Genomic DNA, 132348 nt, shown 5'->3' with positions numbered 1-132348 from the left:
ATCCCACATGTACACATACTATAGGCCCTTTTGTGTTTCTCAAACTGACACATGTTGCCATGTCTCTGCTGAAAATTATAGAGCAGGATTTATTGCTTCTGCACATAAAATTCATTTTTATGACCATTGATTTAAACACTGGTTGTGTGTTGTGTGATTATTGGTCAATGAAAAAGGTTGGATAAATCTTTTAAAAGTCTACCTATTTTTATACTATTTCTCTTTAATACATATATATTTTATTATAGATAAACTTGGTGTAAACATCAAGTAAAAAGTCCAGAAAATATATTTTTTATTTTTTAATTGCTATGAAAATTATTTTCTGATTTTTTTTTTTTTTGCATATTTTTATGCAGAATTTCATCAGATTATATTGACAATCCTCTTGGAGCCAATAACTTTTAGGACAATAAACACAACCAAAACATTTATTTGCAATAACTTCCGAGTGAAATTAGATTTTCATCAAAATTTGAAATTTAAACTGCATTATTTACTTGTATTTACAATACATTTTCAAAAGGTTATATTATACTGAATGAAATGCAATGGATCAGTACTTACAACATTAAAGACCTCCTATTTCTAAATAACTTAACTGAAGACCACACAAAACAAGATTAACAGTAACAGAAAAATTATAGAAAATTATACAGCTATCTAGAGAGGGTGGCAGTGATTTTGCCAAGTAAGACATTTTCCTCGATTAACATTATTGTCCAAAAATATAGACTTAACACAATCCCTACCCCTAAACCTAACCCTACCCATAATTTATTCCTAAAATCAGTGGGAAATGATAGCGGATTAACAAGGGTGTAGAAGAACCTAACCCTGATTGTAAGCCTAAAACAGATATTTCCTTAAAAGTTATATCTCAATTCTGATTGGTTGATTGGAATGTTGTTCCAGGATCAACAAGGATGTTGATCCAGGAATATGTTGTACTTGGTGAAATAACTCTCACCATTTAGAAAGACATGCTTATTTCTAAACTCTGAATTCTAAATGTCCTTTTCATGTTATCTGCTTTTATATCCAGCAATTTTTTTATCATGTGTAAATATTTGTATGTACAGAAAAAGATTCAACAAGACATAAATGGAAAGGTTCACAGGCATTTGATGAACAGAACTGAACTAAGAGTTCCTGAACAAAGTTGCAGAATGTTGTGTGGCCACCAGCTGCTTTAATAAATACTGCAGACTGCAGAGCTTCTCATCCTCATGGACTGAACCGGTTGTTTGCCAGTTCTTGATCTGAGATGTTTCCTCACTTTCCACCAAGGCTCTTGCCAGTTTTCAAACATGTCTGGGGTACACATGGTTACACATGGTTTGCCACTCGACAATCAGCTCAGCTGTCCTTCCAGTCTCCCTGTTGTGCTGTCTTAAGTCTGGACTACACTCCATGATTCTCCACTGATTTACAGTCTGGAAAAGTTGACACTAGTTGCTGAAAGTCAAAGTCAGTCTGCAGATTTCAGATGACAGATTCCATTGAAAATCATGTAGTGTATGAAGGACACAGACTCCATCTGGATTTTAGAACACGTTGTTTACATTTGTCAATTGTCTCCTAGCAACAAGGGGCATGTTTCTGCATGAGTATGTTGTGATCAGAATGGCTTCAAAGTCTGCTGGTGTATCATCCTAAGTCTTGTAGTGAGTGCATGATGGCCAGTTTAAGTCTATGAATATCGTGTATTGTATTCCAGCCTTTAGGTATCTTATATTATGTACATTATGTACCCTACAGCAGGACTGTAGCATGTTCACTTTACTCTCCTAAATGGTTCGGTATTTCAGCTGTTATAAGTTTGTTTAATTATGTAGGTAGAGCAATTCCAGTTTTAATCATATAGTCATCTCCATCCTAACCATCCATGTATCAAGTCTAGCCTACTTCATTTTCTCCAAACTCTGCCTACATTTGGTGAAAGAGCAATTCCTGAATTGGTATAAAATTCTTTTATTTTATTCTTTAGAATAAGATATTTGTCAGCGTCCATGTAGATAGTAATGCATTTTCTATGATGGCAAACATCAACCACCGATTCTTTCAAATCCTTCTTTAAGGTACAGGCTAGGTCTTTCAGGACCATTGTCACAAGAGTCAGAGTAAGTGGGCAGCCTTTTCTAAGCTCTTTATATTGGCCAGTGTTTGGGAGCAGGGCTTCCACAATCCTGAAGTCACGTGGAGGTGATGGACCGATGAGTTTCGGTGATTTCAAAACTTGTTTTAAAAAATCTTTTTTTATTTCTTTAGGCATCCTGCAAAGGCTAATAACAACGATGAGTTTGTTACTCCTTTTGATTGGTTTAGTTTTAAATGAGGGCTGAAGAAATGTTTCCAATCTCCTAACAAGTGTAGTGGCAAGTATCATGTAATCTGCTCTGAAGAGGTGCCTTCCATTTTCTATCACACTGTCAGTGAAGCCCTCTGGAATTCCTTCAGTAACCATTTGGTTAAAAAGCTTTTTAAGTTCTTGTGATTTTTGCACTTTGTTAATCTTAAAAGTTTCCATATTGTCCCCAAATGGGGATTCATATGGTACAAGAGACATTAAAGCTTTCGAAACTTCATCTTCACTAATTTCACCCACTGTCCTCTTATAAGTACTATTTCGGAAGACTATATTTTTGAGGCTACTAGAACAGGCTTTCGGTTTTGGCAAACACACACTCAGAACTACAGGGAGGTGATCTGAAATATTGCTTTGTACTTGGTATATTTTACAGCTCTCAGCAAGCCACACATCATTTCGTGTCATGAAAACCATGTCAAGTCTTGATGCACCCATCTTCTTTTTCTTCAGACTTGAAGGTTTTTGATTTGTTTTTGTTTTTTTTGATGGTTTCCACGGAAAACGAGTAAATGAATCTCTCTTAAAAGAATTCTTAAGTCCCCAGACATCTACAAGCATAAAGGATGTGAAGAATTCCTCCAGATAAGGTCTAAGGGGCTCTGCATGTCCAGTTGGATACTGTCGGTCAAGATCTGTGTTTAGAACTGTATTGAAATCCCCTGCAACTATCAAGACACCTCTGGCAGTCTGACGAAGATATTTAGAAAGACACTCCAAGACTTTGTGTTCTTTCACATGGTTATATACATTCACTAGAGTGAAGCATTTACCGTATAATTTGCAGATAAGTACAATGTAGCTGCCTGTAGGTTCTATATCATGTTTTATATGCTCAAAACACAATTCATTTTTAATCAGTATTGCAACACCTTTGCTACGTGGATGATGAACACTGTAAAATGATTTCCAACCATGAATGTCTTTAACATGGCTAACATCATTGACACCTATGTGTGTCTCTTGAAGACATACAACAGATGCTTGTAGTTCATTCAGCCTTTGAAGAATCTTTGTTCTTTTGTCAGGGATATCTGTTGTGTCTCTAATTCCACAAGTGTTCCATGTGATAAGTTTAAAAGATCTGACCATAGTCTCTACAAGACTGAAAAGATCTGAAGAGGAAAAAAAGTTGAATGATAAAATGTTTTAGGGTCAGTTTTAGTGGACTATAAGCGGAAATATAGTAGACAGAATTATGAGTTTGTGAACAATATAAATGAATGGCCAGCATAATACCAACATAATGTACTCAAGCTACCCAAAATACTGATTAATTTAAAAACAAAAACTGAACACTTTAAATAAAAAAAAAAACTATTTCAAGTGAAAGCTGTGGGCCACTTCATTTGGTCTGAACAGGAGCTCATATTAGCGTCCAGATGGATACTCAAAGTCAAATTTGTTGAAGTCCCCTCCCACCGAGACAATTCAGCAGTCTGTTAAAAGTAAAGAAGTAAAAGTTGAGATCAGGTCACATCAGCATGTCCAGCATACAATAAAGAATTCATTGCTCTTTTGATTTAAATATAAATGAAAAATAAATACATTACTTTAAACTCTGAAAACATGTAACATTTGGCACGTCTGATACCAATTATCTGATTATCTATCTACTTTGTAGATTTTTTTTTCAGTGCAGTTTATAGTTTTTAGAAGCTCTTGCTCTCAATAAATAAATAAATAAATATTTACATCACTCACCTTTAGTGATTAAAAAAATACAACAAGATGTTGATGTAATTGATTAAATAACAATCAGATGCACGACCTCTGGAAACATGCGTTTCTGCAAGTATTTTCTCTCTTTTTAAAAGCATTAAAATTAGATGCTCTTAAATGTGATGTGTGCAAAAATTTTCAATGCAAATGAGTGTCCATGCCTTCTCCCTTTTTTGGCTCTATGTTCTAGGTGGAAGACAAACCAGTTGAACTTAATCACAACCACAAAGGTTACTTTCACATGCAGGCAAAGGATAAGGTGAGAATCTAAGTGCAGCGATGTTCGTTAGACAAACAATAGACAAATCAACAAAAACAAGACAGAGAACTCATGCACAGGAACACATAACAGCTTACATAAAATAAAGCCACAAACAATAAACAAGGACTGAGATACAGGTGTAAAAATACAGACCAGAGGACAAAACGCCAATGAGTAACCATAAAAACTAAAAAGAAGTGGTTGTAGTCAAATGAGTGTCCATGTCAACAAACAAGCAAAAGAGAAGCATAGAAACATGAGAAGAACTACAAAATAAGAGCACATGACAGAGATACAGGAAACACAGGCTGGGATTGTGCCCAAGGCTAGCAATTGCAAGCTAGCATTAAAAGCAAGACCCTCTTCCCTGCATAATCCCTTTCCAAATCCACACCTCCTTCAAAACACATGAATGCGCTCCAGTGAAACAATGACAGATAGCATTAGTGGAGGGATGAATACTGTCCTATTACCTCATGTGTCATTCACTGGTGAAAAAAAACATTATAGTACAAAGCACATAATTTTAAAACAATAATGCTTTCCATTGCTGCTAGGTCTGCAATTGGCAGGTAGGACAGCCTATTTTAATATGTTCAGACCGAATAATCTGATTGGTCAAATATTTTATGGTCCAATGCTTTCCACAGATGATATAAATACATACAAATACATTTAGACCACATATGTTGCATTTCCACTGAAATTACCCGGAACAACTGTACCAGGAACTATTTTTCCCCCAGATATGTTGCTTTCTGTGTTTCCACCACAGTCTAAAGTACTGTGAAGATTAGGCAAATATGTTCTGGTGCTGTAGGTCTGCGCACATTTCTCAATACAAAGTATGCAAATTTTGGATTTGCATCCTCTGTAGTTTGGTCTTTGTGAGTTTGTTTCGGGAGTGTGAACACATTTTTAAATACTGTCTTAATAACTAACTGCAGATTTGAGTTTTAAACAATTACATTCTCATCTGAAATACTTTTAAAACTAAATTTCATGACACAATAATAGTAATATTTTTTAAATTATCCAAATAAATGGTGGTTGCAATCCCAATGCTGCGTTAACTCGACCAATCATCATGTTTAGCGCCCAAGTCCCACCCACAAATGTTCCGGACCTTTGAAAAAGTCTCTGAGGGGCAATTTTTTAACCAGAACTTTATTTAGATCCTGGTTCCTGCAGTGGAAACACACTGAGTACCAGCCCAAAGTCCTTAGTTCCTGGGTAAAGTTCCAGTGGTGGAAACACGACTTTAGGGATTGCTATCAAGATGTGAAGAGACTTTCCACCAGCAGAACAAAAAATGTTTTTGAACCAAATCACCTACTCTTCTTTAAACTAATCTCTCACTATAATCATACTATTTCAATAATATAAAAGAGTGAAATAGTTTACCTTTTTCAAAGGTAAAGCAACAATATTTACCTCAATTTGTATTTATCTCCTGACTATGTAAGACACTAGGATCAAATACCATAGATATGAAAGTAAGTTCTTGGGCTACACTTTTGTGTGCGTTTTGGTCTGTGTCATCACGGACACACATAAACAAAACAAGGATTCAAGGATTCAAAGCATTTATTGTCATATACCCAGTGAGAAAAATGGTTTACAAAAACAGCAGTAACTGTAAACAGATGTGCAAATTGAGATGAGGGTACATGAGTAATATTAACAAATATGCAATGGTAGTAATAATACCAATAACATTACAAATGTTCAAATGAGATGAGGATCTTAGGTGACATGCCAAACTTCCTCAGCCTCCTCAGGAATTACAGCTGCTGTTGTGCCTTCTTAACCAGCTGGGTGGTGTCGAGTGTCCAGGTGACGTCCTCGCTGATGTGGACCCCCGGGTATTTAAAAATGCTCACCCTCTCCACTTCAAGGTCCCGGAATAAACAGTGGATTGTGAGTTCTCCGCTTTTTCCTCAAGTCCACTATCATCTCCTTTGCCTTATCCATGTTGAGGGTAAGATTGTTCTCACACCATGTCACAAGACTGGCCACCTCCCTCCTGCAGTCCGCTTCATCCCCGCCAGTGATCCGTCCTATCACTGCGTTGTCATCAGCGAACTTTAGTATGATGTTGTTCTCGTGGGAGGCAACACAGTTATGTGTGAACAGTGTGTAGAGGATGGGAGTGAGAACACACCCTTGTGGGGTGCCAATGTTTTTAATGACAGTGTCTGAGGTCCTATTTCCAATCCTAAATCAGGAGCTAGTCACAAAGTGTGGGGTGTAGTCCAACTACAATAATTATTTGGTTGAGTTTGTGAGGGATGACCATATTGAAAGTGGAGTTATAGTCAATAAAGAGCATCCTGATGTAAGTGTCTTTATCTTCCAGGTGAGAAAGGGAAATATGGAGGGCAGCAGCAATGGCATCTGAGGTGGACCTGTTGGGCCAATGTGAGTACTGTAGTAGGTCTAATATGTCTGGCATAATGCTCTGAATGTGAGTTAGTACCACTCTCTCAAAACACTTCCTGATGATCAGAGTCAGTGCTACTGGCCTGTAGTCGTTCAGGCAGGTCTGGGGGCTCTTCTTGGGAAGGGGGACAATGCTCTGACTGAGGGAGAGGTTGAAGATGGAAGTGAGCACATCAGCCAGCTCCGTAGCACAGGCTATGAGGGCCCATCCCGGGATGTTGTCCGGCCCTGCTGCTTTGCGGGGGGTTGATTTTCCTCAGCTCTTAGAACAAAACAAGAACTAGACCTTGGGCACATTGGTTCATCCATACAAGAACAGGGACTAAACACACACATACACACACATGTTCACATGTATATCTTAAGTACTGAAGTCCAGATCTTTATGTTGTCATGTATCTGTGATATAAATAACCAATCTTCCTTAATAAACTTGAGAAATTTATGGTAGCACACTGGCTCTCTGTATCTGCTTGATAATTCTCCTTGGATCCTGCTCTGTGTCTGCTCTACACCAGAGGGTTTGACATACCGGTTCACAGATTATGACTGATTGCATTGAAACTACAAAATAGTCTAACTAAAATGTTATCCAACAATAATTATACTGGTTTTGGAGATTATTTTTTTGAAAGAGACTTGAATTGAGATTGTAACTATTCATAAACCTTCACTGCCTTGGAACAAATTGCACTCACAAAACATTTCTGCTCTTCTGTCATTATAAGTTAATCAATCACTCATTCAATAAGTTGGTTCAAAAACATTTCAATAAATGCAGTTTCACTCGTGTTTACTGCCTGCTTTTTACAGGGCTATCACACTACAGTTTTTTTTCATTGATGTCTATTCATATGCATGTGAATGTGGGAGACCAGAAACAAAACAACATAAAAAAAAGTTGCATTCCAATGTAATTGAGGCAGAAGCATCTAAACATGATCATAGGTCAGCTTCAGAATTGGTGTTTTTTAAGTACACACAAAAGGTTAATAGACACTCATCATTCTTTTCTTATTTTCTTTTCTGTTGAAATGTTGCTTAAAACCCAAATTACATTCACACTCCCGGTCATATGATATTGCTTTAACACTGTAGTATATGAGTAGTGTGGAGTGGTACTACTGTCACGTTGGGTGTTACAGATAACACAGGAGAGGGAACCAATTGCAGGTAAGCCATTTATTACAGGGTAATCCAAAGGGGTAAACAGTCCAGGCAGGGGTCAAAACCAAACATAATCCAAACATGAAAACAAGACAAGAAGACAAGGCAAGGGCAAGACTGATTTGACGGACATGAATAATCATAAGACATTAAACAAGGACTCCGTAACACAGACTCAGACAGACCGGGTATAAATACACAGAAGGATAATGAGGGAACAGGAGACAGGTGGGGAACAATCAATTACTAAACAGGAGGAAGGTGACCAAATAAGGGAACAGGAAGTGATAAGGAGACAGACAACGTGAGAAAGGAGGACACCTAGTGGAAACCAGGGAACACAACCCAGACACTGTGACAGGACCCCCCCCCTCTACGGAGCGGCTCCCAGACGCTCCACGACAAGACACGACACAGACCAGGAGGGAGGCGGACAGGTGGAGGCTCAGGGGGAGGGACGGAGGGCCAGACTCACTGAGGGGAACAGACAGAAACATAACAGAAACCAAGAAACACAAAACAGAAATCCATAAGGACATCATGTGGTGCCCCCCAGGGCGGAGCAGAGGACCACCACAGCCGTGTGGTCAAGGCGGAAGCCCCCCAGGGCGGAGCAGAAGACCACCACAACCGTGTGGTCAGGACGGAAGCCCCCCAGGGCAGAGCAGAAGACCACCACAACCGTGTGGTCAGGACGGAAGCCCCCCAGGGCAGAGCAGAAGACCACCAAAACTGTGTGGTCAGGACGGAAGCCCCCCAGGGCGGAGCAAAAGACCACCACGTCCTTGTGGACAAAGCCAGAGTCCTCCAGGGCGGAGCGGAAGACCCCCACAGCCGTGTGGTCAGGGCGGAAGGCCCCCAGGGCGGAGCAGAAGACCACCACAGCCATGTGGTCAGGACCAGAGCCCCCCAAGGCGGAGCAGACCTCCGTGCGGCTGGACCAGAGGTGACTTGATGAAGATCAGAGGTGACTTGACTCAGTCCATGAAGATTAGAGGTGATTTGACTCAGTCCTTGAAGATCAGAGGTGACTTGACTCAATCCTTGAAGATCAGAGGTGACTTGACTCAGTCCTTGAAGATCAGAGGTGACTTGACTCAGTCCTTGAAGATCATTGGTGACTTGACTCAGTCCTTGAAGATCACCGGTGACTTGACTCAGTCCTTGAAGATCACCGGTGACTTGACTCAGTCCTTGAAGATCACCGGTGACTTGACTCAGTCCTTGAAGATCACCGGTGACTTGACTCAGTCCTTGAAGATCACCGGTGACTTGACTCAGTCCTTGAAGATCACCGGTGACTTGACTCAGTCATTGAAGATCACCGGTGACTTGACTCAGTCCTTGAAGATCACCGGTGACTTGACTCAGTCCTTGAAGATCACCGGTGACTTGACTCAGTCCTTGAAGATCAGCGGTGACTAGCCCTGACTCTGGAGGATCAGCGGTGACTAGCCCTGACTCTGGAGGATCAGCGGTGACTAGCCCTGACTCTGGAGGATCAGCGGTGACTAGCCCTGACTCTGGAGGATCAGCGGTGACTAGCCCTGACTCTGGAGGATCAGCGGTGACTAGCCCTGACTCTGGAGGATCAGCGGTGACTAGCCCTGACTCTGGAGGATCAGCGGTGACTAGCCCTGACTCTGGAGGATCAGCGGTGACTAGCCCTGACTCTGGAGGATCAGCGGTGACTAGCCCTGACTCTGGAGGATCAGCGGTGACTAGCCCTGACTCTGGAGAGTTCACTGGCACCTGACTCGGGAGAGTTCACTGGCACCTGACTCGACTCTGGAGGGTCAACTGGCACCTGACTCGACTCTGGAGGGTCAACTGGCACCTGACTCGACTCTGGAGGGTCAACTGGCACCTGACTCGACTCTGGAGGGTCAACTGGCACCTGACTCGACTCTGGAGGGTCAACTGGCACCTGACTCGACTCCGGAGGGTCAACTGGCACCTGACTCGACTCCGGAGGGTCAACTGGAACCTGACTCGACTCCGGAGGGTCAACTGGAACCTGACTCGACTCCGGAGGGTCAGCTGAGACTCTCATCCTGTGCAGCGGAGCTGGGCAAGCAGCCATCTTGGGCCATGATTCTGGACAGGCGGCCATCTTGTACTGTGGTGCTGGGCTGGCGGCCATCTGGGGTTGTGGCGCTGGACTGGCGGCCATCTTGTACTGTGGCGCTGGACCGGTGGCCAATTTGGGCATTGGCGCTGGGTTAGCGGCCATCTTGTGCTGTGGCGCTGGACTGACGGCCATCTTGTGCTGTGGCGCTGGACTGACGGCCATCTGGTGCTGTGGCGCTAGGCTGACGGCCAACTTGGGCTGTGGAGCTGAACCGGTGGCCAATTTGGGCATTGGCGCTGGGCTGGCGGCCATCTTGGGCTGTGGCGCTGGAACGGTGGCCAATTTGGGCATTGGCGCTGGGTTAGCGGCCATCTTGTGCTGTGGCGCTTGGCTGGTAGCCATCCTGGGCAGTGGTGCTGGACTGGTGGCCATCTTGGGTTGTGGCGCTTGGCTGGTAGCCATCCTGGGCAGTGGTGCTGGACTGGCGGCCATCTTGGGTTGTGGCGCTTGGCTGGTTGCCATCCTGGGCAGTGGTGCTGGGCTGACGACCACCCCGCCGGAAGAGACAGAAGTGGCTGGGGCATCCCACCAAAGCCGATGCTGCAGGTAGCGCACAAATTCCCAGAATTCCAGTGTCTCTAACTGCGCCATCTCCTCCTGAGACACTGGATCATCCAGCCCGCCATTAAAATAGTCCTTGAGGGCCGCATCGTTGTAGCCCATGCCCTCGGCCAGGGAACAGAACACCTGAGCCAGGGCCCCCACTTCATTGCCCTCTTGGCGGAGAGCGATCAGCCGAAGGTACTTGGTTCGCCGCTCCGCCATCTTGGCTGGGGAACGGAAAAACGACATACCGCTGGTTCCTAATGTGACGGAGTCCTTCTGTCACGTTGGGTGTTACAGATAACACAGGAGAGGGAACCAATTGCAGGTAAGTCATTTATTACAGGGTAATCCAAAGGGGTAAACAGTCCAGGCAGGGGTCAAAACCAAACATAATCCAAACATGAAAACAAGACAAGAAGACAAGGCAAGGGCAAGACTGATTTGACGGACATGAATAATCATAAGACATTAAACAAGGACTCCGTAACACAGACTCAGACAGACCGGGTATAAATACACAGAAGGATAATGAGGGAAAAGGAGACAGGTGGGGAACAATCAATTATTAAACAGGAGGAAGGTGACCAAATAAGGGAACAGGAAGTGATAAGGAGACAGACACCGTGAGAAAGGAGGACACCTAGTGGAAACCCAGGGAACACAACCCAGACACTGTGACAGGAACGAAATTCCACATAGATGACTGTATTAGAATATTCATTTAGTTTCACTAAATGATACACAAATGATACAGCAAGAAGAACAATAGAGTGGGAGCCGTGTGGTACAAGACACATTCAAGTATTATAGACATAACAGTAATGCAAGCAGCAGTGATACTGTACATACAAAATGAAGCCAAATAAATGGCCTACTGAACAAGGATCTGAAAGACAACATTGTATTTGTTATGTTTTGTAATTAATAATCATACAGTTTATGACTTATACTTTTACAAAAATTATAATTCAACTATACTTGTTTTTCTTTAAATAATTTTTTATACATCAAATATACAGAGAACAGTTCGGTAATAATGGGTGCATTTGAAGTTGAAGCCAGAATTGGTTTCTTATTACAATTTTTGTGCAGTTCTATTTTTTTTTAGCTAAAATAGTAAGGTTTAGATTATTTTTTGAAATGGTTAATTTAAGAGTCTTCACTGAACTCCTCCCAAATATCTTCTGAAGATATTAGTTAATATTAGCACAGAACTGAGAATGGCTCTAGTAAGTGACAATCCTTTTGTAACTCTTTGAGATCTTAAGAAGAATTACTGGTAGTAGCGAGAACGTTCTCTAAAAATGCAGAAAACCCAGCCTGGTCTCATTGTTTGCACGTAGGTAGGGGTGTAACGATACGCGTATTTGTATTGAACCGTTCAGTAACCAACAGGTCTGGTGTTTGGGTGCACTTTGGATTCCCTGTAAGCTATAATGGTGATGGCAAGAGAGTGGTGGATAAAAAAAAAAACGATATGTCGCGTCTAGGGTACACCAGCGGGAATACAAAAAAAAAAAAAACACCAGCGGGTATACTTGAAACGTCAACTCATTTACGCCGACATCACCTCAGTGTGTCAGTATCTGGGAAAAGACGGAAAAAAGGCTAAACATACACGCAATAAACTATCCCCGCAGCATTTAGACAGACATTTCCAACAGATTCAAACAGGGCAAAAGACATCACCACGGCGATTGGTAGGCTACATTTACGTTATAGCCACTGATATGAGACCTTACTATTTACCATTCATTCTATCATCACCATTATAGCTTACAGGGAATCCAAAGTGCACCCAAACACCAGACCTGTTGGTTATTGGAGGATCTTCTATTTCTGGTCTGTTAAACGCATTAGCCATTTTGCAACGAGCCTTCAGCGCGTACTGAGTGAGCGAGCGCCTTACTCTGTAGCGGAAAACGTAGGTTTTAAGAACATGCTTAATGTAATTGAGCCCTGTTACAATATTCCTACACGAGCCCATTTCAGACAGACCGTAATTCCTGCTTTGTTCCAAAAAACATAAGCCCTATAGAGAACCAATTGAGTAAAAACACACTCAATATAAAGAGTTATAGAGTTCCATATAAAAAGTTACATCTTTGTATTTGTTCATAACTAATATAACATTTTCATTTTTTTTTTATAAGGAGCTGTTTTTGTTTTATACAGTATGCTGCTGAGAAAACACCATAGAAGATGGGTAAAGAATAGCTCCATCATTGTTCAATGTAAAAAAAAAAAAAAAAAAACATACTTTGTTAGTTTTAATAAATAAAACATTTTTTAAAAATCAAGGAAATTTATCTGCCAATTTTTTCTTTTTGCTGTATCTAAAACCTACCGAACCGTACCGAACCGAACCGTGACACCAGTGTATTGTATCGAACCGAACCGTGAATTTTGTGAACCGTTACACCCCTACACGTAGGTATATAAGTGTGTAACACATACAGCTATAAAACATACATTTTTGTATGTTTTCGTGGTGCAAAAATTTTGACATTTTGAAATAAACACTATTACCGGTATTTATTTAGAGTTAAATAGTAAAATGTTTACCAATCATTATATCGTAAAAAAAAAAAGATTTTATTTGATACACTTTTCTCAATAAAACATTTAGATTTTAAGATCCCTTAACCTTACTGCCAAACTTAGTCATTTTATAAAAGTGTACAGCCAGCATATAAAAAACATAATAGACCAAAATATTTAGTAACAATATAAAATTTCAAATATATCTTGAATCACTAATTCCACTCCAACTTTTAAACCTAACCATAATTCTTTCTTAAAAATAAGGACAAGACAAGTGCAATCACTATTTATTTATTGCAAAATGTCAAAAGTGGCATTTCTTTCCGTTTTTAAACAAAAAATAACATGTTTGAAGAAAGATGGTAATCATACAAATGACAGTAAACATTGACTTTCATATTTTGGTGTATATTTGAACAATCAACTGTACAACATCAGGCTGTAAAAACAACATAATAAGATACATTTCAGTTAGCTCGCTAATCATCGATGGGCCGTTGGAATTTGTACCCAATGACTGCTGCTTGCAGCTATATTTATATATTGTTTATGGATGTACTCAAAATGAGGTTATGTCATATTTTATTTACTTAAAAGAAATCCTTAAAAATTATATAAAAGTTTAAGGCTGATGATAAACAAGGCAAATCTTTTAGCAATGTTGCTTGGGCACTTTCCTGTTGGGAATGAGTAATAAATTTCTATTTGAATATTTAGATTAGTTGTGGGCCCTGTGTCTCACCTGGTTATCTGTTGACAGCAACATTGCTCAACATTGCCCCGTGTATATTCAGCTTGTAATCTTCCTCTTTTCATCTGCTGCAATTTCATATGTACATAGTTGAACAGACTGAGCAGGTTCATAAAATTGACGTCATACTGTGCCAGAGACATAGCAGTCATCAGGTAACTCAAGAACATTTGGGGTTTTATTCTTTAACTTTAGACTTCAAGATTTTTTTTCCAACTTCGGTTTTATACCAGAACATTTCTCAAATTTTTCCAACAATTCAAAAATACTGTCAATTTTCAGATTATCCATATAAATCAGCAGAGTCTGTCTGGTATAGCTGAGACTAGTGTTGCCAGTGCTTTTACTGGTGGCCATTATGTCATTTTCCAGTTGTTTCAAGGCCAGTATGAGAATGGGAGTGGTGAGTGGGCAGCCTTGACGCAGAGTTCTGTAGTCAGGATCGGAGTGGCTGGACCTGGGGAGGAGATTCTCCAGAATGCTGAAGTCTTTCGGTGGTGTAGGCTTAACATGTTTAAGAGATGAGAGACTTTGGTTTAGGAAAGACATCTTGATATGTTGGGGGCATTTTGCAAAAGTCACACAAATGCAAACACCACGTGCAACCCTTTTTCTTCCCCTAAAAGATGGTGTTTAAAAAAAGGCGTTTGGCTAAAATGTTAGTGAAAATCAAATAGTCAACTCTGAAATAAGGCAATGATTTTACAAAAGAAGCAAAAACACATTTAGACTTCAACATCCTGTTGTATAATAACTTCAGGAGTTCTGTGAATTGAAGGTCTCTCCTCTTGAAGTCATAGACACTGAGTTCACCAGGAATTCGTTGTATTGAGTCAGGGAGAGATCTGATAGCCCTCAGTATTTCTGCACCATTTATTTTGCCTGCTCTTCTATCTGGATCATCACGGTATTTAAATTGTATTAACACCGAGGCAACTTCTGGGATTTCCTTCTTGGATTTTGATGGAACTTTGATATCTAAAACTAGAGGATCATGATCAGAGATTTTCTTCTGTCCAGTTGGAAATTTGTGATTCACACAGTTCATGACATGTTCTGTGTTTTCTGGCATGAAAAACATATCCAACCTTGAGTGACTTTGATTCTGAGATCGTGTGAAGCCTTCTTCCGCTGGATGCATTAATGCAAATATATCTTTGAGACTCAGAGATTCTGTGAAATCTTCTAGAATTCTTCTAAGTGAAGAATGGAACGTTTGATCTCCTGCTGATTTCCTGTCAAAAAGTGGGTGCAGTACTGTGTTGAAATCCCCACCAACCACAAGATCACCTTTAGTGTTAATAGCTGTCAAATAGTCTCTCAATCTGTACAGCATTTGTCTATCTTCCTTGTGGTTGTACACATTAACAAGGGTATACAGCTGACCATAGAGATGACAGAAGAGGACAATATAGCCTCCACTGTAATCTTCATCATGGCATATGTAATTAAATGTCACTTCATTCTTTATTAAGATAGCGACTCCTTTGCTGCGCGGGTGATGGACAGTGAAGAAACTCCTCCAGCCTTTTATGTTCTCTAGTGCTTTATAAGAGCGCATATGTGGTCCAATGTGTGTTTCTTGTAAAAAGACAACATCAGCCTTCAGTCTGATGAGTTCATCCAACACAAGTTGAAGCTTGGACCTAATTCCCATAGTGTTCCAAGAGATGAAACGAAGTGAATGATGTTTTGGTGGTTCCATTATTTATGATGCTTTAGAGAAGGAATAATAAAAAAAGTCAATTCAGACGATTTCATTTCAATAGCAATGAAATATCATTTTAAGATACTAATACTGTAACAAATTTATAGAGCACTAATTCTATTGTTTAACATGTTTTTTCTCATTTTGAAAATGACCTAAAAAGACCCTAAAACATGTTATCCATCAAAGTGTATAGAGTTTACATTATACAGTTTTGAAATAGCTTTCATGAAACACAATTTTGTGCATGTTTTCCGTTTCATTAAAAGTATATATCAAACTCACCTTTTTGTAGCTGGGCCTGTTATGAGAATTCCAAGATTATTATATTATCGATACATAGACAAAATACTTTTATACCACCCCCCCCCCCCCCCCCCCCCTTACCTTTTAATATATAATATTACCACACCAGCAAATAGATGATATTTAAAACTCACTAAAGAGTAAAATTTATGAGACATACAGTTCACAGTATATATAAATGCTCTATCAGATGCCAAAAGCAATCAACAGCTGGAGCACATAATGCTCTATATTTATTAATAAGACAATACAATCTTCCTCTAATCTTATAAAATAATTATATTTAAACTGGAGCAAACACTGAAACACTGAAACAAAGTTGTATATTTAAAAGCTTGTAAATTAAAAAAATAATAATAATTACAAAGAAACTGCAAGTAACTTTGAATTAAACATGACATTTTTAAGTATAAAGACTGAAAGAGTATTTACTTAAAACATACTATAATAATGTTAATTGTATTTACTTCATTTACAATCATTTTTGAGTCTAATCTATAGTTTGCATAAAGGTATCCAAACAATTTTAATGAAACAGTCAAGTACTGCTCTTAAAATACTGAATATCTTTAAATTCTGCATACAGTATCGCTATTGCCTATGTATACATACACGCAATACAACACAATATAATATTTATTAAGCTCACCTTTCTGATGTTGGGTAGTTGTGATAGTATATATTTTTGTAGTATATATATATGGTGCTACTGTCAGTTGATGACAGCAGTGAGTGATGATTAAGCCTTTCATATGAGTATCGTAGAAAATAAGTTGCCACTCCTTAAGTAAAGTTACATGAGTCATGCTGGAATAAAAGCATGACTGCAATATTTCAGCATTCTAAGTATGATTCTGATAAAGACAAAAGATATGATATTTTGTACTTGTACTGATTGATCTTATACTATACTTTCTGGACACACACTTCTGATAGGTATAGTTATTCCAGTAATTAAAGTAATGAAGACAAACAGATAGATTTATAGAGATCTGTGTTAACCCCCAGTTGCTCTCATTCCTCCGGAGCCACGGCCAGTAGCTGGCTTTCTCTGCCTCTTCCTCCAGCTCCTTCACCTCCTTCCAAATGTTTGCCCCCCACCATGCCAGACTCACAAAGTGCATGAACCATTGCTCTATTGATGAAGCCCCAGCATCTGACCTCCACAGGGTAAACCTTAGTATCCCAGCCTGCCTCCTGGCACTGCGCTGCCAACTTGAAATACTTTAGATGTTTCTTTTCATGGGCTGCTGTGATGATTTCTTCCCACAAAATAGTCAGCTCAATGATAAAGACTCTCTTATTCTCAGCTGAACATATTTCTGGCCGGAGGGTAGTTGTTGTTATTTTTCTTGGGAAACCAGCTGTTTCTTGAGGTCCACCAACATTTGCCACTCCCACCCGGGTTTAAGGAAATTTACAATTTAGAATGCCATTTTACACACATCACATTAAGCAAAATGGTATATCAAATCATTGTTACATCATTTGTAATAGCTGAGAATCATCTTTATACAGTTTGGTAAAATAAATAAATAAATATTGAAACCAAAAAATTATTGGTGGTTCATTGGTTTTGCCTATAATCATATCATGATTTTAGGCAAAACCTATGTAAATAACATATGTGATCCTGGACCACAAAACCAGTCTTAAGTGTCATTTTTCTTTTTTTTTTTAAAAGTGAGATTTATACATCATCTGGAAGATAATACGCTTAATAAATAAGCTTTCCATTTGTGTATTGTTTGTTAGGATAAGAAACTATTTGGCGGAGATACAACTATTTGAAAATCTGGAATCTGAGGATACCAAAAAAAATCTAAATATTGAGAAAATTGCCTTTAAAGTCATCCAAATAAAGTCTTTAGCAATGCATATTACTAATTACTAATAAAAGTTTTTATATATTTACAGTAGGAAATTGACAAAATATATTCATGGAACATGATCTTTACTCAATATCCTAATGATTTTTGGCATAAAAGAAGAAAATATAATTTTGACCCATATAATTTATTTTTGTCTATTGCTACAAATACACCTGTGCAATTTAAGACTTAAGGTTTTGTGGTCCAGGGTCACATATAGTTTTTCAAAATTATTATTTTCTGTATTGTGTTCCCAGCTTTACAGAATGACTTTTCAGTTTGGAACTGAAAGATCTTAGGCTACTTGCGGGCTGATGGACGGGTTATCTCCCGTCAGTGCAAGTTTTTAAAAGTCCTTTTTACAGAATTATGCATTGCTGCGGTTTCGTCTAACATTTTCAAACACACATTGCGAATTACAGGCTAACTGAATAGATAAACACACAAACTGAAAGGCACGACATGTCTGAGACAGCCTGGATAACACAATAGCCAAACACCAAGCTGTCGATCAAACTCATCAAGAATATGGCAAACACGTTTTATTTATTTTAGTTATTATGTTATAATAGTTTTGTAATTGTGTAAAAACCTTTTGTGTAAATAATTATTTAACAAATATTAAATTGTATACTAAACTGGGGGGCCTATTCATCATAATGGGCGTGCCTGTGCTCGTCAGACCCATCTGCAGCCTACACGCCTGGACCAATAATTTAATTTTTTAGAAAATCTAAATCATAAAAAAATGATTTATTAAGATTGTATATCTTGGAAATTTCAATTTAGCTATGTGAATTTTAGGACCTTATTATGAAAACTATCAAAACCTTTTGTCATTTTCCTCAGTTCACGCATTTCATGGTCAACTTTCTGTTTGATGCATGTCCCGCCCACCTACATGATGTCACACCATTGAGGGCATCCCTTTTTAATTATGTGGTTTTACAGCTACAGGACTCAGCTAAATGCGTTTTTTTTTAACTCATTAGGTGATTAAATACATTCTGTATAGCCATACTGTCCCATTTGACCTTATGTCTCAATCACCCTTCATTCACCCTAATTATTTATCCATTCATCTATCCATCCTTGAAGTTTTAGCCCATAAGGGGCTTCTTTGACTTGTGTGCTGGGAACAAAATTAACAAATCTTTCTATTTAGTTCCATTAATTACATATTGATGCTATTTCTAACTATTAATAAATAACTATTCTTATTAATTAAATCGTCTAAGAATTAAAGAAAAAGTTAAATTGCCTGAAACATAAAGATGATGGTGCTGCTGGTAATCAGAGGTGTAACAGCCGCGCGTCCGTGAGCGAGTCGCTTTATGAGAATACACTGCATCGATTCCTGTTGCCAGAACGCTGACAAATGTCCAGATGGAGGAGCTTTGTGGTCTTAGATTAACTCTAGCTTGGATATAGAGTAATTTATTGTAATCACCATTTTAAATGTACAACGTGACTACATCGCACCCATGAGGCCGGAAACCTCCATTGCTGCTGCTGATGCCCGCTTATTGTAGACTGATCTCCAAACAGACATCAACATTTGTTTGCATGAACTGAAGCAATACGTAATTTTCAAGTCACTTAAACCCATTATATTTTAACTAGATTGTGCTTTTATCTAACGCAAAACTTAGCCGTTGTCGCCGCTAAGGATGTGCTAAAACAGAAAAATTGCACACAGACGCAGTTACTCACACTTTTTTCAAAGATACAAACAAGTCTTGATTGTTTACAATAATATTACCAAAATTGAAATGAAGAAGAACAATACACTGTGATAGGCTGCTGTTTTAATATAATTCTTAAAAACAGCATAGTTACATTTCTCACTTTTCTACGCACCAACATACATAGACGGTAAGCAAACACAAACCACAAGTTTTTTCAAGAACTGTTTCTGATAGTGTAGTTTAGATTCAGTTCCTTCTTAAAAATGTCCTCAGTTGCACGTGTCAATTGCCTCTTAAAAAAAACAAATAAGGATGTCTAAGATGTCAGTCATGCCCTTGAGTTGCGCTCCTCCTCCTCATTTTCCAGCTTGTAGGCAGGTTTGTAGCGAGAAACCCCTCTCTCATCCACCACTTTAAGAGATGGATTCCTGCATGTGTTATCCATACTCCCTAAAGAAGTGTATCTATGAGGAAATATAGATAACAGCATAAGCAAACCATGAAGATGGTTTAATGAGTGAGACTCATTGTGAAGAGAAGCACCTCACCCTTTGTCATACAGAATACAGTAGGGCACATACAGGGTTCTGAGGAAAGACCAGATGTCATGATATGTCCATTCCTACAGACAGGGAAAGAGATGGAGGATATGAAGCAAACATTCAGAAGTAACAAGGATCTGGGGTCATTTGTAATTCTGAGAACATGCTGTACTGCCGTGTCTTTTACATAAGCACCACTGATTGGGATGAGGGAGTTGCTGTGTAATGATCCTGGAGAACCTCATTTATCATCATTCACCATCTCTTGCCTGTTTCTGCTGCCAGCTTACATGAGAGTGAGTGAGAGACATGACAGTGATTTACTGACTGTGGAGTCAGTTTAGACACTACAGGAAAGGTGGGAAGATTTTTTGCATCTTTTTTGTTTGTCTCTGTGATTATACATGTACACACACACACACACACACACACACACACACACATATGATTCTTTTTGAACTTTTTTGTATTATGATATAAAATCTTATACTAATAACAATATCATTTTATTTTAATACAAAATTTTGTGAAATAAAACAAAGTACCAAATTCTATTTCTTTTTGTTTTATATATAATAATCAACAAATAAAAACGAATAAAGTTAAATGTAACCACATCAATCAGAACGAATTTGGCAAAGTCTGATACTAAATGAATTTTGGATTGTAAGGGATTGGTTTAAACATTTAAAAAAATTCTAATCCGTTCAGGACATGTATACACTTGAAAGGATTGAAAACAGAAACTGGAAAGTTGTGTAATGATGCAGAAATGACGTATCGACATAGAACAAGCTGTTGTTGTTGAATCATAATGCATCATAAATAGGGTTGGTACCGATACCAGTGCCATTTCAATACTTTTAAAATGGATCTCATTTGGATCATTTGGATCTCATTTCCCAAGCAAATAAATGTATTTCATGACCTGGGTCATTGTAGAAAACCACACATAATGTTTTTACTGTATCTCTGTCCATCACTCTGATATTTAGTTAAAATGAGTGCTGTCTGTTACTGTCTTTAAACAGTTCTGTGATTTACTGTTTGTTCATTCTTTATAAAGTAGCAACAATGTCATTTGTAAAGTACAGTACTGTGCAAAAGTCTTAATCACATTAGTATTTTCAGCCCAAAAAATGGTTTTAAGCCAGTTATTTCTATCTTTTGCTGTAGTATGTCAGTAGGAAATATTAGTTTACATTTCCAAACATTAATTTTGCAAATTTTCCATGATTTTTGAATGCACAAGCAGTCTGACAACAGCCAGTGCTCCACATGGAGATCTGATCTCACCATCATCAAATCTGTATGTTATTACATGAAGAAACAGATGAAACTGAGACAAACTAAATCCAGAAGAACTGTAGCAAATTTTAAGAAACCTGCCTTCAGTACTGTGAGAAGCTTTAGGCACTTGTGTAAATATGTTGTAAAGTAAGGATGTTTTCAAAAATATGGATTTTATTAATCCACTAACCTTTGCATTTAAAACAGCTTTTGTCCAGGTACACTTGCGCATTGTTTTTCAGGTAGATTTGCAGAAAGGTTCCTTCAAGCGTCTTCATGTAATAACATACAGATTTGATGATGGTGAGATCAGATCTCCATGTGGAGCACCGACTGTTGTCAGACTGCTTGTGCATTCAAAAATCTCACTAGATTATTATGAAAATGAATGGCAAAATGATGTGGATGTTTGGAAATGTAAACTGATATTTTCTACTGAGACACGACAGCAAAATATATACCATAAATAACAGGCCGAAGACCATTCTTTTGGGTGAAAATACTAACATGCCTAAGACTTTTGCACAGTAGTGTATGTATAAAGTACGTATAATTAAATTAAGTATATTTAAATAAGTCTTTCTGTTTGAGTCCGCTCGTGCTGCTACGCCGCAGTCTGTGGATTGCGCTGAAAGACTCCTTGTTTTGGGGCACGGGAAGGACTTTACTGCTTGATAAATATAAGGAGAGCAGTGCAAAGCTTCATGTGTTTGTCGTCTCCCGAAATATATAAATAATAAGTCTGCTTTTTAAAACAAAGACAAGTAGCAGGAGGATGGCTAGTATACACTTCTTAAACCAGCAGGAAAATTCTGTTTATATTTGTGTAGTGTGTGCATGTCAGAACATCAAATCCGATTAAAATCTTATAAACACACACAGAAACCCAATCACTTAATTGATCGCTTAAACACTATGTTTCAGCACACGTATCCATCCTTTACATGATGCAGAGGCAAGCGCAGAATTTAAATTTTTGGGTGAACTTACCCATTAACTTGTTATAAAGTGGAAGAGACTTTTTTTAAACTTAACTTTATGATTCAAAAGTCAGAAAAAAAGATATATATATATATATATTAAGCAGCACAAATAAATATATATATATATATTCCTTCCCCCTCACCAGCAGTGGGTTGACCCTCATGTATTCCGGCCAGCCAGGGTCTGTGGGACAGAGGGGTGTCAATGTGAGCGAGTAAGGGTCGGTCCGTCTCGTTCCCATCAGAACAGCCTGTAAATCTGGCCTCCTTTCCCGGACCTCATGCAGAGCCTGCTGAATACTGCCCTCTACTGAGAACAGCTCCAGGTCATATCTATAGAAGAGAGTGCCAAATAATTACACCTATGAAGCTTTGATGGACACTGATCAATTAATGAGGCCTGGACCCATGTTCCACCCATCACGGTTAAGGAACAGACTGCAGCTGGTTTGTCAGAGTCTGTTACTGCTTACAGATGGCACATCTCCCTTGAAAGTCTCACTCAAGTGATTTGGTTAAGAAATTTCACTTACTAACTGGTGCCAGATCCCATATCGTATGTGGATAAACAAGCAGGACTGGTGATTCTAACATTTGTGTAACAGTCGTAAAACTGCAATTCAGAAATGTTGTCAAAATAATTGTCTGAATCAGACATAACTAAATCATATGTTTACATTTGCTGGCTTCTGATGCAGGCAAAAAGTTCTGGGAGAAATGCCAGAGAATCCAGTCTTTGAATTACCTACTCAGGAGAAGAAAAAAAGCATTCCAGATATTTGTTATCTCCTACTTTTAAATCACTGCAGTACTACAATTTTTTTTTAAGGCAACTTGTCTTACCTTTTGATTGTATCCTGCAAAAACCTCTCCATTTCGTGAAAAGGAGAGACAATTCGAATGTAAAGAGCTTTCAATTTGTCTCTACTATCTGGATACCGCCTGAGTGAGAGAGAGAGAGAGAGAGAGAGAGAGAGAGAGAGAGAGAGAGAGAGAGAGAGAGAGATGGATGTATATGAAACTTAGGGTTGGTGCAAAAGAGAATTTGTGGTTAAAATGTATATCAATTTTTTTTTTGTTTTGAGAAAAATACAGATCATTTTGCTAGATAAGACCCTTATTCCTCTACTGGGTTCATGTAGAGCCCTTTGAAGCTCCTCTGAAATTGCAGTCCACTATTTAGAGAAAAATCTAGCAATGGTTTCCTCAAAAACATTAATTGCTTTAATTGGGACTGAAGACAATAAGACATGAACATCTTGGATGACACTGGGGTGAGTAAATCATTAGGAAATTTTTATTCTGGAAGTGAACTTATCTCTCAACTGAATGTGTAACTAGCTGTTGACAACCGGAACTTAAAACAAGCATCTATTCGAGTAAAAATGTTTTGAAGGTATGCTTGTGCTGTCCTAAAGGGATAGTTCATTTAATTTACTTCCAAACATGGCTTTACTTCTTATGTGGAACATAAAAGCATTTATTTTGAAAAATGTCTATTTGTTGTCCATCCGATTAAAGTCCATGTAGATTTGGTGGAACCCATTAGGGAAAAAGTTATTTTGTATTCAACAAAATAAAGAGAGCCATACAGGTTTGTAACAACATGAGGATGACGAAATTTTAATTTTAATTTTGATTACTTCTTTATTAAAAAAAAGAAAGTGAAAGTCACGTGACGCAGCCAAGTTTGGTGACCCATACTCAGAATTTGTGCTTATCTAATTTAACTTAACCTATCCAAAATTTAATTTAACCTATCCAAAGTGCACACACAGCAGTGAACACACACAAACCGTGAAAACACACCCGGAGCAGTGGGCATCATTTATGCTGCGGTGCCTGGGGAGCAGTTGAGGGTTCAGTGCCTTGTTCAAGGGCACCTCAGTCGGGGTATTGCCGGCCCAATACTCAAACCCATAATCCTAGGGTTAGGAGTCAAACTCTCTAACCACTAGGCCACGACTTCCCACTTCCCACAATATTTAAATAAATTAAATACATGTGTTAACATTTATTCATTATATTAATGCTGGCAACTAAACAGAAGCTGGTGGTCATCGACTTCCATTATTTTATTCAATACTATAGAAGTCAATGGATACCAACAACTGTTGGGTTACCAACATTCTTTTGTGTTCAACAGAAGCAAGAAACTGGAATAACTAGAGGGTAAGAAACTGATAATAGAATTTTTGATCCCACAATTTTTGGGTGAACTACACCTTTAAAAAAAGGGATACTATGCAAAATTATGCCAACTGTAATTTAATTTGGTCACATGCTGGCTTTTCTGTCAAGGCTTTGTCTTTACTTTAGTCTTTCTTACCGTTTCAGAGCAGCATAATATAAATGCAGTAGAGCTGTGCAGTCCTTGCCACCATTGAAGCCAACACAGATTTCATTAGTCGAGTATTTCTCCAGTGCCATCTCAATGGTCCCCAATGCTGCAGCTACTTTCTTCCCCAGCACGGTCTCTGTAATATATTTGGTATACATGCTTAACAAGGAAACTCTCAACTGATTTAAATTGAGATTTAAACTGGCCAACAACAGCACTCAAATATGGTTATAAATAAGCTTACTACTTTTCGAGAGCGCGTACACCTCTTCAGCTGCGACTGACACTGGGTCTGTGACAAGAGGAACCACAGATCCTTCAGGCAGCTCTTCTATCAATTGAGTTCTTGCCCGTTCCACTTCTTCTGCACTGTCAGAGTCCAAAACCAATCGGACATGGTGATAATTACTAAGCCAGTCTGGGTAAGAGCCCAGAGAGACGCGCTTGCCCCAATCTGCCTGCAGTTTTGTTAGACACTGGGCGATATCAGTCTCATCCGCATTCACAAACACCTCACAGGTGTGAAAGGTGGTACCAGAACCTGAAAAAAGATGGGTAAGGCCACTGAAAGATTTTTCCAGCAGAGAGGGGATGCCGGGAAATATATATACATTGCGGACACTGACTAGTGGGAAGCGATTTCGCTGGCCTGTCTGAGGGTCTATGCCAAAATTGAGTTTGGCAGAAATGGGAACCATGGCCAGCTTCATTTGGGCACTGTTGGAAGTGACCGGGCCAAAGAACCCCTCTACTAGCTTTGTCAGTTCAGGGTGAGCATGCAGGCCTTCGCCAAATGCCATAGCAACACTCTCAAAAGTGACATCGTCATGGGTGGGACCGATGCCACCGGATGTGATGAGGTGAGTAACGGAGGAGGAAAGCTGTGCCACTTCTTTAGCAATGACTTCCTGGATGTCAGGGACCACAGTGATTCGCTCTACGGTGACGCCAAGCTTGCGAAGTCCACGGCACAAGAAGGCACTGTTAGTGTCAACAGTGTGACCCTGCAATGTGAGCACATAAACCAAAAGTTTTTCAAATATTGCGTTCTAATGATTCTAAAAGAAACACATTTTCTGTGCCAAGGTGGAAACCTCCCTGCACATGTCAATGGTTGGACAACAAGTATAGAAAATCCATAAAGCCATCAACGGTCAGAAAAATATCAGCATATACAAGATAAAGTGTTAATTGTGACTATAATCAACAGCTTTAGTAAATTACCTTGAGGATCTCATCTCCTATGATGAGAATTGCTGCTGTAACAGCACCATCTTTCTGCGTGGAGGATGAACTGCATTTCTGAGCCATTGGGATGATTTGGGCTGCAATTCGCTGAACCCTCTTAGCTACTCTACTAATCCGAGGCAAAGCCTGCTGCATTCAGATGAAAATGATGACACAGGAGAAAGGCAAAGAAAAAAAAAGGAAGAGACAGATGGAGAGGGTCTGTTGGGAACAAGCACAAAAGTCTGAGCAATAAAACTAGTCTTTATTTGACTTTTAAATCTATAAAAAAAGAGTTTATTTTCAAGATAAATCTAAATTTCTCAATATCTCTAATCTTCTATATACAATGCTGTTTCACACAATCTCACCTCTGAATGTTTTTGGATTATTTATAACATGCATTTAAAAAGGCAATATGCACCAAACAACTGTCCAAACTTGCAATAAGAAGTGCTTATAAACAAGCACTTGTCAACAAATAGAGGCTTTAAGACCTGTTTTTTTTTTATATAAAATTTTCTAAACATCTGAACATGAATAGATTAACACCATAAATATTAGTGTTGCAATTTTACAGCAGTGATGTAAAATAAAAATGTACAAATTTTCTTAAATAATATTTTTCTAGTGAAATACTGCAACAGCAACATTTCTTGCTTCCTTCATACTTGATTTGATGATAATACATTATTATTTTCATATATTATACACACACACACACACCACAAAAACTGACCAAACTGTGCAGCCCTACAAACGAGCAAGGTAATACATTAATTGTTAAAAGTCAACAGAACATTTGAGACAATAAAAATAACTTATTGCGAAGTTTTACGAGTCCTGAAACCACCTTTTCTAAATTAGTTTATTAAGGTCGTTTACAAAGAAACTAAAAGTACATGCCAGTAAAAAAAGAAGAAAAAAACATTCTTGTGGCTGCACATTCATCCAAGTTGAATTATCTTATCTGTTCTAACAAAGCAACTGGTTCCCTTTCATAGGTCACTTCGATGCTGTGGTGACGTCACCGTATGGGAACCCCTCTCGGTGTGATGAATGTCTGAAGCCCTATACCATCCAGCCAATCCTATTGGCCAAATAGCGCTTGGCACCGCCCCACGCATGCGTACGCATCGTATACCTGGGTGCCGCGCGTTCTCACTCAACCTCCTCTCACCACCAACGAGTTGCCTCACGAGAAGAGCCCTCACCTATGGCGCCCCGTCGTAAGGATTGGGGTCCTAAGGTTTTTCCACCGGCTCGCCAGCGACAACGAAAGAGTTAAGACCTGAGCTCGACGGCTAATGCCTCTCGTTCTCGGGCCCTGAATAGCAGCTCCTGATACTCTCGCTGCTTGCCAGGGACTGTGCCCTCCACTAGAGAGCGCTGTTGGACCGCTTTTGCGCATCCAACCCTCTCGCTGCAGTCCCCAAACTCAAACATTAACTGTCTTGCCGCAAAGGGCGCTTCGAGCAGCATTGGATCGAGTTATCATGCCGAGCGTTCCCTCAGACACTCTGCGCAATTCAGCTTTCAGAATCCGAGGGACGGTTCAAGGGTCTGGCAAAGACAGCCCGTTTATGACGGCTCACACAGCCGCCGCTTTTTCGCTAGCGGAAGAGCCTGATGTTCATCTTGTTGGATTAATTCCTGCCGTGGACACGCTTCAGGATTATACACAACGAGACGCAACGACTTTGACGCATGCGCTTCCCCTGCTTACGAACGGCACGAGCCTTTCGTGCCCAGACATTTTAACGTGTATGAAAACGTCGCAGGAGGCGGAAATCTTGAAACCACTAATGTTGTTTCGGGCCATGTGGGAACGCTTGCCCGGCATTTCACAATGGGTGTTACGCACAATCTGTCACGGATACACCATTCAGTTTCGTAAAGGCCCGCCTCCTTTCCGCGGAATTCTTCCCACGGTTGTGAAGCCAAAGGAAATAGCGGTGCTGCGACAGGAGATGTCAGCTCTGCTGAGCAAAGGGGCTATAGAGGAAGTACACCCCTCTCAGATGGAGTCAGGTTTTTACAGCCGCTATTTTGTTGTGCCAAAAAAAGATGGCGGATTGCGACCCATTTTGGATTTACGCCGTTTGAATCTTGCACTCAGGACGAGCAAATTCAAGATGCTAATGGTAAAGTCTATTTTGTCTCAGATTCAACCAAACAACTGGTTTGTCACGATCGATCTGAAGGATGCATATTTTCATATTCAGATCAAGAGACACAGGAAGTTCCTCAGATTCGCTTTAGAGGGCAAAGCGTATCAATACCGCGTTCTTCCCTTTGGCTTAGCTCTGGCTCCCCGAACTTTTTCAAAATGCATGGATGAAGCTCTGGCCCCGTTGCGGCTCCAGGGCGTTCGTGTGTTGAACTACTTAGACAATTGGCTGGTGTTAGCACAATCGCAGACTCAAGCACACTCTCACCGGGATCTTGTGCTGGATCATCTAAGCAGCCTGGGCTTATGCACGAATTTCCAGAAGAGTGTTTTAATTCCCTCTCAACGGATAACCTTTCTGGGAATAGACTTGGACTCTTGCGCGATGACAGCAAGACTATCTCTCCCGCGCGCTCAGTCTCTCGCGTCATGCGTGCGTCGCTTTAAAGCGGGCAGCACAGTGATGGTGAGCTTGTGCCTCAGACTTTTAGGTCTAATGGCAGCGGCATCCCCTGTAATCCGTCTGGGCTTACTTCATATGTGCCCTTTTCAGTGGTGGACGAAAAGTCGGAACGTTTCACCCCGTTGTCTTCCGCATCGGACGATTTCGGTGACACGGAGATGTGTTATGTCAATAAGACAGTGGATGTCAACCGAATTCCTTCTAGCTGGAGTTCGGCTGGGGATTTGTGCTTCCCGAGAGACTGTCACGACGGACGCGTCTTTGACCAGTTGGGGAGCTGTTTGTAAAGGGCGCCCAGCTCACAGAGTGTGGACGGCGACACAACGCAGTTGGCATATAAACAGGTTGGAGTTACCGGCAGTTTTTCTAGCTCTCCAGTACTTCTCGAATCTGCTGATCGGCCGTCATGTACTGCTCAGGTCAGACAACATAGCGGTTGTGTCGTATCTGAATCATCAAGGAGGATTCCATCGCCCCTGGGCTTGGATGCGTTAGCTCACAATTGGCCCAGAAACAGCTTATATGCTTTTCCACCGATTCGTCTAATTCCAGCGGTGTTATCCAGGATACAGCTGGACAGAGTGGAGCAGCTGCTGCTGGTGGCTCCGTGGTGGCCCACACAGCTGTGGTTTGCGGACCTGGTCAGTCTGTTAGCGGGCTCTCCATGGGAGATTCCCCTCAGACAGGATTTATTATCGCAAGCACAGGGAATGATTTGGCACCCAAGGCCAGATCTATGGAAGCTGTGGGCGTGGCCTCTGAGCGGAGTGAGCTAGTATGTCCCGGTCTTTCTGTTGAAACCACCGAGACTATATTGAATTCTGGAGCAGCTTCTACGAGACGCTTATATGCTTTCAAATGGAAACTGTTTACGACCTGGTGTGGAATTCGTAATATGGATCCAGTTTACTGCCCAGTGGCTTCAGTACTGGAGTTCCTTCAGGACCGTTTCTCTGATGGAGTAACGCCAGCCACTCCAGAAAGTTTACGTGGCAGCCATTTCAGCTAACCACATATATATAGATGGTGCTTCAGTGGGCCGTCATCTGCTGGTTTCTCGTTTTATACAGGGTGCGCGACGGCTGAGGCCTTTCCGCCCTGTGCGAGTTCCTTCATGGGATTTATCCATTGTATTGCAAGGTTTATCAGGGCATCCGTTTGAGCCCTTGGAAACTATACCGGATAAAATCCTGACTCTAAAGACAGTTCTTCTTGTGGCTTTATCCTCCCTCAAGAGAGTTGGGGATTTACAGGCTCTTTCTGTTTCACCCTCGTGCATGGAATTTGCACCAGGCTCTGTGAAGGTATTGCTGCGACCGAGGTCTAATTATGTCCCTAAGGTCGCTTCTAACCCTTTCCGTTTTCAACAAGTGGTCTTGGAGGCTTTACCCCCTGCAGAGGCAGGGCCAGGAGATCTGAGTCTTTGCCCTGTCAGATCGCTAAAGACTTATGTTGATCGAACAGCCCCGTGGCGTGAGTCTGACCAGCTGTTTGTCTGTTTCGGACACAAGAATAAAGGCCATGCTGTCACAAAACAACGCATGTCCCATTGGCTGGTGGAGGCAATATCTTTAGCCTATGAGGCGCGCGGACTCGCTTCGCCCTTAGGAGTTAGAGCTCATTCCACGAGAGCAGTGGCGTCAACGTCATCACAACGCAAAGAATTATGGGTATGTTTGGACAGTTAACATGGTCTGGCATAGCAGGCTAGTGTTCTGGCATGAAAATAATGAAAATTTGGAGTGAAAAAGAATATTATCCTACAAAATGCAGCGGGCTAAAGAAAACATTGTCGGACCCTAAAACTAAATCCTAATGCAAAGGTTAGATTTGACGAGAAAATAAAGAGAATCAAAGGACTTGATCCTTACGAGCAGAGCGACTGGTCAAGGTTACGCCCTCCAGCCCAAAAGAAGGGCATGTGAAAAGGCTGTGTTGTGGTGCTTTTGCAGACAGCCTGAAGAGCTTGATGACATGTTTGCTTGCGATAATCAGAACTGTCCTATACAGTGGTTCCATTTAGGCTGCGTGGGACTCGGCAGCGCACCAGCCAGAGAAGAGTCATGTGTCTGTGACTTATCACCCACAACCTATCTCATACATTTTCAGTTTCTCATCATTTCTATGGACTCTTTATAATGTAAATGTATTTACATGTTAATGTATTCATCTAAATGTATTTACATGTTAAATATGTAAAGAAACTGAAAATAAGTTGTTTGTTACTACTATTTAAGTTATGTAATTGTGTTTGCAACCAAAGAACAATGATTTTGCACAATTCTTCCTTAAAACAGATAAAGGAAGCAGATTTTCATTCAATCTTTGTATTTTATTTACGGACATGTCTAAAAAACATTACATGTGAGAAGAGACATTACAAAATCTTTTGGAAAACAAAAAAACATTTACATATTAGGTGTGAGCATGGTGTATAATTCTAACATGACGCCTTCACAACCATACTTGGACACATATTGGTCAAAGCACAGCACACAACCACAATTTTATCCAGCAAAGTCTTCAGCTCAGTCTCATGAGTTGGGTGTGGATTGTGCCCGGCGATGGGGGTGGATTCACAGGACCTTCCATCTCAGGTGCAGGTGTAGTGTCTGACAGTAACAATATAAAGAAATTGTGTCATATCACAACCTCTATTCCTAAGGAATCCAGATTAGCTATACACATGGGGCAACATACACTACCGTTCAAATGTTTGGGGTCAGTAAGATTTTTTAATGTTTTTAAAAGAAGCATCTTCTGCTCACCAAGGCTGCATTTATTTGATAAAAAAATAATAATAATAAAAACAGTAATATTGTGAAATATTATGACAATTTAAAATGACTTTTCTATTTTAATATATTTTAAACTCATTTATTCCTGTAATCAAAGCAGGATTACACTCCAACATTTCATAGGCAGGTTTGCCTGCAAACACAGTCCCCAAATAAATTGCAATGTAGCCTAGATGTACAACATTTAAAACTGATTAACGTTACGCTTTAGTACATTGGTAACTAAAGCTCATTTTCTAGCCATTTCATACTAGTTAACAGTTTACATTTCCAGAGAGTAATTGTAACTTACCTTTGTGAAAATGCTTTGAACACACCATCATGTGTGGTGGAGTGTTATCAAAGGTAATCTTGGCCTCCTTAACGCTGCTATCCATGCCATTCGTCGCCTTTTTGTCACTTCTGAAACATGGCTTGTACTATTATTTTTCCACGCTGGAAAACAATAAAATGATATTCCGTTCTTAAGCTTTATGCCACTTCTATCGTGAGAACGACTATTGCAGTTTATAACACAGCAGGTAGACGGCATCTTGAACACTGCGTTCTTCCCTCCATGCAGAGAAGTCTGGCGCCTAATGTTTGTGCCGCGGATTCCCAAAATGCTTTGCGTTTACCACTGGGAATACGTCATGATGACAACACATTCGCGATTGGCAGGATGTATAGGGCTTCAGACATTCGTCACACCGAGAGGTGTTCCCATACAGTGACGTCACCGCAGCATCTCGTTCCCTATTCAGGGAACCGTGGTTACATACGTAACCGAGATGATATGCATAGAAATGTCTAATTTATCCTAAGTAAAAACACACGTTTGTTGGCAGAATAGTTTACCTGGAAGACACGAACCTGAATCCTGCGTTTAGTCCAGATTTCGTGGCCAAATAAATACTATTCAGTGAAGCACTAATCTCATTCAAGAATAAGTCAGGCAAATCAATGATTACATTACATCTGGTCAGATTGTAAAGTCACCATGATCTCAAGGTACTGACACGAACAAAGTCCCAAGCTTTCCGCATGCCTGTGTCATAGATAAACATTGATACTAGCTAATGCAAATGCATATATAATACAGAATGCTATCTCAGGATGCTATTTTTTAAAAGCTGTCCTCACGGTCGAAAACTCACCCTAACTACGCCAGTTACATATCAGTAATAATACTTGGTTGCACTCTTCCTTTCACGTCACGTCTCTTGGCCAATCGATATGAGACGTTGCACTACTTCCTTAATAAACTAACCAATCAGCGTAAAGAGGGCCGGAACTTCCATGGGATGTGAAAGCAGACTATTTGTTACCCCTGGTGGAGGTGGATCCTCAGGACCAACCATTGAAGAAGTTGATTAAATCATTCTGAGAAAGTTTCTCACTGTTTAAAGCACCTTGCTGTGTTGTTTTGGAGCACCTTATTACGTATAAGTATGCTTTCTCTTTTGCATGTTTCTCAAAGTTCAATTTCGGACCAATTGTGGGTTGACATGTAACTCATTTGAGCATTAATTACCAGTTCGCTTTGTAGCTGTTTTAAGCAGCATGTTTTTGTTTTCGTGTTAAACTTCACATTCACATATACTATAAAGCATCACATTCTGCTGTGTTGAACACTGACAATAAAGTATTTGCTGTTCACAAAGTGAAAAAAGCAGACTGTTTGCAGATATCCTTTACAAAATGTGTTATCTATGTAACACAATTTATCTATTTAAATTGTAAATGCTATATTTAATTGTCTCTTTGAACAATTGATACACGATTTATGTAAAATCAGCGTGGCTTTAGCAGCTTTGACACAAAACAATATTTAGAATATTTAAATGTGAGTCTTTAATGTAAACGCGTAATATGTTCACTTCGGAAGTCTAAACACAGCATACTAAATACACTATAGTGCTACTGGAAATCCATGATACAGCATCCGTTGCACCACTTAGTTACATCTCTGTAACTTTTTTCTACCTTTAACTTAGATCGCCCCCTGAGATCCTTATCTTGTCCACAGGAAATCATGGGATTATGGTACGTTTGTGTTCCACACCTACCGCGGTTCTTTTTTGTACAAACAGCTTAGGTACAGCTGTTGAATTCAAGCGTCTTTTTTCCTTTGGCTACACTGAAATCGGATGGTGAAAATGCTGGCTGCAGACCCTCTCGATGAAAGGCAATCCGCCACAGGTTTCATCTTTCTGGATCGTGCAGGGGCAATGTGTATGAAAAGTCAAACTTTGAAATTTTCGCCATGTTAATCTCTACTTCCAGTCTCTTTGAGTTTGGTTAATACTTCTGTTTGTAAATTGTGCTTTGCTTTTCCTTATAAAAACAATAATAGATCAGTCCGGTCACTATTTCAGCAAGACATTGTTACTTTACCACCTGTGACCTCTTACTGGAGTAATGTAGTTGTTAATATTTGTTGGAAAAAAGTGTGGATGCTTCCACATCTCTTTTTTTTAACCAATAAAGTAAAAGAGATTTTTTTTTAAATAATTCATAAATGCTACCCTGCAAATCAATACATGAAAAAGTTCAAAAAGGATATTTCCTCCAGTTGCTCTTTCTGTGACATCTCTGATGAAGCTGTAGTTCATTTTTTTTGGTATTGTCCATTTACGAAAATGTTTTGGCAAGATGTTTTAGGATTTATAAGGTCTAAAATCTATAATGAATGTGTGTTGTATTGGAAGAATATGGTCCTAGGCTTTGTTGATTTTGACCAATCTAATAAATGTCATTTTCATGTGATTAATCTGATCTTGTTACTTGTTAAATTCCATATGCATAAATCTAAATATCTTAATGCTAAACCTCTCTTTCTTATATTTGTGAAAGAACTTGAAAAATTATTTAAAAACGCCTTAAAAACATCTATTAATTTAATTTATATTATCCCCCCCCCATTGTTTTTTTTTTTTGTATTCTGTCTGATCTGTTATTACTTGTGTATTGTTTTAAGCATTAATAATAATAAAAAATTCGCCATGTTTAATTTTTTTTTTCAATGACAGATTCGTATAATAAAAAGGAAGCGTTGTAGCAGTTAATAGTCTTTTATTGACCAGGGTCCTGTACCATGAAATCAGATCAGGGGCCTATACCATGAAGCTTAGCTTGCTAGCCAGGTAAATTTCAGGTTAGTTTGCACCAATCCTAGGTTTTAGGTACCACGTAAATGGCTCTTAACCTTTAGCAAAACCTTTAACTTTTAGTTTTGAATATCGCTGGGTCTCTTGCGAGACGTAAATCAAACTTGCTTTGTTTTGCAAGGCTCGTGATTGACTGTTCACCAGTGATGTCACACTTTTCTATGCATGAGCTCCACAAACTCAAGTTTAAAGTTGACAAAGAAAGTTGATGAACAGCATCATGGTTCCCAAAAAGCTGGATTGTAGAGGTTTGGTTTTGTTAACTCAAAACTAATCCTGTACCTTTGAATTTGTTCAGCTACTATCATGGTACAGGCCCCAGATGGCTAGCCAGGAAAATGTCTGTTTAGTTTAGTGCACCAATCCTGTTTTTTCTTTTTTCTTTTTTTTAGGTACAATTAAAGTTGCTCGGCTTTTAGCAGCGTTCATTGCCACTTACACAGCACAGCTAACCTGCTCCAGGGCAGGGTAATTATTATAAAGCATTTATTTTAAATGAATATTAATATATACAGATCATATGTAATATACATAAGTGGTAGAATCAATAGAAAATGCTTTAAAAATATATCAACTATGTTATATTATATGATCAACTATATAAACTAACTTCAAAATTTTCACTTGTGACTGCACTAATAGAGTAAGATAATTTATTTTATTTGTCCTCTTTCGTGGACAAGCACTACAGTGTAAATGCATTTACTATACAGTATATTCCTCATATTCTTTGATCTCTAAACCCTTGGGAAAAGAGTTTTGAATCTCGCTTGCTCTCTTGCGAGAAGTGAATCACACTTGCTCTGTGCTGAAAGGCATGCGATTGGCTGTTTGCCACTGCAGTCACACATTCATGTGCACCTGCTCCACAAACTCATGTTCAAAGCCTGAGTTGACAAAGAAAGTTGATGATCAGCATCATGGTACCAACAAAGCCGGATTGGAGTTGTTTGGGTTTGTCAACTCAAAACTAATCCTGTAACTTTGAATTTACCGTCATGGTACAGGCCCCTGGCTTATCAAGCTCTCCATAAAACAAAAAAAGCCCTACAAATTATACAAGCACTTCATATGTAATTCTATCAGTTGATTTTCTGATTGCATCGATGGATTAAACTAATAAACTAAAATACTTGTATTATTCGGCAAGCCAATTTTTTTTTTATGCATGTTCGGATTGAGTATATGCATGTTCAGTTTTGACCAGCAGGTGTCACCAGCGTGCGGCGTTTCGAGCGCTTCAGTGGGAATAATGATTCATCTTAGTGATTCGAATCTTTTGAAATAGTTGAAAGCATTCAATAACTGATTTGTTTAGTGGCTCTTCCTGCAGATTATATCATTTGGTGGCGATTTGAGGGGGACTTATTTGATGTTATGAGTCTTTGAATTCATATAAACTATTTCTTAAAACACAGAAACAAGGCATATTATCATTTGTTAAAACAAGTTGATTTAAAAAAGAGCATTTGAGCGTCATATGCATTTAACAGACCCCAGTTTCCTAGATCCTCCTAGTAAAGCAAAATAAGCAGATTTATAATTTTCTCAATTTTGTTAACAGCTGGCCATGATTTATATCAAGCTATGTTTAGCTAATCTTTAGTTCAAATAGCCTACTGTATTTAAACAATGCTGCATTTAATGCATATTGAATTTATGTATTGCGCAATATAGTGCAGACCCCTGTAGTAGTGCTGCACATGCACTCCTCCTGTTGAAAACCTCTGACCTAGTTAATTCAGTTTCAGGTGTTGGAAAAAAAAAGTGCTGCTGCGAATATTTTTCAGATTCAAAACACACAATGTGCTTATTCCATCAGTAGATTTAACCAATGAAATGGGTTAAACCTGAGTGAAAGCCCTCATTCAAATTCTGTTTGCTGGAGCTTTACAGGCATGACTTGCCATGCAGAGTATGAGGCCTATGGGCCACTTTTACGACACATTATTTGTGATTTTGAGGCTTGACATGTGTGATCCATGACCACAAAACCAGTCATAAAGGTATTTTCCTTTTTGAAAATGAGATTTATACATCATCTGAAAACAAGTTAAATTAATAAGTGTTATGATGTTACAATATTTGGTCGAAATACAACTAGCCTGTTTGAAAATCTGAGGGTCCAAAAATAAAGAAAATCGCATTTAGAGTTGTCCAAATTAAGTTCTTAACAATGCATATTACTTATATTTACAGTAGGAAATTTACAAAATATCTTCATGGAACATGATCTATACTTAATATCCTTATGATTTTTAGCATAAAAGAAAAATCTATCATTTTAACCTATTCACTGTATTGTTGGCTATTAATACAAATATACCCGTGCTACTTATGACTGGTTTTGTGGTCTGGGGTCACATATTTAGTCACAATTTCTTGTCATTACATGCAAGAAGCAAAAATTCTTAGAACTTTAATTCTAATATCATCTTATATCATCTAATAACTGGAGCTTGCAGGCTGGCGTGAATCTAAAACTATTTGCTGTTTAATATAAAAGAAAGAAAGAAAAACTTACACTGTTCTTAAACTCGCTTCATGTTATTGTTAATGTGATTTAAAACAGTCGCCTATAGGCTGCATGTATATGTTTTAGGTATACTTTCAAATAGTTTCCTGGTCAATAAAGTCCATAAATGCCTGGGAAAGTCCATGAATGAGTTCATAATTCCTGTTTTTTGTTCAATTGTGAATCGCAGATAAAAAGAAAAACAGGTCAAGGGCGCGCGCTGAGAGAACCAGGTGCGGGCGCTCTCGTGGGCGCCAAACCACATGATACAAGCAGCCAGCCATCCGATCGCGGAAGTGCGACTTATTTTGGACCGTGAAAGGGGAGGGGGGGTAGACTGGGGAAGAAAGGGAGGCAGAGCCGAAAATAAAAGTTTCATGGTATTACTCGTACTCGACGTGTAAATGAGCCTGGCGAGACCAGTGCTTTATTTGGTGTCTGGACCGTCTTTTGTTCCTCAAATGTGATATTTTAAGCAGTTGATCTGAACAGTGCTGAGGAGAGCAGGACCGGAATCGAGGGGCCGAGAGGAAGCGATCTGGTAAGTTTAGGCAAAAGTTGACCACAGTCATGACTGTTACGATGCGGGACAGGATTCCATACTGCTCCGCTCTGGAACGCGCTCGCGTGCGTGTGTTTGGTGAAATCAACTGGTTACAGCATCTCAGGTTTTGGGTCAGACTTGACGATTTTCTTTAGTTTTAGTAGCCTTTTTGTTTTATACAACCCGTTCATGGCATTTTGGCACTGAGCAAAATGTTGTCTCATCATTACCCAGCGTGCATACTGTAGACCACAAAAGAGCTTTTCAAGAATCGAGATGTGCCTTTTCAAGGCAGTGTAAAGTTTATCTTACATGAAACAAAGTGCGAGCAAGTAACTTAGGCTACTTAATATTAGCCTTTACGCGTATTATGGTATAGAAGTCGACAAAATTATGTTTTTTGATGACTTAAACGTGACCAATAACTGGTATGCAGGACCAAATTAGTTATATTTGTTAATACTGCTTTTCGACACAATATCAAGGATCAGTTGATTATAAATATAAAAACAACACACATTATTAATATTTCAGTAATAATTTTTATCACCATTATTATCGATAATAGTAATTACAGTTGAACTATTTTCTAAATGTATAATTAAATAATTATCTATAATTATTTTAACAGCTTACATTTATGTGAAGTGTTGTGTTTAACAGATTTACTTAAAATGTATCACCTGAATTAGTTTTAGAATTTTTGTCTAGTGTAGATTTGAAACCTTTTGTTAATTGTATACCTTGTGCTATTCTGAGATCGCAATGAAAATAGCCCTGATCTCGGCATGGCGTATTAATATTTATGACTTTTAGCTTGTCTAACGGTCTTCTTCACTGTTAGAGACTGCGCAAATGGTTTCATTATTGGTATTAATCTTACAAACACACATTTTTTTGCTTATTATTACATCAAATTAAGCTGATTCCAAACGTAACTGTTAAAGAACCGATTAACCATTTAAGTGGAAGTGTTTGTAGAAAAGTTTATCAAACTGATTATCAGACTATCTCTATTATGTTGTATGGTTATAGCGATGCAAATGTAAATAATCTCTTCTTGTTGTGAGAATCAGTTGTCCTCAACATTAGGGCCATTTTTCATGGACTGTTCTCGCCAGCTGCGAATCCTACACCAGCGTGAGCTCTCATCTGCTGCATGAACAGCTGTCACAGACATTTGGAGCCACTCAGTCCAACATGAGGGACGAGGCTATATGTTCCTCTCCAATTCAGATGTCTGGCTGTGACATTAAACCTCAAAACTGTACGCAGTCTTTAGATTGTACAGTCAATTATGAAACTATGCCTGTGATGTCAATCTCAGGAAACTGAGTCAGTAGTTTTGTTGCTGATGGAATTGTGTTTAAGATGAGCTTCTTGACAGCCTCATATTTCATATTACATGAGTATATCCAAGCCATCTGGTCTCTTTCCATCATATTTTGTCATGTCCATGTGCTTATGTTGGAAAAAGCTCTTTGAGATTTTTTTATTGTCTAATTTGGGCTTCAGTGATAGAACTTGTAATTGTTGAGTTAGAAGTTCAATTAATTAAAAATTTAGAACAGGTTGATTGTGATTTTCTCCTTCTTAGATTATTATAATTGTAGAAGAATGATTAACTGTAGTGCCACGACACAGCCAAACAAGATTTATGACGAACTGACAGGCTTGCTTTTTTGTAACTCTCTCTTTTTCTCTAAAATAAAATTTTCTTCTAAATATGATATCAGGTTCCTGCAGATGACACTAACTGGTGAAGGAAGCTCTAGATCGCTCACAATTTCACCTGATTAGAAGCAGGGCGAACAGGCCGACAGTGGAAATTATTACTGCTAAATCGACTCTTTGAGACTGCCTGATGTCACAGTGACACACACCTGCTCAATCTCAGATGAAAAATTGAGTGCTCAGAACAGACATTTTTGTTTCTGAAGTGTATCGATCTGTCTGAGGCGTCCGACAGGCTTCTGAGCCTGTCAACACAGAGAAGACTCTTATATTGTCCCTTTTTAGGCCTCTTCCAGACTTCCATTTTGTGAACTTCAGTTGGAAGTATTTCAAACGATCTTGCTTTTGTGGTAAATAATTACATATTGAATGATGTTTGCCCAGTGAATTGCAATCAGGTCGGATTTATCTTAGAATGGATTTTATGAACAATGCCTTCTGCGTGTATTTCATAATTAAGGCCCGATGCGTGTTTGGTTTTGGTGAAGTTATTGATGTTTTCTGCTGTCTGGCTTCCTCTTATTTATATCAAGTTTAGAAACATGCCACTTTGAGCTACTGTCCCAAACTTCCCATCTAGTCTCTGAGGGGAACTCGACAGGATATCATGTTCCCGTTCTATCAGAATGTCACGCTGAGTAGTTTGGATTTTTGATAGCCAAGATGACGCATAATTTTGCTAGGCAACAGAGAAATATAGTCTGTCTGGTCAAGTTGACTGCTTAAACACGTTTCCAGATCTAGTCCTTTACCCTGGGCGGGACGTCAAATGGGGTTTTCCATTGGTTTCAGATTCAGCTGTGGCATATCTGAAGCAGTATTCACCACTGAAGGCAGCAGTTCGTCCCAGCCTGCCTGCTGTCATGAGGCTCCAGTGTTGTCATCCTGAAAGTTTCTTTAAAAAGATACCTTTGTGCAGACTTTGCCCATTACTAGAACAACTAGCAGCAGTGACATATAGGTGGTCAACTCTTGAAACAGTCAACAGGATGTTGGTTAGGTTTGCAACAAAGCAAGAAGTTCAGCTGCATGCAGAAGAGCGTGGACAGATAGTGAAGCCACGTGGATGATGTAAAGCGATAATAGAAAAAAGCTCTACATGCGGTGGGTAGTTCAAATGTCATGATGCTTTTATTACACACAGACCACATGCAGCATGCATTGTCTTTTGTTTCTCTCTCTTGCTCTCTTTCTCACCACTTGATTAGTTGTCTTGTAAAAGTGTAGGGAGGGGCATTTCCTGCTCAATTCTGACCATGTTCTGTGTTTCATTTCAAAAGACACAAGCACACACATACAGAGTAGCTTAAATCAGACATAATTTATATATATATATATATATATATATATATATATATATATATATATATATATATATATATTAGTGCATTCCTAGTCTTTTTGATGCACATCTTGGAATTTATTTAGTAAATCATCATTATCATCATCAAAGTTTATGTACTGAATGCATCCACTTCAAGTACATGTATGATTTTATTTATCTTTTTCATACATTTTGGAAATTTACTTTGCACCTTGTTCTTTTCATCCAGAATTTTTGATTCCCTGATTTATGGTTTATGCAAATATTCCCAAATTTTCATAAAAATGTGAACCGAAATCAGCTACTGACACAGTATAGATACAGTCACATTCTTTGTTTATAACTGTTTTATCTGGCTCTTATTATGAGCCACGCAGGTAGTAAATAGAGCAAAGGTTCTCTCCTGTCTGTCTGTCTCCCTTCATGTCTGGCACCCTAGTCTGCCTGTCTCTTACAGGACATTTCGTCTCCTCACGTTAACACCCTGTCTCTGATTTGTCATGTTTTGTCGTGGAGGAAGTGAGGATTTTTGCATTTTTTCACTAAATTTCTCAAACTGTGAGATGTCGCTTCAGAAAGTGAAGACCAACTATGTAGGCCTCTAAATCCCTTGCCTTTAAAGAGTATTTCAAATTTGTCACTATTTACACACCGCTATATCATTCCAGCCCTGTATTTTAGATGGTGATTTATATTCTCAAGTTCTAAAAAGTTCATAAAATGCTGCATAATGAGGCCCATTGTTGCTATATGAGACCCCCTGATAATCTTCCCCTCTGACACAGCTGTCAAATGTTTTATGAAAGAAAGAAAATAATACCGGTTCAGAATGACATGTGGACGAATGAATGTTGACTGTTCATTTTTATGTGAACTGTCACTTTAAAAGTCAGTCCTAACGTTTTAGTGTGTGAGGAGTGTTACATGACCTCTGACCTCTTCCAGCGGTGGGACCTTCTCTAAGATCACACACATCCTGCTCCATCCTGGTGAGCTGTTTGTGGTTCCTGTGAACCTTTTACCTCCTGGGATGCTACGGCCTTTTGTCCAAATAGTCTCGTTCTGAGTAAACCCACACATGGCATACCCACTGCGAGAGACACGCAAGCTGTTTCTCAAATCCTGCACTTGTGTCCCCGACGCCTAGGCATTTGGAAATGCGAGCTCGCAAATGTTTTCCCTAGTTGAGATTTTGACAAGGATCCAGGGATGATTATGAGTTAAAATGCTGGAGACTTTGACCTACTTTGTGAAATCAGTCTGTATTTTGTTGCTCGATTTAACATGTGGTTAGTCTAAGGTCAATCCCACATAAGTTCTGTTGTAGTGCCACATGATTTTTTGCTTGTAGGTTTAATGTCATATATTATCAAAATATACTTTTGTACTTTTATTCTTAAGTTTTTCTTGACTGTATATAAACACATTGGTCACTCAGAATTTTCCGATTTTTAATGAAAGGTGAAGGGTTGCAGGAAAAAACGGAGTCTTTTGTACGGACCGAGATAAAAGGTCTAGAAATTAAAAGTTTTATTTAGCAAAGGCACATAAAATTTACCAAAAGTGGCGTTTATAATGTTACAAAATATTGTATATATTCCAAATAAATGCGGTTCTTTTTATCTTTCTGTTTGTCAAATAATCCTGAAAGCAAAATGTATTACCATTTCAGCCAAAATATTAGACCGCATAACTATTTTCAACATTGATGATCATGATAAGAAATGTTTCTTAAGCACCAAATCATTTCAATGATTTATGAAGGATTATGTGACACTGAAAATTCAGCTTTCCCATCACAGGAATATATTACATTTTTAAATATATTAAAGTAGAAAACGGTTATTTAAAATAGTAATAATAATTTTAAATATGATTATTTTTACTGTAGTTTTGATCAAATAAATGCAACCTTGGAGAGCATAAGAGACAAACTGACCCCAAGTTCATGCACAGCCTAGTGTATAGTAGAGGTCAACTAATAGATTTAGTAGAGTAAATCTAAAAGCGATTTACTCTTATTTATTTCTTTTGATTTTTGAGATCTATTTTCTTGCTGCAAGACAGGAAGAGAAAGTGAAAATTGGTGTTCGAGGAAGCGGGCAATGCTGTGTATTTTAGCTGAACGGACTGCGGTAGTACTTGGAAAAGAGAGAAGGAGGGAGAAACCTAAAATAGAAATCTCACACTTTTGTAGTCTAGAAGCCTGAGTGAATGCTAATCTAATGTCCACTCAGAAAAGCCAATGACAGATTCCCACAATACATGCCAGCATGGCTTGAATCTTGATGTCACGTAGTGGGGATTTGAGTTGATAAATGTGCAGTATTAATCTTGGCAATCGTGCCAGTAACAGTCAGGGGACTAGTGCATGTTTTATGTTTCGTTAATAGTTCTGGTATGTTGCTAGAGCAGCATTTTAGTATTTCATGTTAAGCTTGCTGTATTTGTAGAGCATAGAACACCTGTGTGTGTGAAAGGTAGACTTTTTTTATACAGTGTACATGTCTGAGAGAATCAGAGATAGCATAAGACCAATATGAAACCACATGTAAAAGTTTTCTGGGGCCTTTTATGTTGTTTTCCTGCTTCACTTAAAAACCTGCTGGTTTTTAGTTTCTTGTTATCACGATATGTAGGAGATTCCCCTCGTGGTCCTGCAGAGATCACACCTGGGTGAAAGGACAGGTTATGTCTGTATGTAAACGGCTGCGTGTCAGATTGATAAAGAGATGTTACTTGCGTCATCATTTCTGACTAACATATGTGGTTTCAGGGGTATGAGCTGTGTGTCTGAAACATTGCGCTGTAGTGCAGTTCAGCTCAGCTCAGTCCTCAGGTCAATCCTGTTATTATGGGCCATGCAGGAAAAAAACACAGGCTATGTTGGGCCTCTGTCCACTCCCAGAAAGAGAAGTGCAAACACGCACGCCTTTCATTAATATCAACAGTCCACCTCAGGCTGATGCAGAACTGTGCACCTGTGGGACTGGCATGACAAGTTACTTGTCACTGCAATGTTATTATAGAATTTCGAATTTGTTTTATTTTTAGTTTGTCCTTTCAAACCATTTAGTTTCATTGAGTTTTCATCCTGTGAAAGTTTAGATTTTTCTGTATTCCATTTGATTGCCTGATGTAACTGATTTCAAGGGTGTGTATCGTTATCGCTAGAGTCATCTAGTGTCTTTTTTATGTTTAATGTAGCAGTCCAATATATTTTGCTCTTTGACGATTTAAGTGTAAAACTATAATTATTCATGGAAGGATATTGTTTTAATAATTTAATCTTTATTGTATGCACTGTATACAATGACAATAAAGATGCTAGGATGTAATGTGTCAGTAACTTATTAACAGTAAATTATGTAAATAAATAAATACATTTTCATACCATTGCATTTCTAGTATGCTATGCACTAAGTGACAGAAACAGAAATTATGTCTGTAAATCATTACTTTTGAGAAGGTAATTGTCTTACACTGCTTTTGTGTGTGTGTGTGTGTGTGTGTGTGTGTGACTCATGATAACAGCTTTACAGTAAATCCAATAATGTTGTAAAAGCAAATTATGTAATTTTCGACAAATTCCAACCCAACAACCCAAATTACGAGTCATCATTATGAGATTGCTGTTGTCAATAAGGTTGTTTTTTTTTTTTTTGCGCCAGGAAACCCTCTGTAATAAAGCTTTAATGAAAGCACTTTATGAAATTTGAAACCTTTTACTTGTATATTCATGAAATTACAATTATTTAATTATTGTCCTACTTGGTTTTGAAATAAAGAAAATATTTGTTTACTTTCAGATTTTCCAATTATATATTTAGCCAACAATGCTTTTGCACAGTTTTGGTATAGCCTAGTTTTTGTTAGATAATTATAATAACACTGTGTTACTGGAATTCTGTCACATCACATTAGGACATGGTGTGAACTTTATGTAAACAAAAAGGAAACCGTGATTAGCCAATTCATTTTTTGTCTGTCTGAGTGGGTTGTTCATTCCTAAAATAGTCTGCTCAATAACCAGAAGCCTCTGTGCTACTAATCCTGTACTTATTACAGTATATGCAGATATAATACATTGAAATTAAAGTGCCAGTATAATCCTTTTTTTAGATCAGTTTTTTGTACACTAATTAAAGGGGTCATAGGATGCCCATTCTCCACAAGTTGATATGATTCTTAAGGGTCTTAATGAAAAGTCTATGACATAGTTTGGTTAAAATTTCTCAATGGTAGTGTAAAAAACACCTCTTTTTACACTGCCAAAACAGCTCTTTTTCAGAGCAGCAGTTTTTTAGCATTTTTTTAAATGTTTAAAACTCGCTGATCTTATCCGAATCACGTTTTGATCACGCAGTTTAATAAAAGTTAAACAGAAAAAAGACAAAAAGAAGCGCTGCATGTTTTTCCGAATATTTCTTTAAACAGACTGTATAATGATGAAAAACCACAAGCATGACAGGTATAATTAAAAGATGCAAATTTCTTCAGCGCACATTTAAGTGCAATATTTTTTACAGATTTTTTTAAAGTGTGTATACAATATAATTGTTTAATTAAACTGAGATATAGCACTATAAATTCCTAATTCATTTGCAACAAAATTATAAAGTTTTGATGGAAATGGATGAAGACTTAGGCTTCAAAGCTCAACACTGAATATGTCGGCAATTTTGTCTCGGCGGGGACAGGGCGCAATGGAGGTGGGGATTAGGTAGACAATATTATTGGATATCGTCATATTTATAAAGGCGATTATCGATAATATATTTTTGACCTTTGCCCAGCCCTAATGTAGCATCATATGACCCCTTTAAAATGATTTTTGTTATAGGAAAGTGTTTATTACATTTGAAATATGGATATTTTTTCTGGCAAAAAGCATGGATTTGCTAGAGGAGGCCTTTATTTATGCCCCTGAGCCATGTGTGGAACTTTTTATTAGGAATGCACGCTGTTGCACAGAAACACTACAATGAGAGAGCTTAGAAGTGCCAGGACCATTTTTAATATAACTCAGAATGGATTCGTCTGAAAGAAGTCATATACACCTATGATGGCTTGAGGGTGAGTAAAACACAGGCTAATTTTTATTTTTGGGTGAACTAACCCTTTAAGTTATTATAGTTATACGAGTCTGTCTACCTTTCATCCTCTGCCCACATCTTCACATCTGCTTAAGTGTGAATGTGGGTTCAAAGTGCACTCACAATGCTTTTTGAGATCAGTGCACACTGCAGAGTAGTATCAGTGATAAGAAAAGAACACATTGTTGCCAAAGTAACAAAATGTTCCAGAGGAGTTGCTGTTGGTTACTGACCACAGGAACAATTTTATTCTTGGTGGCTGTTTCAAGATTGTTGCCTGCTCTGATCAGCTCCCAGCAGGCTGGAATATGTGCGCACTGTCACCCATTCAGTCTGGAGAAATAAGCGAGCTACAGCATAGATACCCATTACCCGTCCTGACTGGTCATTCCTTTCATTCCATGGTTTGTCTGAGCACGACCACAGACATGGATGCAGACGTTCTTTAATGTGCCTTTCTCTTTTTCGGGATCTATTTTAATCTTGTACGCACATGCATGCATGCACAATCAAACGATCATTTGGAGCCAGATGGAGTTGTAATGTTTTTTCCCCCAGGTGTTATGAGGAAAGCTGACTAATTTAGGAAGTCATGTGTCATAATCCTCCATTGAATCATTCATGAATAAATGCATAGCTGAGCCAAAAATTGTTTTTATGCCAATAAAACCCTCCCAATTGTTTCCCCTCTTTCTTTTTCTTTTCGATGAATTTGGCCCTCAGGCTAATCAAAGTCTTGCTGTAATTGGTGGCTGTGCTTGATGTCGTTTTTTTTTTTTGTGTTTGTGTGTGCTAATATACGTTAATATGCACTTTCTAGGAAAACTGAAAAAAGGCATTTTCCAATGAAGTATGTGGTAAGTGTACGTACGTATCCCCAGGCATGGAAGATGGTCATACATTATCGAAAAACTTGACCTGACTCACTTTGTCCAGTAAGTGTGGAAGCCAGTAGGCCAACTTATAAACGCACTTAATGCTATTGCACAGACGGAGACACAACCAACAGGAATGACACCCTTTATAATTGTTATGAATTCCTTGTCTTCGAAGATTTAGGTTAAATTACATGAATTAGTTGGGCGTGCCTCGATTAACTAGCTGTATTACAAGCCTTACGCTTAATATGCTTCTCTTTAACTGTGTATTATGTCGTTTATTATTGAAATATGCTTTGATTTTATCCTCTGTGCTTATTTTTAATTGATGTAAGTCTGGTCCTTGCAGTTACATGGCAACAAAACTTTTAGTATAGTGAGCTGGGTAAGAAGAGAACATCTAGTGCAGTCTATGAATATCTTTTACTGCATTTTGCACATGCACGCCCACTGTTCTTTATACACAACATTACTTTTTTCAGGGAGTTGAAAATGTAGGTCATTAGATTTACCATAATGCTCTGTATCTCTTGGTGTTAGCTCACTTCCTGTCCTTCCATTCTGAGATGCTTAAGAGTGTGTGGGTCTCTAGGTGAAACACCTTCATGTTGTAATTTAATGCGAATCATCAACCTCTATGCCTATGGTTACATTTCCAACATGCACCAGGTGATGGGATGGGTATCTAAACCTTCACTTTGCCACACGTGTATTCCCTATTCTTTTCTTACTACTTCTTTCTGAGGTGTGGATTTACTTTTTCATTTAATCTCAATGTATTGGAGATCTTGGGTCATGGCACCAGAATTGTAAATTAAAGTGAGTAGTCTGGGATTTGTTGTCTTTTCTTACCTGCTATGGGTTCCTCTGGGGGTTCTTGGGTTTATCTTGGCATACAGCTTTAAATTTTTGTTTGTTCTTATTCTTGGAAGCTTGTGTTAGGAATTGAGAATCTTGCTATAGCAAGTTGCGTTTATTGTTTTTTTGTTGTTTAATTTAAGGGGTTGTGTATGGGATCAGAATCCTGCCTAAAGAATTGCATTCACGTATAAAAATAAAAAAACAAGTGTGAAACAAAATTTAAAAACGCAAGTAAAAATATAATGTACAAGATTTAAAAATGAAAGCAAAGTTTTCAGAATAGCAAACAATAGTCACGGATTGAAAACTATTAATCGTAAATCAAAACATTAATAATGCATTTTTAAAAGTATTAAGCATGAATCAAAACTTTATATGAAGGTTATGTGTATAGGCCCAATCCCAAATGGTCCCAAAACCCTCGTGATCTTCCTCTGAGTCCACTCTTTGATGACGTAATAGCGCTTTGACTGTTGAGTGGAAGTCTGCTGCGGAGCTCACAGAAATGCGGCTTGAGGGCGAATAACGGCCACAAAGGGTGCACTCGTGAGCACCCTTCCGAGTGCTAAATTGACAAATGGGACACCCTACAGTTTCGTGTATAGATCACCCTGAAAAAACCTGTATTAATTTATTTCTTGTGCTGAGCATAAAAAAGAAGATATTTTGAAGAACATGGGTAACCAAACAGTTGCTGGTCCACGTTGAATTTGATGGTTGATGGTCTGTGGACCAGCGACTGTTTACTAATTCACATTCTTCAACATATCATTTCTGTTTAGCAGAAGAAATAAACTCAATTGTTTAAAGGAGACATATTAAGCCCCTTTTTACAATATGTAATATAAGTCTCAGGTGTCCCCAGAATGTATCCATGAAGTTTCAACTCAAAATACTCCACAGATCATTTATCATATTATTTAGAAAATGTCTATTTTGAGTAGAAGTAGAAACGAGCTGTTTTTTGTGCCTGTCATTTAAATGCAAATGAGCTGATGCTCCCCGCCCCTTTTCCAGAATAGAGCTGTGCCATTACAGCTCAGACCTGCTAAAAACATCTGTTTTGGTTCTGATTATCATGTTTATCATGCATTTTAAAGCATATAAGTTGAAACTTCTGATACACAGTTTTCTGAGTGCTCACATTCTAAGCACGGTGACATAAAGCGGCTGTCACAGCATGCGAGTACTAAACTAGTTCTCATTCACACACAAGTTAATGTTAAAAACACACATGAGTTACAAAAACAGTCTGTTATGTCTGTGAAGCTAAACAGCTGGGAAATAAATCACGTTTATTTTAGATCTGTGTGGCAGCAGCAATATACAGTAAATAAATAAATCCTCTGCTCTGTCTCCTCTGAGGCTGGGACTCTAAATAGTATTCTGTGCTCATCTGTGCAGCCAAAGACAGAACAGCTAGCATTTATTGCTCCAAGTTTCACCATGGCATTAGAACTGGTACACCGTTGGTGCTTGTGAAATCAAGGTTGTAGGACCTGCCACGAGAGGGCGCACTATCAAAACAATAACAAACGCATGGTTTGATGACGCTAAGAAGGAGCGTGGAATGATGGGATTTGTTGTCTTCTACCCAACCGCTGACAGCCATCAATCAGACGGAAAGATAAATCATGGATTTCGCGAGTTCAACGTTTTGCACGAGTAGATTACATACAAAGTCAATGCAAAGATGCATCCTCGTGCAGGTCTAGAGACGTGATGCCCCGCGTTTGGTGTGTATGCCCCATAATACTTATCTTGTTGATCGTTATAATAGCATACGTTTTCTGTAAAGATATGAATCAAAACAACTCACCTGTCAAGTAAAACACAAGCGAGATCGGCATCTCTTTCTAGCTGGAGTTTGTCGTGAAGCTCTCTCCAACTAGAATATGCAATCAAAGCGAGGATATTAATCCTCGTTCTTCCTCTCCTCTTGTCCCAAACTCTTCTTGGTTCGTTTGGTTGGCCCGTCCCTTACGTACGGGCCAATAAGTAACACAATCCACCATAAAACATGCAAGAAGTAGTAAATAAAGCAAGCTAGTGGTTTTCTGGGCGCTAGACACTACTTCTGCATTTGTCCACGACACTGTTGTCATGTGGTTTCTACATCAGTAAAGGCGGTAACAAAGGGTAACTAACATCATTGACAGGCGACTGCACTGCCCCGTGTCACTGTTTAAAATGGGAATTTTCTCATAATTTACAAGTAGTTGAAAACATTAGAGATATTGTTATTAATCAGCTGGACAAAATATATAACACTAGCCTAGTGGTTTTTGAATATTTTACTGCAAATATCTTAGAATAACCTAGAAAAGTAAAATTTTCATGATATGTCACCTTTGAAGCAACTTTTGAGTGAGTAAATGATGGTATAAAAATAAAACACTTTGGTGAATATCAGCCGATAATTAATGCGCATCTCGTCAGTAAAGCCTGTTCTCTAATCAGTGGTAAATTCCATCAGATGTGTGATTTCACATAGAGCAGCTGTCACTACACAGAGCCGTTGTTAACTGACAAGATGCGCAAATCCATGCTGATAACAAGATGCACATTAATTATCGGCCAATATTTATCGTGCACTCCTAATGACACAGAATCGTGATAAAATCGTGAATTGTGATTTGAAAAAAAAAAAAAATGATTTTAATTTTTTTTTTTGTGTGTGTGTGTCAAAAAAAATGAACGAAATAATTGTAAAATATATATTATTGCTGGAAAATAAAGGCATAAATGCATTATTTGTTAATAATTTTTAACCATTTATCTCTTGCAAAAATTCTGGACAGTACTGATTAATCATATTTTCTCATGTTATGGCCGATAACTGATTAATAGCTGATATAAAGTTCTGTAGTATGTTGTCTAAAACTAAAACTCTCTAAAATCTAAAATCAGTTGATTTAGGCATCACAACATTATAATGTACAGTTTGAAAAACGGATATTTGTTTTTAAATATGTTAACGATTACTTTTTTTTACAGTGTTATTAAATGACGTGTTTTAAAGATGAACTGATTAGATTCCAGCAAAGATAATCTAAATGACCTTTACATTTTTTTTTTATATTGGCTGATAACCAATCTGGTGCGATATATTGTGCACCCCTAACTTTCACCAGTAATTCTTGGATTTTGGCGAAGCCTCATTTATGTCAGAGATCTAAATAACATTATTGTGGTGATGACATATTTACATCAGCACAATTTGCAACAACAATTTCTAATGCTTAAGTTATGCAACACCAATAAATGTAAGATGTATTTGTTTGAGAGAGCGAGTGACCGTTATGTCAATTGGACCAAAACACTTTCACCATCTTTATCATTGAGCCCTGCTGTTTTTGTTTGTCTGATTTCTTCAAATTTAAGTGTGTAATTGAATCTGTTGTCTTTTTGCATTTATCATGTTTGTTTGCCCTGTTGTAAATGTTTGTCTGCTGTATTTCCTTCCTATATGTGTTTTTCGTATTCTTTCTCTCTCTCCCTCCCCCTCCGCCTGTCTGCTCTGAGTGTGTGTGCACGCCAGACATGCCATGCCCTGGAGCCAAGGACCATGATGCAACCGTGTTTAAGCTCGAATATTCAATCCCTCCAGACGTTTCAGATGGACATTTCTGCACAGAGAAGTGACAGGGAAGAAGCAGTGCAAAAAAAAAAAAGAATCGATGCACCTTTGCAGAATTCGCAGTCCCCCGTGTCCTTAGAAAGCATGAGCATGGACAGAGTGCACTCTGGGATTTGTAGTTCAGCTGACTTTTCCTCGTAACCCTGAATTCAGGTGACTCGACTGAATGACTCACAAATCAACCCTCTAGTTATTGCATGGTCGGTCTGGATTTGTAAGCGCATATGGCAAGATAACCTTGAGGATGCGTCAAATAACATGCATTTTGCTTTTGTCCGGCATTGGCTCGTTGATGTGGTTGAGGATGGTTCAGACAAAAATCACATCTTTAAGTGTCAGTAATATGAAAAAAGTGTGAATTATGTGGAGGATTATGAAATACCAAGAGGAAGTAGACAGAAATGACTAGCCCCCAACTTGCTTGCTCTTAAGTTACCATGGGAGAAGCATTGAGGGCAGACTTCATGCACCTCATCCGCTTTTTCCCTCAATCCATTGATGCGCTTATTCTCTCTCTCCTTTGGCACCCATCATAATTGTGTGCATTAGAGTGAGAGATGCTCGGCTGCTTGTGCATGCATGCACACTCTCATAAATGCATAAATGACTGACGCTGCAAGGAGAGAGAGAGCGAGAGAGGAACTGAAGGAGGGGGCAGGAGTGCAGGGGGAATCAGCGCTAGCATCAGTGTGAGAGAGAGAGAGAGAGAGCGAGAGCATGATAGACCAGACAGGGAGGAGAGGAGAATAGAGGACAGTTGGCTACATCGCTCCTCACACACAGACTGAGGTGGAGAGAGGAGAGGATGAGAGACTGTGGGGGAAGGAGAGGACAAAAGAAGACCGCTGTGCCACTCATCACGCCGTTCCAAAGAAGTGAGGCTGGACGAGACTGACGTTGAACGAGGGAGCCAGTGTGACTTTGTGATTTTGAAGAGAACACAAGAAAAGGATAAAAGAAAAGAGCATGTTTTTGTCTTTCAGGGAGGGGACTGAGCCAGAAATCAAGTGAGGGAGAAGGAGGAGGATTGTCTGGCACTGTTTAAATATTAACGTTATTATGATTTTGAACATGGAGGTTGTTCGTTTTTACCTAAAATGTGTCTCTCTCATTCTCTTTTTAATCCAAGGACTTAGTGGATGAATTATCACTCTTACTTTCAGCAGCAACTACACCGTGAGGACAAAAAAACCCTTTAAATTCTTTTACTTTGACTTTTTTGGATAACGTCTTACAAACTCTTGTATTTTTAATGTACATAGTGATGTATGTTAAAGAAACATTGTTTTTGTTGTTACTTAAGAGTTATGCATACAGAAATCAGGTTTTTTTTTATACAAAACTTTCAAATGTCTTTCTTTGTAGTGTATAAACAGGTGCTTTCATAGCATTTTTAGCTTTAGCTAATTCTGCTGTCTTTAGGCGAAAGTGTACATGAGTCTGTCTTAAGTGTGTATACTCGTGTAATATTTGATTTTCTGGTTGTCTGGTTCTTTTTGAGTTTGGATGTCAATACTGATCACCGCTGTAGTGTTTGTGGTGGCAGCGGTTGAACTTTCCCGTCGTGTGCCAGTGTTTGCTGCAGAACATTGATTCACGCTGGCTCTGAGCTCTCGTGATTGGATGGGGAGCGAGCCGACAGGTTTTGTGTTGGCGAAACTTGTCGGATTTTGTTTGGGTTGTGTCATGACACTGTCTCGCATGTTTTTATCCTCAGTCTGTTACCATGGCAACCATTTCATTGGCATGTTAAGGTCTCACGCTTTGTCTTTCAATACTTCAGTGAGTTGCAGCATCCCGAGTTACGCTTTAAACCGCACTCTACATTCAGTCTCGCCAGTATTAGGAAAGAGTCGTGCCTTCAGACCTTATGAGGGTTCAAGGTGCTTGCTCTGAATCTTTAGTTCATTCGGTCATCTCTAAATAAAGAGTTGCCAACATTGCACTTATTTCTTCACTGACCATCAAAATCATTGATTTATGATGTTTTATATTATAATGGTGTAGTTAAACTCAGGTTTTTCCATCTGTGCTGGAGCTCAACTGCACTAATTCAACATCTGGTTTACTTTTAGGGCAATGAGATTAGCCTTTTCGGCTCACATTATTCATAAAGACAAGAATTCTATCCTGTGAACTACACCTGTGCTTGAAAATCGTCTCCCTGTTTGGTTGGTTTACTTGCATTTGGTTTCACTTCAGACCAACAAGAACCTCTTGGCCTTTAGATACATTGCAGCCACTGTTGGGCTGACAACTCATTCACTCATGTTTACTGGTTTCTGAAACAACCCATCATATCAAAACAGGGATTTTGGCGTGGTCCTAACCGACAGGTGCTACACCCAAGCTAGGTTACCCTAGTGCGTTAAACTCTTATTTAAATGTTTTTTTTTTTTTTTTTAAATAGTCAGATTTCTTATTCTCTGTACAGGTTCTCCTAAACACTGTGCTATTTCTGTGCCATGTTGTTGACGTCAATGAAGTCCATGACACGATGAGCGATTTGGAAATACAGCCAAGTCTGGGACACTTCTGTCTAAGTGCACTGTAAAAAAAAAAAATTGCAAAGCTGTTCAGACTATACTGAATACAGTGATCTCTGCCGCACTAAACTTCTGGTTCTGTGCCATGTCGTCATGATACAGTTTACGAACTTTGTCTCGTAACTTATTGCGCTTTGTCAGCCAGGTCTGAGTGGTTCTCATTACAGGTCCTCTTTGAGGGATCTCTCCATAAGAATGGCCCAATGGCACCGCTAACATGGTGCTTTGTAGATGCAGTGGAGTGCACATAAATTCCTCTGGTCTTGCCGCACTCCAGCCGAGATAATAGGGCCGCATCGTTGATTGCCAGTCACATCTGTTGGAACAACTTGGGATGTCTCGCATTTGTTCATGCACATCTGAGGCAGGACACTATATCTTTTTGCAGCCCTGAAGATTTTTTGTGGTGCTAAAGAGTACAAAAACAATCAGAAACACCTGACTGGACAAAGTAAGCCACAAAAATAGAAGCTCATGGTGTTTTTGTGGTTTCTAATGTAAAAATATATGCAGTGAAAACATTGTACAGCAAGACTGGATTTGGTTCAAATCAGCTGGACTTGGCTATAAACTGGCGTTCACAACACCAGTAGAAACTGTTAATGGTCTATAAATGTTAATCATTTGTGAGAACCCTGGTCTGTTAGCTCAGAACTGTTAGAGGTTACAAGACTGTTGCCTCTCTGTCAGAGGTTTTAAAGTGCTTTACAACAGGGATGAGCATTGGTGCGGTTAAATTCAGTGTTTGACTTTGCTAAGTGGCGTTTAGAGGGTAGGTTTTCACTCAGGAAACAGATCTATAAAGAACTTGTCAATTCAAGACTGTTTGCCTGATTTTAGGGTGTCATTTAGGCTAATGAGCAACTGATTGATTTTTAAATTGGCATCTAATGAGCAGATCTCTGGAGGCGGTACTTCAGATTTGGCCAATCAGGTCTTATTACCGTCACCCTGATTGTGCTGGAACGTGCTTGTTTTAGGAACATCATAGCTCCCTTGTGGCTGGATTGTCACACTTTAACTTCTTCACAGATCACACCAAACAATCAGTGGTTCTCCAAATGGTGCTCAAACCCATGCTATCTTCTATACAGCCATATTTATCTTTGACTTAACTGTTTCAGGGCTTTCTGAGTCTAGTTTGTCCTTTTGTAAATTATATTTCTACAAACTGTTGTTTATCAGGGTTATTTATCTGTGTGTATAACCGAAAATTAGTTAGTTTTTTCCCTGAGTTTTTTGTTTCAGTGAATTATTGCGCAAAGATCGCGCAATCGCAAAGAGGCTCAGGTGTTTTTTGTTTTTTTAAGGAAAATAGTAATAGCAGGACAGCCTGGAGAACGGGAAAGAAGACGTTGGAGGGGGCGCGGGGGAGCGAGAGATTATCTGGAAGAAGCGAGCGAGCGTGTTGGAGAGGGAGAGAGAGCTGGAGAGGCAGAAGCTGGAGGAGGAGAGGAGGAACGCTGTTGGATACACGGTGTGGAGGCTAAGGGAGGGATTCCAGGAGAGGAAGGATAGAGAGGAGGATAGACTCAAAGGGACGAGCACTGAGGGCGCGAAAGCAGCGCAGGCAGAGGTGATCTGGAAAAGACGAGAGGAAGAGGAGGAGAAAGATAGGGATAGAGCTCGGCTTGGCGACAGAGGTCCCAAAATCATCTGGAAGAGGAGGGAAAGGGAGTGACAGGAAAAGATGGGGATGTGTCACCGCTAAGCACTTTCAGATGTGTGACAGGACGGGAGGTGGCAGATTTAGTCTTATGGTCCAAATAAACCTGCATGTACTCAGACTTCATGTAATCTAGGTGCTAGATAGTGTACATCAGGTCCCCTTTTTATAAAGTGTATGAAATTAAGTGTTAAATTTAAGTCTGGCCTATAGTAAAATCTGTATAGTATCATATTAACATATTTAAACATACATGATGCTTAAAAACTCTTAAAATAATTATTGTTTTTTTTTTGTTGAAGGAAAAATGTAACTTTAGTTGCACTTTAGCTTCAGATTTAGCATAATATTTATATGCATTATTTCATTTTTACCACAAAAATAGGATCGTTTCAGATAAAATGAAAATAAACTGTCCTCCTAGAGGTCAATGTACGCCTTGTTGTGGATCCCTGGTGTACATTTTTTTTAACACCTGGACTAAATTAAGTCTTTAAACCAAACATTGAGGATTATGTTGATCTGCGCCAGTCTAATCATCACTGAGTGCAGCAGTTTGAATCATCATTAAATGATCCACATTCACTGGATCAGTACTTTTAGCATTTTCCATTCATCTCTTCCTGCCCTCTTCCTCTCTTGCTCTATATCGATCCGTCTGTCTGACCGAAGCCTCCTTTCTCAATGTCTCAGCTGCAGCTAATAGGCTTTTTATGGGAGTCTGTCAGACAAGAGCTAGAAGAGTGGAGCCTAGCACATGCAAAGAAAAATTAACACGCACGTAAACACTCGCATGCATATAAAACCTAATAGTACTCTTTCACACATCTACCAAGCCAGATTGTGTTTGGAGCACTTATATATGACTATACCAATAACTTCATGACAATCATACTATATTTAGTAATTCACAGTGTCCTGAGAAGCTCTATGCAGACTTAAGATCTGATGCAAAACCTACACGCAGTGTATGACAGCAGCTGAAAACTTTTGTACTTTTTTGCATCCGTCTTTTCATCTCTTTTCACATCCTGTTTTTGATACTCTCCCAGACTGAACAGTCAGCACACTGTCCTCTCTCTTGTGTGATGATGAAGGAATCAGTAGATGCAGAAAAAAAGACAAGGGAAGACAAGTTACCGATTGTGATAGAGCAACGTGGAGAGACAATTAAGTACATTTAGTGGACACTGAGACGGCTGAGACACCAATGGAGCTCGTCCCAAAAACCAAATACACGCCCTTCAGGAGCGACTCCTTCAGCTCAACAGATGAGACGGCATCCAATCCTTCTCTCCCTTCTTCTGCTCCTCTCACCCCACTCACCCCTCCCGGTATCCCTTCTTCTCTCTCCTCCTCCTCCCTCACTCCCATTCTTCCCCCTTCGTCTCCACGGCAGGCTGAAAACAGCCCCACTACCCTCTGCTCCTTCTTCCCTAGGATGGGAGCCCTGCGGCTGGGTGTGTCTTCCACTCTGCTCCCAAGCCTGAAGGCCTCCAGCAAGCCGGCTAACGTGCCAGGTGGTCAGGGAGGTTTGGGAGAGTCTCCGAAAGACACTGGGACTTCTGCCACCAACTCTTCTCCTCCTCCTCCTTCATCTCTTTCTCTCCTTTCTCTAACAGCCCCATCTCCTCCTCCTCGTCCCCCACAGGATATGAACCGGCTGGGTGGGGCCTCAAGGCGGGCCCGTGTGGAAGGGGGCCAGCTCGGCGGAGATGAGTGGACACGGCAAGGCTCCTTCGTCAACAAGCCCACCCGAGGTTGGCTGCACTCGGACAATGTGGTCAGCACCACTGGGGTCTCCTACACTGTCAGGGTAAGATGCATGGGTCTGTCCATCTAGGGCTGCGTTTCCAAAAACATGAAACCAATAGAGCTATGATCAATTTGGGCTTACAGTATTTTTTTGGGAAACGTAGCATAGTTTTGTTCCTTCTTCCCAGCCCTGGTTTTCATTTCTTTTTACCATTGATTGACAAGATATGCAATAATCACGTGTGCCCGATGAAACGGTCTATAACGGTATAACGGCTCATTTCAAACACAGCCCAAAACAATATTACAATAGTAATTGTTTTAGTCACATTTTTATACTACTACTACTACTACTACTACTACTACTACTACTAAAAATAATTTATCGAATGTGCATGACTAGTTTTTAGGTCAATGAAAGAAGCTTAACTCGTTTTTTGTAATGATTATTAGAGCCCGACCGATATGAGCCTGTCTCCCAATATATCTGTATCAGCGAATATGGCGGCAATATGCCGCCGATATTTATTATTATTAAAAAAAAATTATAAATCTAGAACACATGCAGATAAAATGCTTTTTTGTAATGGTGTAATTACTTGGCTTGTACAGCAGAGCATGCTCCATTGTTTGCTACTGGGGACCTAGATGAATCGCTTTAAAGCTTAATGGAAGGCCCTCTTTCGAATGAGACCACACCCACGTCGATAGCCCACTGGGTTCGGGATTTACGGGTGGTTAAATTCGTGGTCTGGCGCTGACTGATCTAGCAATCCCAGCGGGCTACCGATGCGCTGAGTTTCATGTGTTTCAGAATATTTTTTTATCCACAGTAATTTTACACTTGACTAGTGCAAATATGTCACTTTGTGTTCATAATTACAGTGTATACGTTTTTCTTTTACCCTCAAAAAAGGTAATTGTGACAACATTAGTGGTCAACCGATATTTTTTTTGGTTTTATCGATATATTGGCAAGCATGGGGGCCGATAACCGATATAAAGCCAATTATAATGAAAAAGTTTTTTATTAATGTTTAAGAAATTTTTAATCATTTGACAATGGATTAAAAAATAAATGTGTAAAATAAGCATACTTATACTTTAGATGACTAAGTATTTTTCACAAAATAAATAAATATTTAAAAAACTATATAATTAAAAAGGTAAACACTAACCAACAGGGCATTCAGTATTTGGGGAAGTTTGTGTGCATTGGAAATCATATTTTTTAAATAAAGCCAGAGTAATACTCATTTTACATACAGCACACAGAGAAAATGGCATGAATATGACCGTGGGCAAATGGATAAAGCACAGCATAATTTGAAATCACTAGTTTAAAGATTAAAGCATTCAATTCAAATGGACCGACCATTACACAGAGAACACGCGATCATGCTGGATAAAAATGCAGTTCACAAGATCTCACAGCTGGATTCGACTAAATTCGCAAGGTCTGTTATATTAAATGTTCATTAGCCATTCAAAGATTTGTTTAAATGACATAAATGCGTATTTGCTTAATGCTGATGGGAAACGAGAAAATATTATAATGTTTGCCTATTACTAATAATATAAAAGCAAACGTTATAATACTTTTTGTATACATGAATTCCTTTGTTTAACCGTTCTATCGGATTATGAGACAGACTTCTATCCGTTTTAGACAGATCTGTTAACAGCGACAGCGAAAAAGAGGGAGAATGTGAGCACTGTGTGCTCAGATGCTGCCGCTCTCAGTGCCGTCAAAATAAGCGGACACATCGGCCAAGCAGAAAAACATATTGGCCGTTGCTGATATTTGCAAAATGCCAAATATCAGCTGATATATTGGCCTTGGCGATATATCGGTTGACCACTAGACAACATGCCCCGGTGGTGGAGTACATTATTTCATTTGAGGGGCATGTTGTAACTTGACCATATGACAGTTTAAATCTTATCTGATCGAATGAAAAAAACATACAAGATATTTCTTTTTTAAATAATAGCATTTTTTATTAATTAAAAATAAACAGATTTTGGAGTTTGACAATGAATACATTACAACCATGTTTGGGACGTCCCACATAAAAGAGCAAAAATGCTTTACAATTGAAATAATCATTTCTAAAAATTAAACTGACTGTCAGGCTTTATTCACCTGTTTCTTGTTTTTTCTCATTAAAATTAAAGTAAATAGTGTAAATTACATCGCTGATGTCATATTATAGCACATTGTAATGCAGTGTTACAAATAATAAATAACAGATTGGAGATTAAAATAATAGCAGGTTTGTCTCATTTTAAATGTATAATAAAACTGAGATGAAAAATTCTCAAGTCAGCACTTAAGTTTTGCTATGGTAAAATAAATGTGTGTTAAAACTAACCATGCATTACTTTGTGCACCACACTCCCCTATATTATGTAACATTTTATACTTCTCTAGTAAGTTTCATTTGTGTGTGAAGACAGCAGCGCAAACAAAACTTCAACAGAATAAAGTTGAATGGAATTGAATTGAATTAAAGTTGAATTACATTACACATCTCTGTCATGTCCTTATAAGTGTTTTATCGCCACATTTGAGTGATCATTGCAAAAAATGTGTATTTTCTGTCTATGTATATACTTGAGTATGTATAGTACCAGTCAGATGTTTGGACACACGAATGGGAACGTGTCCATACTTTTGAGTGGTACTGTACAATAATATACACAAAGAATATCAGCCGATATATTGGTATCTGCCTTTTTGTTTTACTCCCTAATATCGGTATATGTATGCCACCCTCCAAAAAAAAACATATCGGTCGGGCACTAATGATTATACAGATGTGTGAAGTGTGAACACCCATGTACTATTTCTGTTGGGAGTAGAGTTTGGGTGAAACATTAATTTGAAAATGAAAAACATTGCTTCTGCGTAGTTTCTGCACATTGTTGCAGCCCTAATGTAGATATAAATGTTGGTTAACAGCTTGGAATTCTGTTGCGTTTCAGTTCTCTCAGTGAGTCCATTTTATTTCAAGTCCATTTTATCTACTTAATGGATTGTTTTCTTTAATGTGTGGTGTTTTCTATGGGCAGGAACTACATTGAGAACTGCTTTATTTGATTAGTGCTTCATAATTTGAGCATCAGTTCTCATAAAACACATACACGCACTTAACCACATGCACGACAGCTGCTTGGCCAACTCAATAATCTTGACACAAGGCAACTGTGCATCACAACCATATTCTGTGCTCTCAATTGTGGTTGGAGGGCTAGCACAGGAAGTGCTGTGACTGAAGGTTTGTCTTCTTTCTTTGTTGCTGCAGTATATGGGCTGCGTGGAGGTGCTGCAGTCAATGAGAGCACTGGACTTCAACACCAGAACTCAGGTTACCAGGTAACACACACACATTCACTCTTGTTTGCACGTCCTCTCATATTCGCTCAAATGTCCAGTGTATGTATATCCACAGCATCCCACAGGATTGATTTAATCATACATTCCCTCCACATCCTCATGCACATGTGCACGAACATACATTCTCTAGCAAGGGTCTGGTTAAAAACCCCTCCTCTGATGAAAAATTAATGTTGCTCTTGCATGGAGTGTGACAGAGAGAGAACACAAGGGAGACATACTAAAATAATGAACAAATACAACCATCTTCTCATTCTTACACCCATTCGGTCTCTTCCTTTCTCACACTTTTTTGAATAATATGCATGTAGATGTGCACATGTATAAAGTATTATGAAAGTGTTGGTATCTGAAGGACTATAAAACTGCAGAATACTTCCCTTATTAAACCACATTATTTGCAAAAAGCAACACACTCTACATTGAAATGCTGTGCTTTTGTATGTAAGAGAGAACAGGGAAGAAGGAAGGCGTTCTAATGGCATCAGCCCTGCTGTGTAACCATGAAGTCTTATAATAGAATCCTCTGGAACCCTTGCGGTTTCCTCCCTTTTCTTCCCTGTTTGTGTGCATGTTTGTTAATGGATGCTACACACATTTGCTTCTCAATATTGACAGTATCAGCTGCTCGATAAACTGTTTTCATGCATAATCCTCAGTTTCACTGGAAGATGAAATCCATTCAAGAAAAAACATTAAGGGGGTGTGCATTACTATGGTTTAGAAAACTTGACAATTTTTCTTTAGTTTTTTCTATATTTGAAATGTAATTTTCACCTTTTTTAAATCAAAATATATATAAAAAAAATAGTTTTTACTTTTATTTATTTCTATATCTATTATAATTAAAAAAAAAAAAAAAATTTAAGGTAGGGCCTTCATATGCCCTTATATTTAGAGGCCAAGTACCAAAAGTGCCTAGACGCCTGTTGTATCCGTAGGGCGTTCTTCTTTTTCTTCTTCTTCTTTCACTTTCCTCTTGCGGGAAAGTTGTCAAATTTGGCATACTGATAGAAAAGCCTCAACATTAACCACAGAAAATTTGGAGTCTATCTCAAACTCTCTAGCACCACCACTTGTCTAAATTTTCACTCATGTTTATGCCAATTCAAAAATGGCAAAATTTCGTTTCTTTTAATGGTTTAAAAAAACAACGAACTCGAACTTCGAACTCTTCCTAGACTGTTTGTCTGATTCTCACCAAAATTGGCTCAGATTATCTTCAGAGCATGTGGAGGAATTCAAATTGATTCTTCAAACCGTTCTTGAATAACGAATTTAACGAAAAGCACACAAAAATGGATTTGAGGCTGTATCTCCGCAACAGTTTGGCATATTGAGACCAAATTAGTGTGTTTTTTAACAAGCATGACCTAAGCTTTTTGCTTATAACTTCTAAATGGTTTGGCCAAAAATCACAAAAGCTCTCTTTAGATTAGGTGCAGCATGCGGAGTCGAATGATATATTTTATATAAAATGCTATATTTTAGAAACGCATTGACGTATCGTTACAAAACTTGATATGCTGCTTCAGCATCATTACCTGATGGTACTAAAAAGTTTGTGGTCAAAAGTTATAAGTTATAAGTCACACTTTTTTTCATAGTTTGGCTGGTCCTGCGAGTTATGGTCAGGTGCGACTTATCAAAATTAATTTGTCATGAACCAAGAGAAATGAACTAAGAAATGAACCAAGAGAAAATATTACCGTCTACAGCCACCAGAGGGCGCTCTATGCTGCTCAGTGCTCCTGTAGCCTACACTGAGCAGCATAGAGCGCCCTCTCGCGGCTGTAGACAGTAATGTTTTCTCTTGGTTCTTGGGTCTAAATAAATGCGACTTATAGTCCAGTGCGACTTATATATGTTTTTCCCTCATCATGACGTATTTTTGGACTGATGCAATTTATACTCAGTTGCGACTTATAGTCCGAAAAATACGGTAGTCTCAAAATATTCTTTGGGTCATGCCGGCAACATAGATACCAATTATGCCATTGTGGGCCAAACGTCCTGTCCACCATTTTGATTTGCTGAAAAACTACTTTTTCAAACTCCTCCTCGACCGTTGGTCCAATTTTCACAAAAATCGATTTAGATCACCATCAGACAGTGCTGACAAAAAGTTATAGATTTTGTGTTGATAGATTTCGTTGTTTTTGTATAGTGCCACTACAAATTTGATGCATAATGCCAGATTATGTCTGAGGCTGTATCTCTGCAAAGCTTAAACATATTGACACAAAACTTTGTGTGTGCCATTTAGGGCTGAAACAATTCCTTGAGTAACTCGATTACAAAAAATTATCGAGGCAAATTCCTCTGCCTCGAAGCCTCTTTTAATTTATTTTATTTATTTAATTTATTTTATTTAATTTATTTATTTTAAATCAAGGAGTCAGCTGTGTTTTGATTTGAGGGCGTGGGCAACCGTAAAGAGAACGTCGTGGCATGTGTCCATTGCAAGATAGAGCTGGCATACCACAACTAGGGCCCTATGATTTCCGCGATGCAGAAAACGCGGAGGGAATCGCGGAATCCAGTCATAAAAACGGAATTTACAGTTTAACGCAGAATGGCACGGAATTTTGCCAAATTTTGAATGAATTAATCAAAAATAGGTCATTGCACTTACATCAAATCACGATATGGACTAATATCTGTAAATATTAAGCCAGAACAGTCTATTTAAATTAGGGTGACCAGATGTCCCGAAATCTAAACTGTTGTCCCGAATCCTGAATCTGGCCTTAATTGTCCCGAAAATTATACTAAAGCAAAATCTTGAGTAGTTATTGTCTGATAAACATAAAAAACTGTCTGCGGAGGTTGAGTCTTCCTGGAACTAGCCCCCGCCGGCTGCTCATTGGCTGCAGCATCTTTTTTCTAAGTTCTAAAAAAATACCGTTGGCGGCGAGGCTTTTTGTTTTAAGCCTTGTTGAAGAGAGCCCAAGTTGCTGCATCAGCGAGGAGGACAGTGATGCATGCATAAAAGAGTGATTGATATTCGGGGCAATGTGTACAAAAATATACTTCACTACACAATTATTTCGTTATTTTCGTAGCGTTATGTTATACAGAAAGTTCTGATTTATGCACTGTTACTTACAACAGTCTAATTTCAGCCATCTGGCTAATTTAAATATAAATCCTACATGTTCTGTGCGTCTCTGTTAATGAATGGAGCAGAAGCGCGACTTCCTTTATTACAGACACGGGAGCGCGCGTGACTCTCGCCTTGCGGTGATTTCAGCTTCTGTTGTCTCACTAAATAATGACGTGAACACATGAACAACATCTCCAGAACTGCTCTGACAGTCACTTCATGAGCATTTGACCGTTTGATTTAAGTAAAACTAGCGTCACATCACATACACAGAACTTTAAAGGTACGTTAACCCGTCAAAATAAAAGTCCGGTGTCATGACATTTTATCCTACCCGTCAGATTTTCCTACCCGGGTTTACCGCGCATGCGCACATCAATATCGTGTCAATATAATTAAGCAAAAACACTTTTTATCCGATTACTCGATTAATCGATGGGATTTTTGGTAGAATACTCTGACTAAAATATTCGATATCTACAGCTATAGCTGCCATCGAGTCGATAACATCGCCACCTATTGGTCAAAAAGGATAAGCCACTAATTCATATTACTAAAAGTTGTTCAAATCATCCTAAACTTGCTTTAATAACTCCTTGTTGCAGTTGGTCTGATGCTCCATGCCATGCATAGCTCCTCATTTTGCATTTGGAGTGCTTGGACCCTTAATTGCTGCTTGCAGCTATATTACATATTTGTGGTTAACCCAAAACCCAAACTAATTATTTTCATATTGTGGTCAGTAACCCAAAAAAAAAAGCAATATAATAATTCTAGACTTTTATTTATATAAATAAGTAAATACAAGTTAAAACACTAAAAAGCATTAATTTTATATGCTGCCATTTAGTCACCACAAGTCTGCAATTTCATTAAATAAATAATTGTCGAACATGTCTCAGAGTAAAGCGTTTTAGCTTTATTCCCCAAATTGTGCAGCCCTACAAAAGTGTTGAGTGTTTAAAGATGACACCCTTGTGGAAACAACAAAGAACAAACCTGTTTTGCTTATGACAACACATTAAAAATAAGCAAAAAAGTGTAATTTAAGTTCTTTTCAGGGTTATCAGGAGAAAATGCCACATAAAGCGTTTACGCGTTAATCGACTCCAAAGCATTAACCACGCAGTGATTGTGAGTCAAAAAAGCTTTTTGTTTAATTAGGGAGTTTTGTATGACAGAAACATTTATAGTCTAAAGTAAGACTTCAGATTTAGATCAGACCATTCAGTTAATCAGATTTAGAATTAATCACACCATTAATTGAATTAATTATGTTTTTTTGGTTATATTTTGGTGAATATTTATAATTTGAGTCTATTCTTCTCTCTTGTACATTTATTTTTTATCGATTTATTTATTTATTTTAAATAGTTTTTATCTTTATAATAGTTTTTTGTTAACAGTAGCAGTCCTAGTGTTTTGTTGTGTGTATGGCTGCTTGCATGTGTGAGATGACAGGAAGTTTAATGACTGGAGCATGTGTCTAATCTAATAATCCCTCAGCCATATGAAATTTAGGAACGCGTGAAAAGGAGTTTGATGGAAACTCATCTAGCAATCTGATTATGTTCTCCTCGCAATCTCCACCCAGCATGTGTACATTTATAACTGTTTGGTTTGTATTTCAGGGAGGCAATATCAGTGGTGTGTGAGGCAGTACCAGGTGCCAAAGGAGCTCAGCGAAGAAGAAAGGTATTCAACACTTTATCTTATCTTACTTTCTCAGACACAGACTTTCAGCCGCGCAATATATTTGCACTTTTGTTAGTTACAGGTACAGCTCACAAAACTCACTGTGTTCTAGGAAGGCCTGACCAGTTTCCAGTAAACATACTGCTGTGTTATATGTAACACACATTCACACATGTTTGCTCAAAGTGTTGTGTCTCAGCTGGTCAGACTGTGGTATTTGGTTTATGGCTGGTTTCAGAGGTTATGCAGTGCAATACCTCTTTCGATTTGCTCATAGGGTGTGTGTGTGTGTGTGTGTGTGTGTGTGTGTGTTAGGGCTGCATGATGTGTCGTTTAAGCATCGATATCGCGATGTACGAATCCACGATAGTCACATCGAAGGGTGTGCGATGTAGGCTGTCGTAGTTGATCCGTTATTCATTAACTGTACGTGCCAGCTGCTCCCCGGCCCTTGACGAATGTGATTTGTGGATTAATTGCACAACTTAACCATCATAGAGTGAAAGTTTATCATTTGCATGTGTTTAAGTCCTGTCAGTTTAACAGGGCAGAGAGATCGAGCGCGAGAGCGTAAACAATCCCACACGTGGAGTGCATTCTTGTGATTGGCTAAAACAAGGGAGATATCTGATTGGTTGCAGATCATTCCCTGTTTAAAAAAAAGGCATTTGTGTGTCGAGCCAAGTCAGGGGAGTCTCAAAATTCACACACAAATGCAGTGAAGTTCACAGACCGCAAGCAGTTTGTAAATCAAGATATATGTGTGTGTGCATCAGAAATACATTTCTGAATCTTGTCCTGTGCATTTGTGAATCTTGAGTGCATTTGTAAATGTTGTTTGCATTTCTGAATTGTATGTGTATTTCTGAATTTTGTGTGCATTTCTGAATTTTGTATGCATTTGTGGATCTTCTGTGCTTTTTAAATTTTGTGTGTGCATTTGTAAATTTTGTGCGCATTTGTGTATCCTGTGTTTGTATTTATGAATCATGTGTGTGCATGTATGAATCCTGTGTGTGCATATGTGAATGTAGTGTGTGCATTTATCTTTATTGAGACTCTTTTGGCTCCATAGTGAGGAGCCAAAGTCTGCCCTGGTCATGATCAACACAGGCACATGAATAGTGTGATAAGTGGAGCATCAGTGTAACTGCAGCAGCCGGCTTGAGTTGACAGCATTGCTGCAGTGGCTCTACACAGAAAATAAAATGATTTCTGGGTTATCATGTTGAGTTTTTCCTTTAATAACGGCTTTTAATTCAGAATTATTATTGGTAGTAGTATAAAACTTAAAGTCTATTCTATTTAGTTTTATTTAAACACAATTTCAACCAAACCACAAAGTGTAAACCGTCTGGATTCAGGCAGAATGACTGAATAGTAAGTGTTTGTGTTGCTGTTACTGCATGTGAAACTAGTTTATTCTGGTATTTCATGTTGCGTCATAAAAGCCTATGTTGCAAATTTTTTTTTTGTAGGTTAACAGCAAAAATGTGCTTAGCACAGATACCTAATTTAAAGTTACACTACTCATCAAAAGTTTTTCAAGTTTTTGAATGTAGTCTCTTATACTCAACAAATCTGTGTTTATTTGATCAGAAATGCAGTAAAAACATTAATAGTGTAAAATACTATTACGACCCGGAGCACAATAAACCCTTGAACCCTAATGAACCCTTGCTGAATAAAAGTATTAATTAAAAAAAAAAAAAAAATCTGACCCTAAAACTTTTGGATGGTAGTGTAAAATTCAGATTGACGAAACATGAAGTGATGATAATAGGCACTGAATGTGAGGTCAGACAAGCCTCAGACAGACCAGACTTTTTAAAATGTTCGCTATTTCCCATTAAAATCTCTTTTCATAAAATATTTAGGCTTCATCTTTTTTATCATAAAATATTTAGCTTTTTACTTTTTTTGGTCTGGTGTAATTAATAGAGTCTCTCTATTTCTGTCTCTTTGCAGCCCTCTTCTCGTTGTCTCTCCTCGATATTAGGGAAGAGTAATCTCCAGTTTGCTGGAATGACAATCAGCCTCACCGTGTCGACCAGCAGTCTGAACCTACTGGCGATCGACTGCAAGCAGGTAAGATGTCACACATGCACACAAACATGAATACAGTGCCGTCTTTGCTGTGTGAAATTCACTGTTACCCGCAGCTAATGACACCCTTCACAGCAGGATGGGATGGACTGAATTATGCTATCTCTTCCTCTGAATAAAACATTTCTCAGCATGTCTGAAAAAAGTGAAGTTTGCCGTTTTTCTATGTTTAAAATACTTGTGCTATGTGTAGAAACCGCTAGAAGCAAGCTTTTTAAAGTAGGTTCATTTCCCCTTTAAAAGTGTAAACTAGTATAAACTAGTTGGCTGATCACACATTGTTAGCGCTAAATAAGCTGACAAGATCTTCTACACACTCGTCATTCATACACTGCATTAATTAATCCTATGATTAATTATAATTAAATTTGTTTCATACTTAGTATAGTCCAAATCTAATAACATATTTACTGACATATCACTTGAAACATATTGATAGAAAAATTATAGTAAAACTTTATTTGGAGGAGTACTAGTGCACAATGCACATTTCTTAATATTAAGACTAAAATGTGTTTGTTTAATATCACTATTGAAGAGGATTGTATGATCTTTGAATTATATCAGTCTTTAAATGCAAGATTTTCAAAGTGTACCTTAAGTATAGTTGCAATGGTTCCACTTTAGCACAAATAAATATACTTCAGTATATCTTTATTTGGACTTCAGCTATACTTCTGCACAATTAATGTGCATTAAGCACAAAATGAGTTGTTCCAAGTTAGCAGACTTTAAGTATATAAATGTATTTGTAGTATCCTTGCCATGAAATAAATGTATTTTAAATACATTTTAGTATATTTATTTTTCACTAGGGCAGTAAAAATTATACCAGTTGTCGGATCACGTTGCAAGTGGTCACGAAAAAAAACCAATGTTTTGTCTTGCCTCACCATTGTTATTGAGCAAAAGTGTATTTGTTACACTTGTTTTTTTTTATTATTGGTTTTGCCATGAAAATAGCATAAGATGCTGACATGGCATTAAATAAAAATATAATAAACTAAACTACTTAACTAAAACTAAGCTGAAACATTTCAAATTTTTTAAGTTGAAGCACTAAAAAAAAAAAAAAAAAAATATATATATATATATATATATATATATATATATATATATATATATATATATATATATATATATATATATATATATATATATATATAGTGGGCAGGAGCAGATATCCTCTGGCTTGTTTACAGCTGCACCACAGGACGTTTTTCCTCACTTATAATTCTTCAGTTATATGTCAGTGTGTTTCGCATTAGCGCAGTGAGGTTTATCAGCAGGCAGCTGACTGGAGCCCAGAATAAGGCCTGGAGTAATTGCCCTGCTGTTGTGTGTTTATCTTAATGAATCTAAACCATGCAGAGTTACTGTAGACAACTGCTCTGTTCCTCTCTTAGACCACAGTCTCACCACATAATTTCTTCCTTTGTCTCCCTCTCTGTCCATCCTTTGCTTTCACTCACTTCCATGTTTGTTCATTCTTCATCTCATGCCCACTGCACCTTTTTTTGTCACATTGTCCTCTTCTCCATCCCTCTCTCCCTACAGATTATCGCCAACCATCACATGCAGTCCATCTCTTTTGCATCAGGAGGAGATCCAGTGAGTCGCGTCCTGTCTCTCAATATCTCTTTCTACTTCTTCTTTCTCTTTTTACCTTTTTCTTTTTATCATTGTTAATTTCTCAGATTAAGTTTATCATTTGTTAATTTAATCAACTGCAGCACAAATCTGTTTTGTAACTAGCCAAGTTGATGGCGATGGAAAGCTAGTCCACAACACCCATATGCCCTCGGATCACCTTTACAAATGAAATGGCTCAGTGTAGTCATTTGTTGGAGCTTCTCTCTTCAAATAATGATTGCATTCACTTCAAGGACCTTGAAAACATATTGAAGTACAAAGTGGCATCAGTAGGGGTGTGCAAAACTACATATTTTCAAAAATCAATTAGTTGGTGGGCTGCCTGAGCAACTAGTTGACTAATGTCTGAATTCATTAAATTATTAATTATAAAAAAACTTATATCACTAAAAAAAATCATTTAAACTGTTAATGATGATTATTTTTGTAATTAATTTAATGATTATTAAATAGAAGAATAATATAATAGTTGTATAATATAACATTTTAGAATACATTTTAGAGAGTGTGTATATATATGTAAAAATTAAATTCATAACTGAACAATTAAAAATGAATGATTTAGAAAATAAACATTTAAATGCATATACAAAATATTTATTAAGAAAATAAATACTAAATAATAATTATAAATGAACAATTCAACTTAAAAATTTAAGTAGAAAATAATTTAAAGTTATATACTAATTATTTATTAAATAATTAATAGAAAATAATACTAATTATTTATTAAATAAATAATTCATATGTACATTTAAATTCATATTTTCTAATTCATTTATTCACTAATTGTTCAAAACAAATTATAGATAGATAGATAGATAGATAGATGTAATATTTGAACTAATAATTGAACAAATAAAACAAATAATTTAGAAAATAATTAATTAAAATGTATATACTAATTATTTTTTGAATATTTATAGATAATATATTATTTAATTATTGATTTAAACAATTTCATTTACTATCGCATAAAAATACATTCCGATTTTATATTCTTATTATTAGATGAATAAATATGTACGTTACATCGATCAGTTATTGGATACATCCCTACATACATTTCATTTCCTCGTTTTCATCTTGCTCTTGGTTCTATCAGCTTTACTCTCATTCTGTCATTCCTTGTTCATTTGTCTCATTCATCTGTCCTGCTGTCTGTAGTCATCTGCCCCCCCCCCCACTCTTTCCTGTTCTGTTTCCTTCCCTTTAGTGAATAGACTGCCTCAACTAAAATACTTTTACTATCTTCTGCTTGTGCCTCTGTTCTTTGTGTCTACTCTCTGATTTCTCTTCATGTCCTCCTGTTCATTCTCCTTTCTTCTTCTCCATCCCTTTCTTTCTGTTTCTCCCCAGGATACAGCAGAGTATGTTGCCTACGTCGCCAAAGACCCTGTCAATCAGAGAGGTAAAAATATGACAAGACACTTTCACACTGAGTAAATGTAAATGACTGCTTTTCATGCTTCATTTATTTGAACTGATGTTAAATACTAGATTACTTAATTAAATCCAGCATCATTTGTTATGGCTTTGGAGGGATCCTGAAAGATTTGGAATGACATGATTAATTTTTGTGTGAACTGTCCCTTTAAGGAATGTCTTGTTCTTGCCTATGACTTGTGTCTTATATATAATATATTTGATGATCACTTCCTGCATTGTAGCATGTCATATCCTGGAATGCTCAGAGGGCATGGCTCAGGAGGTCATCAGCACCATCGGCCAGGCGTTTGAGCTCCGCTTTAAACAGTACCTGAAGAACCCCCCCAAACTGGTCACCCCTCATGATCGGTGAGAGCGTTTATGTGCCTGTTCACACAAGTACTGCAAACATTTACATTTATGTCAGTGTGTTTACACAAGTGTTTGTACATTGTTTAATGATGGTACCTCCCTAGGGTCTTTGGAAACCACCAGTATGTCCTGTATGTCTGTTTACAGATTTCGTGTGCATTGTGTCTATTTGCACTGCGCACTCACATCGTCCACTGAGAAACATCTTATTACGGAGTACTTTTTGCCTTATTTCTGGCAGATAATCCAAATATACTTTTATATTCAATACACAATCTATGAAAACAAGTATTAATGTACAGTATTGAAGTACTACTTGTTTAATTTAAAAAGTTGTTTTTGGAGCACATTTTATTTGTTTACTGTTCCTACTTCCTTTTTATTGAGCGTGTGTCTGTTCCTACTAGTTGTTTTCTGCTGGTTTCAAACAAAGCAATACAAATCATCGGCCATCCCTTAAACAGCATGTAAATAATATATCACCATGTAAATGTAATGTTTATCTTTATACTATCTTTTATTTTTCTGTCTCTCTCTCTCTTAGGATGGCTCCTTTCGATGGGTCGGCCTGGGAGGAAGAGGAAGAGGACCTGCCTCCACCCCCAGAGGTTCCGTATTACAATAACTTCCCCGGTAAACAGCCTCCCCCCGGAGGCTTGGTTGACATGAGGAGCCGTCCTGGACACAGTACAGGAGCCACGCTGGTGAGACACACGTTTGTACGAGCATTGCACGAGCATTGGTCTTGGGGGTTTTAAGTCTTATGAATTTTTTCATAACCACAAAGTTTTTATGTGTTATGAGTGAATCATGAAATAACTTTTACGTGTTAAAAAGAGCTGATTAGTTAGCAGTTGAAACAAGTCGTCTTATTCTTTATTCAAATTTGTATGACTAAAAATCTACAAAGAGAATTCAGTTAAGTGTTTAAAAGGTCATGAAACCCCCTGTTTCAGCACGGGTTAGATCTCACCACAGTTAAAAATAAAAAAACGCTAAAAAATGTGTGCGTGGTGCACTGCAGAGCGGAGGAGAGGGAAGAGAGGAGACAGACAACACACACAGCTTTGGGTTCAGACAGTTTCAATTCACTCTCATAGAGTTAGAAACACAAATAAATGCACAGCCATTTGCACTCTGTATCAAAAACATGTATATGAATGCGCTGTTGCAACTCTGCTGACTTTTAAGGCTTATTCTGTAGTGTTTATATGAGCCCTTTGACGGGTCGTGTCACGAAGCTGTAAAAACGGTTAAGCTCACTAAGTGAAGGAACTACATTTGTGCCAAACTCTTTTTACAAAGCAAAAACAAACACTCCTCTTCAATCCATGAACGTTTCTCTCGGTTAATATACACAATCTCACAGTCTGAAGCTTGTCATAGCACATTAACTCATGCTGTTGTGAATAATTAAGTGAAGTGTCTTCTCATAGGATAAGAACACGCAGTCTCATGAATAGTTTATTAACGGGTCATCGATGTATTGTAGTCCTTTGCCACGTCACAAACTTATGACGTCAACACAATGTAGATTTCAAACCCGGAAGTTGAAAATTGCTAAAAAAAAACTTAAAATGAACAATTTTTCTCCAACATTTAAAATTATCGGATGCTAACACTATGATGTGCAACACAAAATGTCAGAAAAGTCTGGGGTTTCATGACCCTTTAAGCATCATAAGCATTTCCTTATAAATGGCAACAAAGAAGATCTTTCATTTTTCCTCCATTGTGTGAACTGCTAAGCATGAGTAAGCATTTGTCAAGCTATACAATAAAGACACAGGAAACACTTATTGGTGGTCAAACCTTTGGAATAATGAACCATTTTTTTTCATGTTTTAAGTCTCTAATGTGCACCAAGATTGACTTGTTTGATTAAAACATGCCTGTAATATTGTAATATAGAAACTGGAATATTATAAAATATTATTACACTTTACAATAACCATTTTTCATAAAATATAATTTATCCCTACATTTTTTTAGAAATTTCAGCAGAATTTTCAGTGGCACATGGTCCTTCAGAAATCATTCTACTATGCAGACTTAGTTTATATATAATTATCAGCAGTAGAAAGCTTTTGCTGCTTAATATTTTATGGAAATCATGAAGCACTACATTTCAAAGGTAAAATAAAATATATTTTTATTCAGCAAAGATGCATTAAATCCGTGATAGTAGTAAAATCATTCCATTTCAAATAAATGCCCTTCATAGAAGTTCCTGTTCATTAAAAAATAAGAATATTTATTTGTGTGTGTACATGTGTGTGTATATATATACAAGCCGAATTCCGGAAAAGTTGGGACGTTTTTTAAATTTTAATAAAATGAAAACTAAAGGAATTTCAAATCACATGAGCCAATATTTTATTCCCAATAGAACATAGATAACGTAGCAAATGTTTAAACTGAGAAATTTTACACTTTTATCCACTTAATTAGCTCATTTAAAATTTAATGCCTGCTACAGGTCTCAAAAAAGTTGGCACGGGGGCAACAAATGGCTAAAAAAGCAAGCAGTTTTGAAAAGATTCAGCTGGGAGAACATCTAGTGATTAATTAAGTTAATTGATATCAGGTCTGTAACTTGATTAGCTATAAAAGCTTTGTCTTAGAGAAGCAGAGTCTCTCAGAAGTAAAGATGGGCAGAGGCTCTCCAATCTGTGAAAGACTGCGTAAAAAAATTGTGGAAAACTTTAAAAACAATGTTCCTCACCGCAAATTGCAAAGGCTTTGCAAATCTCATCCTCTATAGTGCATAACATCATCAAAAGATTCAGAGAAACTGGAGAAATCTCTGTGCGTAAGGGACAAGGCCGGAGACCTTTATTGGATGCCCGTGGTCTTCGGGCTCTCAGACGACACTGCATCACTCATCGGCATGATTGTGTCAATGACATTACTAAATGGGCCCAGGAATACTTTCAGAAACCACTGTCGGTAAACACAATCCGCCGTGCCATCAGCAGATGCCAACTAAAGCTCTATCATGCAAAAAGGAAGCCATATGTGAACATGGTCCAGAAGCGCCGTCGTGTCCTGTGGGCCAAGGCTCATTTAAAATGGACTATTTCAAAGTGGAATAGTGTTTTATGGTCAGACGAGTCCAAATTTGACATTCTTGTTGGAAATCACAGACGCCGTGTCCTCCGGGCTAAAGAGGAGGGAGACCTTCCAGCATGTTATCAGCGTTCAGTTCAAAAGCCAGCATCTCTGATGGTATGGGGGTGCATAAGTGCATACGGTATGGGCAGCTTGCATGTTTTGGAAGGCTCTGTGAATGCTGAAAGGTATATAAAGGTTTTAGAGCAACATATGCTTCCCTCCAAACAACGTCTATTTCAGGGAAGGCCTTGTTTATTTCAGCAGGACAATGCAAATCCACATACTGCAGCTATAACAACAGCATGGCTTCGTCGTAGAAGAGTCCGGGTGCTAACCTGGCCTGCCTGCAGTCCAGATTTTTCACCTATAGAGAACATTTGGCGCATCATTAAACGAAAAATACGTCAAAGACGACCACGAACTCTTCAGCAGCTGGAAATCTATATAAGGCAAGAATGGGACCAAATTCCAACAGCAAAACTCCAGCAACTCATAGCCTCAATGCCCAGACGTCTTCAAACTGTTTTGAAAAGAAAAGGAGATGCTACACCATGGTAAACATGCCCCGTCCCAACTATTTTGAGACCTGTAGCAGAAATCAAAATTGAAATGAGCTCATTTTGTGCATAAAATTGTAAACTTTCTCAGTTTAAACATTTGCTATGTTATCTATGTTCTATTGTGAATAAAATATTGGCTCATGTGATTTGAAAGTCTTTTAGTTTTCATTTTATTAAAATTTAAAAAACGTCCCAACTTTTCCGGAATTCGGGTTGTATATATATATATATATTAATAATAATAATTATATGTATTATTTAATTATTGTTAATAATAATGAAACAATAATTATTTATACAGTCATTATTTATTTATTTCTTTACTTTTATTTAAACAAATGCTTTTGGCTCATGTCCTAGTCAGTATTAACAGGCTAGAAAAGCCACCAAAGCAGTCACTCAGTTCAAACTTAGGCTCACTGTCTTCGGAAAACAATAGAGATGATTCAGTGTATAGAAGTGAATTAGAATGATTCATTTACAAACACTAATTCGTTAAGTAACAACACTCCACTCTAATGCAATTGTGTCTCCACAGCCCTATGGACAGCCCAGCCAGAACGACATTCACAAGCAGCCTCTGCCTCCTCTACCAGGTCAGGTTTGCTCAAGCTCCCCTGCCCTCTTCCTTTCGTAGTGCCACATAGTATTTGTCAGTCTTATGTTGTCGCACTTCCCTTCATTTAATTTTTCTCTCAGCTGAGGCTGTCATTCTGCAGAGTGAGTCAGCGGTTTTTCTATCACTGTTCGTTGCTTTCTGTTGGACGCTGCCCAAACCTATTACTCAGCTCCTTTGAGAGGTGGCTTCTGGATCGCCGGCCTTGCTGACAATACGACTTAGAATGGCAGCGCTTAAGTGCACTCACCTGAAGGTTAACTCAGTTTCACCTCTCAGTCCTCTGTTTCTCTCTCTTTCAGTGTGTGTTAAGGAGGGAGGCTTCCTTGATGACCCTTCATACGTCAATGTGGATAAATCCCGCCTCCCAGCAGCAGCAGCCAATGGAAATGCTCACAAAGATGCGTTCGACATGAGTGAGTAACTAATGCTAGACATCTTTGTTGGAAAAATATCTGTATTTATAATGCATGTCTTGATATTCATGTATTTGCTCAAAAATGGCGAAAAATGGTGATTTAACTTGTTTCCATTATCAGAGTAAAAATCTGTAAAAATTTACTGAATCATCATTAAAGCATGTACTCCACTTTATTTTTCACTACATTAACACAAGGAAGATTTTTTTTCTGTGCATTAATATAACAATAACATACAGTACAAATCTGTTTAAAATCAGTGAAAGCATTATTTGCTGTTTTAGACCTTTCTGTTTTATTTCAATTTTAAAACTTAATTTGTATTATTTTCATTGATATGTTAAAATGTAACTATTAATATTTTGATATATTTAACATTAATATTTACATAAAGGGCATTCAAAAGTTTTGAATGCTTTAGAAATTATTCACATATGCTGATTTGCTGCTCAAGAAACATTAATTGTTATAAGTAAAATAAGTGTTTTCATTATAACTTTTTTTTTTTTAGGATTTTTATTATGGAAAGATTATTATTTGTAACTGAAATTTTCTTTGCAATAATGCAAAAAGTCTTTACTGTGACTTGGATCAATTTAATTCATCCTTGGTAAATGAAAGTATTTAATATCTGATGGAATAAAATGAAAGTTTTTTTTTTATTTTTTATTTAATTTCTTTGAAAATAAAATGTTGGTGCTCTATCTTTTAGAGCCGTTCGATGCTGCTTTAGGTGTGTCGGGTGCAGTGGCGCCCTCTCTGGCAGAGCAGCTGCAGAAAGAGCCCTGGTTCCACGGGCCTCTAAGCCGCAGGCAGGCCGAAAGACTCCTGACCAAGGATGGAGACTTCCTGGTGCGGGAGTCAGGCACCACACCAGGCCAGTACGTCCTCACTGGACAGCAGGGCGGCCAAGCCAAACACCTGCTTCTGGTGGATCCAGAGGGAGTGGTGAGTGATATGATAAAATACATCACACTATAAGCATTTTCCCCTTATCAAAACATAATTCTTTAACCTATGTTTAACTCCCATAGGTGCGCACCAAAGACCACCGCTTCGAGAGCGTCAGTCACTTGATTAGCTATCACATGGACAACCGGCTGCCAATCATCTCGGCAGGAAGTGAGGTGTGTCTACAGCAGCCAGTTGATCGCCGTGCTTGAAAAGAAAAAGTGTTCTCCACCACACATTTAAGAGAAAAAACTCCTCCCTTTCCTACTTTTTTGCCAGACTCTATTAGAGAAAAAAACTGTTTTTACAACTGGGAGTGTAAGCTAATCATATATTTACAGAAACCGCATCAACCACCTCAATCATTCTACTCAAGGACTAAACGACATGTCGCCTGAAATACGCGATTACAAAAAGCCAAACGCAGATGCGTAATGGATGTGACATCACTTCCCAAACACGACATCATATCTTGAACCTGTAACCATGGCAACAGGCCCGGGCATTCTTCGAGTCGAGAGCTGATGTGAATGTACTGCAATTGCAGAACCTTTGTAGCACTCTAAAGATTCACATCTGGTGCAGTGGGCCAAATCCAAAGACTCAAGCTTCTTGTTGATCGTAGAGCTTTTTGTTGCGGTCGTTTGGAAATCTTGTGAGACTGTTCGATGAATATGCAAAACTTTAAAGAGAATACAGAGCTCATTCTCCAATCACAGACATCGCCTTTCACAGCGAATACGCAATTCCCACCGGAATCACTTTCCCAATTTTCCCACCAAGGGAAACCACACAAAATGCCTCTTATTTCCACCTTCACAATACCCTTTACAGAATTCCGAGCCTGACCCCCCCCAAAAAAAAATTTGGGAATTTTGGTCATTTGGAAAGAGCCCTGAACATATGTGAAAGCTTTAGCAGCACGGATGCTGTGTGGATTTTTCCTTATGCAAATGAGCAGGCGGTAAGAGGCACTTATGCTGCCCGTTATGAGAGACAACAAAAAAGGGAACGTTCCCTCTCCATATATCAGCTTGGGACAAAAGGGACGAGAAAAAAAAGTGCAATCAGTGGATATGGGAATAGGACTGAAGGTCTGAGGTTTGAGATCTGATTGAAGCCTTCTTATGATGTAATTTTAACAAAGAATCTCTATATTTGTCCCGGTGATGTCATCTTGATCAGCTGACGACATCATCGGGATGGTTTTATTCTGGGAAATGGAGGCTCTATTTTTCTTTATCTTTTTCTTGTGGACATCTGTTCACATTGACAATCGATCTTCACGTGTATCGAGGTGTCAGCTGCTTCTGTACGTTCGGAGACTTGAGTTATAAGAGAAAGCGTAAGGAGGAGGATATGATGTGTATTATAATACATGCATCCTTTTTAGAGGTTCACTTTAATCACTTTGAATTTGAACAACACACCACCAGGAAGAGGAAAAGCACTCCGAATTAATTCTGAAGTTCAGTTTCTGTTGAAGCCACAAACAGGAAACCACTTTTTTTCATCTTTGTTTGCTCTAATATTGATTGTGCCTTTTTTTACCGAACACAGACACACCGAGAGAAAACAAACAAAAACAAAAAAACACAGTCACTTTTTGTGATTCTATAGGTAACCATGACACTTTCTTTTCTGGAAAAGACACAACTGAAAATATAATCAACTGCAAAAACGACTCAAGTATAGTCCGGTTCAGTGCAGGTTTTGGGAAAGCAGTCTTCATTTTCTTTGGCATGTTAATTCTGCTATGCTGTTCTTATTGTGCTGAGTTTAGTTCTGGTCTGTGGGTATTCCATTATGTTGCTTAAACACTTTATCTCTCTATCTCTCATTTAGAAACCAACATTAGATGCCCTGTAAAAGAACATGTAAATAAGCTTTGCCTGTGCTCATAGATCATTACTCTGTGGATCTGTGTCAAATGGGAATTTGCAAGCTCACAGGACTGTACTGGGTGAGAAAACATAAAGGTGTAAGATTTGACATGCTCTTCTGAAGACAATGCAATCACTTGTTGTTTATCACACAAATCTATGTAAATGAATGAGGATTTGCTTAGATGTACAAAGACCCTTATCTGGATGCATTATGAATCTGAAATGGGCAACGGTTTTATTTTTAGTCTTTTTAATGGATGTAACTTGTAGATTTTGAGTCCGTGGTCAACATTCATTTCACATTATAAATCCAGATGGATCCCAGCCGCAACTGTATGCGACCAGCCTTCATGCTAATGTGAGTTGTAGCCTGTTGTAATTCAAATGAATGCATTGAATGGGTTTTTTAATCATTTGACGTCAGACTTTTTATGTGCTGATAGCATCACGGATCTGGCCCCTAACTGCTAATGGAGTTTAAACAAAGTGTGTTTATGAGTCTGTGTGTGTGGATGCATACATACGCAGGGCTGGAATGATCTGGAACAATCTAGCTTTTACAACTCTCACTCGCCACTAAACTGTTTGCTCATTTTCATATTTCACAGCGGCCTTTTGTTGCATGGAAACACTTCCTGTTATTGTGGTAATGATGACTTTTGTGTTGTGGTTGGTTGGTTGCTATTTTCTAAGCCAAAGGCTTTATTCTTGTTTGCCTATATATATGTTGCTTCTTTTTTTAAATACATGTTTTTGATTATTTTAATTATTCTTTTTATGTTGTTGTTCTTTGGGTAAAACATAATGTTTACACCTGTATCAAATGATAGATTACATATAAAAAAACATATATCATTCACCTTCCTTGGTGCGTTTTATTTCACCTATTGCCTATTACCTTTGTTTTTTTATCTAGATCAGTTTTAAGTTAATTAATAAACATAAATCTATTGCTCATGGGGTTTGTGGACCCAGATCTCAGAATTTTATTGCTGTGATTGTTCTTCAAGATTAATCACGTTAATCATTCATTTTCACACTCATAATATTATAACAGAAAAAGAATTGTATTTGTTTGCGCACTGTGTGGAATATTTTGACAGTTATTCAGGTCCTTTCACTGCACAGTAGAGGAATTAGAGGTGAACAATAGGTAGATGAGAGATGTTGTGAGGCCATTGTGCAATAGGAGGTGAACAGTTAGCTGGCATTTTCCAGAGCTGAATAAAATCCGTTTTGCTGGGGGCACTGGGTCCGTGTATCCCACAACACACAGGAGTCAGTTCGCTCCAGGGTTTCATCTGAAGAGACGTTACGGTTGAAGGAAAAAGTGGAGACCCACGACGCGCAGCGGCAAACAAGGACCTGGCCTGGTCTCTTCCAGTTCCTCCCTTCGAGTATCGCTCGCGCTCTCCAGTCGACCGTGGAGCGGTGGCGTGAGATGCACCCACAGCGTCCTCTGCCCCAGGCCATGCCCCCCTCACTGGGCCAAAACCTGAGAGATGCAGCTCTGAGGATGGGCCATGGCAAGAACCTGCTGGGAGGGAATGTGGCTTATGGAGTTATCCAGTCTCTTAAAGAGTGCCTCTACTTCCTGCTCTGCTGCTGGTGCATCAAAGAGATGCTGGACTAAGAAAAAGGTAAAACATATCTTTTTATTTATAATAATTTATAATTAAAAAAAAAAAAACTATAATTTTATGTTTGCCAAATTACCATCTAATAACAATCAGTGTTTTAGTATGAATTATTTTATAGTATTTATTTAATATGTGTGTGTGTGTGTGTGTGTGTGTGTTTGTTTGTGTATATAATAGTAATAGTAATTTTAGTACATGAACTTTGATGGGACCAGAAACACAGGTCTGTACTGTATATATATATATATATATATATATACAGTACAGACCAAAAGTTTGGACACACCTCATTCAAAGAGTTTTCTTTATTTTCATGACTATGAAAATTGTAGAGTCACACTGAAGGCATCAAGGGCTATTTGACCAAGAAGGAGATTGATGGGGTGCTGCGCCAGATGACCTGGCCTCCACAGTCACCGGACCTGAACCCAATCGAGATGGTTTAGGGGTGAGCTGGACCGCAGACAGAAGGCAAAAGGGCCAACAAGTGCTAAGCATCTCTCGGGGAACTCCTTAAAGACTGTTGGAAGCCCATTTCAGGTGACTACCTCTTGAAGCTCATCAAGAGAATGCCAAGAGTGTGCAAAGCAGTAATCAAAGCAAAAGGTGGCTACTTTGAAGAACCTAGAATATGACATATTTTCAGATGTGTACACACTTTTTTGTTATGTATATAATTCCATTTATAATTCCACATGTGTTAATTCATAGTTTTGATGCCTTCAGTGTGAATCTACAATTTTCATAGTCATGAAAATAAAGAAAATTCTTTGAATGAGAAGGTGTGTCCAAACTTTTGGTCTGTACTGTATATATATATATATACGATATATACGATTTTAATCATTTTAATTTGATTTAAGTAAACGATAACTAACTAATAAACTTTTTCTAAGCTATATGAGGTTAATGTTGAAAAAACTCGAATGGCAATTTATATAGATTATTTAAGAATTTAAGAAGGCTCACATTTAGCCTCGACCTTGAGTAAGTGTGTGCTATCTAGTGATGTTACCATTAGAGGGCGCCCTATGCAACTGAAAGAAATCTCGTGAATCTATTAATTTGAAGCCTAAATGCATTTCATATTACTAAATTAGTGGGTTAATCGTCAGGTGATATTTCAAACAGCTGTACAGTGATATTTATGATGTTTCTTTTTTCAGTGCTTTTAAGCTGGTGGATGATTCATCACAGATGTGTTGATGCTTTGGCCTGAATCCAGATCTCTTCACTTATGCATAAACACTCATGCCTCACAGATATTAGAGGCTGCTGTAGCAATGCTGTAGCAATGCACACAGGCTTCATATGAGGAATATAGACCACGTCCCTGTCAACATTCTGGTGGTATTTAAACATGTTTTAAATGACACTGTTTGAGAAAATTGTACAATAAAAAAAAAAAAAAAAAAAAAAAGATTGTCTTTTTAAATGGCTCACAAAAAAAGGTATTGAGGATTTTTATTTGGTTTAAAACTTAAGGTACAAACTATGACTGTATAATGTGGGCCTAATAGTTTGTGTAAAGACATTACTGCACTACCAAGAAGCACATTTCATTTGTGAATACAAATGCAACAGATACAGTATGCCATAAGTATGTGTTAGAATACATATCAAACATTTTACACAAATGTATACAAATTGTGTTATAATACATGCTGAAAACAGATAGCATATCAGATGATCTATGCAAATAAATATTGTAAACTGAGGCATTACACTAAACGCCAGTTTAGAGTCACTTATCTATAGAGTTTGGTGGGGGGGGGGGGGGTGGATAGGTTATGCTTGCTCATGCAAATCTATTAACTGCAGTGCTAGTGTGTCTTGGGTGGTGGGTATGCCATTTTATACAACTGCTTATTTTGTGGTTTTATATTATGCAGATTGGGTTTTCAAAGTGTTTGCTTACTGATCCATGACAAAAAAGTTATAAGCATAAAACAAGGGTCCATGAATATGGCTCAGGTCAGACTATCAAAAGTCTAGGCTCATTTTAGATCTATATTACGATTATATACAACTACTAAAAAATTATAGTGAGGTTTTTTAAATGAATTTAAAAAACACAAAAGTTCAATAAGAAACAACAACTGAAATAAGGATACATTAGTAACTATAAGCAATTGAAGAGCATCACAAACACAATTTCCTGTTATTAGGACGTTCTGCTCTTGAAACTGATTTTGAATCTATAAAATTTTCAAATAACAACAAAGCACACAAATGATACTGCTGTATATTAAAGTCTTATTTAAAGAACACCCTCTCCATCTTATCAAGTCTAATACAAATGGATGGAGGTTTGTTGTCCTTTTCCCATTTGTTTGAGCACATGCTCCTCGTTTTCATGTCACCTGCGTTTGTCAGTTTTGTAAGGATCCTTTCCCCATTTGTTTGAGCACATGCTGCTCATTTTCATGTCACCTGCGTTTGTCAGTCACAAAACAAAAGTGTGCATTGAAGGGCGGAAGATAAAGTATGCTGTCATTGGTGGAGAACGCAGCATGTGGGCGGGACATAGCTCAATGGCAAGCACTGATTGGTGAAAAACTTTCGAGCTCGAACGCCTGTCAGCAAAACTGCACACTTGAGTTTGCAACTTTGCACAAGACACGAGAGAGTGGTGGAAATTAAAGCGTTGTTAAAGGCGAAAGGTCCTTCAGCGTTACCAGGTATGCTTCTCTTTTAATACTTTTAAACATTTTTCCTATTTAGCCAAACTCACATGGCATACATGAAGCTTGTGCTTGTTTCTTCTATATTTCCGGCATGTGTATGTAAAGTGCGACTTCGACATTTGCCTTGTGGGTTTTATTGAACACTCCCCTTTTGAATTTGTCTGCTTAAAATGTACACAGACGTCTAGAATCCGTGTAACATACAAACACACAGAGAACATGCGATATATGACGCATGGAAATCATAATTATGCTGATATTCTCATGACGTGAGATGTGTCCTTGTGTGGGCATTTTGTGTCGGAGGAGATGATGGGAGAGATAAGAGAGGCACAGAGGACCTAATGAAGCTTTTCGTTTTTATAAAAAACAAAAACTGATCTCAACTGGTTTAACAATTAAAAAAATGTAACATCGTAATCAGTCATAATTTCCCCCAAAACAACATACAGTTATTGTTGCTTCTGTAAAATAAGCAATAATTTATATTATCGTGTATAATACAATAATTATTGCTAAAAAGTTCTTCATAATTGTATTACGTTAATATGGAACATCTTCCAACCTCATAAAGCTTTCAAAAATGATTTTTTTTAAGCAAGTAGTTGCAGCTGCAGTTTTGTCAGTATTTTAGGCAGCTTAATAAAGCTAAGCTCTTGTCTGTGAACTATAAGTGTGATAAAGTTAAGTAAAATAACTTTAATAAACATTTATCATTATTTTTTTTTAATTTAATATATTTCATCTGTATTTTCAGTTTTTGTAATAGAATCGTCCTGGATAATACCTTATTGGTGCACTTTGTGCTTCTTTCTGTGTTATTTATAGCGTTATCTATTTCAGACATTCTTCTATATCCTCAACTCTCATGGCTCATGGCTACATTGAAGAGAAAAAAAAACTCTCATGGGAGCCACATTATTAGCAGACCCAAATTACTGCGAAAGGAAAAAGATCCTTATTAAAGAGTGAAGTGTGTCACAAAGTGGTATGTCGGTGATTAGGCCTCTATCATTTTTGCAATTTTCATGGAAGATTCACCATTTCGGCCAGACCTATTTAATATTCCGATCTACTTTATATTCAAAAGATTTAGCACAAATGTAAGAATGTTTGAATACGGTGTTGTAATTCATCGAAATGGCTACTAGTCTTTGACCCACTTGGAAAAGTAGCTCACGTCTTTCTCGGTTTTCTGGTAGTGAGCACTGTAGGTCCATTGCTTAGTTTTTTTCAGTGCTGTCTGTATGTGTATAACTCCACCATTCTCTCCTGCATTAATGCCTTCAGGACTGTTTCACTTGACATCCTTAGTTGCACAGTTCTTTGCAAAAATATTTGCCAGCCAGGGAGCTGTTGGTGTAGCTAATGGGACAACACAAGAATAATACTAATGAAGGAAAAACTCTTTCACTGCAGCTCCAGCTTTTCCAGCATATGTGATGTATGCAAATTAGGGGTGTGACGAGACGCTTATCCCACGAGACTGGGTCAACGAGAACGATACAAGATTTTTAGACTTTTTTTTATTTTTAAGAAATTCCCAATGATGAAATATATAGGGGAAAATTGTCTTTTATTCAACTGAAAAACACAAAATCTATTTGTACTTTATGAAATTAAACATCTATTTTTAATAATTGTTATGCAGTAACAAACAACATGTAAATACTGCAGAAGGTTTTGCCGCAAAGTCAACTGACAGGCAAGTAATTGCACAAAAATTATAAATAATCAATAATAATAAATAATAATAATAATAAATAAACAACACAAATATCCATTTAAAGTGGAAGTTAAGCAGTCAGTCAAGTTTATTATTTAGTAAATTGATTTCCACTATAATAAAAAATATATATAATAAACACAATTAATGTATCAATTAAAAAGCATAAAGCATTGGTTCCCAAACTGGGGATGCAGCCAGGCTGAGGGATGAAATCCATTAGATTTTTTCATAAATTTCGTTTGATTTTTCAAAATTATTTTTTTTTTTTAGTTTACATTTTTCTCAACTCCTTTTTAATAGTTACATTTTATTAATTAAAAATCATGTCTAATTAATTAAAATCACCAAATTCTGTGTATTAGCATGTCTAATTATTTGAATGTATAAACAACTTATGAATGTTTCCCTCAGATATTTTGTGTTGTGTATTTACATTTTTCTGGTCATCAAATGAAGGCATAAAACATTAATTTCATTTATCATTTAATTATTGAAAATTAAGCAAACTTTATTTCATGGCAAACACTATTTACTATTCAAATTAAAACATGGAAGAAATGTTGTGTGATTTAATCCTTAAAAAATAATGTATGTTTTTTATTTTAGTAGTAGCAGACGTGGTAAAAGGCTGTGTACAATCTGCAAAAGAAAATAGTCCCAGACTTTTTTATTATTTATTTTTTTGACGGATTGCCGCTAATACCTTTACAGTTCTGTGTATGTGATATGACACTAGTTTTACTCAAATCAAACGGGAAATGATCATGAAGTGACTCTCAGAGTAGTTCTGGAGATGTTGTTCTTGTGTTTATGTCCTCATTTAGTGAGACGACAGAAACTGAAATCACCGCGAGCGTCACACAGGCTTCTGTGTGTAGTAAATGAAACGCATGTCTGCGCCATTCATTAACAGAGACATGGAAAACATGCAGGATTCACTTTAAATCGACTTTTGCGGCTTTATATTTGCATATAAGGTACATATCGTTATTTGATTTAAGTGTAATGACCTACTTTTGTTTTATTAATCAGTTAAAAATGTGACAAATTCCATGACATTCCGCATTAAACTGTGAGTTCTGTTTTTATGACTGGATAAAGACTACACTGCGTCATTTTCCCGTTAATCACGCGCCTGCTTGCCTGATGTGAACATAATATCTTACATACCACCACTGGTGAAAGGGCAAGTGTAATGCAAATATATTTTTTAGGTCTGTGCAAGGGGATCGTCGTCACACCCCTAATGCAAATACATTAGTTCTGTACGTGCTCAAGGTCCTTTACATATCCTTTACTTCTACATTTTAACATTTTGGACCCATGCAATGAAACTCAACCCACGATAAAGATGACTCTTAAATTTTATTGTCTAATGTGCTGGTGTTTTTCAGTTGCTGGACGGAGCCAGTAGGGGGCAATGTCTGAAAACAGCAACAGTGCCAATGGCAACAGCTGGACTCTTCTTACTCCGGAGGTAAAGGTGTGTTTCAGTGTCAGAGGCCTGGGTAGAAGTCTCTGTGGTCTGAAAATGTTCATGTTATTGCATATATATCCTGATACAAGCATCAATGAAATTACATTTTATCTGTCAATTTGTTCAAACCTAATATGCAAATTCATACATGCAGTGACTTGAATACACATCTTCTGTTTATATGGGTGTGGTACTTATGAGTAATTAATGAAGGCATAGTATTTATGTAGTATAATCAAGAACTCATGATGTTTGTAATAATCATAGTAATATATACACTCATATGGGGAAAATGGTATTAATTGATGTCCTGATATCATAATAAAAAAAACAAGGCCAGGTTAGTGTGGTAAAACTTCAGGAAAACATCATTTATGAATCTAATGATTAATTATATTTGTAGTAGTTGTAGTAATATAATAATAATAATAATTACATTACATATATATATATATATATATATATATATATTTATTTATTTTTTTAAAGGTGAAACTCCTTCAACATTTTTAAAAATCCTTCACATTTTTTAAGTATATTTTTAAGCTTGTTTAATACTCACTTTGTAGGGTATTGTGCCAAAGAAATCCTCAAATTATGTATGAGATTAGGTTTGTTTGACAGAGGCACTTTCTTGTGCAGGAGTCTGGAGTTGAGAATGTGGGTCATGTAGCCGAAGATCTTAAGGTCGAGGGGCAGATGTCAAAAGCACCTGAGCCCTCACCGGAGGCCCACAGTGACCTGGAGAAGCACTCCTCTGAAGCATCTGCTCACCAGCTGGAGACAGAGACATCCACACAGATGCAGTCTGACCCAGCTCTCACCCATGAGTCCAAGCCTCCAGAGCTATCTCAGGTGTCCTTCCTCAAATAAACGCTTCAGATGATCTAAAACCCTGAAGGCCATAACCTATTTTACTATAAGACATTTAGGTCAGCCAAAAAAATGAAACTGTCATTTAGTCATCCTTTTTTAATGTAAAATAGTAACTAAATCTACCAAAATGTTAAGCAGGTAATGTCTCCAGAGACGAGTGACGGTCGGGCCCAGCTGAATGCAGCACATGTCAGTGAAAAGCCTAGCTCTGTCGGTGCCACTGTTGAGGACATCAGCTCCTGGACCCCTGACCGTGAGAAACAAGGTGTTTCAGAGAGCCCAGTTACTTCCACTGCTGATGTCGATTCATTCTCGGACTCTTACACTCACATAAGTCCTACCTCTGGATCAAGACCACTTCCTGCTTCAGTGTGTCAGGAAAGAGACTGGTTTCAATCGGATGAAGGTGAGAGATCATGTCACATACCTTTTTACCTTTATATCTATTTTTCTGTTAATTTGATTTTGAACGAGTTTGTTTTTAATATTTGTTGTCTGTATGTATCTGTGTTTAAGTTCTGTATATATCTTTAAAGTGTTGGTGGTGGTCAAAACGGAGCTTAACTGCAGCTGGCAGGTCTGTTATGGAATAATAATGGACTTGCATGATGACTGGTGGCAGCTTGACAGCTTGATTTTCTGTTTATGGTTTTAAATTTATATATAAATACAGTGTGTCCGATCTGATTACATTTCAGATGCATCATCCTCTCTTGTTTTTCGCTCTTTTTCTTAAGATGAAAATTTGCTTGTACCTGCATCATGAAAACACTACAGATTTAGTTTTTATTTCCCAAATCTTTTTAAACGGTGTAAAATTGTGTGTCAGTGTTTGTCATTTGGAAATGTATGCTCTTTTGTGTAATTTGAAGAAAGGCATGAGACTACAGCAGAATCAAAGGAAGACTTTGGCCCTGGTACTTTTAGTAGCTTGTGTGACACATCAGCATACACTACAATTCAAAAGATTATGCTCAGTAAGAATATTAATTTTTTTTTAAAGTCACAGCTAGTCTCTTACGCTCACCAAGGCTGCATTTAAATGGTCAAAAATACATAAAGTGATATCCTAAAATTTTTATATTTTAATATATTAAACTGATTTCTATTTTAATCTAATTTGAAGTGTTCGTTTTTCCTGTGATACCAAAACTGAATTTTTAGCAGCCATTAACACAGTTTTCAGTGTCACATGATCATTCCAAAATATGCTGATTTTGAGATCGAGAAACACCTCTTATTATTATCGATGTTGAAAAAAGTTGTGGTGCTTAGTATTTTTGTAAAAACTGTGATTTGTTTCAGAATTGTTTGATTAGATTAGAACATTAAAAGAATGATTAGAAGTTACAAAAAACACATTTATTTGAAATGTGAATCTTTTGTAACATTATAAATGTCACTTTTGTTTAAATGAATGCTTCCTTGCTGAATAAATGTTTTATTTTATAAAATCTTTCTGACCCCAAGCGTTTGAATGGTTTTGTAAATGTTTGATAATTTAGCTTGCAGATGCTTCAGTGTGGCATGTTTTAGTCATCTTGCTAATGTGTCTTGAGAAGAGTTTAATGCTGGATCACTGAAGCTGCAGACCAGACTGATGACGTGACCGTGAGGAGTTCCAGAAATAGAGCCTCGGTCTCAGTATACGAGCGTGGCCTTGATTCTCCAGACAACCCTAACCCTACAATCAGAGAATAGTGAATGCTTAATAATATGTTTCAGGGCCAAATAAGGATGTTCATGTCCTACTCTTGCAAAGAATGTTAGCTATTATATGAAGCATCCATAAAAGCCACTTTAAACTATTTAAAAACAAAATAGCAATTTGATTGCTGCACTAACCAGCTGGAAAAAGGCATGTTTTTGTCAATTGCAATGCAGTTGTGTATTTTTCTAACACTTACTGAATACTTCCCAATAATCATGTGCCCCTTTTCTGTTTAGAGTCTAAAGAAGTGTTGGAAACAAACGGGAAGGAGGGGGATGGTTTAAGAAAGAGAAAAATCTCCCACCTGGGCTCTTTGGACAAGACTAAGGCAGAAGATGATGAAGATGGGGAGGAGGAAGATTTTCAGCCACCTCAAAGAGAAGAGGAAACAGTCTTTTCTTTGAACAAGTGCATCATTGCAGCTGTAATTCTTCTTGGACTAGGGACCATTTTCTTCTCTGGTGAGCATCAGGTCGCTAGTTTTCACACTCTTGAATTAAATCATATGAAAAACAGATCGCTGTATTCAAGAAATCCAGATCTTAGCATATTCAAACAATTAAATAATAAATGTCACTTTAATAATTATTGCTAAATATACTTAATTACCATATTCAGCATATTTATATACCACTGAGGTTCAGTGGTAGAGCATTGCTTTAGTTGCGCAAAAGGTTGTGGGTTTGATTCCCAGGGGTACACGTTAGGTAAAAAAAATTGTTAGCCTGAATGCACTGTAAGTCGCTTTGGATAAAAGTGTCTGATAAATGTAAATGTAAAAAAAATAAAAATAAATATATATATATATATATATATATATATATATATATATATATATATAATGTGTAAGTACTAATAGTATAATGTCAACATAATGGTTTGAGTTATTTCTTTTTATTCATTTTTTTCAAAATTCTAAAACTTTCCATGTTTAAATTTTTATTTTTTGAAATTTGAATCCCATTTTTTCAGTTTGATTTCATAAATGGGATCAAGACAATGCTCTTAGGCCATCGTTATTAGGTTGTGAGTCACTAGAGACGTCTACATGAACTACATACTCAGAATGTGTGATGAACATTTACCACACATTTATGAGAGATAATCAACTTTTCTAAGACTCTTTGACAAAGTGGTATTGAATATGGTGTGTCATAAAATGGTGCATGTGACCAAAAGTACTTATGCAGTGGCCCATATCATAGAGTGAATTTGAATATGTTCCTGTGTCTGAGACTGAGGTGTATTGTTCCACAGGTATGCTCATGGACCCAGATGATGGTAGGAAGAGTGAGAGTGTTTGTGTGTCTGTGTGAGTTTGAATGGAGCAATGAAAAGCTTAAGCTCAATGTAATTTGCTGGTGAATGGATGCTGCAGTTGTAAATATGCATGTGCTTTTGCATATGTGCTGGATATGAACCACTGGTTCTCAGCCTTTGGACTCTGATGCCCCTCATTGTCCCCAACAACATTCAAATGATCCATGACCTTTCCATTTAGGATAGGATAAGAATAACAAAAAAATTAAAATAAAAAATGTGTGTGTGTATATATATGCTTATTCAAAGTTTCTCCTTGATAAAATATTTTAGAGCTTTGCTAATCTGTAAAATGCATATTCATAAAATGAATTAAAATGCCCATGGCATTTCAGTGTCTAGACTGTTTGTTCAAGAAAAAAACACACACATACAATTTTTAATAAGATTTATATTTTTTTTAAAGCTTATTATTTATTATTATTTAAATAATAATACGTTAAATAATGCTTATTAAATACTATATGTAATTAAAGGGATATTTAAGCCAAAAATGAAAATGCTTTTATCAAGTTGTTTCAAACCTGTATGAGTTTTTTTCTTCTGTTGAACATTAAAAATATATTTTGATGAATGTTAGTAACCAAACAGCTGTTGCTCCCCTTTGACTTTCATAGTATGGAAAAAAACACTATGGAAGTCAGTGGAGCCCAGAAACTATTTGGTTACTAACGTATTAAAAGACCATTTTGTGTCATCACAAGAAATTCAGTCATACAGGAATGGATCAACTTAAGGGTGATTAAATGATGAGAGCTTTATTTTTGGGTGCGAGTTTGCAGTTTTCAGGGCGCTGGCTAAATTATGTTTGAACTAAGCCTTGTGATGCAGAGTAACTCTTGACAGTTGCATTTGAAATGGTCTGTGCAGCATGTTTAACTTCCTGTGATGTCACAGAGGTTTAACCACTCTGAACAACTGGGAAACATTGAAACACCACATCAGATATGGTGACACAACAGTGAGATGAATAATGCATACAGTAGGAAATTAATCCGATTTCATTCGGAACATTGCATGTTATATTCAAGTCACTGCTGGAACCGCATGCTTTCTGTGTGATCTCTCAGTCCCAATTACGTTGTGTTATGGCTTCATATTAGCCTCCTCATCTTCATCACATTGGCCAATGTGCCTTTTAAATGATTGATATGTGATTGTTGTCATGTTATTCTTCTTGATTTGCTTGATCTCCTGCGTTTTCCTCTCAGAAGCAGACATGGATGTTGCAGAGCTGAAGGACCCAACAAATCAGGTCAGTTCATTTCCCCTTCTTTTTTATATGATTTTACAGACCTGAAATGTATATTTTGCAAGTATGTTATCTGTTGGTTATCTGTTTGTGATAGGAGTGGCTGAATCCTGAGATCTCCAAAGACACACCTGTTGGTCTTCAGCCTCCAGATATTTTAAGCAAACAGGCAAAAGAAGATCAGCAAATATTGGTACTACAGCAACAGCTTCAGGTACAGACATGTGCAGACCTGTATTAAATGAAGTCCAAATGAAGCCATGAGTTTAAGTGTCAGAGAGAGGGAAACACAATTACAAGTAAATAGGCTTGTTCTGCTAGCGAACCTTTAAAAGTGCATATGTAAATGATCTTTAATACTGTTCCTCAAGGTTTCTAGGACCAAGCGCTGTTGTAATTTACTTTTGCATGATTGTTATATTAAATGAGGCTAGGTCTGGTTTTACATCGTTTTTTTTTTTTTTTTGTCACAAAAAAGCAGGGATATGTTCAGTTTCTGGAGTTTCTGTTGTTCAGTTTTTTGCCCTGTTTGTAAACTCAGCAACATCAAGTTGAACTGAAAGCAGTGCAACTTCGGGCAGAGGAGGGAGAGAAAGAGCGTATGAGGAGAGAAGAGCTGGAGAAGGAGTATGAGAGGATTAAAGGAGAACTAGATCGAGTACCTGCTCTTCAGAAGGAGCTGGAGCAAGAGAACGAGAGAATGAAAGAAGAAAGTGCGAGAGCAAAGAAAGAGCTGGATGCCCTGCCATCACTACAGAGTGAAGTGGAGCATCTGAGAGCTAAAGTTTCACAGCTCACACAGAGCACAGGTGCAGTAAACGCACGCACACAAACTGACAGCACTGTCATCCATCGGTAAAACACGTTCTATAAAAAAAAAACATGCATTTCCTACATTTTTTTTTTTTTTAAATGCAAAGCACATGAAAAATGTTATTATAAATCATATAACATATAAACCAAAACATTTATATATGTATATGTGAGAATTGTTTTTATGTTTGGGACAATGATTTTGTATTGTTTTCTGTGGGTAAAAAAAATATATATATATATATATATATTTAAAAAATTGAATAAAACTTCATCTCAACTCTCCTCCAGGAAGAGCAGAATCTGTTCCTCCCATTGCAGCTTCTCAGATGCCCTCTGCTGGAGACAAAAGTGATGTACCACTGACGGAAAAACAAGACATGAAGCCCAGAAAGACATGGGACAAAAAGAGTGAGGAGAAGGAACAAAGCAAGGGAGCCAAAGAATGGAAAAAGAAGAAAGGTGGAAAAAAGGTAGATGACGAAGAAAGTAGGGAGCGAGTGACAGAGGGAAAACATTCTAAGGAACAGAAAGACTGGAAAAAAGATAAAAGCCACCAAGAGGCAGTTAAAGCAGAGAAGGGAAAAGAAGAGAGAAAAGAGTGGAAAAAGGACAAAAAACAAGATTATTATAAAATGGGCAAAGACAGTGTGGACAAGAAAGATTTTAAGGAGTGGGAGGAGAAAAAAGAATGGAAGGAAGATAAAAAGGGAAAGAAAGACAAACATGTAGGACCGGATGAGAGGAGGGGAGACAAGACATGGAAGGATACTGGGAACAAGAAAGTGAAAGAAGAAAATGAATGGAAACAACAGAGAGGGGAGCGGAAAGAGGACAAAGACTGGAAAAGCGATAAACGGAGTGGTGGGAATGACCATAAAGAATGGAAAGAGAAAAGTAAAGATGAATGGAAAGGTGAAAAAGAGTGGAGAAAGGAAAAGAGTGAGGGAAAACACAGTGATAAGACAGAGAAGAAATGGAAAAGAGACAAAGAATTTCCAAAAGAGTATGATGAAAAAGAAAAAGAGGAGAAGCATTTGAAAGGGAAACAAAGAGAGTCACAAGATAGAGAATGGTCAAGAGAGGGAGTAAAGGAGGAGAAGAAAAAGAAGATAAAATATAGTCCCAATGAAAAGGAGAAACAACACAATGAGAAATGTGGGCATGGAGAACCAGACGAGACGTTCTCCCATCACCATTACGACCATGAGAACTACTGGATCAAACAGAGAGAGCACATTCAGCGGGAGACGTGCAGCAGTGTGACAGACTGCGCTCGAGTCGAGGGACTCTCTCCCGTCAGCCTGCAGGACTTCCAGACCCTTCTCCAGTCCTACCTGAACAAGCTCCAGGATCAGGACCAGGCCTCCAGGAAGGAGGAGCTCAGTAAGCTGGTGAAGGAGTTCTTCACAGATGGAGTGTTCGCTCATGATCGGATGCCGTTCAGGGAGTTCGTGGAAGACGTGGGGGACATTTTGGAGGACATGGCTGAAGGAGAAGACAGCGACAGCGAGGGAGAGGAGAGCGAGGAAGACGACGACGATGAGATGGAAGAATTTGAAAGGGAGGCAATGGAGAAATTTGCTCTTCCAGAGAAAGTGAGGAAGGTTGAGAAGAAGGGAGAGCAGAAGAAAGAGAGCAGGAGAGTGAAAGGTTGAAGGTTCCTCATTGTGATTTAGAGGTTTAAAGAAAAGGTACATCCGCAAACAGTTGGGCCAGATTTTCTCCTTACTAGTGTAGTGTGTCATTTTTAAAGAGCTTATTCATTTTGATCAGTATGGCTTTGCTTTTTCTTTTCATGGATAAAGCATTACTGTAAAACCTCAGTGATGGTTTCCATCCCTCCATCCCACATAAATACTCAGTGAGAGCATTATAATACTAGCTAAATATAATGCATATTACTACTGCATTTTACTTTTTAATACACCGCATGTATAATTATTAGGCACAATGATATTCTGATGATATTTTTTTTCCAAGCAAATTTTACCAATTCCAAACAACATCAGTCGTAATAACTACTATTGATTTAGTATTTAATAATTTATAAGTCATATATAATTGTCCATGAAGGCTGGAAGTGTAAAACTCCTTATATTCAGGTGTGCAAAATTATTAAGCATATTTTCTTTTACAGGTAAAATGATCCAATTAAATCCCCATGAGAAATATTCAAAACTAATGCAATATAGAAATTGTTTTTAATATTTCTCATGGGGATCTAATCATTTTTAAAGTATAAGAGTTAAACTCTTTCTTCCTTTCTTCCAAAGGAAACATGCCTAATAATTCTGCTCACCTGAATATAAGGAGTTTTACTTCCAGCCTTCATGGACCATTATATATTACTTATAAATGATCAAATACAAAATCAATATTAGTTATTATTAAGGTTGATGTGGTTTGAAATTTGCTCAAATGTGCTTGGAAAAAAAATATCAGAATAATAATGTGCCTAATAATTATGCATGTGTTGTATAATGTAGCATACTCATAGGTTTGTCGGATGTATATTCAAGATTAGAAATACCGTGGGTTATTAGACAAGTTGCAATTAGACAAAAAAAAAAAGTTTATAAATGAATAAACTAACTGTTAATATTTACCAAGTATTAAGTAAATTGTTGTGATATAAAACAAATTTAACCTTAGTATGCAATCAGCAAGTCAAATTTTATCATTATTTTATTCTTCTAAAAGAAAAAGATTATTCCTAAAAAATAAATAAATGTGTTCTAACACAATATCTGAGATGTATTTTAATAATTTCACTTAAACTTCTAATTTATCTTTAAAACATTCTTAATTTTGTTTTGTTAAGAAGATATTCATGAATCTAGCTCCAGAAAAGAAGGCAACAGTGTCGAGAACTGAAGGAGTTTTCCTGGAACTGATCTACTGTTACACAAAATGTCACAAATATGATTTTTGTGTGGGAATATTCATCAGAAGAATGTAGTTAAGTGTTGAATGTGAGAGTTACAGACGTGTACAGTCATTTGTAATCTTTTACAGTCACTTAACGATCTGTGTTCATTTTGGATCATATTTAGCTTATACAGTGTGTAAAGATATTAGACTGTTTGAGTTTTATTAATGTTTATCTTTTTAGTTCTGCTTCTTTTAATTCTTTAAATTATTTTGTTTGTCTTTAGGGTCTCCTGACCCAATGTTTTTGGTTTGTTTCAGAGGTTCACTAGTATTTATAACATTTTATGGAGGATATCGTTAGTAAGTAATATGCTTGTATTGTCTGGAACTTTGTAATCATTAAAAAATATATAAGCAAATCATTAAAGAATAGTACAGGCCATCCTAGTTGTATGTGGTGCAGTAAGGTGAGTTCAGTAAGGTTTGTAATTTTAAGGTGTAATATTTTTTTTCGTTTTAGTTTTTTTGCACTTTTGTCAAATTATACACTGTCAGGCAAAGCTGCTTGCACCTTTACAGTCTGGCTTTCACAGATGCTATGCGGGTTGTACAGTCAAATTTAAAAACCTGAGCAGTGTACACTTAACTACTTAAATGTAGCATGTATACGTTTTTCACAGACTGCTAAATTGTAACAAAAAATGCATCACTGATAAGTGTAATTTGTTTTTTAATCGTTAATTGCAGAAGTTCAGATGGTTGTGGTTATGGAACTATGTTTGCTGTTAAACTTCACAGAATAAACAGATGCATACGGTTATGCATGATGTGTTGCTTTAGTTATTTGCTGTAAGATTTAAGCATTTTTAGGAAAACTTCTATAAAAAAAAAGGCCTGCATCGGTGGCTGCGATACCTTATCTCTTCATCACAACATCACGTGTAGTTCCTGAATAGAAACAGTAAAATAGAAAAAGGGTTTTTCAGTTCCTCATGTGCTGCACTGTTTGTGAACTTATTTGGCCCGCATGTCTGCATGAATGTCTCGAATGAACTGTGAAGTGATTGTTCTTGCTGCTTGTTTTATGCACATGCAGCAATTTACAATGTTACAACTTTATTTAACAGGGTTAAACTGTCCAAGTCATGTAATGGAATAAAGCTAATCATAAAAAAGCTAATCCACCAAGTTTGTGGAATGACCTACCAATCTCAATTCGTACAGCTCATTTTCAAGAAACATCTAAAGACTCCTCTTTTTCGCCAGCACTTAACCAACTAATACTAGGACTTTTCTTGTCTTTCATATATAAAAAAAAAACTTGTCTATGCGTTCTGTACTAGACTAATTGAGACTCGTCATGGCACTTGTATACTGTTGTTGTTCTCTTGTTGACCTGATTGCTTCTATTGTTCTCATTTGTAAGTCGCTTTGGATAAAAGCATCTGCTAAATGATTAAATGTAAATAGCATACTCAAAAAAATAATAATTATCGTTCTGTGTTAATATACATATTTAATTCATAGTAATTCTGAAGAAAATCACATCCCACATTTCCTCATTGAATATTTGGAGTGAGATCCTCTGTATTTTACCTTTCCTTCAGTTAGATTGATGTTAAAAATGGTTCAGTGAGAAAACCGTTATACAGCAAAGAGGCAGGGCCTAAGATTTCTAAAAAGAAAACCTGTGCTTTTTTTATAGTAAAAGAGGAAGTGAGGAGAATAGTCTGAACAAGTGCAGTGAGGTTAAATGCAAATAAAAATCTTCTGGAGAGTGAAGGCAGAGTAGATTCGTCTAGAGTCTCTACAATGGCTGTGCATGACTCCAATTCCTTGTGCTTCTGGTGGAGATTTACACTGGTTTTAAGTATCTGCCATGTCGTTTTTACTATTATACATAAACGCTGCTTAACCATCGAGGAACATCTCCTCAGAGAAATGCCCAAGACTCCAAACTGCTACCGTTATCCAGGAAAGGGTCTTTATGCAGACTGCAATATCATAAACCTGCGCACTGATCTGTCAGAGGTAGGTCTTGAAGTTAGATCCCTTTGTATTGTTGGTGATATTTCAAGCATTTCTGCTGATGCCTTTTCACACTTACCTTCTTTGGAGGTCCTTCAAATAGATGGGACAAGACTGGAGAGGGTTCAATCTGGTGCCTTTTCAGGACTCCCCAATCTGAAGCATTTGTCATTGCTTTTCAGTGAGACAGTTTGTAGGTCTGTGACCATGGACGCTCTCGCATTCGCTGGTTTGTCTAATTTGGAGGAGTTGACACTGAGAGGTCTTAAGTTAATCAATGTATCCAGCAGTATATTTGATCCGTTGGTTAGCGTAACCAGACTAGAGATTAGCAGAACTTGTGCGCAGGACCTTAGTGATATTTTCTGTTACCTTCCGGATGGAATGTCCCATCTGAAGAACCTGAGTGTGATAGACAGTGGGATTTCAACGATTGAGACCAATGGATGTCCAGGGGGATCCAAGACATGGCCTGTGACTGTCCTCTCTGGGATTCAAAACCTTTATCTAATAGGGAACAGTATCACAAACATTCAAGCTAACTCTCTAGTTGTGTTTCAGAACCTCTCCAGCCTTTTTTTGGAGTTCAAAGGCAAGTCGTTGGATAGTATTTGGGAGTCTGGGATTGGAAAAGTCAATGAGCTGAGTTTGACAGGAACTGTAATGAAAAAATATTCAACAAACTTCAAAGATTTGTGTCATCTTGTCACCCACCTTCATATTCAATCCCTCAGCCTAATTTTTACATTAACAGACAGATTGGCTGCAGAGGGCTTAAAAGAGTGTGGGACAACTTTGACAAAGTTATTAATCAGAATATCAGAAGTAGGCCACCTGGACTTTAGTTTCTGGACAGGTCATATAGGTTTTCAAGCACTGGAAATGTCCTATATGAAATTGACAGATGTTCCATTCTGTGTTGCTGTGAATGGGACTGTCTGGTCCTTAACCTTGCTGGACCTCACCGGAAACTCAATTTCAGAAATCGGCAGAGACCAGTTTGCTTGTATGCCTCTTCTCGAGCAGCTCTTTCTCAGCTATAATACCATAAAAACCCTACAGCTGCATGCATTTCGAGGTTTGCGTCACCTGAAAATTCTCAAAATCGACTCGAATAAGATCTCACAGCTTACTGCAATGGATTTCAGATCTCTTAAGGCTTTGGAGGTCCTGCATATCAATAACAACATCATTGAGACTATTGAGGACGGAACATTTCAGGATCAGCAGAAGCTTCGCGAGCTGACACTGGGTAAACTGGAGTATATTTATGAGTTGCATCTAAATAGGATTTTTAACGTATTTCCACCAAAAATACAGCGACTGAGTATTGATGCACATTATGGAACTACTTTCTTCCTGGGACGTACATCACAGCCTGAGGGAACGTTTGTTTTGGAACTAAATGGAGACAGACTGGATTTTGCGGACTGTAATACTACTGTCTTTACAGCAGTTAGAGAGCTGAAAGTGGTTTGCACCCTTTTCATATGCAAGAATGACTTCATGGCACCTTATTTCCCAAACCTGGAGTCTTTTGAGATCTCAGGGGGAGCTGAACGAGCGCCTCTCATTAACACTAAAATCAGTACTCTGCACCGTCTCAAGCGTCTCAAGCTCATCAACCTGAGCTTTTCTAACTATACAGATTCTGGAAGGGTCTTCTGGAACCTAACAAGACTCCAGATTCTAGTGCTGGTAAACTGCCACCTGAGTTTCCTGACCGAGAGTATGTTTAAAGACCTGTCGTCTCTGCAGCTGCTGCGCCTCTACAGCGACAGTCCTCTGGTCCTGATTGATGGCATGTTCGAAGCTCTTCCAGCACTGACAGCGTTTGTTCTTGATAAAGTGGATTTCCATTGCAGTTGTGAAAACGGCTGGATTCTAGACTGGGCGGAAAGCACGAAAACAGTGCAGGTGATCTACTTGCAGATGCAGAAGTGTATCTGGCACTATCAGAAACTCAACTTCTTGGCGACCATGGAGAAGCTGTGTCAGACTGACGAGCAGTACATCTGCTATTTAGCCACAGCTGGAAGTGTTTGTCTTCTTCTGTCGGCAGCTGTTGGATATCGCTTTGCACGCTGGCCTTCTGTAGTCCTCTTCTTCCACCTGAGAGGATTGGTGGAGAGGAGGTTTGGTAGGCAGTGGCACAGGAGGAGGAGACGCGTCGAGGGGGCTGATGGGGAGATAGAGGAGATGCGGTACGATGCCTTTGTGTCTTTCTGTAGCCGTGATGAGGCCTGGGTCATGGGGGAGATGGCTCCTCGGCTGGAGGAACAAGGGAACCCGAGACTGAGGCTGTGTTTGCACCACAGGGACTTTGAGGTGAGGTTGAAATGAAGTACTATTTGATCTTCTGAATATAAATTAGTTGAAGTAGTTGTTGTTTTCATAAGTGTTATCCATCAAGAAGTAGTCTCACTGTAAAAAAACAAAACAAAACAAACAAAAAAACATTCTTGTGAAACATCTTTTAGGTGGGTAAAGATATCATGGACAACATCACTGAGAGTATCTACAGCAGTCAGTGCACCGTGTGTCTGGTCAGTCGGCGGTATCTGCGCAGTAACTGGTGCAGTCTGGAGATGCGAGTGGCCACACACCGGCAGCTGGAAGAACAGAAACACCGTCTTATCCTCATCTTCCTCGAACACATCTCTCCTTTTGAGCTTTCTGCTTTTCATCGGTAATTAGGGCAAGATGGGTGAAGATGCCCCACTTAAGAACATTACTGTGAAACTGAAATGATGAGTCTAGGAAGTACATGATGACAATAGATTTCTGAAGGATCATGTGACATTGATAACTGGAGTAACGGAGATTTAGCTTTGCCATCACAGGAGTACATTGCTTTTTAAAGTATATTAACATTAAAAAGTTATTTATCTGAAATGATATAAAAATGTTACTTTTAACTGTATTTTGTATCTAGTAAATGCAGCTTTAGTGAGCATACGACTTATCTTACCAACTCTTACCAAGCTTAATAATACTGTATTATTAGTGTAAACTTCATGTAATTTTTATCATTTTATAAACAGTGTAAGTACTTTTATCATTCCTTTCCATAGTTTGGTCAAACTGGTGAGATCACGTACATATCTGGACTGGCCCGAGGATAAAGGGGACAGAGTGCATTTCTGGGATCGTCTAAGGAGGAACATTGCAGAGGAAGACACGGTGAGTACAGAGAAGCAGCAGGACACTGGCAGAAGTCTGAATGACACTGAGGCAATAGCTCAAGCATCTAAACTGATGCTTCATCAAGAATCATGTTACAGGTGTTCAATTTGAAATAATATCTGAATTGTTTTACAGGAAGCTGCTTGAAACTACACCTGGTGCAGTCCTGCTTGAACACAAGGACAGCTGTCAAAGAGCAATAGAAAACCAATCTGATTACTTATCTTATAATTTTCAAACAATTCTTGTTACACTTAGAAATGTTATGCGTATCAGTGTTAATTCGTGAGAATGGAGTAACTAGTTGATCCCATATTTTCATGCTTTTTAAAATGGGTCTCTGTATGATATTTAATCCAAATTATTAAACTTAATTATACCAATTCATAAAATGAATAAATTGTACTCATCACATTTTTTTCTAAAACAATGTTGGAACATAAATTTACATTGTGCTACACAGATTGCATATCTAAAACACTCAAACATAAAAACAAATATCCCACCATTGGTGATTCATTTTTAAAATACTATCAGTTCCCATTATGAATGTTTATTTATATCTTCATTTCTACTCTACTGCTAACTTAAAATTCCTCCTCCTGTTACCTTCTGTTGATGTGCTCTGTTTTACTGTAATATCTTAGCAAGAACATAATAATAATAATAATTTATAAGTTATATACCATGCTGGTGTTTGTACAAGCTACTGTATTGATAGTTTGCTAGAATTTGTGTTTTGGATGTAAATCTGGCAATGCCTTAATGTAAAGCACTAGAGGGCGCTGTTACACAGAGAGGCTTATTTTCTCTCTCTCTCTCTCTCTCTCTCTCTCTCTCTTTCTTTCTCTCTCTCTCTCTCTCTCTCTCTCTCTCTCCCTCTCTCTCTCTCATTCATGGTCAAATAAACTAAAACCTCATTAAACACTATGAACCAGAATGTTTACACAGGGAGTTTATAGTTTAAATCTATACTCCAGTGATATTTTTGACGAAATTCACAAAACCATGATTAAAACATCATCAGCTGCCTTGTTTAATTTGTCATAAATGCCATTTGACTGAAGACTCTTTGCCGCTCATAACACAAACAAGATTATTCCAAGTTGTTTAGAGCCATCCATAAATGTGCATTGGCAAAACTACTATAAATCAATGGATTTTTGTAAAAAAAAAAAAATAATAATAATAATAATTTCCAACGTAATACCAGTGGGGTAGGCTCGTAGTTTTATTTTGTCAGCCAATCAATTAATCCATGTCATGATGTCATCTATAAAGATGATTTGAAATACAGTTCTAAAACCATAAATCTTTCAAGAAGCGCTTCTCATGTCTGCTCTTGCACAATACATTTTCTGGCATGGAAACGTCAGAAGTTACACCTATGAAGTTGAGCAATGTTCTTTAAATCTTTGAAAACTGGGAGAAAATATTAAGTTAACAATTGCCTAATAAAATATATTAGATTACATAAAAGTTTTTTATTAAAATGTATTAACAGGTTATGTTGTATAATTATTATTTTTTACAATTAGGCCTATGTGATGCAGGAACTAGAGGTCTTAAGATTTAGCCTCAGATTGTAGGTGTGTCCTGTTTCACAACATGTGCTAATCATGGTTTTAACAGTGTTTGCTTGATATAATGTGCTAGATTTTACATCCATAACAATATTCTATTCCTGTCAAGACTTATCTTGGTCCCAAAATACTACCCATGGTGGCTACCCATGTTTTTAAATAGTCTACTAAGACAGTAGTTAGCCGTAAATCCTAATATGTGTTTTCTGATCATGCTATCCATGTTATATGAATGACCTCATATTCTAAACAAACCAAACAAATCAGTAAATAAAAAAATTAATAAAACAAGGAAGGAAGTGGGTGGGGGTCCTCGGCAGGTCAGACAGATTGAGCCAGTAGAGCGCCTAAACAGAATATTTACATTAACTTGTAAAAGAAAACATTTTATTTGACCTATTTATTTGTTTCTAGGTTTGACTTTATAAACCGTTTTTTGATTCGTGATTAAAGTTTTAATGGCACTTACAGCCAGAAATTACGTTGCATTGTCTGGCAATAATTATGATGGCAAACAATGCTACTCAAAGGCAAACAAACCCTACATTAATGTTGCATAGTACCAATCAAACACGGAGACTGTGGGCTTAGTGAACAGTGTGGAGGAGAATCACTGGACTGTGAGGGTTTTGTTTTGGTAACTGGAAAGCACATGTTCCTGATAATTGTGTTCTGGTATGTTGTGCGCCCCGCAGCACACAGCTTTCTCACTCACATAGCTGCATTCTTTCTCTCTTCCGCCCTCACGTATGCACAAATAACTTCATGCTGCAGAAAGAATGTTACACAGAAAAGAAAACTTTTAAAACTTATATTTTGATCAATGTGGCAAAGCATGTTGGCTAGAAACTCAGAAAAGGTATCTGACTAAGCTCTCAAGGTGTGGCTGGATGATGATCTCACTAGTCTAACAAAGGCTTTGTGCAACAATCAAATGGCATGCTCTTACTTGTGACTGGCACACACTGACTCACAGGTCATTCAGACATGAGCCATGCAGGCACAGAACTCACTACAATAAATCAGAGAGCAGAAAATGGCTTTAGATGTTTAGAAGAAAAACAGTTGAAGTGGTGTTATCCACTTCTTAAATCTCACCTCTCACCTCATTTTTCCAACATGGTTATGACAGTATGCTTTCAGGGGAGTTATGTCCGCACAACACCTCTCTTGAGTAATATATCCTGTTTTCCCCACCCATAAAGTTCTAGGTATACGCCCAGTGATTTGATGGGAAAAAAGCAACTTGGGAAGATTGGAATTCGCAGAAGAGGCATTTTTAGGCATTGTACTGGGTTAAGGTAGAAGAGGCAAGAATCAGCAGAAGAAAAGTTTCCTTACAAAACTAGGTAAGCAGTCCAATTTGATCCTAAGAGGTTTGTAGAATAACCCTATTGCTTATTTGATTTGTTTTTTTTTTTCGGTTTAGAATAAAATAAGATGTTTTCTTCTGGATAATATATCAATTTTGCCCAGATTTTTCTGTGTTTAAGGATAGTCATTATTTATCTTGTTTTGTTTCGTAATCCCTGCTGAAAAAGGCGTTTTCTGGTCTCTGTTTGCTGTTTTTTATGGAAGTTGAGAGCGCTTTTCAGCTGGTCAAACTGGTCTGTTAGCTGGTTTTAATATGCTTGAACATGGGTTTGGCATGGGTTCCATAAACTTTGGTGCCCAATGCAGATGTGCCACTTTCCGTTTAATCCCACTCCCTGCGTGAATATTTCAGCCCTAACGCGCGAGTGTAGGCTCACTTGTCCAGTGACTACAAGTAGCCGATCCGATTCCCTATAGATGTAACGCAAGCCCTTCTCCCTTTAGAACAAAGAAGAAATCAGAAACCTGGTTTTTTATTAATTCACAGCGTTTTCTTAGAGCGCGCGCGCGCAAATCCTCCGTGTGAGGTGAATAGATTCGCTGCTTATTATGCGCCGTTTGCTGTGATAAGCCCTGTAGTCGATATAACGGGAGTTTGGGGGGAATGCACTCGATCCTTAACCGGACGAAGCACGACCTCAATGTGTCACCGGCGACACGGCCACCAGAACGACATTAATTATGAATAGGATACAGAGATAAGACAGCAACGGTGGGAGCTGTCTGATAACCAAAAGAGCTCGAGACAACTTGTTCACCGTTGCCTTCAAGAGCTGACAGCTTGGTACAAGCTAAGGAAATTATTCACACCTCATGAAGAGACAGAGAACAAGCTTCTTATTCTACGTTTACATGGCATACATACACTGAAAAAACGAACACCGCCACTAAATAAAAAATAGTCTTAAAGGGCAGTCCACTACCGAAATTAAATTGCGTCATCATTTACTCAGCATCACGTTGTTCCAAATGTGTCACTCTGTCGTCATTCACATCACTGTAGAAAAAAGATGGTTGATTTTACATATTATTAAAAATTATAAATTCTACAATATGAGTAGGCTAATTAGTACAATTAGTGATTTATAGCTATATTTAGCTACAGAAAGGATATCTAATAGTCTAAATGAAATGCCAGTTATTTTAAATAGGCCTCATTTAAATAGATCATTCGGTCGTGCTAGGGCAATGAGTTAACTGTGAGAGCTGTAAGTAAAGTAGCTATGATCTTGTGGGAACAAGAACATATTAAAGAAATAAGAGCTGGGCACCACCTGTCCACACAAGTGCAACAGTTTATTTGATCGCTGAACACGAGAAATGCGACAAAGCCTTATTCTTTCAGCCACGTTCTCAACCTCATTCTTTACATTTTCATCCAGTGATGGTTGCAATTTTGACATTTTTCAGTAACATGATAACATCAGGAAACAAGGGCAAACCACAAGTAGCCTGGAGGGACATCTAGAGGAGCAAGAATGGAATGCAGTTCATTGAAGAAAACTGAGGAGAGCACACTAATAGATGTGATTTCGCTACTTTATTTGCCCTGTGATCAGAAAAATCATCCAGATGAGCTTGTTTAGGGTGAACACCATAGGTTTTATTCACAGGGATTAGTGAGAATTTATTTATTTATTTGGGAAGCTACCGAACTTTTCATGCTACAAGCTTAATCATTTCAAATAGCTACTGTATACTACAGTCAAGCTACTGTTTTGAACTGCAAAAAGTTAAGGGGGAAATAAATTATTAAAAATAAAAATCATTTAAAAAAATTGCCCTGTTAGCTCTTTGCAGTACACTTTCAAAACAGTAGACTGCAGTGGGGCTTCTTCAGAATACTGAAGTAGGCTATTCTTCAAGAATTATATAGCTAGCTACTAAATATGGCACAGACACAATGAGTGATTTTGACTGAATGAACACTTGTTGGGTACAATTAACAGTATTAAACCTGAACAGGTAAATTTTATAAGAACAGCATAATTTACACAAGTGAGTCAAACTATGTATATTTTGGGGACTCAAATAAGTTATTCATTTTTAAAAACTGTTCATGAACCATGTGAATGAACTGCTTCAGTAGAATTTAATGGACATTGTAACACCACAAATAATGGTACATTTACATGACAACTAAACAGAAAAGTTTTTCCTTTGCATTTTTTTTTAAGTTGTTGAGTAAAGATGACAATGTTGTCAAAAGTATCCCGTTCACTCAGATCCACTAAAATGACTAAAAATTATGTTCTATTCATGCCAGGTCAGTAGTTGGCGAAGTCACTTTGTTAAGAAACACATGTGCACATATTAATAGACTGTACATGTATTATGCATGAATTTGTCATCACCGTTTTCACAAATTTGCATGTTTAGTTTACAAGATAACGCAGTGGTCTCAAACTCAATTCCTGGAGGTCAACAGTTTTGCAGAATTTAGCTCCAACCAGGACCTGCTTAGAAGTTTCTAGTAATCCTGAAGCGCCTTATTAGCTGGATCAGGTGTGTTTGAATAGGGTTGGAGCTAAAGGCTGTTTCTCAAATGGAAGGCTGCATCCTCCAGAGGTCGCATTTGCAGGCTGCATATGTCACCAAGCCTGGTTTATTACAGTTTACTGAGTATTATAATCACGAGTCATAAGCATATATATATATATATATATATTAAACTCTTCCCCCCATCTGGTGTGTGCAACTATATATGAACATAATTAAAGGTATGTTGCACAAATATGTAGGGTGCAGTTTAGTTGTTCACTGTACATTGTGGGTAGGGCAGAGACGGGTTGCAGTATGTATGTATCATATGTTCATAGTATGTTATTTGTATAAAACAGCAGATATCATATTGTATGTGTCCAATACAAATTTCCTTTAGGACACTAAAGTTTATCTTATCTTTATTATTACAACAATTTACGCTTAACTAAGAATATCGGTCAAATTTATATCTCTTAATATTCTAAAATAAGATCTTCTTTATGACATATGCAGCCTACAAATGCGACCTTGGAAAGATGCAGCCTTCCGTTTGAGAAACGGCCAAAATGTGCAGAGCTTTGGCCCTGCAGTAATTGAGTTTGGGACCAATGCGACAACTGTTCCATTTTTAAAACTCTCACTTGGAAACTTGTTTTTATTGTTTTTATTTTCATGACCCCAATATGCTATTGTTATGTATATAAATGGCCAAAATGAATCAAACTTTTTCAGTTTTTAGTTGAAAATGGTCTTGTGTAAGAGAGAGGCAGCTGTTTAGGATGACTCAATTTACAATAAAGATTCAGACTTTCCAACAATATGAGATGGGATTATTCACTAAAATAAACTGCACTTTTCAGCACTACAAATAACAGTGGGGAGCATTTTGGACAAATCAATTCACTATAATATTTAAGACTTTCCAATGATATTTGATTGAGCTACTATTGTCACTACTTTGTTAATTGCTCTCCAGCACTTAAAGCTGTTTTGTTTAGAATTGTGGCATCAATCGCAGTGCCTTTCTGTGTGGTTTTAGTGCTCGTTTCCATTTGGCAGCTGGCATGTTCTGCTAAGGTTCATGGGTTTGTTGACTTCTGAATTTCACAGCATCTCATTACATGACAGTTTGTTTGGGTCTCTTGGGACTAATCACTAGGAGCACCTATCAATCAGCCTGTCTGATGCTTTTGCCTTTGTCTGACCAAGTCTGAGCTTGAGTAACACCTAATGAGCACATCTCATTTAGAACAATGACAACATCTTTAAGACAAAGACGGCAAACACAAGCCTCTCACAGCTAAACACATGACTTCATACAAATAAAATCTGTCTTGCCAAAAATAGTAATTCAAAACCACACTTGTTTCTAATAAGAGAGAGGATTAATAACCATGATTATCAGTAAATTTCAGCAGGTCTCCTCCTGTAATTTTCACCCAAACCCTGCCCAGGCTTCTCTCTCTCTTTCTCTAATTAGGTTAATAGAGGGCCATCAGTAATTGGGAAGACGGCAGAGCAGTGGTGTAGTGTACTAATGTTAGTGGTGTAGTGTAAGTATTCAGGTGTGACGTCTGTTAGATGGAAGATTTGCCTGAAAAGGGTGGCCTATAGAATTACCTATACGTCACACGCACATTAAAATCAAATAATTTTGTGTGTGCTTGTGAGTGTTGCAGTTCACCTCAATGGAAAATGAAGGCCTTGTTCAGACAGGCAGCAAAATCTGATTACTAGATACACTATAGGGATGCACAATATATAGGAAACATTGGTTATCATCCAATATCAGAGTTTATTTTATTTATTTTTTGGATATATGAAATTATGCATTGTCATTTTTATATTAAGATAACCGTTTAACATCATATAGGCTAATGCTCACTAAGCTAGTCATTTACAACACTAATAATTTAATAAAATTGTTAAATATAGTATTCATCAGGTCTCAAAATTATCGTTATTATATATTTTTTTAAATACACAAACTAGTATAGAATTTTGAATATCAGCCATTCATCAATATTGTCCAGAACTAATCTTTTTTTTTTTTTTGTAATTTGTATGTATCATACGTGCATTGTATGTATGATTTGCAGTTTCCTTGTTATTATTTGTGAAATTGACTTGCAGAATATGAATGAAGTAAATCCTACACCTTTTCTTCGGTGTATACTTTATGTATTTTGTGGAATTGTGGCCTTCATTGTTTTTTCTTTTTCTTTTTTTTTTTGTACTGTACCTTGTGTTTGTTATGGATAAGCTTGTTAAATGTCACTGGAAGGAAACCCAAATTAGATCATTAATTATTTGTTAGTGTCAAATAGGAGATAGGATCTACAGTACAAGAATATGAAATGCAGTAAGCTACACTTTATTGCTTTACTTTGTGTGTCGGTAGGGAAGTTAGAAAGGGGTATTGATGCAAGAGGAAAGGCCTGTGTGAACAGGCATCCTTCAAAGAGTGTGTATGGGCTTTTGTGTTTATACAGTATGTTGTTGGATGAGAGAGAGAGTGTAACAGACATGTAGCAGGCAACCCCAGCAGTAATGTGAGCCTGTGGCCTGAGTGGATCGAATGTCTGTTAAAGATCACAGGTTCCATTGTCTTGTGGTATACACTCTACAGCTCCGCACACTCCTCCTCTGCTCCTCCGTCCTCCTCCCTCCGTCGTGCTCTTTAATTATTCTAGCATCATCCCTCTCCTCAGGTCACTCATTTTCCAGTGCCTGACCTTCCTTTAGTCATCCCGCTGCTAAAATGTCACTTACTCCATCCTAAAAATAGATATTGCAGTAAAAATTGAACCCAACCGCTGGTTCAAAACAACCCAACTACCTTGAAATTCTGTGTTTAGTTATTTGCCTTTCTTTGTAATTATTTGTTTACCTGCAATTTTGAAGTGAAAATCAAAGAAAACTCATGTTTTGTGGTATAGTGACAGGATGAAAACTGAATCTTTGTTTTTATACAATGTATGTTCTTCTCTCCTTTATACAGTTACAGATATGGAAGGTGCCATTAAAACAGTTGTTACGCAGTTCCTGTCCTCAGCACGGGGAAAAGAGAGCCTGGGTGGGAAGAACTTCCAAAAGTTAGTCCAGAGTCAGCTGGGAAACATCCTGAGTGTAAGTAACAAATCTTTCATTATGTTCCATTTAGTTGACACATAACATGTCCATGGACTACAAGATGACGATTCTAGCTTCAAGGTATACATGTATAAGTGAATATATTTGTTAAATAATTGTTGAATCACCCTTTTGCCTTCATTGGTTTATTTTAGGTGGTCCTTTCATGTGACAATTAAATGAAAAGTACAAATATTTCATAATCTCTCAATTAATATGAGGTCATAAGTGCTACATGCATAATAATTATAAAATAATTAGCTAAATTAATTAAAATTAAAAGTAGTTTTAGATGAAGTATAGCATGCCGCACTACAGAACAAAACAAAAAAAAAAAACTCTAGACTGCACTTCATTGTCTGTCTGTCTGTGTGTGTGTTTTTATTTTTATTTTTTGGATTAAGCTTGATTGGGCAATGCCAAATTGTTAAGGATTTCACACTCTCTGTGTCTCTCTCAGGACACTGACAGTTCTTCAGCAGTGAAGGACATGATGAAAGGCCTGGATGACAACCAGGACGGGAAGGTCAGCTTCCAGGAGTACCTGACGCTGGTGGGCTACCTGGCCAACTCACTAAGTGAGCAGAAAGCACAGAGCAGCACAGCCGGTGGACCATAAGAAACCCAAAAAGCATTGATGACACTAACAATCATTTGTAATGCTGGGTTCTTATACCAGTAATGAGAGACTGGGGCTAGTTTTTACATTTTTTACTTATTAAAAACAAAAAGCACACTGTATTAATAAATTGTGTAAAATTACCCTAAATTTGCATAGATAACAAAACACAACTCCTTGGCCCTTGTGACTTCCTGTTGTAACGACTAGCCCAGGTCTCCATTGCAATTTAAAACCTGCAATGATCTAAAAACACTTTTAAAGTCTCTGATATTACAATGAAATTATAAATCTGTTTACATGTACTCGCATTAATGAATTTGTAAAACAATGTCTGACCCGTGGCCATGTACAAGTGCTAAATCAAATAACTTTATGTTACATAAGTGTTTGCTTTTTTTTTTGCTCTTTTTGATTTACATATAAACAGGTTTTTATTTCTAAGCTCACATGTTTTTATATACGGTTTAATTGTTTTACTGGGAACAAAATATGCTTGATTAGTGCTTAAAACAAGGTATAACTGAAGAAAGCAAGCCATCAAATATACTAAAAACAGAGTCAATGTCAGTGTTATAGATTTGTCAGATTTGCCTATATAAAAAAAGTGAAATTTCACACAACTGGAGAAATGTTTTTGTATAACCTTTCAATTAAAATATGGAAATAATGACAAAATTGTAGTCAGTCTTTAACTTTCATATGTAATACAAGCTAAAGATCCTGGTGTTCTGGGTACAGCCTGTGCCCTGGCATGAATACATGTTTTTATGTGTACACATTTTGTGCGTTTGTCAGTGGCCATTCATGTGTATTCGTGTGTGCGTGTGTTTGTGTGTTTTCAGTCCCAAGCCTTGGCTCGCATATATGTATGGACACCATTTGCTTAATGATGAATTAACACCTGTGCAGCAGTATCAGGTGTGACAGGACCACTTGTAGTCAGATGCTCACTCAACACACACACACACACACACACACACACACACACACACACCTGAGAGATAATCAGCACCTCTAAAGACCCTTGGGTTGTTAGTAACTACATTTGTGCCATATAACCTTGTTTGGCCTGTAACATAATCAGTCCTCAGACACCTGACCCCATTTCATCTTGTGGCTGATGTGCCATTATGCTAATAATTGTAGAAAAGTGCATCAAGAAATTAATTACTATTATCTAGACTTATACACTTACGTATATAAATCTGTAAGATAAATAGAGATAGATAGAATTACACTATTAAGAAGCTTGACCAATCGCTAATTATATTATATAACCTTTAACTGCATAACTTAAATAATATAGATATTAAAATATATTAAAAAAATACATTTCTTTATATGTATAATAGCTGGTAATGTAGTACTTCTATAGTTCGGCTGATTTTCATATAGTGATGTTTTTGTCTAAGTTACAGGTACAGTAGATAAATCATTTAGTTCGGGATGCTGAACTATCACATCTCTAAAAGTTTAATGTGACAAGTACCAGTACATATAACTAACCTTTAGGATCAAACATATCTATTTACCCAAAAGCTCTTCTTTCAGGTAAGTCCAGGTCTTCAAAGCATGTTTATATACGTGAATGTCATGTTGTTTCATTAGATAAGCTTGAAAACATGACTGGTACAAGTCCACTACATGTACATTTTATACATTTTAAAGAAAACTGCCTCATATTTTCAAACTGATTCATTCAAATCTTGTTCATGCATGTAGTCTCGTGTATATATTCATGATTCACAAACTGAGATAACTGAGTGTCGATCAATAAAACAAAACATCGATTACGTGGCTTGTTTTCATTTGCTCAAGTTACCGTCTAACTCAGACAGCTTTCTCTCTTTCAATTAAGACGATCAACATCACATTTACTCCTTTATATAACACTGTTTTCATGTTTATTCTTGCATTGTGAATGTGTAAACAGAGAGGACAAGAGGTGGGAAATAGGTAGGAAGAGACAAATGAAGGATGGATGGAGGAAGGGAGGAGGAGTGTAAGGTATGATGGGAGGAGGACCAAGTAGGTATATAAGATGCTGGCCATCGCCTCCCGTCTTCACCAGCATTCATCACTCTTCAAGGAACAGAAGAGCAACAACCTTCTAACAACAAGGTAAGAGAAAGAAAAGGATGGATGGAAGAAGAGACAGTAATTGTGAATTTGTTTAGAGTTCGCATGTGTGCTGTCTCTGAGCTTCTGGACATGACATGCTTGGTCAGATCATGTGTTAAAGAAAACTGTGATGTAATGAGCTGCCATTGGACAAAATTCTTTAATGTGGCTCTCCACAAGTTCTGTGTGGCTTGTGGCTCATCTCTATAAAGCATCTGAGGAGGCCTTTCTTCTCCACTGAAGTTATTTTTTGCCAACACAACCCAGTATGTTTATCAGTTCATCCATCAGGACAGGGCTAAGCTCAAACGGTGGGCAGTGCTTGGTTAAATATGTGTGTGTAGTGAGTTTTGGTCATTGAGATTGGCTCGGATTACACTTGGCCAAGTAACTTCCTCCCCAGGTTCAGAGTGTTTCTCCAGTTTAGGATTTCACCCTTATCAGGCGAGTCACATTTCCCTTCTGTAGTTAAGTTAAGCCCCTTGTAGGATGGTCAAAGCATGTTGAGCTCGGAATATATTACTGCTTCTTTTGCAATGTTTTTATTGTTGTGGTCTGAAGAAAATAAGTCTGCCTTGTGGTTTGAAATATTTAAAATTACCCAGAAATACTCCCCCTAAAGAAAACCTTTAGTGCATCCTTGAGTGCATTTATACGTAAGTCTAAATACAGATGCTACAATGACCAATAAATCTTTCTTTCCAGAATGTCTAATGTTCTAAACTCAGAGAATGCCTCCACTCTGGAGAATGCCATGCAGCTGATGATCCAGACGTTCCACAAGTACTCTGGAAATGAGGGCGACAAATACACTCTCAGCAGGCAGGAACTCAAAGAGATGCTATCGCAGGAGCTGGGCAACTACCTTGGGGTAAGGAGAAAACAGGGTTTTGATTTCTTTGTGAAAGTCAGATGTTTCTGAATAACTTTATGTCTCGCTTGCGTCACAGAATGCACAAGATAAGGATGCAGTCGATAAAGTTATGGGAGACCTGGATTCAAACAACGACGGTGAGGTGGACTTCACAGAGTTTGTCATCCTCGTTGGTGCCCTCACTGTTGCCTGCAATGACTTCTTCCTCGAGTATCATGAAAAGGATGGAAAGAAGGTTGAAAAGAAAGAGTAGAGTTGCATTTCTCCGAACAAAAGCCAACACATGACCAGCGAATTATGATGAGGGGGAAATGAGGGGAGGGGAATATGTGTGTGTGTGTGTATGAATCTTCCTTACTGATACTTCAAAAGTTTCACATCATCTCTGCTTCCACATCCTGCATCCATGCAATCCTGGTTACACAAAATGTTCCATGAGGCATAACATGTTTCCAACCCCTGAACCTATTAGATGCATTATGAATGAAATTGTGACATGGTTTTTGTTGAATATGTGAATATGTATTTTTTCCTTTCTTTTGTTTTTTTAACAATTGGAGTTGTTAATTTTAAAATTATCTCTGCATAATAATAAACAGCAGATTTAAAAAGAAATAAATGCAGTTGGTGTGCTTTTTTTGCAGCAAGCGCAATGGCAGGGTGTCTTTTAATGAACTGTTTTATTTTGTCAATGATACGAGGATGAATCAAAAATGAGTTATAATTAATGACTTTTAAAAATGGATGAAAACAAAACAAGAAAAAACACAAGGCATTAACAGAAGGTCTTTTTTTTTATTTTGGAAAGAATGATTGTTTGGACTTATCTAATTATCAGTCCCATTAGTCTATTGGTACCCTAGGCGAGATTTTAGATCCAACTAATTTTTTTTTGAAAATGCTGATTTTTCAAAACTTTACTATGACATAACATAAATACTGATAAGTATTAACATAAATAAGTAGTAAATAAATTGTGATAATAAATGGAGATGTTGAACCACCTTGTAGGTATTTTATGAGTGAATCTGAAGAGACCAGACATGAGCTACTCCCACAACCATGCAGTGACAAATACTTATTACAACAAAGGGAAATATGAACAATATGAAATGCCTTTAAAATAGTCTAACAGACAACAAAGGCAATACAATAAAGGCAACATTTTGTAATTTATTTGTAAATGTTAGTCAGCTAGCTAGCTAGTTAGTCTAATTAGCATACCCATACCTTTCATTTCAATTATGCAATAAAGTGGAAAATTACATTCTTAAACTTAATTATTTCATTTTATGTATGCTAGATAATAGTTCTAGTCATGGTCTTTTTCACAAGACATTTAGACACTTTTTGGTGAATTAAAAGCAATCAGTAATGCAACTGAAGTTAAAACAACATTACAGAATCTTAAATTTATTGTAAAGAAAATAAAGAAAAATTTAAATAAGCAGTTAACTCAAGCAAAAACGTTCCATGTGTCAGTGTTGCCAGTTAAGATCTTCTAAAAAGGCTATTTCAAAATATTACATGAACTTCATGGGCTTAACTTGTGATTTTTACCTCTATATTGTTTTTTTTCTCCTCCTCTTTGTGGCGATTCCTGCCGTGTGCCCCTGATAATTTTATTTTTCACAATTTTTTTAGAAACAGGGCCACAGTGCCCATTTTCAACCCTGGAGTTTCATGTCTTAGACTAGCCAACTTGTTTTTTTACTGGCCTTTTTAGTGCCAACTCTGCGCTTTATAGTAACCATTTTCTGTTATTTTTGGCTCGCATATCTCCAACAACTGATTTTTTTTTGTTGTTGTTATTTATTTTACTTTTAAGAAAAGTAAAACACTCGGCCACCATTTTGGAAACGCCTCCGGGCAGCTATTTCAGACTAACAAGACCAGGCTCCTATCTAAATGAATGGGAAGAGAGGCAGAACTGCACTTTCACTGGTCACCGGGACATAAAAACTGTATGTATAGAAACATCAGTAAAATATGATAAAAATCGCGGAAAAATGTTTATGGCTTTGCCCCAAAATAAGGTTTAAAACGCCTTTTTCCCACAGGTTATACTTTTACTACGCATGCGCAAGGGTTCCTCAACTGTGCGCATACGTCAGTGGAACCAGACGATAGGCTTAAATGTTTCCCGGCTTGACTGTTAAAAGCAGATGATTGGCTTTCCAGCGGGAGGGGCGGGACATGTACATACAACCGCCATCTTTGCCGTTGCGGGTTTTCCTTAGTTGTATGGAGGATTGAGGAAGTGGCATGTCTGTTATAAAATATATAGATGTCATGTGAGCAACCTGTCTGACAATTGTAAGTCTTCTAATAGCTGTGCCAAGAGAAATCTGAATCCCCCACCGAATCTTGTAGAGAAGGCGAGCGTGAACAGGAGCAAATTTTGGTAAGTATTCTGATTAATTATCTCCCTTGACTTTATGCCTCCACGTCCCCCGATTGCCTCATAGACAGTAAAAGATTGCCTGCGAGCTTCTCCTTCTGTCCATACGGTAATTTCTCTACTGGGCAACAAAAGCTGTGTCTCATTTAGAAGGCCACGTCCTCCGGAGGTCGCATCCTCTGGAGGTCGAATCCTTTCTAGGATGCGTATACGGAGTGTCCTTAACCCTGGGATTAAATGAGAAGGCCTTCGTAGGATGGAAAGGAAAAGGAAACAGGAAGTATCACGTTGCTATGCCAACACATAGCGTCGTTTCGCTCTCACACTTGTTAAAGAAAAAAATATTAGGAAAATAATTTCTAAATTTGGAAAGTAACTTACAAAAAAAGTTTTTACTTGTTTTATTTTATTCAATGTTTGAGGAGCTAAACACTTGTAATCATGTTGACCACACTTGTAATTCAATTTTAAAAAAATGAAGAACTTTAAAATACTTACATTTAAACACCACATCTCTGCTTGTGTGTAGATCTGCCGCCGCCATTTTTTCAAATAAACAACGGTTATTTATGGCGACGCAAAGAATTGTGGGTTATCTGTAGCAGCGAAGGATACACCTCATGTATCCTTCGAATTCCTGTGAAAAAAGGTCGCATTCGGAGTGTGCTACTTGCTTTTCTGAAATGAGACAACCTCGATGACGTATGCAGCCTTTGAATGCAACCTTCGGAGGGCGCAGCCTTCTAAATGAGACACAGCTAGAGAGTCGCAGGTTATGAAGCAATCGTTAGCCTATTTTTACAAAAACTGCTTCTACGGGGCCATAACGTAAGATGCAAGGTAATGAAGCCTTTAATACATTTTCTTGTTTCTTTAGAAATAATAAATGGACAAATTGAGTCTTTAAACTCCTCAGATGTAAATTTATTCGCTGTCAAAGTGACGCCAAAATGAATGGGAGTCAATGGAATGCTAACAGCAGGTGGGGGTCCGCTAGCCAATGGCGGCACCCAGGGGTGCTTCAATAAAATATGAAACCCTGCCCCCCTGGTTTCAAGGCACTTCAGGGGATTATGGGTAGAATTGGTTATGATGCGCTATATTACGTTTTTGCTAATAACTCTGGAACCATTATTGTTACAATCAAAATTCACAATAAAAATTATTCTTATTCCTTCAGTGTCCACAAATCAGCTGAGAGACTATTTTTGCAAAAATAATTGCTAAGATGTCAGCAATGGTCTTTTTCCCTGCTTATGTTTATCTGTTGAATGCAATGTGCATGTTAAACGAAACTGGACAAAGAATTAACACATCTATTAAGTAAAAAAATTGGCATGCACCTTCTATGTAGGGTGTCCGTATCCTCTAACATATTCTCTAATATGACTCAGTCACTCCAAAAAAATTCTCATATACTTTATTATATTTTTTTTCTTACAAGGTTTTCTTATAAATTCAATTATCTTTCAAATATCAATTATCTAAATTATACTTATCTTATAAACTTCTACACTTATCTAATACACTTATAAACTTATCTTATACACTTAAAATGTCTACACTTTTCTTCCTTATACACTTATCTATCTTATACACTAAAACACTTGTCTATCTTACTTGTCTTATCTTACTTATCTCAACACTTATGCCTTACAATTTTTTTTAAGAAGTACATAAAAATTTAAAAACTATGCAAATAACTATTACAAGTATTGCTGCTTCATGTCGAGGAGGCAGACACTGTCAGGACATGCCGGCTTTCACAAGACGCTAAGGCATTTTTCATGTCTTACTCCATGACCTGATTAAAAAATAAATTAAGCAGCATTAATAGTCAATTACAAATTGGATTTGGCAAACCAAACTAAAAATGTAAAAAAAATTATCTCATTTTAGTCTTAGTACCTTAAACCAGTCATGGATCTGCATCTTCTCCAGATCGATCCTCTGCTGTGGATCAGACTGCAGACATGAAGAAATCATCTGGCAGCATTCTGTCAAAAAAGATGAGAGATGTTTAATTTATTAGCTCATTCTTTACACCTGTTCTCTTACAAGCTATGGGTCTTTTTTGTGTGATTTACAAAACAGATTGTTCTTCTTTGATGAAGATCTTACCTTGTGACAGGCCAGGTCTGGTCCAGCTCCTCTTACTGATCAGATCCAGGTCGTATTCTGTTGGATAATGTCCGCACACCATCATGAACAGAAGGATCCCCAGCGACCACACTGTTGTTGGCTTTGCATGGTATTTGCCGTTCACGATGACCTCTGGTGGACAGTACGCTTTTGTGCCTGGAGGAAAGACATTTTGTCAATTTAACACATTTCCAAATCATGTTGACTATATAGGATGCAGTTCTGTGAGATAATTAACAAAGCAGTTCATAACACATACCACTGAAGACTTCATAGCCAAATCTCTTCATTTGCACACCACACCCGAAGTCAATGAGTTTCACCTCCATGGTGTCCTGGTTTAACAGCAGGTTCTCCATTTTTATGTCTCGATGAAAGACGCCACGCTTGATGCAAACATTAGCGGCTTCGGTGACCTGCTGCATGACCTTTCGTGCTGTCTCCTCATTGAGACTCTCTCCGTGGAGCTTTACGAAATTTCTTAACTCCATGCAGGGCATGGGCCGCTCCATGACCATAATGAAGTGGTCTTCGTTGTCCTCCCAGTCCAGAATTCTTATGATCTCAGGAGCTCTGGGGCATTTATTGGCCATTAGTGTCAGGCCTATCTCCATTGGGATGCATTGGGGATGACCAGGCTAGAAAAAAGGAAATATGATGTTTAGATTAAGATGGTTTCCCAAATAATGACTTGGTTCACAAATCAGAACAGTTTGCCTACTGAGAAATCATTTGTAGTCTGAGAATAATATTAAATATAGAGAGTGCAGCCTACTCACCACTCTGATATATGGCATGTTTGGTGACTTCACTGAAAATTTCACAGCCACCTGATCAACAAAACAAAAAAATAACAATTAGCATGTGCACAGAGGTCATATCAGTCTAGCCATTAATTCTGAAGAGATATGCAAAGTTTTGTAAGTAAAACAAATTGAAACCTCAAGTTCATCCTTGCAGCGAGTCCCTTCGTAGACAAAACCAAATCCTCCTTGACCCAGTTTTGAGCCGATTTTATAATGGCTGCGGATGTGGCCTAATAAAAGATAAACAATTGCAGTCAGTATGAAATACAACTTCATATATACATTTTATTTTATTGTAAAAAAAAAAAAAAGTACAATTAACTTTAGGTGTTTGTCACTTAAACATTAAATTACATTAAAATGAGTTTAATCTTGTATTACATTAAGAGCTAAAAGTTGCTTATTTTCATGAGTTAATGTAAAAACACACCATGACTTATTGATGATTGTTTACAGTGTTTAGAATTCATAATAACATTTAATAATTCTCATGGTTTTATTATTCTTACCTTTGCCTGGGGCATTCTGCTCCAGCTGTTCCTCAACGGGGTGGACTTTAGGAGCTGGAGCTATAATATGAATCAAATCAAATAATTCAGTAAAATATCATACTCAGAAGTAGAGTTGTTCTTCATTTAGGGGCACATTCGACTTGATATATTAAAATTAAACTTCTCTCAACAATGATTTAATCAGTGTTTAAGCTCTAACATACTGACTGGTTGGTAATGACACCTAATAAAGCTATTCTCAGATCATACTCTGATCAAAAACCTTTAATTTAATTTCTTAACTGTCACTGTAAATTTTGGTGTGATAATGACAGTAGTGCTTCTGGAATGTGATTCTTAATTTAAGAATTAAGAACAGAAGAATTGTAATTGAATAATCAGCCTAAAATGAAACCATGACATGTTGATGTGATTGTACCATCACTAAATGTCCGATAATATCCGGCTTCAGTCTGGTGCTTATTCTCAGCTTTAGCCAGATCATATTTAGTGGCTCTCCTGTGAGGAAAGCGGAGAGCTGGCCACCTCCAGAAGCTCTTCTTTTTCTTTTTGTTTTCTCTTTCTGCCTCCTCTCTTCCATCAAAACCACCAGCAACAACAAGAGCCTCATCAGGCCAATGAGGAGGATGGTTCTCTTGGTTAAAGGTGTGTTTAAGAAGAACACATGGTTCTTGTATACACTCCTTCTCAATCATTTTTTTCAGTCGTGAAAATAATTTCATTATAACAATATCTGTCACTCGATAAAAGTCAGATAGCAATCAGTCGATCAATCTATACTCCGAAACTTCAACCCACAAAATGAGCAAGTTCTAAACCTAGGCGAGACGTTCTAAATGTGACGTCATAACAGCTTGCGCAGAGGATCTGAGATTAGACGAGAAAAAAAAATACTATTTAAAAAATGCATCAAGTGGTCTGGTCTTTTGGGGTTTAGCCCTACTAATCGGACAGAATTCAAGTCCAAGTTCACACAGCAGCAGAATAAATATAGGTTGACAGTCCATTTGAGTCCTTAATATGGTTACGTTCACACAGGACGGTTATTTACCGGCGTGACGGCCGCATTCACACACATATATTTTCAGGACTCAGAACATTCTCAGAAAACAGGCGCTGTGTAAACAGAAAAGAACAGGACTGGACAGTTCGGTCACATCATACAGTGCGAGAGAAAGTCGCTCTGCTTCACAAACGCGCGTCTACCGTGTGTTGTGTGTTTTCATGTGTGGTTTCGGTAACTTACAGACAGTGATGGAGAAATTAGCCCTGTGTCATCTGTGTTGGATCCATTTTTTCTCCAGCTGCTAAACGTTGGTTTTGTGTTCTGCATGTAACTCAAATGCTCTCCACCATAATATGACTGCTTGTTGGTTAATTAAAATTTGACGGAGAACTTGAGTTTTGATTGGACTTGTGTCAAAAAGTAATAAGACTTCAGTTTTGGACGTCGCCATCTTTGACTGAGGCTATGGTTATTGGTAAGGAACACGGGCTTGACACCTGTTGCTCGTTCAAACAGGCATATTCGAGACTCCCCATAAAGAAAAGTTATATAACATATATAACACTGTTAAATATTGAAGTATGTTTTTAGGGGACACGTGATCATTTAGCCGTGCTATTTTAACATAGTATAAATATAATATATAAACTATATTTGCACTTAGTGTAAGCAGCATGATATGACTAAAAAAACTGCTATTTTCTCTTAGTGTAAATAGCATCTATCGCTAAGAAAATATGCTATTTGCACTTATAGATTAGGCTATAGGCTACTACATTAAAATAGGATATTCTACTAATTAAGCTACTTATTGCAAATAAAATCAGAATCAGAAAGAGCTTTATTGCCGAGTATGTTTGCGCATACAAGGAATTTGTTTTACAGTACACAGAGACAACAACAACACAGACAAAAAATAAAATAAATTGTAGCTAAATATAAAGAAAAATATTGCAAAATAAAAAAAATAATAAATTGTACGAACAGTTGTGCTATAGATGATTATGGAATAGAATAGAGTGAGATGCATGGAGGTGGTAACAAATAAATTAAGGAAATTGCACATTTTTATTGCATAAGTGGGGGACACTTAACTGTTCATGAGGTAGATTTCCTGGGGGAAGAGTTTGGTTTCAAAGGTTTTGATTTTCAAAAATGTATTATAAAATGTTATTATTTTTTTTTCCCAAAATGCAATAAATTCATTGAATCAATATGAAAGTTATTTTTTTCTATTGAAACTGATGAAGATACACAACATGGTAAGTTGATCAACATATGACAGCCTCTGAACTTGGTCAATACTAATCTTATGTACTGGCACTGAACTAAAAAAAATTAATCAGTCATCGCTTCCAATATGATTTCAATGGGTCATCTTGTTAATGCTATAAATTAATTTAAGCAATAAAATAAAATTTAATCATGAGCAAGAACATGAACAACAGCACATTACCACAGAAATTCCAAAATTACATTTCCTTTTCATTCAACTTCGGAAAAGTGCATTCATCTTTGCCATGTTACATTCATTTAGTTGTCTAGTGCTATGTGCTGTATTAACAAAACATGGCATTAATAAAAACTCTAACTGACAAGCTACACAATATTTCAATTACGGACGCGATTCATCTAATGAACGCAATATAACGTAGATTGTCAGTGATATACGGCTCTGTGTATTAAATGTTGCTCCATCTGAAAGCACGTTATGTAGATTTACTGGTAGGCTACTGTTATTCACAGAACGGCTTACTGACGAGATGCGGATGACAGTCACATGCGATTTATCGTACAGCGCTTGTTTGTTGATCACAAAGTACAAAGAGGAGCAAAACTAAGATGTGGAGTGTTAAGTTGCACCATTACCGTCTAGAGCAGTGGTTCCCAACCTCGTTCCTGGAGGCCCCCCGACACTGCACATTTTGCATCTTTCCTTTGTCTGACACACCCATTTCAGTTCTTGGAGTCTCTACTAATGAGCTGATGATCTGAATCAGGTGTGTTTGATTAAGGAGACATGGGAAACCTGCTGTGTTGGAGGGCCTCTAGGAATGTGGTTGTGAACCACAGAGTCAATGGAATGTTGTGCTGTGATTTGTTGTTACTGTTTACAGTGCATGTAATGGTGCGCTGAGTCTAGGTTGAGTCTCCCAAAAAAGGGAGACTGGCGCTTGTCACGGTTTGGAAAAAAGGGAGAAAACATAACCTAATAACTCTGCGAATATCCAATTTTGCATAAAATTAAAAATTTACTGTTCAATATCAACTAGAAGCAATACTGATTTTGGCTGAAACTCAAAAAAAAAAGGTGTTTATCGCATTTTGGAACCAAACTCTCAACAATGTTCTTGTGCCTAGCTCTCCTGGTATTTGCGGCTCTGAAGTGCCGGCCAGATGGCAAAAGTTAAAAAAGGGGATAACTTGGATGTGAAGGATCCAGAGTGATTTTCTGAGCCCTTTTCCTCACTATGGATGTATACAGTTCTTGAAGGGTGGGCAGGGGAGCACCAATAATCCTTTCAGCAGTCCGAACTGTTCTCTGTAGTCTTCTCATGTCTGATTTTGTAGCTGAACCAAACCAGACAGTTTAGTATTGAAGTGCACAGGACAGACTCAATAATGGCTGGGTAGAACTGTTTTAGCAGCTCCTGTGGCAGGTTAAACTTTTTCACCTGGCGAAGGAAGTACAACCTTTGTTGGGCCTTTTTAACAGTGGAGTCATTGTGATTGTCCCACTTCAGGTACTGAGAAATGGTTGTTTCCAGGAATCTGAATGACTCCACTGCTGCCACAGTTCTGTCTGTGATGGTGAGTGTGCGGGGTTTCCCCTGAAGTCCACTATAATCTCCACTGTTTTGAGCATGTTCAGCTCCAGGTTGTTAAAGGTCCTATGACATGAAAATTTCACTTTCTGAGGTTTATTAACATTAATATGAGTTCCCCTAGCCTGTATATGGTCCCCAAGTTTCTAGAAATTTTAATCGGTGTAAATCGAGATATCTTTCTCTGCCTTTGAGAAAATGGAAGCTCAAACGGGCTGATCTTGAATCTCCTCTTTGTGACGTTGTAAGGAGAATTGTTACTTCCCCTTTATCTGCTTTGCCCGCCCAAATATTTACATATAATTCAGTCGCAATGTCAGCACAGGCGTTACAAACAGACTTTTATGATATGGATTCGACAGCACCGGCACAAACAGTGAGTAACAGTGTTCATTAATGCCTGATCTGTGATCAGTGATTTCTGATGTGTAGCTAATTATTCAAGTTCACACAGACTTTCTTTCTAAATCGTTTAATACTGTTTATGCATCAGTGAATCAAGCCAGTGACTAAACGATCAACTTCACGTTGTTTCTCTTAGTAGCATGAAACAAATCTGTTATTTAAATTGTGATTTAACTACAGAGAGCGATCAAAGAACGCTCCCTTTTTTTCGGAGCTGTCACACATCGCGAGTATATCTGCACACTTGCCCAAACTGCCGTTACAATGAATGACACTGTTATGCTGCACAACGGATCTCTTACTGTATTCATGTTGTGCATTCATGTGTTTGCTGTTAGTTGTGGTGAAAGTATTTTGTGAGAGAAAACGTGTTGCAATAATGACGAGATCACTGCATTCACGCGATAAACAGACTCTGTCTACTCAATGTTCATCACTGCAGCCTTTCATGTGTTGCGAAAAGATCTAAAAAATAATAATATAATCAACAAATCCACGATTCGTTAATCTCGACAGCTGTAATAGTAATATATAATTATATAAATATATATATATATATATATATATATATATATATATATATATATATATATATATATATATTTGAGAGGGGTTCCACATGTAATACGCATTTCAAATGCAAAGATGTCAGCCAATCACACCAGTTGTCGTTTACTCGGAGTCTCACTGCAGACACGCCCCTTCAAACAGAGCATTCAAGCCAGAGGGCTAATATCAGGATATAAAAATGCTTTTTATTTCTAAATTTTAAATGTAAAAATCATACTAACAATATAAGTACACCTAAGGAAACATTAAAAAGCATTTAAAGAAAAGGAAATAATCCATGTCATGGGACCTTTAAGACTGCACCAGACAGCCAGCTGCTCAACCTCTTGTCTGTAAGCAGACTTGTCACCGTCCTGGATAAGTACTGATGACTGGTGTCAGCTGCAAACTTCGGGAGCTTGACAGAGGGGAATTTGGAGGTGCAGTCATTGGTATACAGGGAGAAGAGAAGTGGGGATAGAACACATCCGTGAGGGGCACCAGTGTTGGTGGAGCGGTTGTTTGACATTAATTTCCCCAGTCTCACTAGCTGTTGCCTATCTGTCAGAAAGCTGGTGATACACTGACAGATAGAGCTAGGAACAGAGAGCTGGGTCAGTTTGTTCTGGAGTGCTGTTGGGATGATGGTGTTGAAAGCCAAACTAAAATCCACAAACAGGATCCTCACATAAGTCCCTGTTTTGTCCAGATGTTGTAGGATGAAGTGTAGTCCTATGTTTACTGCATCATCCATGGACCTATTTTCTTGGTAAGCAAACTGCAGGGGGTCCAGTAAGGGTCCAGTGATGTCCTTCAGATAAGCCAGAACCAGTTTTTCAAATGACTTCATGATGACAGACGTTAGAGCCACAGGTCTGTAGTCGTTCACACAACTTCAGAGATCTGTTAAATACCTGTGAAAAGATGGGGGCCAGCTGGTCAGCACAGGTTTTCAGACAGGCTGGTGTAACACCATCTGGGCCTTTCTTCTTTTGTTCACCGTGAAGACCTGGCGCACATCATCCTCACTGATTTGAAGAGCAGGAGATGTTAACGATTGTCTAGAGAGATGGTCAGAACGGGAGTGGGGGGTTTCAAATCTACAATAAAACACATTCAGGTTGTTAGCAAGTTGTTGATTCGCCTCAGGGCAAGGGGATGGTCTCTTGTAGTTTGTGTTGGCTCTCAGACCTTTCCACACTGAAGTTGATTTACTGAAAGGGAACTGATCTTCCAACTTCTTAGAGTAGGTCCTTTTAGCCACTCTAATCTCTTTATTCATGGTGTTCCTGGCATGATTGTACAAGACTTGGCCTGACAAAGATGTTTGAGTTTTGCTGTAAACCATGGCTTATCATTGTTGAATGTTAAATAAGTCGTGGTAGGAATGCATATATCCTCACATAAACTAATATAGGATGTTACAGTCTCTGTGAGTTCATCCAAATCGGTGGTAGCAGCTTCAAAAACACTCTAATCAGTGAGGTCGAAACAGGCTTTTTAAGCCCACTCTGTTTCATTGGTCCATCTCTTTACAGTCTTTAATACAGGTTCAGCAGATTTAAGTCTTTGTCTGTAGGTTGGTATAAGATGAACCAGGCAGTGATCAGGCATTGATCAGACAGCCCCAAAGCTGCTCGTGGAACAGAGTGATATGCATTCTTTATTGTTGTGTAACAGTGATCCAATATATTACTGTCTCTGGTGGGACATGTAACATGCTGTCTAAAGATTTGCTTTTTTAAAGTCCCCAAGAATGATTAAAACAGAGTTGTTGTTCTGTCTCTGTAATCTGATCAGTGAGTTTCTGTGAAGCTGAGCTCACGTGCGCTTGCGGAGGAATGTAAACACTCACAAGAATGAACGAGTGAAACTCCCGCAACGAATAGAACGGCCTGCAGTTAATGAAGAGCGCTTCTAGATCAGGACTTCACAAATTCTTTAAAACAGTTACACATGTACACCACTGTACATTGATGTAAAAACATGTCCCGCTGCTGCGCGATTTCCCCATTGATTCTGCGTTGCAATCTGCTCTAAACAGCTGAAAGCCGGGCAGATGGAGCGCGCTGTCAGGAATGGTGTCATTCAGCCAGGTTTCTGTGAAACACAGAGCAGGAGAATGTGAGAAATCTTTATTTGTCTGGAAGAGCAGAAGACGTTTGTCCATTTTGTTGGGTAGAGAGTGGAGATTTGCCAGATGGATGCTAGGCAACGGCGTTTGAAATTCACACTTTCTAAGCTTGACGAGCATGTCGGTTCTCTTCCCCCGTCTGCATGTCCTGAAGTGCTTGATAAGCGCAGCTGCTCAGTCGACTACAACATTCAGTAAAACGTCAGAAAAATTGCAATCCAGTGGAATATTTTTGTGGTGTGTTCTGCCGAATGTTCAGCAGTTCATCCCTGGTGAAACTGAACATGTTTGATAAACAAAAAACAGGAAAGACGAACAAAAACAGTACAAACACTGGGGAGCCAAGCACTGAAGCAGCCGTGTGCGACGCCATCGCCAATACTACTCAATACTTTATTTTCAACAATGCTTTTCTTATGTGATTTGAAATGTGAAAATGAAGAAAAAAGGTTTGTGAAAATACAGATTCAAACCCGGGTCAATCACGTCAAAAGGAATTTGAAACATGGTTTACCATTTTTTGCCACTCGATCTGATGAGTGATGAGCATCTTTTGTATTGTTGACAAGCCCAATCACACGTTGGTGGGTGAAATTAGAGTAAATAGCCTCTGCCATCAATGTGTAAAGTACTCAGATTCTTTTTTTTTATTTTATTTCCAACAGTTAAACAGTTGCCCTCAGAAAAAAAAAAACAGCCAGCACCCCCATTTCCAACACCTATGCTTTAAAGCAGGGATAGGCAACTCCGGTCCTGGAGGGCCACTATCCTGCAGAGTTTAGCTTCAGCCCTCATAAAAACTCCTGCCTGTATCCCGAAAACACTGATTGCCTTGTTCAGGTGTGTTTAATTAGGTTTGGAGCTAAACTCTGCAGGATAGTGGCCCTCCAGGACCGGAGTTGCCTATCCCTGCTTTAAAGGAACACTCCACTTTAAAGGAAAACTCCCCTAGAGTTTTTGAATCCATTCAGCCGATCTCCGGGTCTGATGGTAGCACTTTTAGTTTAGTTTAGCATAGATCATTGAATCTGATTAGACCAAAAATTACCAAAATTTTTCCTATTTAAAATTTGTCTCTTCTGTAGCTACATTGTGTAGTAAGACTAAGAAAATGAAAAGTCGCGATTTTCTAGGCCGATATGGCTAGGAACTATAGTCTCATTCCAGCGTAATAATCAAGGAACTTTGCTGCCGTATCATGGGTGCAGCCTGGAAATAGTATAATAATATTTTCAGGTGCTGAATAATTTATTAAAAGGCAGATTAAAAGGCGAGTATATATTGCATCTAGGTTTTTAGACTTATTGGCATCATACAAGACTAAAAACACTTCTTCTGACAGTAAGATGTCGTTTAATGCCAAAAGCACGCTTTCTCTTGCCCATATAAATGAAATTTTTTATTATGCTAATGATAAATGATTGAATGTTTCACATTCCTCTCGGTTGTGGCTGTTGCTTAGTGATTTTTGCGCTCTTTGGCTATGGCAGTTAACAGTTTACGTCAGATCGCCGTTGTCTTTCCATCAGCTGGTATTGCTTTAAAGGGTTAATTAACCCAAAAATGAAAATTAGGCAATAAATTACTCACCTTCAAATCATCCTAGGTGTATATGACTTTCTTCTTTCAGACAAATCCAGTCGTTGTTATTTAAAAAAAAATTATTTGATCTTTCAAGCCACTCAGCGAATGTTGCATGCATCAGTCCAAAAGAAGTTAAATAAAAAGCACCCATCCATAAATGTCTCACATGGCTCCGGGGGGTGAAAGGCCTCCTGTAGAGAATCGATGCATTTTTGTAAGAAAAATATCCATATTCAAAACATAATACTCACTTTAATGTAGCTTCTGCTCACTGTTGTACATAGAAGCAGCGAAAAATTAGAAGAAAGCTCCTTATTTTTTATTTTTTATTTTTCGAAAAACAAGAATTCAGCTTAATTTTTAGTTTTCTTTCAGGGTAAAAAAATGTATAAACAGCTTGAGTATTAAAATTTTACACATGGGCCGGTATTGTGCCCAGTTTTGACCCCCTGCCAAATTATTACCCCCCTCGTTCAAATCGCTACCTGATTGCCTAATCCTAACCCCACCCCTAATCCTAACCCCTCCCCCAAACCTACTCCTAAACCTACCAATACTAGGGGGTAATCATTTGGCAGGAGGTCAGAATTGGGCACAACACCAGAATTAAAAGCCCCTTTTTGCTGAAGGACAAACCATGCAGTCATCAGGGGCAAGTTCAACCTCAAACCAGTGCGCAACGTTTTACCATGGTTTCCAGTTTGAACGAAATGTTTCTCGGAAACCTCTGTTTCTCTGTTTACAAGTCGAACGTTCAAAGTCAAACGCAGTTTACAAAAAATGTGAATATGTGTCATTGAACATACAACAACTTTTGAATGGTCCAAAATACTGTGTAAAAATGAACACTGACAAGACTCTTGACCATTAGAGGGCAGTATTGAAACATAGCTGAGCTTAGACAGGAAAGGTCTCAGGTATTTGTCTAGAAGGGCAACTCGATTCTTTGTGTTTGCAGACAGTCAATTACTCATTTTAGGAAAGACTGCATGATAATGCTCGTTTATTATTCAATAAAATTGTATTATTCAATAACAATTCTTGCATTCTACATGAAGCATTCACTATTTTTGTCACCAGGGATGTAGGAACAAAAGCAAGGTCATGTTTTATGCAGAATAAACTGAAGGTCACGTTAATATAATATGTGGAAGTGCATTTCCTTTCTCTAAGCTGCTTTCATGAAAAGTTGGCTTGAAGAGCTTTCATAAAGGAGGATGCGCAGCCAACTTGAAATAAGTCATGAATCTATACTGTTGTCAGGAGATGGCACTGCCAACAAATGTGAGATTGGTGAACAAGTCCATCTTGTTTGAGGATTTTAACAAAAATGAAAAAGACAATGTATTCAGTGCAAAACATTGAGTTTGACTTTCCCTAACAGAGCAATAACAAGTGTTATTTGTGCAAATAGACCAAGAATTGTCAAACACAAAGAGATGATGAATTTCTAATCTTTATTTGACAGGATAAATGTGATCAGTCAGCCAAAGGAGGGAGGTGAGGATAGGAGACGGGCATTTAAGTGCCATAATTGTGAATAAGACGATGCACTCTTATTGGCCGACAGACAGGTATTTTGACACAGAATCATTGTGACGTCACACTCTGGATTATTGCAGTATTGAATAGGTTGAATTGATCGTGACATGGCATAACATATGTATATAGAGAGATACACTCCTCCCTTTGTCTCTTCTCTTCATTCCATTTTTCCTTAGATGAATTAGAGAGACAAGCACTTATGGTTATGAAAGCCGATTTGCTTGCTCTCATGGACAGAATGCTTTAATGAACAGAGGCACAACCCTGTGTGGTGAATACTGACTTGTGTCTCATCGTTTATGTCATGCAGTCACTTGGAGCCCAAACAAAGACAAAAGTAATGCATTCATAGTTTGGCTTTCACCCTAATACTGTTAAATATTTAAAAGCTAACGGTCAAGATTTATTAATGTAATAGAGCAGCTGTACTATGCAGCTTTGTGGTTTGTAATAGGGATTTTTGGAGAGCACTGCTGGTGAAGGAAATATGATAAGAGAAGAAAGACTGAAAAGGCAAAGCAAAGAGTGTGAGGTCATTTGAAGCACTCAGGAAATATAGTTGAGAAAAAAAAATATCCACGGGTGAACGTTTGCATAATCTGCTTTCTTATAGATGAGTTTTGAAGATTCCCTGCTTAATGAAGAGTTTTCTTTTGAACTTTACATTTATCACAGAATCTTGAAAACATGTATTACGAATTCCACCAAAAAATTAAACTAAAAATCCATTTATAAGCAGAAAAATTAATATTTTTTGAGTACTGAATCAGCATATTAGAACGATTTCTGAAAGATCATGTGACACTGAAGACTGGAGGAATTCTGCTGAAAATTCAGCTTTGCCATTACAGGAATAAATTACATTTTAAAATTCAACAAATAATTATATTTCATAAATCTGTAATTCTACAAATAAATCATAACCATATTTGCCAAAATTCTTAATGAACAAACAAGAAGCACAGACTCTGGGAATGACAAGTGTTCAAATTATCCTGAGATCTGCTGATTTGCAAACACTGGTTCACTGACATTTATATCCAGTAAATAATGACTTAAAATCAAGGAAGTCCATGAGTCACTGACTAAAGGTGCATTTGAATATGAAAATGGTCATAACCAATGGTTTACATTTTCATGAGAAGCTATTATGTGTTTCTGGGAGGCAGTAATGTGGTGTGTGAGGACTGATGAGAACAGGGGAGATAGATGAGAAGCACAGAAAGACAGACAGAAAGGAGATGAAATGCAAGTCAAGGCTTAATAATAGCGAAGTACTTCTCAGAATTTCATCATGACAACTTTTCATGTCAGTTTGGCCTCTCAGTGTCTTAATTTTGAACTCTCAGGTTTTTTAAGACTTGTCTATCAATGCCAGTCTGCCTGACCACTGCAGATCTCTGTGAAGTATTTAGGGGCTAAAGGGACTCATTCAGCTCAAAGTTCATCTGTTCAGTGAAAAATCGCGAGGATTGAGACAAGATTTACAGCAGGCCCCCTTTTTGGCAAATTCAATCATACCTTCAGTCTTTATAAACAGTCACTGTCACTGTTTCATATCTCACCAGGCATCCTCCCTCTTCATGTTGTGTGTTGTAGTAATACAATTCACACTTTTACTATACCAATAATAATACAATACTGCATCAAAGCTCATTCTGAAGGACCAGACACTCGTTTGTTCACACAGAAAAGAGAATGTTTTTGCAATACATAGATTATGACAGGTTTCTAGTCCATGGGAAATAAACAAGAATCTGATAGAAACAATGTTAAAACTGATATTTAAATTCATCCCTGTCTGACTAGCTTGCATGTACAGGTAACAAACAGAAGTCATGTGACTCTTGAGGAAGCAGACTGCTTGTTTCAGAGCTTGTTGGCGGTGGATGGCTTTCTATTTGCAGAGATGAGTGCTGATTGGCTGCTGAGCAAAGTAAACAGGTGTCTCCTTTCTCTCCGATTGGCTTATGTGGTTTTTCACCTAAAAGGAGGGGAAGGTGGACTTGACGAGAGGCCTGAACGAGAATCCTGGACTAAATCCCCACTCTGTGTGATTTTCCAAAAAAAGTTCATGTAAACCTAATGTTTGTCCAGAGTGACATTTGCCCTCTCCTTCGGCAGACCCCACCTCCTCCCTTTGCCCTCCTGTCGCAACTGATGGTGGGTAGCGTCCATTGGTGTGGTGGTTGATGGTGGTTAGTCAGCCGGGTGTGTTGGTGATAGTTTTGGCTGTGTAGTTTTGGAACAGAGGTTGAAGGAACATTCCAATTGTGCCAAAGACACACACAAAAACAAAGATCCAGAGAAACAGACGATCGATGACCATGGCCACATACTTCCAGTCCTCACTCACCTGTAAGACAAAAAAAACAACCGATGAAATAAGGAGTGATGGTTGGATTGAGACAGGGTTGTTATTGACAGCTAGCGGTTGAAATGGGTACTGCAGTCCAAATTGACAATAATGACGAGCCTCATACACAGTTTATCCGTGTTTTTATATTCCCTCTGGTCATAAAGATTTTCAGATGGATGCCGAGGATTTTTAGGTCATGTAGAAATTATCTCTGACCCAGTTCATTTGCTGGATTCTATGGCTGCAAAATGTTCTGTTTTCTGCGAAGTGGCAACCCTTGTAGTCAAAATACTATTGGTTAAACTGGCAGTGGGCGGAATCACACAGACCAAAATGAAACAGACATTCCGACATGGAACACACATTTCAAAGTAGAATAACTGGCTGTAAAAGAGTGAACTTTGCATGATTCCTAAATATCTGCAAACATATTATGGTATTTTTATGCTTAAGTACAGTCAAAAAATGACATGCATCACCTTTAAATAAAACTATTACAAATTGTTTTCATTAATTTAAATAAAACGGAAATAAAATATAAATGTTAGGTGATTTAAATGACAACTAATCTCACGTAGACAGACCTTCAGACTGACGGCTGAAGGTCTGGAATTCAAAGCAGCTTTCATTGGCCAAGGCCCACCCATGAGGCCACTTGACCGACATGCCAAACAACCAAGCATGTTTCGTTTCATTCATCATCACGTTTCGGGGCGTGGGAATGTTGCCACAATAACAGACTGGTGTGTAAAACTCTCGGACGTATTTTAAAGATTCTATGCCACTTTTGAAAATCCAGCATTTAGTTGATCCTGACAAGTGCTCGTCGTCACAGTTGTAAATACGGTAGCTTTTTTCTTTAGTGAGGGGATTTGGTGTCACAGCATTTTTGTTTCCAGGCGGAATGTTTAAAGAACGCGACACACAAGTCTCCTGTATAATTCAATCATTCTGACGACGACTTCGAAACTCATGAAGTGTTTACACTGTGTGCCATATGCATCAGACGTTTACCCAGCGGTCTGTGGGCAAGATGGCAACTAACAGAAAATTGTTTAGGCTGAAGTACTTAAAATTATTACAAAATAAATAAAAATGACAAACACAACAAAATTAATAAAATCTAAACTGAAATTAAAACTTAAAATATATAAGTTAAAGATAAGTGAAAATGTTAATAAATTCTATAATAGTATATATATACATAATTTAAAATAACACTGGTGTGCCATTATGTGTTTAAGTAGAACAGAGGACAAAGAGAAAGAGAACAAGGAACGGGGTGAAATAAATTCTCCACAAAATTCTGTAATTATTTTTACCTGTATACTGATATTTCCATAACTATTTCCCATTCTCTCATTTTCTTAGTTCTCTAAAAAGAACAAAAATGCACAATAAAAGCCACTTTTAGCAGTTATGATTAATGTGATTAAAATTAAGAATGTTTTTTTACTATTCCAATTTAATTCATGAATTTATGCTCAGGTAGCATAAACAGGTAATACAGCAATTTAAATTTTGAATTCAATGGTAAAACATTCAAATGAATGGAAAGCAATTTAACCTAATTAACAGTGGAAAAAAAGTAGAATTGTCAAGAAAAACTTCAAAGATTTTATAGATGTTCAAAAAGAATTCTCAGTTTGCCCGAATTCCTGTTATAATGTTTGTCACATAACCTCATCCATAAATGGCAGTACAAACTGTGACTGACTCTTGTTCATGCCCAGTCCAGCTGCTCTTCCTGTCTAAGTGGGCGGTTCTTGATTAAAATATACTGTAGTTTGGACAGACCTTATGACGTTTAGTCTCTGATGGCTATAAATGGCCATACGTTGTAATGTTAAACCTGGGTCACAGATGCCATATTTGATTTGAGAACCTCAGTAGAGAGGAATGAATAACAATAAACGAATCAGCAAAGAAAAATGTCCTTTTTGTAACTTGACAGATGTGCTCA

The 132348-nt window shown here is 37.8% G+C and overlaps 9 protein-coding genes across 23 annotated transcripts in view; 6 read left to right on the top strand and 3 right to left on the bottom strand.

The window, feature by feature from the left end:
• Positions 1-19630: 19630 nt before the first annotated feature.
• On the bottom strand, positions 19631-32511 carry LOC132158364 (FAD synthase-like). Of its 4 annotated transcripts, none has more exons than XM_059567753.1 (9): positions 32453-32511; positions 32158-32229; positions 25887-26111; positions 24907-25666; positions 24651-24798; positions 23165-23263; positions 22465-22654; positions 20055-20128; positions 19631-19970 (listed from the first exon to the last, which is right to left on the bottom strand). In XM_059567753.1, the coding sequence occupies exons 3-9, from the start codon at positions 26043-26045 to the stop codon at positions 19835-19837; spliced, it is 1566 nt and encodes a 521-aa protein (XP_059423736.1). In that variant the 5' UTR covers positions 26046-26111; positions 32158-32229; positions 32453-32511; the 3' UTR covers positions 19631-19834. The 4 variants fall into 4 exon arrangements, with proteins under 4 accessions (XP_059423736.1, XP_059423738.1, XP_059423735.1 ...); XM_059567755.1 differs by having other exon boundaries at positions 25887-26039; positions 32453-32471; XM_059567752.1 differs by lacking the exon at positions 32453-32511 and having other exon boundaries at positions 32158-32348.
• A 4809-nt stretch (positions 32512-37320) lies between these two features.
• Positions 37321-79194, top strand: shc1 (SHC (Src homology 2 domain containing) transforming protein 1). Of its 5 annotated transcripts, XM_059567748.1 has the most exons (14): positions 37321-37525; positions 46503-46539; positions 56925-57089; positions 60337-60407; positions 65166-65229; positions 67198-67317; positions 68893-68946; positions 70348-70399; positions 70659-70785; positions 71333-71492; positions 75001-75058; positions 75381-75494; positions 76210-76445; positions 76532-79194. In XM_059567748.1, exons 2-14 carry the CDS (start codon positions 46528-46530, stop codon positions 76658-76660), a joined length of 1362 nt encoding a protein of 453 aa, XP_059423731.1. In that variant the 5' UTR covers positions 37321-37525; positions 46503-46527; the 3' UTR covers positions 76661-79194. The 5 variants fall into 5 exon arrangements, with proteins under 5 accessions (XP_059423731.1, XP_059423733.1, XP_059423732.1 ...); XM_059567750.1 differs by lacking the exon at positions 46503-46539 and having other exon boundaries at positions 37322-37525; XM_059567749.1 differs by lacking the exon at positions 46503-46539 and having other exon boundaries at positions 37322-37525; positions 56896-57089.
• Positions 79195-79492: 298 nt separating this feature from the next.
• LOC132158363 (lens epithelial cell protein LEP503-like) lies at positions 79493-81405 on the top strand. The gene is made up of 2 exons (XM_059567751.1): positions 79493-79974; positions 81141-81405. Exon 1 carries the CDS (start codon positions 79776-79778, stop codon positions 79965-79967), a length of 192 nt encoding a protein of 63 aa, XP_059423734.1. The 5' UTR covers positions 79493-79775; the 3' UTR covers positions 79968-79974; positions 81141-81405.
• Positions 81406-82521: 1116 nt separating this feature from the next.
• Positions 82522-93665, top strand: LOC132158360 (pre-B-cell leukemia transcription factor-interacting protein 1-like). 7 transcript variants are annotated; one of them, XM_059567742.1, is made up of 10 exons: positions 82522-82655; positions 85785-85867; positions 86510-86722; positions 86879-87149; positions 88691-88915; positions 89712-89735; positions 90986-91029; positions 91124-91240; positions 91568-91835; positions 92131-93665. In XM_059567742.1, exons 2-10 carry the CDS (start codon positions 85811-85813, stop codon positions 93495-93497), a joined length of 2586 nt encoding a protein of 861 aa, XP_059423725.1. In that variant the 5' UTR covers positions 82522-82655; positions 85785-85810; the 3' UTR covers positions 93498-93665. The 7 variants fall into 7 exon arrangements, with proteins under 7 accessions (XP_059423725.1, XP_059423723.1, XP_059423724.1 ...); XM_059567740.1 differs by having other exon boundaries at positions 85785-85873; positions 86882-87149; XM_059567741.1 differs by having other exon boundaries at positions 85785-85873; positions 90989-91029.
• A 2432-nt stretch (positions 93666-96097) lies between these two features.
• LOC132158359 (toll-like receptor 13) lies at positions 96098-100435 on the top strand. The gene is made up of 4 exons (XM_059567738.1): positions 96098-99069; positions 99222-99430; positions 99816-99924; positions 100063-100435. The coding sequence occupies exons 1-4, from the start codon at positions 96526-96528 to the stop codon at positions 100072-100074; spliced, it is 2874 nt and encodes a 957-aa protein (XP_059423721.1). The 5' UTR covers positions 96098-96525; the 3' UTR covers positions 100075-100435.
• Positions 100436-102707: 2272 nt separating this feature from the next.
• On the top strand, positions 102708-109797 carry LOC132158358 (protein S100-A16-like). The gene is made up of 3 exons (XM_059567737.1): positions 102708-102859; positions 108370-108497; positions 108961-109797. Exons 2-3 carry the CDS (start codon positions 108378-108380, stop codon positions 109117-109119), a joined length of 279 nt encoding a protein of 92 aa, XP_059423720.1. The 5' UTR covers positions 102708-102859; positions 108370-108377; the 3' UTR covers positions 109120-109797.
• A 1226-nt stretch (positions 109798-111023) lies between these two features.
• LOC132158357 (protein S100-A1-like) lies at positions 111024-112721 on the top strand. The gene is made up of 2 exons (XM_059567736.1): positions 111024-112114; positions 112194-112721. Exons 1-2 carry the CDS (start codon positions 111950-111952, stop codon positions 112368-112370), a joined length of 342 nt encoding a protein of 113 aa, XP_059423719.1. The 5' UTR covers positions 111024-111949; the 3' UTR covers positions 112371-112721.
• Positions 112446-118872, bottom strand: LOC132158355 (serine/threonine-protein kinase pim-2-like). Of its 2 annotated transcripts, XM_059567734.1 has the most exons (8): positions 118397-118872; positions 117976-118035; positions 117602-117696; positions 117440-117490; positions 116920-117298; positions 116640-116816; positions 116427-116515; positions 116301-116322 (listed from the first exon to the last, which is right to left on the bottom strand). In XM_059567734.1, exons 1-8 carry the CDS (start codon positions 118698-118700, stop codon positions 116311-116313), a joined length of 1167 nt encoding a protein of 388 aa, XP_059423717.1. In that variant the 5' UTR covers positions 118701-118872; the 3' UTR covers positions 116301-116310. The 2 variants fall into 2 exon arrangements, with proteins under 2 accessions (XP_059423718.1, XP_059423717.1); XM_059567735.1 differs by lacking the exons at positions 116301-116322; positions 116427-116515 and adding an exon at positions 112446-112531.
• Positions 118873-129546: 10674 nt separating this feature from the next.
• Positions 129547-132348, bottom strand: part of LOC132158354 (neuronal acetylcholine receptor subunit beta-2-like) — a 31597-nt gene continuing 28795 nt past the window's right edge. The window contains exon 6 of the mRNA XM_059567733.1: positions 129547-130382. Coding sequence (XP_059423716.1) covers positions 130230-130382 — 153 coding nt within the window. The 3' untranslated portion in view covers positions 129547-130229. The remainder of the gene's footprint in view (positions 130383-132348) is intronic.

Source organism: Carassius carassius, chromosome 15, assembly GCF_963082965.1.
Source record: "Carassius carassius chromosome 15, fCarCar2.1, whole genome shotgun sequence".
Classification (NCBI taxonomy): Eukaryota; Metazoa; Chordata; class Actinopteri; order Cypriniformes; family Cyprinidae; genus Carassius; species Carassius carassius.
Note: the sequence above shows the minus strand (reverse complement) of the source record. Positions and strands in the feature narration are given on the sequence as shown.

Excerpts from the sequence above, each read along its gene's own strand:
- LOC132158364 (XM_059567753.1), bottom strand. The coding sequence starts at position 26,045 with ATGCAGCAGGCTTTGCCTCGGATTAGTAGAGTAGCTAAGAGGGTTCAG. Across the intron at positions 23,264-24,650 it reads TATTATGCTGCTCTGAAACG|GCGGTATCCAGATAGTAGAG; the intron begins GTAAGAAAGACT and ends TCTCTCACTCAG. Across the intron at positions 22,655-23,164 it reads TTGCAGGATACAATCAAAAG|ATATGACCTGGAGCTGTTCT; the intron begins GTAAGACAAGTT and ends TCTCTTCTATAG.
- shc1 (XM_059567746.1), top strand. The coding sequence starts at position 56,484 with ATGGAGCTCGTCCCAAAAACCAAATACACGCCCTTCAGGAGCGACTCC. Across the intron at positions 60,408-65,165 it reads ACCAGAACTCAGGTTACCAG|GGAGGCAATATCAGTGGTGT; the intron begins GTAACACACACA and ends TTTGTATTTCAG. Across the intron at positions 75,495-76,209 it reads CAAAGATGCGTTCGACATGA|AGCCGTTCGATGCTGCTTTA; the intron begins GTGAGTAACTAA and ends TCTATCTTTTAG.
- LOC132158363 (XM_059567751.1), top strand. The coding sequence starts at position 79,776 with ATGCACCCACAGCGTCCTCTGCCCCAGGCCATGCCCCCCTCACTGGGC.
- LOC132158360 (XM_059567739.1), top strand. The coding sequence starts at position 85,811 with ATGTCTGAAAACAGCAACAGTGCCAATGGCAACAGCTGGACTCTTCTT. Across the intron at positions 89,736-90,985 it reads GCTCATGGACCCAGATGATG|AAGCAGACATGGATGTTGCA; the intron begins GTAGGAAGAGTG and ends TTTTCCTCTCAG. Across the intron at positions 91,836-92,130 it reads ACAGCTCACACAGAGCACAG|GAAGAGCAGAATCTGTTCCT; the intron begins GTGCAGTAAACG and ends ACTCTCCTCCAG.
- LOC132158359 (XM_059567738.1), top strand. The coding sequence starts at position 96,526 with ATGGCTGTGCATGACTCCAATTCCTTGTGCTTCTGGTGGAGATTTACA. Across the intron at positions 99,070-99,221 it reads TGCACCACAGGGACTTTGAG|GTGGGTAAAGATATCATGGA; the intron begins GTGAGGTTGAAA and ends AACATCTTTTAG. Across the intron at positions 99,431-99,815 it reads GAGCTTTCTGCTTTTCATCG|TTTGGTCAAACTGGTGAGAT; the intron begins GTAATTAGGGCA and ends TCCTTTCCATAG.
- LOC132158358 (XM_059567737.1), top strand. The coding sequence starts at position 108,378 with ATGGAAGGTGCCATTAAAACAGTTGTTACGCAGTTCCTGTCCTCAGCA. Across the intron at positions 108,498-108,960 it reads AGCTGGGAAACATCCTGAGT|GACACTGACAGTTCTTCAGC; the intron begins GTAAGTAACAAA and ends TGTCTCTCTCAG.
- LOC132158357 (XM_059567736.1), top strand. The coding sequence starts at position 111,950 with ATGTCTAATGTTCTAAACTCAGAGAATGCCTCCACTCTGGAGAATGCC. Across the intron at positions 112,115-112,193 it reads AGCTGGGCAACTACCTTGGG|AATGCACAAGATAAGGATGC; the intron begins GTAAGGAGAAAA and ends CTTGCGTCACAG.
- LOC132158355 (XM_059567734.1), bottom strand. The coding sequence starts at position 118,700 with ATGAAATTATTTTCACGACTGAAAAAAATGATTGAGAAGGAGTGTATA. Across the intron at positions 117,697-117,975 it reads GCAGAATGCCCCAGGCAAAG|GCCACATCCGCAGCCATTAT; the intron begins GTAAGAATAATA and ends ATCTTTTATTAG. Across the intron at positions 117,491-117,601 it reads GCTGCAAGGATGAACTTGAG|GTGGCTGTGAAATTTTCAGT; the intron begins GTTTCAATTTGT and ends TTTGTTGATCAG.